The 127,095-nt window shown below is 47.1% G+C and overlaps 1 pseudogene; it reads right to left on the minus strand.

Moving 5' to 3' along the window:
• Positions 1-12,310: 12,310 nt before the first annotated feature.
• LOC116661444 lies at positions 12,311-121,594 on the minus strand (annotated as a pseudogene).
• Positions 121,595-127,095: the final 5,501 nt, after the last annotated feature.

Here is a 127,095-nt window from a genome sequence, read left to right on the forward strand (position 1 = left end):
GAGAGTCAACCCGTCACTTTCAGCTGCAGAGAGTTTTGCATCTTTATTCTGTCATCAAACAGATGCACCTTTCCTCTCAGTTTTAAGCCACCTGCAAATGCTGTCACATCTGCAGCCAAGTCTTTGATAACGACGTGGTTCCGGCAGGACCAAGGCCAGAGACAGCTGCTCCATCCTGGAGGCATCTCACTCGGTGTCACCCTCCTAACTGCCACTATGTCCTAGGGACAGGCCTTCAGCCAATTCCAGACTGTTCTTCCTCAACTGCTCACAAGGTCCTCGGGAGAAAACTGGCTGAGGGCTGCCCAACTCAGACAGTCTGTGAAGGAAGGCTTTTTGGGCCAAACTGGGTAGCCCCAAGGTCCACCACTTCTTTCTCGAAGCTCTCACCTGCCAACTCTTCTAGAATCTTGCTGAAGGCTGGTACATACTGACTGGTTTGTTGCTTGAGGAACCACCCTTATCTTCAGTGGAAATCTGTCTTACATTTGCCTCTCTTGACCTCACGGCATCATTCTCATTTGCCACGATTCCTCAGAGATCATCACCAAGAACTCAGTCAACAAACATTCACCACCCTGCCAGGAACAGACAGTATAAAGCTGAAAAATCCACGGTACCGGGCCTGGGGGCTACCAAGGTCCTGCGGTGTCCTAAGGGTCCAGATGACTGACCAGAAGCCTTGGGACCCTGGCCTCTGAGGATGTGCATGGCCCCTCCCTGGGGTGAGCTTTCTGTGGACATCTCATCCAACACCCCCTTTACTTGAGGTCTGTGGCCATGCCTGTCCTGATAGAAATATCTCTTCCAAGCAGGTCCTCACACTGAACAGCTAGAGATATCTCATGATTTGCATGCAAAAAAGCTCCCTGAGCAGTGCCAGGAACATAGTGTGGGTTTTCTTGGTGGGTTGTAGGATTGAGAGGCCAGGAGAGGAAAGGCCAGGTCTTGCTACCAGGACCTGGGATCTCGGAAGCTGGGAGGGGGCAGTAAAGTCCCTCTGCTACCCTCAGTGAGGCTGACCACTCACTGGCCCAGGATGGAATAAGAACAGAGCCAGGGAGGGTTGGGGGCAGTCCTCAGGCAGTTCCAGGCCCTGGGGAGTGGCATCGAAGGTGCTAGAGATATCCACTTGATGCAGGGGCTCAGACAGAACAGGCGTTGGGGCTAGAGAGGTCCCAGGACTGGCCTGGGGATAGGCACAGTACACTGTAGGAAGCACACATTTCTTTCCTTTCTTTCTTTCCAGTGTGCCTTTGAAGCTTGGTAAAAATAGCATAAATAATAGAGCCTTAGAAAGAGGAGTGTTCTCTCCGTGGGCAGCATCCTGCTCTAGCGGGTGGTTGGGGTGGCTTGTTGAGGGCTGGAGTGCGGGATACACAGGAGGAGCCAGCGCCCCGGGGGTCAGGCTGCACTCGACACCCTTATACTCCCTGAACTGGGAAGCTCTAAGGTGCAGCACTGTCTCCTTACACCTCACAACAGGCCGAGAAGACACAGGGAAAAGATGATTCCACTTTATAGGCAGGGATGCCTAGTGGCCTGGAGAGGCTGAAGCTGGGTTGACCCCACCTGCTAGGTGCTGGCAGAGCCACGTGGATGGGGGCGGCTGAAGCCAGTACGCCCGCCCACCCACTGACCAGGGCCTGCAACAGCCCCGGGCCTGACCCAGGACGCTGAAGAGCCAGTGGGGGAAATAAACACCCAGGAGGCAGAGTATCTTGCTCCTGGAGGATCTTAGTTGGAACAAAGAATGTCATAGTAACGGTGATGGTTAGTGACCCATGATTAGCAGATCTGAGTATTTACTCACTTGATTTTCACCGCAGTCCTGTGAGAGTGGCACTTAGAATCACCACTTTACAGATGAAGAAACTGAGGCACAGAGAGGCTTGGTAGCCTGCCTAAGGCTGCCCAGCCCTGAGCCGGCTGTGTCCCAACACCTCCCTGCCTCTAAGGGACTAGGGCCCCAGTGGGAGGAGGCTGAAGTGTCAGAATGGTAGGCAGCAGTGCACCGGAGGGGAGCTGAGCTGGCCGGCCAGGTGGGGCATCGTGCCAGCTGGGGCTGGAGGGTGGGGGGGTCCAGGCTGCTGGTGGACATGAGAGGCCCACGTAGGCAGGTCCCTCCCGATGCCACAGCCTCAGGCGAGAGGCCCGTGGGCTCCCTGATGGCAGATGATCTACAGCTGCTGGGTTAAAGGCCTGCTTTAATCGAACAATAATATTGGGGAGGGATGTACCACCATACATCAGCTCTTGCCAAATGAAAAATTCGAGAGGAGAATGTGGGAGGTGAGCGATGGACCAGAAGTGTGCATTTTACCCAAATCTATAGCGATTTACATGCTAGAGAGACAGCTGTTCCCACCGCCAAGCCACGGAGCTCCCAGCCACAGCTCAGCCCACTGGTTCCCTGCGGGCTACCCCCTTAAGCCCCCACCCTTAACCCAGCCTCTCGCAGGCTCAACCAAACTAAATCTCTTTTCTTCCTTTTGTAAAATTATTGTTTTAAGTTCCCCAATGGCAGGATTTGATTTGATTTTTAAAATTCAAAAATTGTGGTGAAACACATAAAATGTACCTCCTTAACCCATCTTAGCCCTCCCCTGAGGGAGGCCACCTCCTCTGGCCACCACGGGCTCCCTGCCCCCGGGTCTGAGTGCTGACCACGACAGGCTTGTGTGCAGAACTGGGGTCTCCCCCGTCTTGCCCTTGGGTATACACGGAGGGCTGGGCACTCACCCACCAGGGGCTCCCAAAGTCTTGGGGGAAATGTTCTGAATCAGTCCTAATAAAAAATCTCAGGAAAACCATCGTGTCAGTGCTTGCCTGATTTCCTCTCCTGCCTAGGGTAACCCCACATGTGATGGAGGCACAGAGTAGGGGAGTGTTATCCCTGCCTGGCGCTGACCTCGAACTTCACTCCTGCCTCTTTCTGGCCTCGTCCCAGTCTCTTTGAGTTGTGGCCCCTCCTCTGTGGAAAGGAGATGGAGTGAGCTGGTGGCCCAGGGCCAGCCCAGCAGGACGATGCTGTGTGCGTGAGTGTGACTGTGATGTGGCCAGTCCAGCCCTAGACATGTGTTTTCAGGTCGAGTTTGTGCATGGGGTGGCTGTCATTCATCCATTAGCTGCAGCTGGCCGGGGCGGGGGTGGGGGGACATGAGGGCCCGTGTGTGTGTGTGTGTGTGACCTCCAAAACCTCCTTGCTGCAGAGTATAAATATTTATACAGATACCTGCCATAAATCTGCCCACCTGGCAAACAAATGAATTGCAAATGTAACTTTGGGGGTTTTTATGAAAGTGCTTGGCGGTGATGGGGTGGAAGAAAGGAGGGAGCATTAAGGTGATGAAGCTGGGGGCCCCTGGGTGGGCAGCTGGGTCCGCTCAGTGAGGGATGGGGGACACACATTGTGGCGCACCTCCAGACTGGACTGTGGCACTGGCATGGGATGGACATACAATCATCCAGCCAGAACCAGCAGTCACTGACCACTGGCCCTGCACAAAGAGCTTCTGTAATCCTCCACATCCCTGGGAGGCAGAAGAAACTGAGGCACAGAGAGGGTGGTGGCTTCCCCAGAAGGTGGAGCCAGGATGCCAACCCGACTGTGTGAGGCTGGACCTGGCTGCTACCAGAACCTGCTACGGCCGGCCCCGGCCTGGCTGGAGCTGGAGGCCTGACAGGGCTACGCAGTGTCGGCGCCAGAGCCAAGCTCCCCTACTCTTTCACCCCCAAACATCTGCTTCCGATGACCCTCCTGGTCTCCCAGGTCGCCAGCCCCGCCCCCTCTCCAGCCCAGCCCCACGGGCTGGCGAAGGCCTCTTTAATTGGGTCCACGAGAACTTTATTACCTGGGAGCTAGTTCCTTTGCTTTTCCTATAACAAATTATCCTAACGATGTGACCCGGGACCAGATGTTAATTCCAATGGAAAGTAATCAATTTCCTTTACTGAGCCCAGACTCCGGGGCAGGTTAGTCAGGAGCAGAGACGGGGATCTTAATGAGGGGGGCACCTGACGCGTCCAGCGGGCTCTGCAGCGCACCCGTGGGTGCCTCACCTCCTCCTCTCCCCATCAGCCCTCACTCCTTCCCACAAGGGCAACCTCTCGTCCAGCCCTTTCCTGAACTGGCAGCCTCCCACTGCTCCAGACCACGTCCCTCTTGGGGGCCACCTACCTCTCAGGAGCTTCTCTGGCTCCCTGACCCTAATGGAATCAGCTCACCCCTCCTTCCTCTGTGATCTGCCCCAAGCCCCTTCCTGGCCTGGTTATCTTCCCAGCTGCGTCTTCCCTGCAGCCCAGCCTGGGTCCCTCTGCAAACGCTGTCTCCCTCCCTCCTTTTGTCGTCTCCTGCATCTCCATCCCTCCTTTTGCTCTCTCCTGCATCTCTGCCTTGTGTGGGTGTGTTCCTGCCTTCTCCCATCCCTCTGGCCAAAGCCCAGGCTTCCTCTGGCCATCAAGGCTTCCCAGGGTCCAGTACTGGGTGCTGGAGAATTCCAGGAAGGTCTCAGAAGACTTGGCTGCAACAGAGCCCCTCTCCACTTCTCTCCAGCCATGATGCACCGTCGCCGGGAACTTGGGGCTCTGGGCTGGAGAACAGGAGTCTTGGGGTCTGGCTTCGCCTTGGTTGAAAGTGGGCCAGGCCCCGGGAGCCCCTGCAAAGCGGCTGGCAGTGCTGACCTGGCTGACCTCCCGGGATGCAGGGAGAGGCAAGGCCTAGCCTTCCCTTGGCCTGGCGAGAGCTGGAGTTGTAACCTAGAGCTCAGTTCAGTGTGGTGGACGTTGGACATTTGAAAGCAGAGCAGACAGTCCCTCCCTAACTCTTGGGTGCCCCTGGGGTTTTATACTGGGCATTTTCTTTCAGCTGAGTGTGCAGCAGGGAGGGTCAGGGTTGCAGGGAGAATGGACAAGAGGCTTCCTGAGAGGCAGGAAGGCAGAGGGTTCTAGGTGGGAGAAGCTGATCAGGGAGGGCAAGGGTCTGGTGGCTCGGGTGGACATGGTAATGCTCCTCCAATGGTCCCTGGATGGACTGACTGAGGACAAGCTCCTGGCCACTCCAGGAGCCACCCACTCTGTGTAAGGCCCTGAGATCTACATAGCTTAAAGGACCACCTCCCTGGACTCCCACCCCGGCTGCACTGAGAACTACCTGAGGAACTTCAAGAAAACAAAAGGAAAAAAAAGAAAACAGAAAGACACCCATGCCAGATGAATTCAGCCAGAATCTGTCTGTGGGAGCCTGGCCTGGGGTGCTTTTCCAGCTCCCTGGGTCCCCTGTGCTGGTGTTGGATGCAGGATGGGGCGGGGTGGGTTCCGGCTGCAGGGTCACTTTTGATGGCCTTAGAAATGAGGAGGAGGCACCAAGAAAACAAAATGAAGGTACACAGCTGAGCTGATACCCCACATCGTGGGACTGGGCTGGCAGGAAAAGACAGATGTGCTTATGGGGAAATGGTTCAAGTTATTCAAGCCAAATGCTTCTGGGGTCTGTGTGAGAGGCAGAAGCCCCAATCTGAGAGGATGCTGGGTTTGTCTGGCTCTAGGGATGCCCCGCCAGCCAGGAGCACGGGGGTGGGGGATTTGGAAGGACAGAAGGGGAGAACAGGCAGTGTGCAGAGACAGAGAGGGAGGCACGCTCACCCGCCCCTTGCTTGGGTCACAGGACGTGGGTGTCACAGTGGCTCCTCACGGGTGGGGTGGCTGGACAGAAGCAGCAGGAGTCCAGGGAGGGAGGCCAGCCCTGGAGGGCCACGGGGGTGGCTGAGGGCACATTCCCCTGACATCACAATTTCCCCATGAGCCTCCAATTCTGTTAAATAGAATAATGGATTTTAAAATGCCCTGAAAAGCAGAAAGTGCTCTAAGATGGGACGGCATGATTGTTACTAACAATCACATCCTTCTTAGGACCTTGGAGGGGAATAAATCAGACAACGCTTGCGACAAGAAAGTCCCTTGGAAGCATTCACCGCCGTGAAATAAACACACATACATTATAAACCCCAAATTAAAGGGGAATTGCACGTGGGGGTAAGCCTTGCTTTTATTTTGTAGGGTCTTATGAAAACCCACAGACGCTGAGAAGGCAGATCTTCGAGGACACAGTGGGGGGGGGGCCCAGGGCTGATGGGAAAGGAGCAGCTGGTGGGTGCACGGCCCCCACATCAGCATGGAGGGCAACACAGGGGTTCAGGAAGCCCAGTCGTCTGGCCCCAGGCAGCCAGCACCTGAGCCCCCCAGTTCATGGCATAAATCCGTCCTTCGTGCTCTTCAAGGCTGATGCATCTCCTTCTCCAGAAAGTTCCCCCACTGTCCCTACCCTGACCAACCTCCCGCCCACTGCTGAGGGAGGGTGGCGGAAGTGGAGGTGCAGTGGCCATCCTGAAAGGGACTGCAGGTTATCTTTTCCTCTCTTACCTCATTAAGCTTTGCTTCCTATTACACCTTAATGGTGCTGTCCACCTTTGCCTTTCGTAGGCTGGAGTTTACTGCAGTGTCTTTAAATTTAATCACCTCCATAATGGCCAGCTCTGGCACCACAAATAAGAGGCTACAGGAAAAAACCCAAAAGTCCAGTCTTTTGCTCCTGCATAGGCCAGCAAGATTTGGGCCCCTGTTGAGGCCAGAAAAGTCCTCCAATGTCTCCTTGCCCCAGGCAAATTCTAGGAAATTCTGAGAACTATCTTCTAGGACCTCCCACTGACTCCCTTTAGTTCTTCATTGACAACTGCACCAAGAAGGATGGAGGTTAGACTCAGGGAAGGACTTTCTGTCTATGCTGGGATGTGAGCAGGGCTGAAAAGGCTTCTCCTGAGAGAGGGTTGGAGACCCCAAGGCCCCTGCTGGCCCTCTCCTTGCTCTCCCCATGTGGTCTGCATGGCACGTGGTGTTGGAGAGGCAGAGCTGGGTTCAATGTGAGGTTCTCAAGGAGCCTCAGTGAGGGAGGCTGAGCCTCCATTCTGCTCTGGGGCTTCTTCACCTGGACCCACCCTTTCCCACAGAGGGTTGATGAGTCCCTGGGGTCTGTCAGTTCAGGACCAGGCCTCGTGTCTGCATTTTCCACTGAGCCATAGCCAGAATCTGACGTTCCTTTCAGCCTGGGGCTATTGCCCCCACCCTCCTGCCCAGTCCTGTATTCAATTTGAACTCAGGGCTGAGTCACTGGTGACAAAGTCGACTCTCCCCAGACTGTCACGATTTTGGAGATGCAGAGAGAAACTCCCCTGACCTCACCTCCTTCTCAGACCAGCTGCCCTCCCTCCTACATCCTGTCAAACACCGCCACCCAGCCCCACTTTCTCTGCTGCTCTCCCTCTCAGGAAAATCCTGCTTTCCCAGTGCCTGTGTGGTGCTGAGGTCTCCTCTCCAGGGTTAAAGGTCTGTGTGCAGCCTCCCTCTCCCAACTCTTCCCACCAAATAGATCCCCACGGTGTCCTTGCCCGACCCACACCCATGTCCCCCTCTCTACCTTGCTACTCCTGACAGTCTTCTGCAAGTAATCTACCCATCATCCTTCCTTCTGCCACCCACCCACCCACCCATCCATCCATTCATTCACCCATCTATGCATCTATGCATCCACCATCCATCCAGCCATCTATCCATTCACTTCCATCTATCCACTTGGCTATCCATTCATTCATCCATCCAACCATCCCTCTGTCATCCATCCACCCACTCATCCATCCAACAGCAGTATGGAAGGCCTGCTTGGTGCTGGGCCCTGCACTGGTGCTGAGATAAGGTCCAGGAGGCCACACCGGAGCAAAGAATGTAGACAATCTACTAGGCAGTTATGTCACAAAATCAGGCTTTAAAAGACAGCTCACCCTTTGCCTGGGCTCATCGCAAGCCCCCGGGCTCCAGACTCTAATCTCTCGGAATGCTGAAGGCTGCCTCACACCATATGGGGACTCCAGAAGGCAGGTGGGGTCCCCTAGGCGGGAGCCTTGCAGGTGCCAGAGAGGAGACGTGGACCCCTCCATCACACAAGCCCTCCCTTAACAGGCGGTGGAGGAGAGCCATGCCTCTGCTATTTGAATAGGATTCAGATGTTGGAGGGTTTTTGTTTGTTTGTTTGTTTTTTGTTTTTTAACTGAGCTCAGAGGATGTCTTGTGGCTGATTTGCTGACCCCCAGCTGCCATCTGGATGAAGACTCAGATCCCTGTTGATCCCCAAGCCCTCCTTCCTACTTGACCCACTTCCTGCATCTACAAAGAATTCACAGCAAGATCCTGTCCTGTCCCATCTCAGCCTGAGCTCTCTGTCACTCAGCACTGATTGAATATTTATTGATGGGCCCAGTTGGGGCAGGGAGGGGGAGGGGAGAGGCAACCCAGGGGCTGCTAAAGGAGGCCCCACAGGGGCTCCGAGCCCTGGGAGCAGATGCTTCAGGCTTGGGAGATGGCTCAAAGGTAATAACTAGCACTGAAGGACCACCCTTCACATTAAATCTTGTCATCCTTAAAATGACCTGGTGAGGAAGTTCAAGCAAAAGTAAAAACAGAGAACAGCCTGATAATGAGGAGAGGAGGATTGTTACTAACCCATTTTATAGACGGGAAAGCCAAGACACAGAGCTGGTATCAGCAGTCAAGCCCATGCTCTCTGGCTCTTGAAGAATTAATCACTCTTCTGCACCGTCTCTCCTGGCAGAAGCGCTTGGAAGAGAATGGGAAATGCAGATCCAGGGAGGTTCAGGGTCTACCCACACCCCTGCCCCAACACACAGCTGATTCATTACTCAACCAGGCTCCATCTCCTGCCAGGGAACAGTAGACTGGGGCTTCTCCCTCCCTCCCTCTTGTATCCTGGGCTTGGGAGAGGGCCCCCTGCTCCCAGAGGTCCTGTTTATTCCTTCCAACTGGGCAAAGGCTAGTGAACACTCTCTCTCTCTCTCTCTCTCTCACACACCCCACCCCCACGTACACATCCATGCATGTGTAATGCCTTTTGCATCAGCAATGCATCTAGCAAGCAAGCTTTCTCATTCTTCAGAACACAGGAGAACCAGGAAGTAGGTCATAAAGGCCCCTAAGTTTTATTAATCCCTCCACTGATTCAACAAAAGTAAAATATTTATGGTCCATGTATTAAAACTCTTGTGCACTTTGCTCATGGAAAACCCACTCTAGGGCTATTAACTGCTAGTTTACAAACAGTGCTGATGAGCGGCTCCCAGCTCCCCTCCCCAGAAATGTGGGCTCCCTGATTCAGTCACTGCCATTTCCCATGCTGGGAACAGAGTCTGGCACACACGTACTCCTGGAGAACTGAGTGATGTTTAGTGATTCTGGTTTCTGCCCCCACAGCTGACAGGTCACTGATTTAATCAGAAGGGACACCACCCCTGGGAGAAACAAGAGCCTTCAGAACACAGCAGTGGGCAGAGAACCTCCCGCCCCCCTCTGGTACTGTTGAGAACAGCACCCTGCAGAAGACAAACTCGAGTCGAGAAGAAAATTTTAGGTGATTTTTTTTATTCTGAGTAAGAAAACAGGGTGCTGGAAAGTGCATTTTAGGAAGCTGTTCCCTCCAAATGGTTAAAATGCAAGTTTTGAAGTTTTGATGCTCGAAGGAGATGGTCGTTCGCCTGCTGAGAACTCTATTATACGGAATCCTTAATTTCCAGATGGCTCATGTATAATACACAAGTCTATAATATACAGCCCCAGGATTTCTTCCTCCCATGCCAAATGCCATGTGACATCTGTAAACCCCTCCTTTCTTTTCAAAGCACGTCCACATCCGTTATCTCCTTTGATTCCCCCAGATAGTCCTGTGATGCGTGCAGGGAGGCAGGTAGTAACCTATTATCTTACAGAAGAGGAAACAGAGGCCCAGGTCTTGTATGAGTGATGACCAAGACCCACACAGAGACAGGGCTACTGACTCGCACTCCAGTGCTAGTGCTGCCTCCTGGGCCCCTCTCCTTGCTAGTCAGGAAGGTGGGACCCTCAGGATCTCTGGAAAGAATGAATTCTCCCTCTGCCTCTCAGCCCATCACGCTTGACCTGTCTAGGGGTCCAGATGGTTCCCTTTTCTTCTGTAGACCTTCCAGATACCCTGCCACACTGACAGCTCCCCTGCGGCTCTGCACAGCCCTTCACCCCACAAGCTTCTTCTGCCTCCTTCTGCTAACTGTGAGACCAGGTGGAGATGCTCAATGCTGGGTGCAGGGTGGGAGAGATTCGACCCTAAGAGAGATCCATAGATAGGTAGGTAGATTGATGGGATGAAGTTGTACAGGTTGGGGGACGGGAAGGGGGCAAGCTTGGCTTCTCAAGTCTTGTTATCTCACTTATGGGGGAGGGGGAGGAGAGACTCTCTGTCCTTCCTGAGCTGCTAAATGCTGTCACAAAAACATTTATTAATATGCAAATTCTAAGTGGCAATCTGGACCCAGTCAGGTTGTGCTAATCTGCACATTAATATCTGTCCTCAGGCCAGCCTCAGCTCTGGAGAGGGAGCCGGTGGGGCCAGGAATGGGGACTGGGGAGGGAGGAAGCAAGCGGGGCAGGCTGGAGGGGGCCTGGAGGGGCCTTGTGGCCCAACTTGACAGAGGTGTGTCTATAGTGGAGGAACTGGACTGCACCTCGGTTCAGCAAATTCAGTCCATGATCAAGGCAGGACCTGGATGCTGGCCTTTTACCCCTTCTGGTGCCTGAAGTTCCCTGGGCCATGTTGGAAGACATGCATGGAAAGGGCTGCTGAAGAAGCCTTGGCCCAGAGAGGGAGCTGGTGCTGACAACAGCAGAGTGAGGGAGGTGGGAGAAGTAAGTGGACACCATCACCAGACACTGGCCAGACAGGGCTACTGTCATCCCCCTCACAGTGATGAGCATCTTTTGGGTGGAGGAATGGCAAAGGAGCCCCTCCTGGTTTACATGTTCCTTCCTGGACCGGGGCCCATCTTCCACACCCAGAGAGGTGGCCTCTTCTTTCTGCTTGTCCCAGAACCACTTGCCCTCTTCAGTGGACTTGTATCCCCCATTCTGTACTCATGAGTATGGAACCATTCATCTCAGATTTGCCAGGTCAACCTCGATCCCAAACCTTCCCTCCCTCTGTCCCTGTAGATACAGTTGTATTTGTGAGACTGTGTGTCGGACTTTTATGTTAAGAAAATAATCATCATTTACAATAGGTTCAGCAATGGGGGTAGTGATGTCAAGAGAAAAGTGGGAGCTGGGTGCAGGGGCCTCCCCTTACCTTAGCTGGTCCACACACTCAAGACAGTGGCCATCTGACCCCTGATGTGTCCCTTGCCTTCCAGCTCCCCAACCTGCGACCCCCCTCCTGCTATGTTCTGATTTGATTCCTTCTCCAAACAGCCTTGTGCAACAAACCTTCTTGACATTCTGTCCAGAGTGCTTTTCTGTCACCTGTTGCCACCAACCAATGTTTCTCTGATCGTTCCATGTGTGAAACTTGTTTCTCTAGTTATATGGGGAGCTCTCTCCTCCACGGTACATGGCAGGGATCAGGCACGTGGCCTGGGTTCAATGCACACGTATCAGTTTTCCGAAGCATTTACATCAGTTAACACCTTTCATCTTCACTCAAGCCAAGTGTAAATGGCCAGGCTTACTTCCAGACACTATACTTGTAGCACTCAAGTGTGGTAATTTATTGCTGCTTCACAGGTTTAGGTTTAGGGATTCACTTACTTAACCCAAATAAACTAAACTTGCAATTCTGAAGATGGCCACCAGGTGATATGTGCCTTGGTATATATCTTGGCTTTGTGCATATCTTCTGGAGACCATGAATTAGTGTAATTTGTCTTTCTTACCTTTCCACAAGTTTTTTTTTTTTTTAATAGTTTCTATTTTATTGCTTAAGTTCAGCTTTTTAAAAACCTAAGGGTAATGCAGGTATTTAAAATTGCAAAGGCCCATTACATTTCTACTAATGAAGACAAAATGAGTTTACTGAAAATAGACATTTTCCCTTTGCCCTCTGGTTTTACATTTTTAACATACAGAATAGACAGGTCAAATAACTAGACTGTAAAACACTGACTTTTTTAAAAAGAATGTTACAATTACATCTTTGATCCTGTGACAATTATAATTCAAAATAAATTTGGCCACTGGGTATTTTGAGTTAGTCTATGTGACCCTGTGTTCCTCTCTTCAGAAGTATCAGTAATGCATTTGGCCAATAGCTTGAAACATGAATTGTAAATTAACACAGTGCATAATCTTGGTAATATGAAGAGAGTCCCCAATATTTTTTTTTTTAATGTTAACATTAGAAGAAAAAAAAAAGCTACAATCATCATCAGCTCTATTTCCTGAAAATTCAGTTGAGGTAACCTCTGCAAGTCACAGCTCCCACATTTGCACACAGTTCTGACCCTCTTTTTGGCTGGGCTGTGGTCAATAGAATCTTTCATTTGATAATCAGAAGTGAGCTCTTCTCCAGCATATATGGTTCTCGTGGAAAATAATGCTATTCGGGGAAGACGGGTATCGAGGTTATCAATGAAAACATAATGGCAGGTTGCAAAGAACTGTGATTTTCTTTTAGAGTTACTGCTTTGCCTTTCTGTACCTGAGATAAATAATTAAGCTTGTCATTAGAGAATTGCTGAAGTAGTAATTGGCACTTGAGATTTTGAAAAGTTTCCCAAGTATCTGTAGAATCTGGCCATCCTTTCCATTTTACAAGATAATATTCTATATCCTTTACTACCTTGTAGTCACACGAGTATTCCACCTCATAATTGTTTAGATTCCTTTTGGTAATTCCAATCGATTTACATGTGAGCTTTTCTTTTCTACATAATTCCTGAAGAGTATCAATTGAAACTAGGCAAGGCACACACCAAGCTACAATAAGAAAATAGAATTCTTTACTAATGAAATACCTACTCAATTAAAACAAAACAAACACAAACAAAAAATTAACAAAAAAGAGGAAAAACTTAAGACTTCTATATCCCCATCCTTCAACTGGCAATTTTATAAGACTAAAAATTCACATGATAAGAAACCATTTACATGTCTTTAAGAAAAAGTTAACCATTAAAGAACTATTTTGGTGCATTGATCTTCTTGGATTTTCTCATGGGCCTCTACCCTACTATGTTTAACTGACGTCAGTTTTTACTAGGCTACCTGAACAAAACATATCCTGTCTGTAAGTTTTCATAAGATTACATATAAATGCAAAGGTCAAACTAGTATTTCTGACTTTTCCATTGTATTCTACATAGAATTGCTGTTTTAATAAAACACAGATCTTAAGGAAATATTCATTATTGTAAGAAATACATCTTATATATATTTTAAAATAATCTTGTGGTTTTGTTAAAAAGTAACTTTCCCCTTTGATCCTAATTGAACAGTAAGAACTGAAATCTAACTGAGATGTAACCCTCCAGTTACACACTCATATAGCATATGGCCTACTTGTCCCACTTCAGAAAGCTGCATGAGATTTTAACTTCAACTTTGCTCAAGCTGCAATGTATTATTATTAAGGTAATTAAACCCAAAAGTTATAATAAAATAGCCAGTACATTGATTTTTGTAATAGTCATTTCCTGTTTTGTTTTTAAAGCCAAGAATGGCAATATACAGAGTGTTCAATTTACATAATCCATAAACCATGCCGGAAGAAAATCAGACACACTCATCATCAACCTCACAACCTCAGTGACTGTGCTGTAAGATTTCATGCTCAAATACCTGTACACAGTGTGCCATTACTGCGTTTAAAATGTTAACACAAACTGATGTCTAGAAATCTGCAATAAATTTGGCTTTACGGCTAATGCTATGATAAGCACCAGAAAAGATCAAGGGTCCTCTGCCCCAGCCACCTAGCTACATGATTTCAGTGAGGTTTCCATCTTTCTGGGCTTCAGATTCACTGAAAAAAAGTGAGGGATGGAGTAAACTGGGAGTACCAAACAAAAATCTATCAGTAAATGCAAGCCTGACTTGGTAGTGGTGATAAACCTTTTGTTTTGGGGTAATTTCCAGTGAAGAGAGAACAAAGCCATTCTTACAATAGCCTTTCCTCACCCTCCCCAACTCACACCCGGACTTGATGTCAGACACCCTGCAGCACGATTTCCATCAATGCCCCTGCCTACAGAGGATGCATAATTCTAGATTAAGAAAGTGTAACGATATTTTCCAAAAAAAAATTGGGGGAGAGGTTGCTTGGAGTGGTGATTTAGGGGCAGGGGAGTGGTGAATCGAAAAGACCCTTTAAATCCCTTCCATTTAAAAAACATATATAAAATAGATAAACAAGTTTATACTGTATAGCACAGGGAAATACATTCAATAACTTGTGGTAGCTTACAGTGAAAAAAGAACACAAAAGGGAATATATGTATATTCATGTATGACTGAAGAACTGTGCTGTACACCAGAAATTAACACAACATTGTAAACTGACTACACCTCAATAAAAAAATTAAAAAAAAAGACTTCAGAATGTTTTGTGTAAAGTTAACCTCATTATGCTGACTACATTCAGAAGAGGTGCCTCTTGACTACCTACTGGGGGGGGATTTGTCCGCTGTTCCCACCCTTTTCACCTAGTCTAAGTACCATCGTGAGGATTCAAGACAACTCTAGACAGAAACGCTATCTTTTGAGAATAAGAAAAATTGGGAACTGCAAACCCCTGGTAACAATTCTGATTGTCACCAGGAACGTAGAAGAAGAATTCATTTGTAAGATTAAACATTTCACGACCACCACAAAACCTTTACACTAGCTCACCCTAAACGATAGTGGAAGAAAAGTTGGGGGGAAATGAATCCATCATCTATGCAGAGAGGCACAGTGCTGGAAAACACCTTTAAGTTCTAGAATACATTGAAAGTTCTAGTTTTTCAGGGCACTCACAAACACGTTCAGCACTGAGTTCTTTGGCGTCCACATAAAAGCCGCGCAAGTTCCTGGTGGGTATAAAAAGCCCCGTAAACCAGGGCTGCAGCCTCCAATACCCATTACTGGGGTTTCGTCAACAGGGAACTGAACCTCCTAGTGCATCCGAACTGGGGGGTATCCTCGCGTGTTTCCCTCCTCGGCGTTCACACCTCTGCCCTGATTTCTGTGCGGCCACGCTCACACCACCAGGCGCGTCCCGCTCCCCAGGGAAGAGGCGAGCCCGATTGCAGCCCGTCCCGCTCAAACCACCACAAAGGCATCCAGCCCCCCACATGCCCACTGACCTCGAGCCACGCAGGGATCCACCCGGGCCCCCCGAATACCTCCACACAGCAGCTGGGTGGGGAGGGGCCGCGGGCCCAACCGGCAGCCGGGGTCGGGCCACCGAGTCCACTGGACAGCAGCCTCCACAAGTTTAATTTACCTGCTCTTACACTCCTAGCATATCCATTCCTATCCCCGAAAGGGTGTCTGCTGTGGTAGGACTGACAAATAGACCAAGAGGATGACAGTATCATGGGATGTGTGTTGAAGTAAACCAAGTGTTCCCGGAAATGTAGAGAAAGAAATCAGTTCAAGGAAGGGGAAGCCTTCACAGAGGAGGTAACACCAACGTGAGGCAAGTAGGGAGAAAACAAGAGTTTGTCCCTGGGAAGGGAGGGGCCCTCTGCAGAATGAGAAGTCAGAATGCGCAAAGGGATAGAGGTGATGACAGGGGAGGGATGAGAAGTGATGTGGCTGGTGGGAGAGTTTCCCAGAAGAAGAGTAGGAGTCAATGGGCTGGACCACTACCTCCTGGGCTAGACCATCAGCCTTGAATACCTTCCCTTCACCTGCAGGCAGTGTGGAACATATCAAGAAAGTGGTGAGTGTTTTATGACTAGAGAAGCAGTTCTGGGGCAGAGTGGGTGAGAGCTGAGCGTGCCGGCCTCATTTGGGAGCTGAGCTGGAGCTGCAGGGTCCTAGGGAAAGATGGAGGAAGGCCAAGAAGAGATGCAGAGAGGTAAGCCTGGGGAGGAGAGGGAGGACCGGAAGGTCAAAAGAGGGATGGGTGAGGCAGAATCAGCATGGATAACTGAGCTGTCCTGATCTGGAGACAGTGCAGATCTGGAGACATTAACCAAGAAAGAACACATGCTTTCCCACTAATTATCCTTAGAAAAAGTCAAAATAGAACTTTTGATTGAATTAAATTAACTTGAACATGGCTCCATTAAACAGGAGATTGGAAAGTCTTACAAAACAAACCTATAAAGAAAAAACCACCTAGGTGCAATTCAGTCCCTTTCTCAAAAATCTTTAACTGTTATGGTCCTAAATAGTTTCTCTTTTCCTAAATCGTTTCCCCTCTAGGGTTTCAAAGAAGAAACCATTGACGGCATGCCCACTCCCCTTCACTCTGCTCTCACACTTCAGGGTGTGTACAGAGTTGGGTTCGGTGAATTCTCTTTGCGACAAAAATGTTTTATTGCCTCCGATAGACTAAGTCTGCACACTCTTGCAGTGACCTGAAGAAGAAACCACCAGGAGAAGAAAATGAAAAACGTGCCTCTCATCTGGTTCTGGGGCTTTCTCAGCTCTCAGTTTAAGTGGTGACATCAGAAAGACGGGGTGCCCAGGGCTCCCCCTGCTGCAGCTGGGGCTCTGCAACCCCTGGGCCCTCACGTGGGGATGTGTGGCTTTTGCTTTGAGATTCTAGCAGCTTAGGGACAGAGATGACCCCAAGTGTAACCAAGCAGGACCCTGTGGGGCATTCCAGGGACAGACCTCTCCCCCGTATCATCTGCTGTATATTCTCTCTGAAGTACATTTCCTGAATTGTTTTACAGATGCTAAAACGTGCTCGGCAAATGGAAGAAATTAACGACCAGGACCCCATAGCCCCTAGACCTGGAGTTGAAGGGTTGATATCATTAACCCTTGTGACACCACCTTGTTACCTCACCATCAACCAATCAGAGCACTGTGCACGAGATGACTACACACCCTGCGACTCCCTCCCTCACCTGGTCTTTAAAAATGCTTTGATGAAACCCATAGGGGAATTTGGGTATTTTGAACATGAGCTGTCCCAGACTCCCTGTTGCAATAATAAACGTGCACTTTCCTTCACCACAACCCAGTGTCAGTAGATCGGCTTTACTGTGCATGGGTGAGCAGACTCAAGTTTTGGATCAGTAACAGAAGTTCCTCTGGTCCCTTGTGCTGGGCGTTATTTGTGCCCAAGACCCTTCAGCAGAAAGCTGGGGGCCACTCCTCCTTTCTTGTCCTCCTACTAATCTCCACTTTGCCAGCAGCCAGGAGATCTGGGGCCAGCTGAGCCTCTCAGGGAAGCTGAACCCACACATCTGGACCAAGCCCTGCTCCGTCGGCCAGCGGTGGGTCAGGGGCCCTCAGAACCCGCCCCTGGGCACTGGCTGGCCTCTGCCTCTGTGGTCTGAGCCCTGGAAGCCCAGAACCACAGCCAGTCGACTGCTTCCTTAACCTCCAAGTCCCCCCTTGTCACCCAGAGGCTCATGCTCAATCCTGGATGCTCAGGATCCTATAGCCTCCTGAGTGCCGGACCTAAGTCTGAACCAGGTCCTAGCTGCATCTCCACCCCATGGGATGGATCCAGTTGCTCCTGTTAAATCTCTCTGGACAGACCAGAGACTCATTAGAAACTGGAGGACACTGGATTGGGCCTTTTCTGGCCTCCAGAGGCTGGTGGAATGGTCCAGGGCTGGCCACACCGCTGGGTTCTTCTTGTTCCTTGGCAGCTCCCTGTGGGCTGGATCTCATTTGTGCAGCAGATTATCAGCATGTTCTGCTTTCCATCCCAGCCCTGTGCTCCTTCCAGCTCTAATCCCAGTAGATCTGTGCCTGCCACCCCAAATCCCCTTGCAAGCCAAGGCCCAGGCAGGGAGCCCTGGGCAGGGAGGGGCACGGACTTCTACAGCCGAGCACAGCCCACTCCCCAGATCCTCCTCTTTCCCATCAGATGATGACATTCTCTATACCACTGCGCTTGTCCCTGCCTTAATGCAACAACCCCTGGGGGTTATGGGCAGTTAGATAAGTGCTTTCCTGGGGCAGATGTTTGGAGCAGGTGGAGGTGGGGGACCATCTGAGGTGGGAGAGGGGGCTTTAAGGGGAAAAGGAAGGTGGGGATGAGGGGTCCACTCCTTAGCACACATGTCAGGCTTGATCTTAATGGTGCCAGAAGCTGTGCACAGAGATGGGGGTGGGGAATACCGTCCCCCTCCCGGAACGGGCCACCTGCTGGCCTCTGACCCCTGTTCTGACTCTGGCAGCTCTGATTTTCCTTTCTCCTCCTTTCTCTCTGCTTCCTCCTCCCCCACCCTCCTCCCTGGGCTCCTCTCTTCCTGCCCTCCCTCCCCAAGTACCAGCAGTGCCCCCATGTGACCCTGCAGGTTTCCTCTCCAGCTGTCCTGTGGCCAGGCTCCTCTCCTCTGGCCACACACCCTTTCAAGCCTGTTGCCTGATGCTCCTGAGGCATCTTGGCAACTGGTTCTCCACCTGGGGCAGAGTCAGCCCCTCGTGACAAGGCCTGGGGTCCTGTGTGCATGCAACAGTGTGGAAGCTGACCTGCCAAGTTCCTGATGGCCAGTTTAAAGTGAGAAGAGATATGGAGGGAGAGAGGGGTCAGTCAACAAGGTTGAGAACTGGAGACACACCTGAAATGCAGGGATGGATCCAGGTGCTCAGACGTGACAGGGACAGAAGAGGGTGCATGTGGGAGGTGGGAGGCAGGCTTCAAACCTCTCTCAAGCTGCCCAGCCCCACTCCCTGATGGGAACCCCCACCCACAGGCGGCCAAACAGGCGAGCTGCCGAGCAGGGCAGGGCCACAGGAATGCAGGGCCCCTCAAATTAATGGCTCAACTTTATGACAATGGAAATATTTTTTTAATTGAGGTTTGCAGCACCATTACACTGCTAATTTAATTATTCCCTATATTTTATCCATCACCATCTGATCCTCAGGAAGCAAATAGCTTGTCTTCTTGACAAGAAAGCACCAAATTGATCAAAAGTGTGCGTGGGAGGGGGGCTGGGCTGTGATTTGCTCACTGTGGGCAGACCTCTGGGTACCCAGGGGAGGAGGAGGGCAGGAGGAAGTGGGGAGCAGATGACTTACTCCCCAATTCTGCTCAGTTTGGTCACCTCCCATGAACCCATCCCCCACAGCTGCACAGTCACATCCATACCCACGCATACACCGTCACACACAAACTCTCACCCGCACACACCTGCTCCGCCGTATTTACACACATAGCCTCAAGGGCACCAGCAAAGCACTTGGCCCCACCCACTGCCCAATCTGTCCCCCGGGCCAGGCGCAGGGAATCCACGCTGGTCCCAAACACACCCCACACTTGTCAGAGTCTCACGTGGCTGCCTTGCAGAGGACACTGTCCGGAAATGGTCTGGGTCTCTCATGCTCCCTCATGCTCCCTAGATCCTTCCGGGTGGGCCCATGGAGTGTTTGGGGGGTTGGTGCTCACTTTTGCACATGATGCAGGACTTCGAGCCTTCCCCATTCCCGGGAAGAGGAACCAGCACCTCTCCCCCAGCCAATGCCCCAGGGTACCCTCTGCCTGCCCCTCAGTGGATGCTGGGGGCACTGTGTCCGTGGGTGTGGCCTTTGGGAGCCCACAGTGCCATTTATGGAGGTGCCCAGAGATGAGTGGCAGTTTCTCCACTTGATTCTTTGTCTTCTTCACTCCATGACACCCTGCTGGTCCCTGGAGCCCGGAGGATGAGAAAGCTGGCCCTCCTCCCAGCCCTGTCACTCACACCATCTCTTGGCCATCCCAGACTTAGCTTGATTTTCTAACAGTTTGGTGCAGGCAGGTCTTCCAGCCCCACCTGGAGGACAACTCTTTCTGGAGGGGGACTTGCTGGGGTTTCTTCTCTCTTTTCATCTGCTGGGCGTCCAGGGCCTGGCTGAGTCAAGGCTGGTTGGCTGGGACAATCCCGCTGCTGGGTGAGTTGAGGGAATCTGTAGTGTGCCGGGGTCTGGCAAAGTTGCTGGGGAGCAAGGTTCAGCCAGGGGTGGGGGATGAGGCCAGAGTACAGAAGGAAGGAAGGAAGGAAAGAAGGAAAGAGTCAGAACAGATCCCCGTGTGGGAGGGAGCTGGACGCAGACTAATGGAGAGGAACGAGGTGGAAGTGAGGGCGGGTGGAGGGGGTAGGTGCCCGTGGCGGTACTGCCGTCAGTCATTGTGAAATTTCCAGGTGCCCGGTGCAGGCCCGGCAGACCCCTGACCCAGCCTGATCAATCCTAATGGAATGGAGCAGAGGGGCAGCCGCTGGAGGGAGTGGGCCACCGTCCTCCCTGTGGTCCCTGTCCTTGTAGCCTTGTCAGCTGTCACGGCAGCCTAGAATGCACTGGCGGCCTGCCTCAGTCATGTCTGGTCTCGTCTGGCTGGACGGGCTGCCACCAGACAGGGGATACCAGGAGGAGAGGGCAGGGAATGGATGACCTGGGGAGAGGGCCCCCAGTCATAGCCATCGGTGGCCAGAGACAAAAGCATAAGGAACAGGCAGAGAGAGAGGTTTCTGGGCAAAAGGCCCCTGTACTCGAATTCACACTACTTTCCCAAGAGGGCCGTAGGGTCAGGGACCCCGAGCTGTCCCTTAACCACCAGGACACATGAACACATTGGCAGGAAATTGTCCCTCTTTAAGGAGCAGCCGCCACACTTGTGCCTGCAGGAATTCACCCTGGAGTCCCTCTCTCTTCTCTGAAGCCCCGCAGCAGTGGCCGTCTGTTCTGTTTGCTCTGAACTGGGGTGGGGGCGGGTCCTGGGTCCAAGATGCACTTGACAAGGCCCCGTGCGCCAGCGTGGACTCTGTGTCCCAGTGGTCCTGTCTTTCAGTCTGGGTGGCCTGGAATGTTTCTGTCATGGCTGCGATCTGCTGGCCTGTCTGTCTCTCCCACCAGAACTCGGCTTCCCTTGGCTATTCCTCTCAAGGCCCTGATTCCCCACTTGGGGAGAAGAACCCAGCTGCAGCCCAATGGACACTGGCCCCAGGAGTGAGTTCTCCCCTCCTGAGCCCCCTCAGGCCCTGCACAGGGCCAGGCACACAGTCAGGGCTGGAGGAGAGCTGGTTTACTGAGTGTCCGATGAGGAGCAGAGGGAGGAGGGGACTCAGGTGGAGGCAGAGCTGAGCAGACGGGGTGTGGCTGGGGGAGTGGGGAGGCTTCTCAGCTGCACCATTCTCCCTGCTGAGCCCAGATCCAGGGCACAACTGGTCCCAGGGCGGCTTTTAGTGTGTGGAGCCAACAGCGGGAGGAGTGAGTGATGATGCCTGCATCTGGGTCACAGGAACCGAATTCGGGGGGCCCTGGGGGCTGGGGGCCTCTCTGCTCCCCTTCAACAAGGATTACTTCTGTGATAATGATCAGGCTGCACGTGCTCATCTCTGCTCATCACTGCGAAGGGGGAAGTAGAAGAGAAAAAGGTTTCCCTAAGAACATGCTGGGAGCTGAGTCCATGGGGGCTCCATCACCAGACAGGACGGAGACCCACATTGCCCGCCTGGCCACAGCTGGGACACAGAAGAAAGTGCTTAGAGCGCCTCCCTCCACCATCCTCATTTGAAGTCCTGGGTTTGCACTTGGCTTATGTTTTGCATACGGGGCGACCACTAGATGTGCTGCTGAAATTCTTCTGTTCACAGGCACAGCCTGTGAGAGACACAGTGGAGCTCGGTGCGCGTCCTGTTGAATCTGGCCCCTAAGAACCCAGCTGAGCTGAGCGGAAAAGAGGGGAGCCCACTGCAAGCTGGGGTCTGCCTTCCTTAAAACAGTAGGCTGTTTTCTGCATTTTGAAAATTCCTTTGTGCTCACAGGCAGATGGAATGTTGCCTGGCTGCTCTCCTGAGTGGGCCATTTCCCAGGAATTCCTGGTCCCCAATGCACCAGACCTGAATATGCAAAAACTCATCCTGCAATTCACAAGCTCAGACCCATCTTGTCTGTTACAGTGATGCATGTGTGTATACACAGACACGTACATAGACACACACACACACACAATGCATCTTCTACTCTTGGAGGGAGCCAGGGTCTCTGTTTTAGTACTTTCTGAAGAAGGTGATCCTTGAAGGAAAGAGTGGGTTCAAAGGGGTGAGGAAGAGGGAGGAGGCAGAAGACAAGCAGCCTGCTGTGCTGCTGAGCCTGTTTCAGGGGCTCTTCAGATCTCAGGCCAAAGTTGCCTCAGAGGGGATTCCCTGGCACTCCAGCTCGGACTGTCCCTTCCCTCTCTGCCCCATCACCTGCTTCATTCTTTGTAGTGATATTAAGAGGTGGGCTTTGGGGAGGTAATCAGGTTTCAATGTGGTCCTGATGGAGGGGCCATTGTGATGGGATCAGTGCCCTTATAACAAGAGACACCAGAGAGCTTGATTTTCTCTCTGCCATTTGAGTGCACAGTGAGAAGATGGACATCTGCAACCAGGAAAAGAGCCCTCACCAGGCAACCAACCCTGTCAGCATCTTGATCTTGGGTTCCTCAGCCTCTTGAACTGTGAACGATAACTTTCTGTTGTTACAGCCACCTGGTCTGTGGTATTTTGTTACGCCGCTCAAGCTAACTGATACTAGGCACTATGTGTTGAATGAACACCTGGATTGGGGGAACAGAACAGAGGCTTGGGGAAGAGCTCTGTTCCTCTCAGGAAGACCCTGGTGTCCTACTACCTCCTGGTCAAGGGGTGACCAACTTAGCCTGGCAGCTAGCAGGGAAAGCCCGCCCTAGGCCACAGACTTCTTGGTGGATGTGCCTGGGACTTGCTCAAAGCCACTCAGAATGGTGGAAATCTGAGAGGGTATAAATGTTACCATCTTTGCTTTCCAGGGATTATCAGGCTTGCCAAGAATTCACCAAAAATCCCTTTGGAGAATCAGCTCTCTCCTTGCTTTCATCAGAATCTGACAGTAAATTACCTTTGGGGGTCAAACTTTCACCATCAGGAGGGGCTGTTCAGCCAGACATGGACAGAGTGGCTGGGATCTGCAGGAACCAGCACTCTTGGCACCCAGGCCAGGACAGTGTGGGCAAGACTGGACTTGGGCTGCCAGGGGTACCAGGGGAACATGCTGCCCGTGGAGGGAGGGCTTTGCCAGCAGCCTGAGTTTCTACAGTCCCTGAGGCACTCATCTGGGGGACAAGTCCAGGAGAGGCATGTGGGGTTGGGGTGGGGAGGTAGAAGTTTTTCTGCCAGAGGCTGGTTTTTGCAGTTGAGCCTGGGGAGGGGGGTTGCAGATTCCTTCACCTCCTAACCAGCAACTTCCCACCCCAGCCTTGGCATCTTCTGAAGGTGGGTGGCACAATGGGGAGCGACACATGCTGAGCACAAGTAAAATTAGTAAGTGATATTCCTTTATGTGTTTTTTTTTCTTTTTTTTCCCCCAACAACACTAACATTTGTGACGGCAAAGGCCAAGGGAATAAAAAAGGCAAAAACACCCCACCTCCTCAGAGCGCAGCGCCAGCGGCCGCCTCTGGGATTTGCATGACAAAAGCACTCCACAAACAGCAACAAATTGCCAGCTTGTCGGAGGCCGCGGGGCGCTCGCGACAACTGGTGCGCTCTCCGGGCAACGATCGGCTCCCGGGCCCGCAGAAGGGGCCAGCGACAGATGCTCAGGACCGGGGGCCGGCCGGCCTCGATGCCAACCGAGCTGCGATCGCGGCCCCAGCGCGGTGCGCAACCACTGCCGCCTGCTCGGGCCCAGGTGCGAGCGGCGCGGCGGCGGAGGGCGCGGGAAGAGAGCTGCGGAGGGGGTTGGGGGGGCAGCGAGGAGGGGCGGAGAAGGATGGGCCGGGGTGGGGGTGCCGATCGGATTGGGCTGCCCTTCTCTGGTTCACAGGCCGTCGCCTGCCCCCTAGACCTGGCCTGCACCTTAGGGCATTTGCCCCTGGCAGGCTGTGGGAGGGGCTCCCAGACGACAGGCCGCCCTCGGTCCAGCGTCCTCGCTTTTGGGCAGCCCGGGTCCCCCTTCTGGCCAAGTGTCCAGCCCTAAGGCTGGGCTGGGAGGGGAGGATTGGCCCCTCCTTGTGGCGGCCTGGCTCCCCCCACGTGAGGCCCAGGCAGATGGCTAGCCAGAGCTAAATTGATTCTTCATGATTTGTGTCTCTCCCCTGCCCGGAATGGGTAACTTTTCATTAGGGACACAGATGTCTTAATACCGCTATGCCAGTGTCCTCCCAAAGCAGCTCCAGCATCCATGCCACTCCATGGCAGACAGAGGTGGGGATGCGCAGGGGTGACTGGATGGGAGGCCTGGAGAGCCCTCGGGAAGTGTGCTGGCCCAGCAAGGTTGCTACCTCCAGGCCACTAAATGTGTGTGGCCCACTCCCTCACAGTGGAGTCCTGCCTGACCCTGCTCCAGCCACTGGGGCCACTTCCTACCTCTGGGTCGTGTGTGTGCTCAACCTTACTGCCTCTTCTGCAGCCCCTCTGGTGGCCCCTCACTTCTTCCCAGCCTCCCTGCCATTCCCATGGCATGACCCTAAGTGAGCTTCACCCCACTTCCAGGCCCTTCACTCCTGCTCCCAGATAATCCCCAAACTCCAGACCCCCAGGTCCATCCAGATGAGTGTGCTTCTGTAATGGAAGGTGGCACTCCAGCCCCACGGCCACGGGGGTTACCACAGCTGCCTGGTCTCGCCCACTGTTTCCCTGTCTAAATAGACCCTCACCAGGTCACCTCCCCTATGAAATGTCCACTCACTTCCCAGCAGAGCTGAGCCACAGGGGGAGGACAGAGATCACTCTCGTGGTGGCTTCTCTGTATCCGCACCCCACACTTGGTGCATAGTAGGTGCTCCCTGGAGGTGTATAGACAGAATGAGTGGCAGCGTCTTGGTTTCCTCACTAGCTATTGATCATTTTGGGATTAGGAGCCCCTCTCTAAGCTTCCCTTATAAAAGCATCAAGCCCCCTGAGAGGTCGGTCAGGGAGGGGGGAACTCTAGGGTCCCCATCTCCAAGTGTGACTGTGTCACCTGGAGGTTTCCAGCCCGGGAGGAAGACTCCTTCAGCTGCCTGGGGTCCTGAAGGCCAGTCCAAGCCTTTCTTGGTTGGTGGGGACAAGCTCTGCCTGCGGGGCGTGAAGATACCAAGTAGCACACACCAGTATCAGACCCAGCTCTGATGCACCTGCCTGCGGTGGTGATGCTCCCACCGGAGGAGACAGGAGCGGGCATCTGGGCACTCTGCCTTCCATGCTCCCCACAGCCCCTGGTGCCAGCCTGGGAGCCAAGGCCCCCAGCCCCAACCCACATCCTGCTCTCCTGCTGCCCTGCCACCTCAGGGACACCTGCAACTGCCTCTCACTCTTCCCCGGCACCTTTGTCCATCACAATTCCACCTGCTACCTCTCCCAGCTCTCATCTGTTGTGGTAAACCCAACCCACAGTTCCAGGCCAGGTCATGGACCTGTCTTATCTGTGAAGGTGACTTCTTTCTCTCCATCCAGACCATGAGCACAAGACCTCTGGCTTCTTACATTTCCTCCAGGGTCCAGCAGAGGTACACTTGCGTACACTTGCGGGATGCCTCCTGTGAGGCTGGAAGCTCCTCTGCTCCCCTTCCCTCGCCCCCACCCCACACACCCTGACCCCTGGCCTTAGATTCCCTCGTGCAGCGCACCATGCAGCCCTCCAGCAGGTGCTGCCAGGCTCCAAGAATGTGTGGTTATAAGATGGGAACCCAGCTTCTTGTCCTAGCTGTGCCCTTTTCCCATCTGTAAATTTTGACTGCTGAGAACATGCCTCAAGATGGTAGGTGGGATTAGGCTCTGAAAAGGATTAGAAACAGACAAACATATACAAGGGTGAGTCATGTCTCAAGGGCGAGGGAATGAGCAGCTAGGAGGGCAAGGAGCTTGCAGGGCTCACTGCTATGGTCCCTGCATTGAGCTCAGCTTGGTAGGTGCTTAGCAAACCCTGATGGAGGGAATGCACTGGCCCTGTCCTGCATTGCCCTTGTGAGAGACGGCAGGGAGGAGGCTGGTGGCTGGAGAGAGCAAGTGTCACTTGGGGGCCATGGTTGGGGTCAGACTGGGCCAGGGGAATTGGGTTCTTTTCCCTGCTCCTTGTGGGTTGTGATCCTGTGACTTCAGTGTCACCGACAACATGGCCAAACCACCAAGTGTTTCTCGCAGACAGCCCTCCCGGAGGAAGCCAAGAACACATCATTTCCTCCTTCCTGGGCATCTCCCAGGCACACTCTCCCTGCTCATGTCTTTTGTTTTTCTTAATTAAAGTAGCAAGAGCCAGGATTCCATCCCAGAAGGCGTGGCCTCGGGTCTAGATGCCTTCATTTTGTCTGTGCCAATGTAGTGCCCACCTGCACTGGCAGCTGGATGCCAGGGCTCACGGGACCCAATGGGGACGTAAGCGTGGGAGCTGTGACCCACTGCGGCTCAGCCCACGTGCCTCCCCACTGCCCCCATCACTGTCACTCCTTGCTTCCCACAAACCCTCACCCCTCCCAAACCTTACTGGGCCTCCGATCTCCCCTCTGCGATGTGGAGCAACCGTTCAGTGCTGGACGCTCAGCTGTGGTCCTCAACTTTCCGAGCTCCCTTAGTGCCTGCGCACCCAGCCCCTCACCTCTCCATTCAAGGAGTCCGAGTTGCATTCATTCACAGGGAGTCTTGGTGGACCTTTCAGTCCTTCAGGGAGATTTGCAGGGTCCTATGATGTGCCTGGTGCTGGGCTGGACAAAGCATGGTCCCTGCCCTCCAGAGTTTCCAGTCTAAACTGGGCAGGGGCAGGAGCGATCGAGTAGCTCAGGGAGGGCCTCCTGCCTTCTTTAGGCAGATGGCAGGCTCTGCTGGGGTGGGGCTAAATTGGGACTGGAACCCAGGTCTGTCTCTGAGCCCCGTGCCTCCTAGGAATCCTGTGCCCTGACCCGGGGGTGAGGGGGGTGGGGGAACCTCGGTGTGTTTTGTTCTGACACAAGGTCGCTCTGGTCTTTCAAGCAGGGGCTTCTCCAGCCCTCTGTCCTGATTGATTATGGGCTGTGTCCTCCCTCCTGTCCCTCCCCGCCCAGGCCTGGGCTGGGCAGCAGGGCTGTAAAGGGGCCCTGGGCCCATCCAGAGTATGGCAGGTGCTTCAGGGAGGACGAGTGTGCCAGGTGAGGGATGGGAGTTGCCAGCCCCGGCTGCTGGGAGGCAGGGAGAGCTTTTATGGTCCATGAGGTCTGTCTCTCCTTCCCTTTTAATAATAGTCCAGCCAAATTACTTCCTCCTCTAAAGTTCTGGAGTCTGGAAGTCAGAAGGGAGAGGGGGCTGGGGAACATAAGCCAAAGCAGCCGGGATGACAGTGAAACTCCTGTCCTGGGTGGAAGGGCCGGTGCATCCTGAGATGTTCTATTCCTGGGGATGGTTTCCGCTGAGGAGGGATCCTCCGCGCACGGCCCCACGCACATCACTGCTTCCTGGCCTGACTCTGGACTGTGAGGGGCCGAGGAGAATGGACCTGCTTCCATCCTGAGGAAGCAGCTAGCCCATGATCCGTGGGAGGAGGCTTTCCACTGTGGTCCAGGAGTGGGGCAGCTGGTTCCCCAAGAGCTCTGGCAGCTCCCTCCCTCTACCCTCTTCCTAAGGATGGGTAGGCTGAGAGGGGCGGGAACAACACCACCAAAGACACTGCCTAGAGTCCCCGGCCTTTATCTCCAAGATGTGGGGACTCACGGAGAAGTGGGCTTGGTGGTCACCCAGCTGCCACCATGAGCCGGGCCACTTTGGGCAGGTCCCTTCTCCTGCCAAGCCACATGCCCTTCAAGTCTGCAACAGGGTGACCACCTCCCCCCAGGGGGCCAAGAGGTCTAACAGAGCCCCAGATGTGCACATGCCCTATAGACGGCCCTCCTGTTACACAGGTGTGCCTCGTCACGGTATGGCATCCCTCTGCAGTAGGCCTGCTCCTCCTCCCGCTCTAGGAGACCCTCTTTCTGGTCGGCATCTACGGGGCCTCCCTTCTATGCCAGGCACTGTGCCAGATGCCAAGACACCTGAGCTGATTCACAAACAGGAGAATAGATCACAGTCATTTCTCATTCAGAAGTCCATCTCCAGCATGATGCGGGCATGCTGAGGGCACTTTTTACTAACAGCTGGACCACCATTGGTCCAGAAACACAGGGCGCCCAAGACCCACCGGTCATTGTCTGCTGGCCCAGGGTTGGCATGTAACAGAGCTGTACATGGACCCCTCACTCTTCTCGTGCCTTCCTAGGTGCACGACCCTGTCCCAGACCAGGAGGTGGGGCGCACAAGTGCTTCATTCAGGTGACTGCTGAGAATACTGTGGTCCTGACTCCTGAACACACCTGCCCATCTAACTAACCACGTGACCTTGGACAAACCAGTTCAGAGCCCTTAGCTTCAATCTCCCCAGGCACATCCTCTCTGGGGTCTGCTCTGGCTCCAATATTCCCTGATATGCTGTTTCCCGCCCATGCAAGTGAGTCTCACAGGTTTAGGCTGGTGGAGGGCAGAGACACCAAGGGAAGAACAAACACCAGAAGCAGACCAGGAGAGGTAGTTCATTTCCTGGGTCAGCTTGGCTAGCTCTCACACCCAGTTAGCCAACCAAACCCTAAGCCAGGTGTTGTTGTGATGAGATTTTGAAGATGTGGGTAACATCTGCACGGATGGACTTTAAGTAAAGGACTTTCTCCAATATGTGGGTGGGCCTCATCCAAGAAGTTGAAGGGCCTTAAAAGCAAGCAGAGGTTTCCCAGAGGACAAAGAAATTCTGCCTCAAGACAGCAGTGGTAGCTGCCACCCGAGAGTTTCTGTCTGCTGGCCTGCCCTGTGGATTTCAAACTTACCAGTGCCCTTATGATCACGTGAGCCAATCCCTTGAAATAGATTTTTTATTATCCATCAATACATATTATGTATATGTCTGTCTGTATATACACCTTTAATCTATATTAAGGTAGATTGCCACATGTGTATGTGTGTGTATATCTCTTATTGGTTCTGTTTCTCTAGAGAACTCTGATCACCTGGGCTCAAGAACACTTCAGAGAAGTGTGTTTGTTACTTTCATGTTCTTTCTGCAAATACCGAGAAACCCATCAGGCAGCCGACTTCAGTCATGGAGACTCATTTGCCCTTGGGCACATCCATTGTCTTAAATACATTCTCTTCTTCACCGAGCCACCCAGGTCAGACTTGGAATTCTGGGTCCAACCTCTCCACCCAGATTCCTAGAGGCAACCTGGATTCCATGGTCCCAGACCCCGAGTGCATAAGGTTCACTGGGCTATATAAAAATATATTTTAAAGTTTGACTAATATCTATTTTACTGCTCTGAGCAGATGATGTTCTTTGTTTATGAGAGAAATTAGGCCAAATCCAACTTTTCCACAGATGGAGAAGCCTGAATTATTTATCAGAGGATCATGAATTTGGTTCTGGCGAATGGCAGGACCAAGGGCGGTGGATCTGTGTTTCATTGTTGGAACAGCTTGATCCCAGCAGGTCCTGGGCAGTCCTGATGCAGTGCTGGCTCCCGGCAGGGGCCGGTGTTGGGGACCCTTCCGCGGCTGTTTCTGCTGGACTCCATCCATGGTTCCCTGGAGGAGGCCCTGACAAGGGCTTTGACCAGCCACCGGGATGCTCGGGTTTCTGTGGGGCCCAGCAGGTGGGCCCAGGTGAGTCTTCTTCAATAAGAAGAGAAAGTGATGGAAATGGAGAAGATGGTCATTGCGACTTCCTTTCTTCCAACAGGCCATTCTTTCCTTTAAAACGGAACCCTTTGTGTGGGGACAAACCCGTGTCTGGCAGCTGAGCCAGCACGTACTGTGCAAAGACCTGGTCCCCGGCTCCTGTCGGGGGTCACAACTTCATGTGAAAGAGTGGGTTGTGTGTTGTTGGGGAAGGCTGCACCTTTCCTTGTGACCTGGGCCACCTTAGGAACTCACACTAACTCATGTTGACCGAGCGCTGGTCACGGGTCAAGTGCTGTCCAGACATTAATGTATTTAGTTCTCAGAACAGCCCTATGGGCCATTTGCATAGACAGTGTGGACAGGGAAGGTCAGTGAGCCACAGGGCCCCAGCTCCTGATCCCATCTGACATGGATCTGGGGGTTCCCTGGCACCAGCCACAAGCCAGAAAGTCCCCAGCCTTTAAGGTGCTTGTAGTGGAATGGAGAGATAGAAGAGGAACAAATCCAGCACCCTTCCTACCCGACCGCACTCACTCTGGGCTGACTCCCACCTCCCTGTGCTGCAGGCTTTTACCCAGCCCAGTAAAGAGACGAGAACCTTGTGATTCAAGCCCCGAGTTGCCTTGACCAGGGGCATGCGTTGATCTGTCAGGAGGTGGAGCCAGACCCCAGGTCTTCTTGCCTGTCTGGGAATGTCCCTCTCTGGCCCTGCCCTGGCCTTAAAACCTCGCTATGAGTATTCCATCAGTTTGCTGGTGACCTGGGACAAATCGCTGCACCTCTCTGGGCCTCAGGCTCCCCCATTCAGTCCCTGGGCATCTGGACTCTCTGTCTTTAGGCTTCCTTGCTTTTTCTTTTGCAGGGGCACCTGGAGGGGACCCTCCCCTTCTCACGATTCAGTGGGAATGAGCAAGGAGGCTGCCGAGTTGAGTCTTCTTTTTTAAAATTAACTTGTTTTAAAATTTTTAATTTAAATTTTGTTGTGGGGGAGGTCATTAAGTTTATTTATTTTATTTTATGTTTTTAAATGGAGGTAGTGGGGATTGAACCCAGGACCTAGTGCATGCTAAGCACATACTCTACCAACAAGCTGTACCCTCCCCACTCTGAGTCTTTAAGTGTTTGGTTGGAACCATTTTAATTGCATTCAAGTTTGATTACATTCTGTCTTTAAGGGTGAGCACGTGGGGAAGAGGCATTTGGGCCCCCCCCAGATGGATGCTCATTCCTGCTTCTAAATACTCCTTCCCCTGCTTGGGACGTATGCCTGACTCCCCACCTCAGGTGACCCACACACTTCAGGCCCCGTTGTGCTGCCCCTTCCCTGGCCCCTCCTGCCCCAAGGTGTCCCTGGATCCTTGTCTCCTTGTGGCCTAAGTGGGGACATGGGGAGACCCCTTCCCCATCCTTGTAGGTCAGAAATGGCAGATGGCATGGGGGTATGGGACAGGGTGAGGGCAGAAGCTCTTTGTCATTTTTCATTTTGGCAAAGAACTGGGGTCTGGGTGGGGAGGAAAGACAATAAATAAGTAAAAAGTACTAAATAAGTAAATCGAAGCTCAAGGCAAAGGGAAAACAAAGGGAACTTCTAAAATTCAGAATGGTCTTCCTTCCTCCCCCGTCATCCTCCATGCACCCTTCATTCTGCCCTGGGGACGGTGACACTGCTTCTTCTCCTCTGGGCAGCCTTGTGCCCTTCTACCACCTACCAAGTTCAAGGTCCCTTTCAGGCCTAGTTCAAGTGCCCCCTCCTCCACGAAGTCCTCCTGGGCTCCTGCCGCAATCCCAACCTTGTCCTGACCTTCCTGCCCTCCACACCCACGCAGGCTCCCACACCACTCCGGTCCTGTGGGATGGTGTCTTCCTCACTGGGCAGGCTTGCCAGCTCTGGGGAGGGGGGCAGGAGGGTACCCAGGAGGGGAAGGAGGAGGGTAGAGAAAGATGCTCTGAGACAGCCAGAGGGGCGAGACAGCCAGCAGCGCTTATTGGACTAAACACGGTCCCGGGACAGCAAGTAATTCAGGCCTGAGTCAGCAAGTTTCACCCATAATTTCTTAAGCATCTGTCAGGCCACTGCCTCCCCACCCCTCAAGCCTTGAGAGGAGCAGCAGCTTTTAAGGGAGCCAGAGAGAAAGCCGCACTTAGCAAATGCGGGGAAGGCTTAAAAATATCACAAGGAGTCACCCTCCAGAAGGCGAGGCCACCCCTTCTCCTGCTGCTCCGCACAGCCCTCCCCCAGCCCGGCAAGGCCCAGGAGAAGGGCTGGGCACACGTGGCTGGGATGGAGGGACGGGTAACAGTGTGTGCACGTGACACCGGGTGACACGGAGACGATGGGGGTGGTGTGCAGCTGGGATGGCCTGTATTCCTGTGCAGGTGAGTGACCATGCAGACGGGTGAGGCCTGGCCCTGCCTGTGCCTGACTGTGTGCGGCCCTGCAGATGTGGGGCTGAGGTGGGGCCTGTGACAGGGTGTGACAGCACAGGTGGAGGTGACTTCACAGGTAGAGGTGACAGATGCTATCCTGTGTGTTTCCACCTGGCAGAGGGGTGGCACCGGACAGATGCCTGAGTGACACACGTCAGCGTTTCCATAAGACAGATTCAAATGATGTGTGATGGCTTTTGTGTGAGACACACAGACAGACATCATGGCAGGGACAGGAGCACTTGGATGTTCTGGGTCTTGAGAAACAGGCCATCATCCCCTCCTCTGAGACGGTCTTGGCTACAGACGCACCCAGATTTGGCCCCAGTTCTCCTTCTTGTTCCCAGAGGCCACTACCCCACCGTGGCTCTTGGTGCCAGTGGCTGGCCCTGCTTGGCCTTCACCCTGCCGAGAGGCCGTCTGTCCAGGAGACGGCACCCTTAGCAGCCAGGTTGGTTCAGACCAGCATCTTCCCCCTGAGTGGGATCTTGGCCCTCGTCCACTCGTTCTTTATTCCTTCCCAGGGCCTGGCCAGGCCTCCACGAGCCTCCTCTCACCCCCAGTACAGTCCTGAGAGCAGGCATCATCAGCTGTTTTCACAGACAAGACAGTGACAACTCAACTCGGAGAGGCCAAGGCATGGGCCTGGGGCAGCCACGTGGACCCACTGTGCTGCTGCCCACCCTATGGCCAGTTCACTACCCACGGGGAAGCAGAGGGTCCCAGCCACGTGGTGGGAGACTCCTCTGCTCTCCAGACCTCACCCCACAGAGGAGGATGCCCCCTTTCCCCAGTGACTCACCCAGGGTTCCTTTGAACGGGGTGCCTCTCTGGAGTTAAGTTTTTATTTTCAGATTATTAACTTGCTGTCAAAGAGGTTGGATGCAGTCTGGGAGGGGAGACAGGGAAGGGAGCTTGGAAGGCAGGGGTCCAGGGGGAATGTGCACATCTGGGTGCCCACACCTGGGCCGCGGGCCCTCCCACACCTGGGTCGGGCTGGTGCCTGGACACCATCCAGCCCTCTCACCCCGCACACTCTGGCTCTTGGGGAGCTGGGCTCAGAGGACTTGGAGGTGCCCCGGGAAGGCCCAGAGAACTAGGATGGAGGGTGTGTACCTTGCAGCCAAGGCCAATGAGGAGACCTTAACGGTGTGATCAGAGGCACCTGGAAAGCCCCTGCCAGTCCAGTATCTTCCGGGTGTGTCTGCCTTGGTGATGGACGCAGCGCCATTAACACTGAATTTTGGGGTTAAGCATTGCCTGTCCCTTGCACCATGCTTTTTCTTGCTGCAGCATTTTATTCACTGTGCTCTAACCCTCTCTGCTATCTTTTCTATTTGTCCCACCAAACAAACCTTCCTTGTCCAGATCTCCAGCCCCTGCACCCAGCCCTTTGGCCCATGGGGATTGTTCGCCACTCCGGACTGGCTGGGCCAATAGCTGAAGGCAGGGCTCACACCTCCCCAGGATCCTTTTCCTTATATCCCTGGTTCCTCCAGCTGTCCCTCCTAGGACTTGCTTTCCAGACTTATTATCCAGATACTTCCTCCACCTCACCACCCGGTCATTTTCACTAACTGATTGTCTAGTTATTTTACTGTTGTCTGGAGGTCCCACAGGACTGGGCCTCCCAGTAACGGGGAGGCGGGAGTCTGTGGCCTGTTCCATGGAGATGATCCTCCCCACAACACCCCCTTCATGGGCTCAGATCTCTGCACACAGGCCTGCCCAGCCTCAGGACCAACCTTCCCCTTCTGCACAGGCCCCATCCTTTCCGTGTGGCAGGCAGATCACCCCCTGCCTCCACCCTGCCCAGGACGGGGGCTCTGTCCTGGGGTGAGCAGACCCAGAAGGCTCTGAGAATTAGGGTAGATGTGTCTCTCTTACCAGCAAGGCCAATGAGGCCCCGCTCTGTGTTCCAAAATGCAGAACGAGCTCTTTTCTTTAAAACCATTATTTATTTCATCTATGAAACCAGGTTGAGAGCATAACACTGGCTGGGCGGGTGGTCGGTGGGGGAGGGGTCCTAAGATTGCTTCTGGTTTTCAGAGCTGGTGCTGTGTCCTCCCCTCTGGAAAGAGGAACCTCTCTCTCTACCTGTTGAGGGTGGAGTACCTGTGTGAGGAGGCAGTGTAAGCCAAGCCCCGCCTTCCGGGACCCCCATCCATCCCTCTCCTTCCCTTCACAAATCATTTCCATCATTTTAGGCCAGGAGTGGGGTTGGAGTAGGGACTGGTCTGGCTCCCCTCCAGCCAGGAGTGGAAAAATTCCTTCACACACCTAACATATATTTTAAAATAACTTACACACAGAACACCCACATGCTCCCATTTCTTTGTCTCAGATCTGATTATCTGCAGCACGCTCTCTCTCTTTTTTAATAAAAAATTGCTATAAAACTTTTTGTCACAGGAGCTGTCAGAAGCAGGTTTGCTGGAGAAATTGCCTTGCTGAGTTGTTTTGTAGGTGGTTTGGTGCCCTGCTCTGTTTTGTTTTTCCCCAACTCCCCTACAGCTCAAGCTGAATTTCAAAGATGAGAGTAAAGGAGAGATGTCCCTGGCTGGCATTCAAGGAGGGAAGGAAGTTAGCAGGTCTGACAATGCCCTTCCCTCCTCTAACCCAGGAATCCCATGGAAGTTTCCACCACCCCCAGACTGGATTTGGTCAGTAGGACCAAGCCCATGTGACATAGCTCATTGAAAATACCCATTCCGCTTAGAAAAAATCCTTTGCCTCCCATACACATCCCTATCTTCCATCCTAGGCTGACCATCATGTGCTGTGGGCCTTTGGGAATGGGAGGGAGGGAGGGGGGTGGGATGCTGGACATCAGGGAGCAGGGAAAAGGCCTGTCTGGTCCATGGAGCCACCAAAGACCTGCATCACAAAGAATCCACAGCTTGGACAACTTGAAAGGTAGCTGTTTGCTGGGAAATTGTCCCAATACACCTGACCCATTTGTTACCCAGGCCACAAAACAGGTTAAAAGTAGAGATTGTTCCCTCAAATTCTCCACTGGGGGTCCGGGCTGAGAAAAAGGCAAACCCAGCTCTGCTGCCAGAGGAATATAGCCCTTTGAGTACAGGGCCCTCCAGGTCTTGTGTTCAGCAGGTGCTCAGCTGGCTGGAGAGGGGAGGTGTAAGATGTGTCTCTGGAAGAGAGGCCAGGAAAGGTGTGAAGCGGGGGGAGGAAGGGGCTGAACTGGGGAGGGATGGTGGACGTGTCTGGGGGGCTGTGAAAGAGACCAGTCTGAACAGAATGAACATCTGGAGAGCAGCTGCGGGTCCACTTAGTGGCTCATTCGTCCACACAGAGTGGATCCTCAGGCCTCGTATGGATACACCTCCGGGAGGGCATGTGGCTTAAGGAAAAGGACACAAAACTTAGGGTGGGATAGATCTGCCACTCACTGTTTTTTGGACCAGGCTGGTTTCCTTACATCTTTGTGCCTCAGTTTCCTCACTGGCACCATGGGGATGATGGTACTGTCTTCAGAGCTGCTATGAGGATTAGAGGCACCTGGGAAGCCACCCCAGGAACCCAAAGCTGGACACACAGGGACTCTCAGCAGTTGTCCCCACCACCACCACTCCAGGGAGGGCGCTGCAGGGCGTTTGCCCTAGGCCTCTCCAGACCCTCTTTACAGCAAGGCAGGTTTTGCCAGCACAGCCTAAGTGAGCAAGACCAAGCACTGCCCGGCCATCCCACGGCCTCCCTGTCTCACTGCCGGGGAAGACGTATTTCATTTGTATTTAATAAAGTCCAGCAGCGTGGCAGTGTATGAATCACAGTGCAGTGCACAGGAATGGATACCAGATAGATGTGTGTGTGTGTGTGCGCACGCACGCATGTGTCTATCTATATAGACACGCGTGCACATGTTTAGTGGGATTTTCAGGCCCACACCTGTTATCAATTTGATTCAAAGCCTGCAGCCCAGTTTCATATATTAAGTGAACAGAAAGTCTTTATCTGTCTTTGCTGCCTCCTGCTCCCCATCTTGCCTGGCGGAAAACTTCATCTCCAAAGGGAGCGAAAGCAAAGAGGAAAATTGGTGATTGGGACCAGAAGGAATCCTATTTGGAGCAGGAGAAGACAAGAACCCAGGAGACCGTGGTCCCAGTCTTGGAGGGAAGAAAGGCTGGGAACAGAGTGGGGCACGTCATCCATGCGCAAGCAGGACCCAGTGCAAAGGGGTCCGAGAGAGTGAGTCCCCCTCCCCCACAGACCTTAACAGACGATCCTGGTTATAAGGACGGAAGACTCTTCAGTGCCACTCTGCCTGTGCAGCCATGTGACCCAGGAAGGAAGGTGGAGTGGTGGAGCAGACTCATGAAGACACCAGAACAGCCACCCAAAAGAGGACAGCGGAGTGTATTAGTCAGGGTTCCCCAAGTAGGACAGACAGGTGTGCATGCAGACACACACGCGTACATACACATGTAATTCTTTCAGGGAATGGGTTCACGTGATTGTGGAGGCTTGGAAGTCTGAAATCCACAGGGCAAGCTGGCAGATTGGAAGTTCAGGAAAGAGTTGATTTTGCAGTCTTGAGTCCAAACTCGGCAGGGCAGCAGGTTGGAAACTCAGGCAGGGTTCCTATGTTGCAGTTTTGAGGAGAATTCCTTCTACTTTGGGAAACCTCAGTCTTTGCCCTTAGGGTCTTCAACTGACTAGTTGAGGCCCACACGCATTATGGAGGGGAGTCTGCTTTACTCAAAGTTGACTGATGTAAATATTACTCTCATCTAAAAGTACTTCTCCAGCAACATCAAGACTGGTGTTCAGCCCAACAGCTGGGCACCACAGCCTAGCCCCCGACACGAGAGCGGCCATCATGAGCAACATACAGCCAAGCACCAATCCAAGAACACCGCCAAACCACAGGGTGAATCCCAGGAAGACCACCATGGGAAATGGCTAAAGGGCCTCCTAGGTACCATGTGGGGACACTGAAAATTAGTGTAGTGGGCATCAACTATAGTGGGGTGCAGATCCTTTGTCTTCTCCAACCTGGAGGAGGTAAAGCTTAAGTGTATAAGAGAGAGCAGAGGCTGAAGATAGAAGAGACCCACGCACCTTGAAACCTACCAGCCTGGAGGCTTAGACTAGTTCCAGCTCGGGGTGCCGCGACTTCCTGGAGATGTGATGGGTGCACTCCTGCCAGGAATTCAGAGCGACCCCAGGGAGCCGGAGGGGATGAGGAGGATGTAGACTGGTATTCGGTTTTTCATTCAGGGAACATACTGAATATAAATTGCTGGGCAATTTATAAAAGGAATTACAACGCAAGATGCTCAGACTCTAACTTCATTCATTCCCTTCTGTTTCCTTCCTGGGAGCTCAGCACAGTCAGGGGGCAAGGGTGCAGTCAGAGCCCGAGTCCCCCCACGTCGGCTCCCGGAGCCCGTGTCATCTCCCCAACCCCCATCGTCCCTCAAAGCCCGCATAATCTCCCCAAAAAAGGCGCTATCTCCCAAGCCCACATTTCCCCAAGCCCACATCAAATCCCCAAGCCCGCATCATCTCCCGGAGCCCACATCTCCTGAAGCCCACATCATCTCGCCAAGCCCACATCATGTTTCAAAGGCCACATCTCCCCAAGCCCACATCTTCTCCCCAAGCCACATCTCCCCAAGCCCACATCCTCTCCCCAAGCCCACATCATGTCCCCAAGCCGGCACCATCTCCCAAGCCCATGTTATGTCCCCAAGCCCCTGTCATCCTCCCAAAGCCCACGTTGTCTCCCTGAGCCTACAGTGTGTCCATGAGACCGCTTCATCACCCCAAGCCCGAGTCACCTCCCACAGCCCGCATCATCTAGCCAAGCCCACATCTCCCGAAGCCCACATGATTTCCAGAAGCCCACATCATCTCCCCCAGCCCGCATCATCGCCCCAGCCACATCTCCCCAAGCCCACATCATCTCCCCAAGCCCACATCGTGTCTGAAGCCTGCATCATCTCCACAAGCCCACATCTCCCCAAGCCCACATCATGTCCCCAAGGTGACATCATGTCCTGGAGCACACATGATCTCCCCAGGCCGTCTCATCTCCCTGAGGCAGTGTCATGTCCCCGAGCCCGTGTCATCTCCGCGAGCCAGCATCATGTCTGTGATCCCAAATCATCTCCCTGAGCCCAGCTGGAAATAATGGCCCCAGGACATTGGTACAGCTTGTGCTCTCTCTTACTCCATAGCAGGGCTGGCCAACCATGGCCATGTTCTGAGTCCAGCCCCCTCAGCTATTTTTGTATGTTCTGGGAGCTAAGAATGGATTTTTTAAATAGTTGGGAAAAACAAAAAAAATTATATTTTCAACATGTGAAAAGTATATGAAATTCAAATTTTGGTGCCCATAAATAAAGTTTTGTTGGCACACAGCCATGCCCTTTGTTTCCACACTGTCTATGGCTGCTTTTGGGCCAGACAAGCAGAACTGAGGGGTTGTGATGGACTGTGTGTCCCTCAGAGCCCAAAATATTGACTATCGGGCCCTTTACAGATGAAGTGGGCTGGTCCTGTTCTCCAGCCTCTTGGTCAGTACTTATGGGACTCCTGTGTTAACAGTTACTGTCCTACCAGAGGACATTTGTGAAAACATGTCAGAACCTGGGAACCAAAAATCTAGAAGGTGTTTTTGAGATTGGCATAGCTTGAGGGAGGTGATGCTATGGGGGGTGGGGTGAGAAGTGGGGACAGAACAAGGGGCATGGTGGGACATTCTGGGATTTAGTCTTGCTTACCCTGGGCCTGGCTTTCAGTAGGACCTTTGCAAAGTCTCTTGTGACATCCTAATAGTGGCTCTAATAGTGAAAATGTGGATTTGACGATAAAAATCAGATAAATGCATAGAGGGCTGATCACCTGTCCCCACGGGAATTTGATAAATGCACTGTCGCTGTCCTGAAGTCTGTAGCAGTAGGCTGTGGGGCTGTGCCTTTGAGCCAGTCCTAGCTGACATTTACATCACATCTTTGCGTAAAGACACAGAGAGCATGGTTATCCAGTCCAAAGTGAAATAAGGCTGGGTGCATTAGCAGGTCAAGTCAGAAGACTGGGAGTTCCACGTCCACAAGGAGGAGATTAAAACCACGAGTGTGATATCAGGAAAGACTAAGAAGACAAGTGTTGCTCAGGCCAAGAGAAACCCCAGGAATTGCACTGCACTGGACCAATGTGTTGTGAGCATCGTGTCCCTGCCAAGCTCTGCACTGTAGGAGAGAATTTAGCAAATGAAATGACCAGAGAGAAGCTATGGAAGGGTGGCTGTAGGTCTGGGAACAACATCACATGAGGAATAGAAGGTGTGGCAGATATTTGGCTTGAGGAAGAGAACTTAAATAGAGCATCATCTTAGTTGGGTTCCCCGGGAACAGACAGTGAGACAAGGATCAGGTCCATGTGCTTTATTTGGGAAGTACAAAAACCTGGGAAGGGCAGTGGGGAAGGAAGACAGTGATGGGAAGGCAGCCAGTAGAGGGTGTTACCCAGCCATCTCCCCCTGTGGGTTCCCAGGGCTTACTGCTGCAGAGAAACTCTGGGAGATGGCACAGAGGACACAGCTCAGTGATGCCACCCAAGGGGTGAGGGCTCCGGGGGATCTGTCACTGACTGAGCGCTGCACCCAGGGCTTCAGAGAGAGCTCCTCACTGGGAAATGTGACACCAATAGTGGGAAGGCTCTACGGGCGTGGTACCAACACATGTGGGACAGGCCTCAGAACTGTCCTCCAATGTTTGAAGGGCTGGGATGCAGGTGAGAATGACGGGAAGCCCATCTGTGCCTTTCTAACAGGTGTAGCTCCATGAGTTGGTGACATCACAAGACAGCACAACCCCAGCAGCAAGACCCGAGGGGCCAGATCTGGGAAGTGCTGTGGAGGCGTGCTGGCTCTGAGTGGAGTGTGGAAAAGAATGGTGTGCTGTCCCCTTCCAGGTCCAAGACGCTCTAATCTTATGAATGAAATTCTAATGGCTTATGGACCACCAGGTGGTGGGTGAGGAGCCTGGCTGGCGGTGACGGAGAAGGGCTGGAGGTGTGTGACATCACCCTGTACACACTGTCTTCCATGCTCCCTGGGTGGGGCCATCCCTGGATAAGAGACAGGGGAACTACAAGCTGCTCCCAGGCTAGGGCTTTGATCCCTGATTGTTTCCCAGTATCAGCGCTGGTGAGTGAAATTGAAGCACAATTGAAGAGTTCAAAATCAGCCCCTCAGGCAAAAACAGTAATGCAGGAAGCAGCGGCGGGGGTGTGGGGGTGTGGGGCGTCCTGCATGCCCACCAGCCCAGTGGCCCCTCAGCTTTGTTTTGGAGGCCTCAGGGTCTCAGGGCTCCATTCCCCTCAAGCCTCCCCTCCCAGGCCCTCCAAGCTGGAGATGAGCTGCTCACAACAGAGGCAGCTCATTATTTTGCTGCAGTTGACTTGAAATCTGAAATCAGTCGGATATCAAATATGCAGGCCTCAGTTCGAGAGTGGTTTTCAAAGGTGCAGTAACATTCAGAAATGACACTGCATTCCCTAATTACGAAATTCTGTCATCGCCACTCAGACTAGGATGACTTGGCTTTAGAGTTTTCTCTTTCTCTCTTTCTTCCCTTTTTTTTTTTTTTTAGGGTTTCACACACACAATGATTATTTTAAAATTGCTTTGGAAGAATATATTTCATCAGTGAACTATAAGCGTGCTTATTACCGAAGTTTGGAGGCAATTGGAGAGGAAAGATAAATTAGGCAACTCTGGAGGCCTCAGAAAACACGCCCTCCCTGCTCCCCATGGTGGGCTTCTTACTGCAGCTAATAAAACCTTCCACTGTCAGCACCTCCGGACCTTCCCACCCACCTCACTTATGGGGTCAAGATCATGCCCTGTTTGGGGATTGGAAGGAGCCGCCGGGAAACCCCTGCTCCATCTCAGCCAGGGGCAAGGATGGAGAAGAGGCAGGAAGTTAAGGGCCCCCCAAAAACCAGGGCCCCTCAGACCCCCAGGAGCCAGAAGAACTGCTGCTGCCATCCCGGAGCTCCTGGGCAGCCCAGGCTTTGTTGGCTTGGGAACACGGATGCCTCTGTGGGCAGTGGGATGGTTGCCTGAGCTCCCAACATTTAGAAAGTGGTCCAGAGTGGATCACTGACACGCTGTGGCACAGTGAATCTGCGCAACGTCGTGGTGAATGAGAAGCCAAACAAAGGACACAGGCGACATGATTCCACTGACATCATTGCTCTAGAACAGGTAAAATGCATCCCCAGGCATAGAAATCACAGCAGGGATGCCTCTGGAGAGGAGGAGATTGACGGAAAAATGGCATGAGGGGACCGTCTGGGCTAATGGAACCTTCTCCATCCTAACTGGGGCATTGTTATATGAATGTATAGATTTGCCCCAATTCACTGAACTGTATGCTTAAAAAGAGTATCTTGCGGTGACTTAATACTATTTGGACAATGTAGATAGAGGCTTACAGGCAGTTGTAACCCAGATGCCTGCTGGATATGCCACTCTCTTAGGAGGGCGTGGCTTCATGGGTTTACACTCTCTGTTAAGAAACAGAGTCACAGAGTCGATCCATTCCTGCTCAGGGGTTGTTCAAGGCACGAGCCAAATATCCAAATACTGCCCCGCTCTCGGGAGAAGCAGCCTTGCTTTCTGAGTAATATATTCATCCTGCAGCCCACACCATGCCTGTCTCGGCAAGGAAGTGGCTGGCAGGACTAGCACAAGGTCAGATGCTAGAGGACAGACGCTGATAACACGCGGGAGCCCCGGGGAGTTGGGGTGAAGGGGTCACCTCCTTCGTATGAGATGATACTTCCCAAGGAACTTTTTCTTTCCTTTTCTTTTCTCTTTTTTTCTTCTCTTTTCTTTCTTTCTTTCTTTTTTTTTTTTTTTTTGTAACAAAGACCTCCTCACACTGGCGAATTATGAATATGCAGAAAGGATGGTATGAGACTAGTCCGTGTCCCTGAACTGAGGCCAGTTTAATTCCTAGGGCTCTAGTCACTGGTACTTTTCCTGCATTTTCAGCAGCACCTGAAATAGATTTCACTTCATATGAAATGCAAAACACTGCAGTGTAGAAAGCTCACCCTGGTCTGTGATCCAGGCGAGTGTTCTCAAGCCTGGTGTTCATTTTTTTTTCTCCCTTTCCTTCAAAATACTGCCTTGCTAAGCCCACAGATGGGGATCATAGGATAAGTAGATGCATAATATATTACTCCAAATAGTCCATCAGGCATCTTCTCTTACAGGTCAGGAGGACTTGCAAATGGAGTCTCTAGGTCACCGCATTTCCATCCGAGAGAAATTCTCTCTCATAATTAAGATTATGTCAGCATTTCCATTACAGAACGGGGTGGTAAAATCCACTCTGAAGTGGAGCTTGGTTTTTAAAGCTCTTGGTCTCAGAGAAAACTCCCTCTCTCTGACAGTGGTCAGATAGCACTTTTCCCCTTAGAAACTGGAGAAAGAAAAATGCACAGTAAGTCAGGAACAGTGGGGCTGACTGGCTGTTGGTCAAGGGGTTGGGTGAAGGAGGTCCCCCTAGGAGCGATGGTCATTGGGATGGTGCGATGTGCAGTGGGAGGAGTCTGAGTCCAAGCAAGTGCTCCCCAGAGCACTTGCAGCAGCGCCCTCTGCTGTCCCCCTCTAGCAAAGTCACCAGGGCAGCACCAGGTCTAAGTAAGTGCAGATCCTTGCCCTCCTATGACAGCCAACCTGCCCCACCCAGTCAGAATCTCCAGGATGGGGCCTGGGAATCTGAGGAATCTGGCTCTTGTACCTAGGTATCCAGATGATTCCTTTTCCAGGAAAGCTGACACCTCCTAATCTAGGTTTTGCTATTTTGTTGCTGGTGACCTTGACAAAATAGCTTCACCTCATGGTGCCTTGTGTCCTCATTTGTAAATAACGGTTAATAATTACCAAGGATTTAATACGTGGCAAGTGTTTTAAGAGCCCCATGACTGAGCTCCTCTAATTTTTACAGCAGCCCTACAAGGTTGGCACTATAACTAGTTCCATCTGACCACACAGGTGTGGGACATCGGCCCTGCCACACTGCAGGGCACCCACTCGGGGACCTTTTACTATGGCGGCAATACCCAGGAAACTTGGAATCCAAGATGTGGGTTGGAGTCGTGGCTCTGCCATTTGCTGGGTGGCATTGGGAAGTGACTCCACCTGTGAGCTTCATGTGTGTCATTTATCAAATGGAGGTGATTCCACTTACTGTAGAAACTTGTAAGGAAGAATTAGGGTAGCATCTGTGGGCCCTAGGGTTCCCTGGAAGTGGCAGGACCACTGCGGGAGAAAGAAGGGAGGGGCATCTGCAGGGCATTCTTTCGCCCTGCCCCTGTGGGGCACCTCTGCTGTTTCCTGAAGGAGGACAGAAATGCCTCAGGGGCTGGGGTGGGGGTGGGAGCCACATGCTGGAGACAGCAGCTGGAGATTGAAGCCCAGTGCCAGCACTTGCTGGCTGTCAGACTTTGTGCAATTAACTCAACCTCTCTCAGTCCCAGTCTCTGCATCTGTGACTCTTGGTGTACCCCACAGGTTGCTACACAGGTTTAAGAAAGAAGGGAGGCCGAATGGTGAATAAAAAGGCCCAGGCCATATAGTTTTTAAAAAATCAGGTTGCTGATTTATCATGAAAAGAAATTTTTTTTTGTCTGATTTGTGAATTTATGGATGTGAAAAGTCTTACAAAGGGACAGAGTCAAACTGTATTTTGGTATAATTTTATGAATAATCTTTGTTTCAAAAACTCACCGTGATTTGGAATTCTGCAAAAAAAAAAACCAAAAAAAACCAAACAAACAAAAAAAAAAACCCTAAGCTGTTTGATCACTGTTAATAAGGACTCCTCTTCATTCTTTTTTCCTAATGTCAGTTGCAAGAGGACATTGGTAGAGATCATGAAAAAAGCAGCCAGGAAAAACAGAACCGTCTCTGTCCCTTAGAACTATTTTGAACACGTCAACAGAAAATATTTTTACCTGTTGACGCATTCCCCAACAAGGACACTCTTCCTCCCATGAAAACCTTCCCCCCCCCCATTTTCAGTATTAATTCTCTCCATGATGCCCTTTTGTAGAAACCAAAGTGAGGATTTGCTTGATTATAAATAATGACACAGTACATGGTCCTGGACTAACACAGGGCACCAATTCAGGCCTGATGTTTCCCTATTATTTATTGTGCTATCAGTGCAGCTTCTCCATTGGATCCTGGTCTTAAATCAAAGATCCCATCACAGAACCTAATGTGAGAGAAAACCAGATGCACCAGGAGCCTCCTTTATTTATCCTCCCTGGCTTGTCAAGCAGGCAGAAAATGGAGACTCGGCATTAAAAGGTGTGTGCTGAACAACTCTGTCTGGCTGCTAATGAAACTGTGATGTGGTGAAACACCAGCCTTTGTGATGCCACCCCGAGCAGATCTGTATTCTAGAGGAGTCAGGCCCAAACTCCTTTGTCTAATAAGACATTTAGCATTTAGAACATACAGCCAGAGCATTCTCAAGGCATTTGAAATTTCATTTCAGTCTTATGGGAAATGCCAAAGGGTCAAGGAATTTAGAGAGTTGTTTGAGCTTGGAGGTTGACTCAGTGGGTTCAAATCCAGGCTGGGTGCTGCTTGGAATACCTGGGTTTGGTACAGGACAGTCTCCTGATGAGCTGCAGCTGGCTCAGGTGGGTGTTATTCAACACACATATCTACTGAGTGCGCTGGGCTGCATTCTAGAGACGGATCCGGAGGCCAAAAACCCTTGGTTCCTGCCCTAAATGACCTATAATCTCAAGAGAGATGGGCAAAAAAAAAAAAAAAAAAAAAAAAAAATGATGGCCGTATCTAGGTGAGGCTTCTGCAAGGTTCCCTGTGAGGGTGACTGGAAGGCTGGTTGGACTTTGGCTTTGGGGCGCCACCTGTGGAGGAGGGTTTCTGAACTTTCCCCTCTGACCTCTGCCTCCCAGAAAGCAGTGGTCACCCCAAGTTTTCAGAAGGGTGATTTTCACAGGTCCTCTTCGTTTATCTCCTCAGGGTATTTAACTAAAGGGCAAGGAAAGGCATTTCAGTGAAAGAAAAGTGGTATCAGGTGAGATCTCGAGTGAAGTCTTATAATATGAAGATGGATATGTTCCTTTGACCCTCCTGCTCCCCACCCCCAGGCAGGCAGCCTGGTCCAGGGGAGAACTCTGTACTCTGTCCTGGCAGCCACTTGCCAGGCCTGGAACCAGTGAGATGCTGGTAAACTGGCTCTCTAACTGGCTTGAAAAAATGTTTGAAAATTTCATAGGCTCTGGTGAGCCACAGGGACTGGCTTCAGTACGCTGCTGCACGAAACTCTGTTTAGTCTTCATTTCCCCAGAGGTGACACTTTCTGCCCTGGTATCTCTAGGGCTGTGGTGAATACAGGCATGAGGTGGTCCATGCCATGGAATATTGTGGCGCCTTGCTCACAGGAAAAATCCACCAGAGCTTTGTATTTTTGTTACATACTGTTTTTTTCTTTGATAATTGATGTGATTATGAGGAAAAAAAAGTCCTATTTTTATACTCCCCCCCAAAAAAAAAATAAACTTTGGTTCCCTTTACTCCTCTTTTGTCTGCCTTGAGAATAGCAAAGTGAGACGTGCATTGTCACTCACTCATTCATTTATTCAGCATTTGTTGAGCAGCTACTATGTGTTGGCTCCCTCTGTTTAAAATAAGACAAGAGCCTTGACTGAGTGCATCCTCCAGACCAGGCAGGAGACAGAGTCATCGGTCAGAGTCACGGTCGGGAGTTGGGAGATGAGTGCTGTGAACCAGCTGTGTAGAGGTCGGAAGGGGAGCAAAGAGGGGGCCAAAGAGGAATGGGGGATGGGGAGGGTTTCTCTAAGGAGAGGATGTTTATTGTGTTCAGAAGCATGCGGCAGATGAGGAAGGGAGAAAGTCACTCCAAGCCAGTGAAGACAAGTGGCTTTTTTTTTTTTATTATTATTGCTCCTCTAGGGAGCCTTTTCAGACATGTTTATCCTGTTCATTCTGACATTCCTTCATGAAATTTAAAAACAGGCTGCATATCTGTTTATGAATATTTGAGCTTCATACATAAAAAGAGTAAGTTTTTTTTCTGCTCCCCAGAACCAAAGGGGCAATGTTGCCCCTTGTTGAGACTCTTCTTGCTAACCATTGAGCATAATAAACTGTTAATCATTATTTTCAAAATGAACAAATACATAGATATCACCACTAGTAGAAAGAACTACTGCAAGAAGTGGGGCAGAAAAACAGAATAGCGTAGGTGAACGAGGCAGTGGGGGGCTTTGTTCCCACTTACGAGTAAGGACGCTGAGGCTCAGAGGAGTCAGAGATGGGGCTGGAGGGCAGGAAATTGGGTCCAGCTGTTAGGTCCTCAAACGCCAGCCTGAGATGTCCAATTCTAGGTGACCCACAAGTTTCTGAACTCCTCAGCCCACAGGAGGGGAGGTTACCTGTGGCTCTCAGGACTCCTCATTGCTGCCCCTTAGCACTGAGCCCAGAGGGGGTCTGTGGGTGCCAAGGCGGAGATGCGCGGCCACTGGCTGACTTACTGCGCTCCAGAGTTTCACTGAAAGAGCTGCGATTACCAGGCTCCCTGCTTTTGGCGCTTGAGAATCCACCTCAATTTCCCCTTTCTTTCCGAAGTGACAGTGATTAAGGATTCATTCTGCACATAAGACAAGTGATCAATGGCTCCTGGCAGTTGCCATTGTCTGTCCCCCTTCCCCCCCAGGCCCCCCCATCAGTAGACAATGTATCTTGGGGAGCTGCCGGGGCCTGAGAAAAATGAGTTTGCCAGACACAGTGCTATTTTGATTTAGATCACAAACAGCTCAGCTCTGTTTTTACATTGATAACAAGGAGATGGGCTCCGTTTCCTGAGTTCTGCAGTCTGAGAGCAAGTCCATCTCTGTTGAGAGAGAAAGGGAGGGTGATCTTTTTGTGTTAGTTGTTACAGGCTGTACCCAGATTTTTGTGGTCAAACAGATATGTGAGGGACTCAATCTGACTGACCTGGGCCCTTTGCTGGAAGCTGAGGGATTGGTGGGGTTACCAAGCCTGCAGCCCTGGTTCTTCTAGGCCCCCCAAACCAGTCCTGACTGGGGGTCATTTGTGGGTGTCTGTCTTAGAGAGATAGTGAAGGCAAGGGGGAGGCCAGGCTGGGAGGAGGGACTGTCAGCCATAGACAGCGATGCCCAGGTGAGGTGTGGCGGGGGCAGGAAATCCAGGAAGAGCTAGAGGGTGGACAGGGAGGCCTTTGGCTAAGGCTGTCCTCATGTGTGCCCTCAGGGACGTCCGCCAGGAGGAAGGAAGGACTCTTGAGGAGAAGAGGTTCAGCCTCCACACTCTACACCCTCCCTCAAATGCTCTGCTTGCCTCCAACCCCTTGCTCCTCAAGGGCAATAAATACTGAATTTGCACCCGAGGAGCCGAGTTTAGGAGCAGAAGCCAGTCATAGGAACAAAGAGTGATGGGTGAGGAAGTGTCAACAGAAGCAAATGCCGAGGGCTCTGGGGAAGCATCATCGAGGAGACATCTGGGCAGACAATGAGGGGAGAAGTCGGCGGTTTCTAGCCAGGCGGTGGGGGAAGGGCATCCAGTCAGAGGACACGGTCTGGCTGAGGACACCGTCCTTGGGAGACCGCCAGCAGCGGGTGTGAGGGGAGGAGAGGCGGAGGTGGGGACAAAGGGTGGACCGCGTGTCTAGGGACTGTAGCACCAGGGGTTTTTCTGAGACAAAAAGTGAATTCAGATAAAGTAGTGTTCACATGTAATTTCTACCCTAAAAATAATGCTGAAAATAAATTTGGGAGGGAAAAATCAAAATGTTAGCACCGCTTAACTTTGGTGGTCATGAGTGACTTCTTTGTCCATTGTGAAGTTTTTGTATATTCCAGCTGTCCGCACGTGCTGCTTGGCTTTTTTACTTTTTGGCCTATTTACTTTTAAATAGCTTTGTGAGACATAACTCACATGCCATATAAGTAGCCCATTTAAAAGGTACAAATCAGTGTTTTTTTGGTATATTCAGAGTTGGGCAGTCACCACCACAATCAGTTTTAGAACATTTGCCCCAGAAAGAGTCCCTGTACCTATTAGCAGTCATTCCCCATTTCCTCCATCCACCCCCACTCCTACTTTGTATCTCTAAATTTGTCTGTTCTGGACATTTCATGAAAATGGAGTCATGTGATATGTGTTCTTTTGCAACTGGCCTTTCTTGGAATTGTGTTTTCGAGGCTCATCACGTAGCATGTATTCATACATTATTCCTTTTTTGTGGCTGACTAATACTCCATTGGATGGTTATACCATATTTTGTCTGTCTTTCATTAGTTGATAGACGTTTGGTTGTTTCCTCATTCTGGCTGTTATGAGCAATGCTTCTACGAACACCATGCACGTTTTTGTATGAACGTGTCAGCTGTCTTGTATGTACACCTACAAGTGGAACTGCTGGTGTGTCATGTAACTCTGTGTTTAACTTTTTGAGAACCTACCAGGCTGTTTCCCACAGCAGCTCTACCACTTTACATTCCCATGAGCAGTGTGAGGGTTCTGGTTTTCCCATCTTCTTTAACACTTGTCACTATGTATCTGTTTTTCATGCTAGCCATCCTAGTGGGTATGAAGAGGTGTCTCATTGTGGTTTCAATTTGCATTTCCCTAATGACTAATAGTATTGAGTACCTTTTCACATGTTTATTGGCCATTTGTATACCTTCTTTGGAAAAATGTCTATTCAGATTCTTTGCCTATTTTTAAATTGGGTTATTTTTCTTTCTAATATTGTATTTTAAGATTTCTTTATGTATTCTGGAGACTTCACCGTATCAGGTGGATGATTTGTAAATATTTTCTCACATTCTGTTGGTTGTTTTTTAACTTTCTTGACAGCGTCCATTGAAGTACAGAAGTTTTTGATTTTTACCAAAAGTCCAATTTATTTGTGTTTTTTGTTGGTTGCTTGTTCTTTAGGTACTAAGATACCTTGGCCTAATCCAGGGTCACAGATTTACCCTTATGTTTTCTTCTGAGAGTTTTATAGTTTCAACTCTTACATTTAGATCTTTGATTTGTTTTGAGTCAGTTTTTTATATGGTGGAAGGTAAGGTTCCAACTTCATCCTTTTGCATGTTGGCCCATCACCATTTGTTGAAAAGTCTGTTCTTTTTCCCACTGAGTTATCTTGATGCCCTTGTCAAAAACTAGTTGCCCTTAAAAGTATGGATTTATTTCTGGATTCCTAATTCTGTTTCATTGATCTATGTGTCTGGCCTGAGGCCAGCACTTCATGCCACATGGTTTAGATTACTGTAGCTTTCTAGTAAGTTTTGAAGTTGTGAAATGTCAGTCCTCCAGACTTTATTCTTTTTAAGAATTACTCTGGCTCTTCTGGGTCCCTTGAATTATTATATGAATTTTAGGATCAACTTGTCAATTTCACCAAACAGGTTTACTGGGATTTGATCAGGATTGTGTTGAATTTGTAGATCAGTTTCGGGGCTTTACTTTTAAAGATGAAAGTGATCTGAAAGTGAGGCCACATGGTGTAGAAGAAAGAATGGACGGGGGCTTCAGAGTCAGGTGGACATCCCTTCCTCACCCACTAGCACTGATTTAGTCTGTGATCTTGGGCAATTAAGCATTCTTTGAGCCTCAGATTCCTCATTTGTAAAACATGCCTAAGGGAAACTTTGAAGGTGTTTTAACGATTAAACAAGGACAGAGCCTGGCACATAACTGCAGTGTCCCATCGATTTCCTGGGCTGTTGGAACTCACCCAACTAACAGGAGGGTAAGCATCAGATTATAAAAAAAAATAAAGACTGGAAAGGACTTCAGTGATTAATTTTATGCATATTGAAATATCATTGACTGTGACCTTAATCTTTCCTTTGCCCCTAGAATACTTTTCCCCCTATACCTTTGATGAAATTCTGGTCCACCCTGATGGCCTAGTTGGAAGTAATCTTCTCTTCTGAATGCACCCAGCACTTTCTCTTCTCTGACAGTATCTAATTCTGTTTGCCTATTTTCTACAGACTTGGGTATGAGACTTGACTCCACTTTTAAATTGTAAGCCTTTAAAGGCAGGATTTGGCTGTACCTTCTTTAACATAACAGTGTGACAGGGCTGGATAAAGTATGGCCCCAATCACATTCAGTGGATTCAGACAGTGGATCTATATGTGTGTGTGTGTGTGGTCATTTCCCTGCACTGCTCTCTCTGCCCTCCCCAGGGGCACACGTATCCCACATTGTGCTCAGCAAGGCTCTGCTAACAGTGAAATGTTTAAGGATACAGGGGAGTTGACTCTCGAAGACCATTGAAGGGCCACCCAGGTTTCTTCTTCCCTGAGGGTTGGGTGCTCCCTCCATCACACACACCTAGCACAGCCAGAAGACACCAGCATCTTCTCCAGCAGGAAGGAATTTTATCATTGCTTTTAATTTTGCCAATTTGATAGATGAAAAATAGTATCACGTCTTAATTTGTATTTCTTTCATTACCACTAAGGTTGAAGGTTTTTTTTGTTTATTAGACATTCATTTTTCTTTTTTGATTACCTTTTCCACCTGAAGTTTTTTACCATTCAGATTTGGACTGGTAAGGAATAGACTGGTGATCAGCAGGAGATGCAGTTCAACAACTTGTTAGAGGCCAATCAGTCAAAAGTTTGGAGCTGGCTCATTGTGGGGTGTGTGCGGAGTTGTGTGTGAGGTGTGGGGGTTTTGTGTTTGCAGATGGGGACACGGCCTGAGAGAGCTGGAGACTCTGCTGATGTCATTCTGTGGCACTGTAAATCATGATAGCATGTTTCTGCGATGTGGTCCCTATTCAGTGCAGATTTTAGCATCATAGCCATCTGTGTAGAGCTCCAGCTGAGATCTGTTTCTCTTAATTCTTTTATTTAAGCCTCCTTGCTGACTTCAGATGTTGGTGACTCTGTCAAAAGTCTCTTATGTGTGTACAGGCTTCTGATTACTTCCCTTAGAAAAACAGAATTAAACATGACATGCCCCTGTTGGGATGAGAAATTGCTTTTTTGTATCTGTTGCCAGTTGCTGGTTAATTCCCTGTTTGATGAAGGGTACAAGTGGGGTGGGCTGGAGACAGAATAGGAGAGGGGAACCCATGTGCTCACTCACCACATGGAGAGTTCCTGATGCCCGCTGTGGGCTGTTGGGCCAGGATGGTCAGAAGAAAGTCCATCTAGGCCGTGCTGTTGAGTCCAGAGTCCCAGGGGATCTGAGGACAGAGATGTCAACATCCTGTCCTTGCTCAGAAAGGCTTTGTGGATGGCGTCACAGAGTAGGGGGTCTTGGGACTGAAAGTTGGTGGACAAGGGATGATGGAGCTCTGGGTGGAGGGGACAGCAGGGCAAAGGCCTGGAGCCACAAAAGCCTGACATGTGGGAAGTGGCGGGTAATGGAGACGACTGGGGCTCCAGGACTCAGGGTGTCGATGCTGGAGGGAATGATGAGGATGAAAAAGTGGGCCCTGGGCACCTGGTGGAGGTTTGAGGCTCTCTTCTGTAGGCTGTGGGAAGGTAAGGTGGGATGGCCTCAGGGCTCTCAGGACAGAGAATCTGTTGCCGCATCCACTGATGGGCTGTAAGGTTAAGTGATGGGGCTGTATAAGGCGGCTCTGGCTTCTGGTTTGGGAAGCTGGGTGGATGGTGTTGCCAGGAACTGAGGCAAGGGATGGAAGTAATGAGTTTAGAATTGAACATTTTGAAATGTTGAAATTGAAGAGTCTGTGTCTAAGAAGGTGGGAGTTTGGGGAACGCCAGTGTTCATGGGCAGAACAAGGAGCACCTGTGAGAAAGATGGAGGTGAGAGGAAACTCTCCAGGTCAGTTTCCTAGAAGCCCATGAAGGAGGAGGCACTCCTTAGGAGGAAGGCACTGGCAATCGTGTCACATGCCACAGAGGGGTCCAGCAGGATCAATGCAAAGATGGATTGGGCTCTGAATCATTGGGCTGAGGGCATGGGCTTTGGATTGAGATGAACCTGGGTTCAAATTCTGGTTCTAGCACCTAGTATCTCTAGGGTCACTTAATCTGAACCTCACCTTCTGCATCTATAAAATGGGAAGCTGATAATAGTACCCATTTTATAGGGTTGTAGCAAGGATTAGGTAGATTATTGTAGGTGAGGTACTAGGCATGGAACATTGTGAGCAGACAGTGGATATTCCTATTATAGTTACGATAGATAAAAATGGTAACAGTATCTACTTACAAAACTGTGGTAAGAACTACATGAGAGCAAGCTTGAAAGTCATGTCTCTTGTCCAGTCCCAGATAGGTGGGTGTGATATTGTGATTTATAATAAGAAATATGTATTTCAGCTTTGTTGACTTTCCTGGCACAGATCTCCTCAAAGTCTTGGAATTTCCTGTGATGAGACCCACAAAGGTGTCTTTTGTTATGTTAATGAGGTCACTTGGAAAGCACCTAAGGATGGGAGATGGTTGCCAGGGGAACCAACCTTGTGATGAGAGGGCTGGAACTTTCAGTCCCACCTCCCCAACCTCAGGGGAGGGAAGAGGGGCTGGAGATGGAGTTCAGTTGCCAAGGCCAGGGATTTAATCAATCATGCCTATGTTATGAAGCCTCCATAAAAACCCAAAACAGTGGTGCACCTGGAGAGGGCACGGAAGCTCTCTGACCCTTCCCGAAACCCTGCTCTAGACATCTCTTCCATGTAGTTGTTCCTGAGTTGTTTCCTTTTATAATAAATTGGTAATCTAGAAGGTAAAATATTTCTGTGTTCTGTGAGCTGCACTGATAAATTAATCAAATCTAAGGAGGGGGTCATTAGAACCGTTGACTAATCTGTCAGAAAGTTGCCCAGAGGCACAGGTGAGAACCTGGACTTGAGACTGGCATCTGAATTGGGAGCAGGAGCATTCTGGTGGGACTGAGCCCTTAACCTGTGAGATTTGATTGCATCTCCAGGAAGACAGTGTCAGAACTGAGTTGGATTGTGGGGCACCCAGGTGGTGTGGAGCATTGTTCAGATATGTAGGAACTCCCCCTCCACACACACACACATACACTGAAATTGGGAGCAAGAACCCTTAGTAGGGGTGAGAGCTGCCAGGGAGAAGGTGTCTGCTGGGACCAGGCCAGGAGGAGTGTCGTGTGGGCTGGAGAGAGGCCTGGGGTCTGAACCAAGTCTGGGAGTACTAGATTCAAGTTCAGTACTCTTGGGAGTACTAGATTCAAGTTCAGTACTCTTGAGGTCTGATCTGAGAGGTCTGAGAAATGATAATATTAGGTGGGAGTCTGGGTTTTTTCAGCGAGAGTCTGACAAAATCCAGACAAGGCTGGTTTTGAGAGGGTGAGGAGAGTGAGCCTTCTAGGCAGATGTGGGCAGTGTGGGCTCAAATGGTGGGTGCTTGCTTTGTGAGTGCAGCTTAGCTCCCTTGTGAGGTCTCAGGGGCTGGCCCCATGCTGAGATGCACAGGCAGGAGAGCTAGAGTCTGAGTGTCTGGCTCCCACTGGCCCAGGACCGAGGCCTGGAAAGCTGAGCCTGCAGGTGACAGGGTGCATTCTGAGCATCTGGAGATCATTGTTCATGGACTCACTGATGATGTGAGGATGTCTAGACTGGAAATGTAAGTCAAGATGGTGTTGGGAGTTCATACTTTAAAGTTCCTTGATTTCAAATACATTGCAATGCTAGATTAACTATTTCAAAAGAACTTAAACACAGCTACATTCAGCCAGATGAACACCTCTGTGTGCCAGAAACAATACAGGAAATTTGTTGGGCTCTTGGGTTTGGGAATAGGCAGACAGGGCTTGAAATATGGCTGTCATGAGATGACAGGCACCAGGAGTTTTGGCCTCATGACTGGACCCTGAATGGCTTACTGCCAGCTCTTCAAAAGGACTAGAAGAAACTTTAATCACTGCTTGGAGATGCAGCATGTTGTAGAGCTGAATGCCTGGGTGGAGAGAAGGAGCAGAGGAAGCCATGCCACCAGGACCTCAAGGGGCCACTGCTGCCTCAGTGACTTGATCTGTGACACCACCAAGATCACTTTGGAATAGGAATCCTGAGTCACCATGACCAGAGCTGATTCTGGGCTGGGAGCCCTAAGGGAGGGAAATGATCAACTCCCAGACAGGGAGGCATGAGAGGTGAGAGTGGGGCGGTGAGAGGGAAATACTCCAAATGAACTTGCCAACAAAAGTTCCAAAGCACATGAAGAAAACGAATACCAAGAAAGACAGCCAACAGGCTCAAAAATGAGTAGAATTCACTCCTATTGAAAGGGAATAATAGGGCAATCTGAAAATTACTTTAAAATGAGTACATTTGAGATTCTTAAAGATATAAAGGAAGGAATAACACCTAAACAGAGCACAAAATCATGAAACAAAAACAGGCAGGTAGAAATCAAGAACAGGTGTATATGAAACTAATTGGACACTGGAAATGAAAAATCAAGTAATTGGAATAAAAATATGTTTAGCAGACAAGGTCGACTTTGGACTGGATATGCTAAAGAGTTCATCAGTGATTTGAGAGATAGCAGCGGGGAGGTCACCAGAACACTGCCCAGAGAGAAAAGATGGAAATAGGAAAGAGAAGTTGAGAGACAAAGAGGACAGACTGAGAGTCTCCAACAGATGGGCTCCCCAAATAGGGAACTGAAGGAATTGGAGAAAAGCAGTTTTCAGGAAGATAACAGCTGAGAAGGTTCTGAAATGGAAAACAGACACGGGTCCTCAGATGAGAAGCACGCATTAAATGCTGAATAAGTAAGCATCCACCTAGCACAGGGCCTGGCAGACAAATCGTAGCTGTGCAGCAGATAGCAGTTTCTTTTCCTTCCCTCCTTCCTTCCTCCTTCTTTCTAGAAACAATTACTGGACGTCTGCTATGAGCTTGACACTGCGCTGGGTGGTGACGAAGATAACTGATACCTTCCCCCTGACAGGAGCGGAGCGTTTGGTAGGAAACACAGACAGGGAAATAAGTCTATGCAGTAGAGCTACCTGGCCTGTGACAGATGTCGCCATAGAATCTGGAAAGTACGGAAAGGAAGGAAAGACGAGTGTGTGTGAGAGGCTCGATAAACTAGGTGGTGCTTCCATAGTGTCATGAACGGGGACAAGCAAAGGAGAGGGAACAGCATGGACAGGCACTGAGGCCCATGCTTTTTCACTTGGGGAAACGGCAGGCAGCTTCCTGAGGCTGGAGTGTAGGGCTTGAGGGGCACGTGTATTCCTTCTCTTTATTTACTCCATGTGTTATGAATGCCCCAAAGCAGGTTCTGTGGGGCCAGTGCTATCCCAGAGCATACCCAGCAAGGTCCGTAGACAGCTGGCCTTTAAAAAGAGTCTTGCTGATTCACCTGCAGAGATGCAGAGCTATCTTGGTGGATGTATTTTATTGACTGTTTTCTGGAGAAGAATGGTTCGATGCCTTCCACAGATGCTCTGTGTAGCTCACACTCAGGCACTCCTAAAGCCTGAATCCCTTAGAGCAAGTGCTCGTGGAGGTGTTGATACCTTGCAGGGAGGCTGACCTGCCCCTGCGGATCCCTGGCTGATTCACTGGGGGAGAGCTTCCTGGCTTCTCTGTTCTTCCATCTGGCACTGAGGAATGACAGTGCCCGCCACTCCCATGTTTCACAGACATGTTGTTATCAGGAACATTGGCGACACTCTTTGATATATGGAGATGAAAGATACTGAATTAATTCAAAGCTTTATTTGTTGTTTTTCACTATTATTACTAGTTAAATTGCTGAGCACACTTTTGACAATCCTGTCAGAAGCTCTCCCATATGTCCTCTCCCTGGAAGAGTAAATGTTGCCTTCAGGGGCATGACTACTATTTTTTTTTTTCTTTCTTGGCAGTGAAAAATGACTTCAAATCCCAGTATTTAGGATGATGAAATTTTTGATGTACTCTGTCCTCTTTTCAAGCTCAAACTGTACTCCCCATCCTGTCTGAAAATGGAAAATTAAAGGAAAACTCAGAATTCAGCCTTGCCTTGGCCTCCAGAACCCCCAGGGGTCAGTGTGAGGAGACCATCATCTGCTGGACAATAGGGAGGGATGGTCACTCGGAAACGGAGACTTCGTGGTTGTTTAGTTTCCTGGTGTGCGTGAGAAGGGCTGTGTGTGGTTCTGGGCTAAAAGGCTGGCTGTTCCTGTCTCCTAAGACACCCCTGAATACAGATCTACCTTCTTTCCTAGACTACAGGCTCCTTAAGAGTCTTGATTTTGTGCAACCATCTCTGTGTTCTGGGTAGAAAAGAATTCTTTGAAGCTAACAGTGTAAGCTTTTAAGGTCCTTCATCTTAGATCTCATCCAAGGCCCTAGGAGAAACCCCAGCAACAGGTTCACCTGTTTTTGTAAAACTGGCAAAAGTAAGATATTTTAACAACAATCAGTTAAAAGCAGAGTCTCTTCCTGTCCAGCTTCTCCTCCATCACACTTTCCATTTGTGTCCAGGTAGCACAGGGTGACCATGAACACTTTGGGGATTGTGCTAAAGGAAAGTTGTTTGTAAATCTGCCAGTTTGACTGCAGTTTGCAAAGATCATTTAGAACATATCAGTAGAACAAATAAGAATTTACAGATTCTTGGTTTGGACCGGTTAGATGAGTACCTTCTTTGGTTGTCTACATTTAGTAAAGAACTATGAGAAAATTCAGATGAAGACTAATAGACTGTGAAATGAAAGCAATAAGATACATGATTAAATCAATAAAATTCTTCACTTCCTGATGTGAGAAGTTTCAACAAAAAATTCAGATTCTACTAAAAGGAGGATGTCTATAAGAAAAAGAGAAAAAGAGATTTTTTAATTGAATGACACTTAAGGCCAGACAGTTCTTACCTGTACTATCCTGGATGCTGTAGAATGTTTAGTGGCATCCTTGGCTTCTGCTCACTAGATATCAGAGTTACCGCCCTAGTTGTGATAACTGAAAATGTCTGCAGAGATTGCCACATGGTCCCTGGGGGAAAAATAGCTCCTTCTGAGAACCACTAACATAAATGCACTTAAAGCAGAGGGTGGATAGAAAAGAAAGGAGCTAAAGGAGCTGACTTAAGTGTTTTTGGAAATCTGTGTTTTGACTTGACACCATAAAACCAAAGACAGGAAGTACTGCACATATGCTTTTCCTATGGGGATAAGGGTTAGCAGTCCTGAAACTGCTTTCTGTGTGTGTAGCCTAGGGTTGAACACAGAAATAAATGTATTGTAGATAGTGAGAGCCAGCTTTCTCACTGTAAGAGGAAGAAGTTACAAGTAAGGAAAGAGGGAAGTGTAGAATGAAAATTGTGTTGCTGGATTGGACTCAGAAAATTAGTAGGAACTCTCAGCATATATATAATACACATGTACACATGTAAATATGTGAACACAGTAGATACAGAAATAAATATAGGGGTGCATGCATACAGGTGTTAATTCACATGCTCATACTTTACTCCTCTGTCCACTGAATGGGCCCAGAGGCAGTGACATTCCAGGAGCAGTGAGCAAACCTGGTGTGCACATCTTGGTTTCTAAATACTCTCCACAAAAGGGAACCAGAGTTCCTTGCGTAAGTGGCTGACTCCAGGGTAGGGATGGAGAAAAGACAAGATGAGACTGGAGCAAAAATACAGTCTTAAAACCAAAACCAAAACCAAAAAGGACCCCCTAAAGTGAGAGCATGTTGAAGGGTGCAGGAATCAATCTGAAAGAACTTCCAATGGTCTGAACTAGAAGAATTTTAGCAAAAAGTAAGTAAGAGTATTGGATTATAACCCAGAGAATAAAATAGGCATGAGTCCATACTCATATGAAAAGTAATTGATAAATAAATAAATGTGGGAGAAGGGATAATTCTTCCATAGTTGTAAATAAATAAAGATGGAATGAGAGAAATAGAAATCCACCATTAAAACTACAGTACTACAACAGTAATGATAGCTATGAGCAAGTTTCACCAAGGATAATAAAAATAGAAAATGGAAGTTTAAAGAGAATCAAGACTTTTGCATAGTCTCAAAGTATCTTCTGCCAAATATTTATTAAATACAAATGGAAAGATAGTGACTTCCCAGTGGAGAAATCTGGCACGTGGCACCATAACCAAGGATCAAGATTAACACCACCTTGATAAGGCAAAGCAACATTGTGTCCCCCTGACGATGCACTCGGGACTGTCACCTCTGTGGAATTCTTTCCAGTAATTATATGCTTAATTTAATCATGAGAAAACCCCAGGAAATTCAAACTGAGGGAGCTTCTGCAAGGTGTCTGACCAGTACCCTTCACAAAGGTCAAGATCATGAAAGACAAAGAAAGGCTGAGGAACTGCCACCGATGGGAGGAGACCAGAGGAACAGCAACTATGTGCAGTGTGGGTGGAAAACCTGGGATAGAGAAAGGAGGGAAGTGGAAAAACCAGTGAAATCCAAATAAAGCTCAGAGCTTTATTCATAGTGTACCAGTGTTAATTTTTAAAGTTTGATGATTGTCCTAGAGGTGCATAAAATGTTTACATGAGGGGAATCTGGGTGAACTCTCTGTGCTATTGTTGCCACTCTTCTATAACTCTAAAATTATCTCAGAATAAAAATTTTTAAAAATTTCAGTTAACCACACCAGAGGAAAGATCAAATTACCTTTATAACTTTTAGTTGGGAAATATTAAAAAATAATTATCACATAAAGTGGGAATGTCAAAGTGTGCAGCCAAAACTGTAGGAAAGTCGATGTTACAAAGACGGGTGGAACAGTCAAGTAAGAAAAACATTTGTTATTTTTATGGATTTTGTGGTGCTTTGTATTTATCAGCTTCTTGTAATTTGTGGTGATTTCTCTTATCTTAAATAATACTCATTTTTGTACTTAAGTTTGTATTCTTGTAATCAGAGTAAGGCTCAGAAAACATGTCTGTTACCCATGTTGGTTTCTTGTCCTGTTGTTTCTATCGTCCTGGACCTGTTGGCTGTGAAAGGGACTGTCTTCTCCATAGCTTCACCCCCATTCTCTCTACATAATGGTGAGGTCAGCAGCCTCCCAGCTCCCTCAATGACAGCTTTAACACAGTCATGGAGTGTCTGCAAAAGAGACAGACCCAGTGGATAAATAAAGTTCTTGGAATCCTCCTAACTAGAATGCTTCGCTCCTAAATTTCCTGGATATCTCTCCAGTCATCCAAATTTACTCCTCTTTCTGTATTTTATCCTCTCCATCAGTTGAGCTTAATTATTGGGGATCTCCAGTGATGAGAAGAAAGATTTGCTTATTCTTTTATTTTTTAGATTATTATATTCTGTCCTAGAAAAATATTCTCTTTTTGAAATGGAAGAAAAAGAAAGAATTCTTTCCAAGACATTCTCAATCCTAACCTAACCATTGTAAATATTTTGGTACATCTCCTTCTTGTCTTTTTCTTATGCATGAGCAAGTAAATATGTATGTATATTTTGAAACATAATGGTGATAATGCTGTATGTACCATTTTGTTTCCTGCTAACAGCACACCGTGAGTATTTTCCCACAGTACTTTATGTAATCTTTATATACATCATATTAGTAACTTTGCACTCTTCCGTTGAATGAGTATCATAGTTTGCTTAACCATTTCTGGATCACTGGATGCAGCAATGGACTTTATTCATGGAGTTTGTGTGTGTGCCTGTGTGCTTGTGTATGTCTGTGTGACTTTTATGAGATGCACTAAGGAAGGACAACCAGAAACCGTCAGACAGGGGTAAACACTTTAAGCAAGGACAGAGTCTCTGCCAGGTCCCTGGAATCATCCCTTGGAGGCTGTTAGAGGTTGGGGACACACCAATAGAGAGACAAGTTTTGGCTCTAGGAAGGAAGCTTCCTGGTTGAAGTAGATGGTTTTCTACCTCCCCGATGAGTGCCTAAGAGAATGTTGATTAAGCACCAGGTGAAATGAAAATTAATGCAAATGTCTGTTAGCCACTAAAGCCCCAGGAAGGATGGAATGAGAGGAAATGCAGTCCATAATAATGGAGCAAACGCATGTGTGGGGACTTCCAACGAAGACAGAGACTAGCAGCGTAATTAAATCAAGTCCTCAGACAGCGGAGAAACAGGGCTGCTGATGTGCTGAAGCCCACTTTGCAGCAGAGGAGGCACATCTTGACACATTAGACATTACAGCCTTGGCTTCTTGTGTCTGCAGTTGCCACACAGATCCTGTGGTCCAGTATCTCAAAGTGAATGATTGTGCTAATTAGTAATGTGAATGATACAGAGGGCCCTGAGTCTGCAGACTTATCTAAGGTAATGGAATGCAGATGGTCATCTATGTATTTGGAAAAATAAACACTATTTTACCAAGAGAGGGGACTGTTCAGTTAAGAGGCTTTTGTGGATCATTTGCCTCCTACACAGTCCACATACTTTGAAGAATACTGGTGACATTCAAAAGTCCAGCAATGCTTGGCATGGAAAGAAGAATGGGAACTTAAGACACATCAGCCCAGGAACTCTGTAAAAGCCAGCTCAGTGCTCTGAAGCAAGCTGGTGTTGGAGATAGTCACCAATGTACCAGGGAAGTCCCGAGGATTATGGGGGCTGCCAATCAGCCCAGAGAAAGGGCTTTGTATCAGAAGCCCCAGCTCCTGCCATATATGCCACATTGATGCCCCTGACTTCCCACAGATGCTTCTAAACAAAGCAAGTGAGCTATTCTACACACATCCACAGACCCTGCCAAGTCAAAAGACTCAAGATTCTCTCAGGGGCCTGTTCAGCTGTTCAATGGAGAGGGAAGATGAAAGAAGGGAAATTGTTCTTTTGGTGCAGAATGGAGCAGGCTGCAGTGAGTCCCCCTGTACTAGGCTGGCATTTGACAGCAAAAGAGTTCTTCCTGAGCCAAATATACAGGGGATGTCATTGCCCTTTTTAAAGTGACTATTTTTTTCTACCCAGTGGAGGCAAAATCATTATGTGGATTTATTTCCAATAAGGCAATGGTTTTCAGAAGGGAAAGGTAATCAATTCTAGTGACAGAAATAAGTAAATAATTTTTGCATTCTGTTTCCTGCCCCTCCTAGGATGGTATCCCACACTTCAGCACTGATGCTCTTTGTGATCTGTGCATTTTCCAGCTTTATCCTAGATCACAGTTCTACCAAGATCATGCCCCAGCTAACCTTGTGGATTCTAGAACATATTTGGCTTTCTGTTAGTCCTGTAGGTCCTGAGATGTTGACAAAATAGATGATTTTCTCTGTCATATGTGCATTCTCTGGTGATCTCTTATGTGTCCTGAAAGATCCAACTTGACATTCACCTCCCCAGGGAATCTGTATATCAGACAAGACTCCAAAAGGAAACAGAGGATATACTCATGTTAGGGTAATTCCATGGACGTTTAATAACAATACCAGTAGAAAAAATAGAGGTGCTAGTCAAAGAAGAATGGACAGTGTGTGGACCCATTGGCATCCGTAAGTCCAAAAGGATGAGAAAAAGGAGAAGTTACCAGAATTCAAACTCAGAGGCTTAAAGTTATGCATCAAAAGCCATCTGGAGAGAAGTCAGGCCTAGTTAATCAGACACATACTTTGTATATATATTTTTTTTATTGAAATATAGTCAGTTTACAATGTTGTGTCAATTTCTGGTGCACAGCATAATGCTTCAGTCATACATGAAAATGCATGTATTCATTTTCATATTCTTTTTCACCATAAATTACTATAAGCTATTGAATAGTTCCCTGTGCTATACAGTATAAACTTCTTATTTATCTATTTTATATATATATATTACTTAGTATCTGCAAATCTTGAGCTCCCAATTTATCCCTTCCCACCCTGTTCCCCACCTGGTAACCATAAGTTTGTTTTCTATGTCTGTGAGTCCGTTTCTGTTTTATAAATAAATTCATTTGTTTTTTTTTTTTTTTAGATTCCACATATAAGTGATACATGATATTTTTCTTTCTCTTTCTGGCTTACTTCACTTAGAATGACATTCTCCAGGTCCATCCATGTTGGATGGGGCATTATTTTATTATTTTTATGGCTAAGTAATATTCCATTGTATAAATATACCACAGCTTCTTTATCTAGTCATCTGTTGATGGACATTTGGGGTGTTTCCATGTCTTGGCTATTGTAAATAGTGCAGCTGTGAACACTGGGGTGCAGGTGTATTTTTGAATTAAGTTTCCCTCTGGATATATGCCCGGGAGCGGGATTCCTGGATCATACGGTAAGTCTATTTTTAGTCTTTTGCAGAATCTCCATACTGTTTTCCACAGTGGCTGCACCAAACTGCATTCCCACCAATAGTGTAGGAGGGTTCCCTTTTCTCTACAGCCTCTCCAGCATCTGTCATTTGTGGACTTTTGAATGACAGCCATTCTGGCTGGTGTGAGGTGACACCTCACTGTAGTTTTGGTTTGCATTTCTCTGATAATTAGTGATACTGTACATTTTTTCATGTGCCTATTGGCCATTCACGTGTCTTCACTGGAACATTGCTTGTCTAGGTCTTCTGCCTCTGGGTGCCCTCTCCTCCCTTCCTTTGACCTCCTGCTAGAGCTCCCCATTAGCCACCTCCAACCAGATGACAGAGGCCTTGTTGTTGAGATCCACGTGGATCAGCCTGGGGACAGATAGTAAGGCAGGTAGAGGAGGAAGGAGAGTGGGTCTGGAGGAGAATTGGGAACAATCCAGCACAGGCCACCCCTTTTGTCCTGCAGAATCCATTCTTGTTCTTTGTGTGTAAAGTTCATATTCTCTGAGCAGCAAATGCAAAAATTCCATCAATTCAGTTTTACTCATATGAGAGTCCTAACCCACTAACCACCACTGATATTCTTTGTATAAGGTAGTTGCGGGTGGGTTAGAAACTAAATTTAAATAACCTAAAATGCAAATGTTCCAGTCCTTACTTCTGAGCTAGACTTTAGACCCACACTGATAATCACAGCTATTTTCTCACCACAGTTCCATGTTCCCTTGACCCTTTTCCAGACCCATAGATTGGATGAGATTCTTTAACTTACTTTATTGCTAAGCATACTGAAACCTTTATTCCTGTAAGATCAGAGGCCTTGGCAGTCTTGATTTTGTTGTGTTCCCTTGATCAAGGCCACTGGGCAAGGGAGTAGTAGAAGGCACTCCAGTGAGGCTTCTGGATTTCTGGCCTAATCCGTTTGTCTTTACTGTGTATCACCAGTGCAGTTTCCACCAGCAAGTGGGATCATGTGTGTGCATACCAGCCCTTCCTTTCTGTTCAATGGCATGAGAAGCCCAGAGTGGTCAGGGAAGTCTCAGCATCCAGTTCATTGGAATCATGACTTCCAGATCCACTGAGCCCAAAACTATGGGAATGGGAAGCAAAAATTCTTCAAGTGAGTTGTTAGATGCAATTGTCAGGAGAACCTCTCCCAACTCTGCTACTAGTTTCTTGAACCCAAATGTCCTGATTATAGGAAAGGTGAACACATACAGAGGCTGCTGGTTCAAGGTATGCTTTGCATTCTGCAAGACAGTAGCCTAACCTCACAGGGTGTTTCTCCAGCTGGCACTTAACTAAACCATTAGGAAGCTATTTGGCTTCTATTGAACTAGCTGCATCTGACTATAAGCCCAATTAATTCCTCAATGAGAGAACATGTCTGACCCTCTTTTGTTATATAATGTATCTAGTTGAAGGTAACATTGTATGGGCTACCACAGTCTTGGAAAAGATATTCTGTAAGTCCATCAATAGTGGCCTTAACAGAAGCAGTTTCGGTCAGAATGACAAATATATACCTAAAATGTGTGTCTAATCCTGTGGTTATGAATCATTGGTCACTCCACGGTCAGAAGGATCTGATGTAAAAAGCTTGCCACCTGGTAGCTGGTGAGTCCCCCAGAGATGGATGCCACACAGCATTGGTCTCTGGTGATGGCATGTTGGACACTCAGTATTGGAACGAGATCAGCCTTGATGAGGGTAAGACAATGATATTCAAAATATGCAGTTTTCATCCTGCACATAAAGTCACTTTGTACATGAGCAGGTCTGTTGGGCAGGTTTCAGATGACTGGGGAAGAGGACTGCCTGACATCCACAGGACTGGTCATCTTGTCTACTTTATTATTCCAAGCTGCCTTCACTGTGGATGCCTCTGGTGGGCATTTAAATGGACACATATCTTTCTATTATTTACCCATTCTGAGAGGTTTGTCCCCGTACTTCTCTTTCAAGCTCCTGTTCTCACTTTCCTAACTCGATTCTGACCAGCTGCCCTACCTACTTCCCCTGAGACAGAGGAAAACCTCTGTCATTTCTCCTTCTACAGGTTGTGTAATCTTGGCAGGTGGATATATTTCAGGGAGTTCATGAGCTTGGTTGGGAAAAAAATAAATCTCCATTTTCGCTAACATCTAAGTGAAATTTGGAATTTCTTTCAATTATGAATGTAGTTAAAAACCCATGTTCATGTTAGTAGTACCTGTGATTTTGTAATGAATGAAAATCACACAGTACAGTTTGTGGAGCTTTTAAAATATCATCTGTGCATCACTGCTTTGAAAATATAGCAGTTCTTAGACTTGTTGCTAGAAGAAACATAATCTTAATCCTCCCATATACATATGATCATGCGATGGTGCCGCTCAAGGTAGACTTGTTCTCATTTTGGTAATCCAGACACCTATGATGCTTTTCAGGATTTCCTGCCTACAAGTGTTGGTTGATAAGTTTGTGAAAATAGTTCAGTAGTTTTGGGAGTTGCTAAGAGCTTGAAAAACTGGATGGTTCGAATGAGAATTCTTGATTCTATATAGGCTATTTCCAAATTTGGATTTGCTAAATAAAGGAGCCCCATGCTGTTGGAGAGATGGTAGTAAAGCCATATAACACTAGGCAAAGATGGACTGGTTTGTGGACTGGCGCAGAAGAAAGAAGCTGATAGCAACACCCTTGTTTAATGGTGAGATGTGGTCTGGAAGAGCTGACTTTAAGATGACATTCTGAAGCCTGTCACTAAGAATTAGCAGCTTTGCCATTTGCCCTCAGTATTTGGCCGGATGCAAACAGACGTGACGCACAGTAGCCAGCTCCTTGCATTTGCTCCTGTGTACATGCTGCTGCATTGTAAGACTTCTTATTTTGTGAGTCCTTTTTGTAAACTACAGAGACCTTTAGTAATCTGGGAATGGTAAAAAGCCCCCCACCCCTAAAACAGAAATTTGCCTGGAAAGAAAAGCTTCAGACACCGCACAGATGTTGCTTCTGTAACACCTGATGATGCACCTGCTTTTGGTCTGCAGTGAAACCGGAAGCTTCTTACAGTTGTGTCCTTAACTCCTTTTCACACCGATGTGTTCACATCATGTCTAGATTCTTCCAGCAATCCTGAAAGAAGTTTGATAGATAACCATAAAGTTATCAAGTTTATCTGGAGCAGGTTTCAGAATGATGGATTTTTTTTTTTACATCTTCCAATAACCAGAGCTCTTTAAAATTTTTTAAATAATATTTTATTTACTTTTATTTTACAGCTGATTTACCATGTTGTGTTAGTTTCAGGTGTACAGCAAAGTGATTCAGATATATATGTGTATATATATATATAGTCCATTATAGGTTATTACTATGATCCCTCAGCCTGTGAAATGAGTCCATAAGTGCAGGTGAGACTCTACCCTGAGACCAGTAGGCTCCTGGCCTGTGGGTGACCAGAGGGGACAGCCTTGCTGGGACACATAGGACATCTCCTCCTACAGTGAATCATAGTACTTAAAAAAGATTTTGTCAAGAAATAGGAGCAGAATATGAGGAACTTTTCTCCTATACAGGGGTCCTCTGGCAAGAGAGCCTGCTAGCTACTGCTAGCAAACTAAGGACAGAATTTTACCTTTTCTCAGAGAAAAAAAAACATTCTTGAAACTTTCTGAAAGAATTTTATCCATGGGTTGGCTTACCTTGCAAATGTTTTAACCACATAAATAAGATAACTCTTTGAATTCAGGGTCTTGAAGTTATCATTGTGGATGCTACTGAAAAATTTGAAAAAACTTTCCTTGCCTTAGCGACTGATAGAGAAGAAAAAAGTGAAGGCCACTGTCCTTACAAACTTTCAACTGCTGGAGGGGTTGCTTTTCCAAGGTGGAGCTGAGATACAAAATTCTCTGTCAATTTCTTTGAAAAGATAAATCTGAAAACACCTGGAAACTCTTCAGAAGTTTTTCAAAATATATCTCTATCTTACGGCACTAAAGTTGAGTTACAGATTTACAGTCCTTCTTTTTCTGATATAAACTATATTGAAGATGTGGACTGAACCAAAGAGGAACATGTTGATCGTAGGACCGAAGATTCACTACAATGGAAATTTAAAATGGCCTTGACAAGTATTGGTGTTCCTTGGGAGAAGCTTGTCTTGGTCTTGTGAAGCGAGCTATGGAAATTTTAATTCTACCTGTAATATTGTATCTTTGTGAATAAGAATTTTTAACATTTGTAATCATTAAAACAAAAGTCAAAAGTAATTGCACGTCCAAATTTACGTGCGTGTTGCCAGCCAGTGATCACCCCAGAGCTGAGTGTTATTTTTCACTCTCCACAACAGGAGACTTTGCACTGCCGTGCCTCTTAAAAAATAAGTACATCCTCAACTTGCCTATAGTATAGTGTCTTGGTGTTTAATATACTAGTAAGTAAGTATGTGTGTTGTATGTTACAAATACATGACTATATACATGTGTCTATATACGTTAAGTTCACACTACATATAACTAAATATATGTATGTAAACTATATTCCAGTATGACTGGCTTCCTGTGCAGTCTGTGTTTTATTTTATGCATTTGAAATTATTAATCAGGAAAAGTGTCCATATACTTCACCAGATTGCCAAAGAGGACTAAGGAACGTAAAAATGTTCGGAAGCCCTGTTCTAAATGCAACACCAACCAAAGTTGCTCCCACTGGAAGGGAGCCAGTCAGGGAACAAATAACGACTGAACTCTTTCTCCCTTGATCCTTTGCTCAAGTTCTTATTCTCTGAACCCTCCAGAAGCTGGAAGCAAGGGAGACTTCTGGTACATTCACAGAGGTCACCCGGCAAGGACAGGCAGCTGGGTGGGGGAGACTAAAACATGAATTTGGAACGGGCGATGGAAGATGCCTGGAGGCTTTCTCTTCTCTTCCTCCCTGAGCTGTGTTAGGCCACCACACCCTTTATGCCCCTGTCACAGTAACAGTGCATTATTTCAGTTCTGCTCAGCAGACATTTCTGAGCACTTAATAGAACTCTGGCTTCTTCATATGTTATCTTAACACTTGAAAAGTGGACATGAGCATCTCCGCTTTACAGAGGGAGCAAGCTTGGTCACACAGTTAGCAAATGATAGAGCTGACTGAATGCAGGACCTTCCAGCACTTTTTGCCTACACTTTTGCTCTTTGAAAGCATCATTAGAAATAGAAAGAAATATAAAAAAGACAAGCCACAGAATGGGAGAAAATAGTTGCAAATAACATATGTGGTAGAGGACTTGTATTCAGAATATAAACAGTTTTTACAACTCATTACTAAAACAAACAGCCCAATAAAAAGTGAGCCAATAATTTGAACAGACCTTTACTGGAGATACGATATTGTAAGCACATGAAAAGGTGTTTAACACCATTATTCATTAGAGAAATGCAAATTAAAGCCACAGTGAGTTAAGATAGGCTCAAGGATGTATTGTACAACATGAGGAATATAGCCAATAATTTTGTAATAACTGTAAATGGAAAATAACCTGTAAATATTGTATAAAAATAAAAAAAACCCTATAATGATACATCACTATGCACTTGTTAGAATGGCTAACATGAAAAAAATTGACAATACCAAGTGCTGGTAAAGATGTAGTGCAACCAAAAACCTTAGTCATTGTTGGTGAGAATGCAGTGTCATAGTCACCATGGAAAAGTTTGTCAACGTCCTACAGTGTTAAGTACTTCCCATACAACCACGAAATCCCACTCCTAGGTCTTTACTCATGAGAAATGAAAACAAATGTTCATACAAACTTGCACCCAAGTGTTCATAGCAAATTTATTTATAATAGCCCCGAACTGGAAACAACCAAAATGTCCATCAACTTGTGAACAGATAGATGGATAAACAACTTATGTTCAGTGGCATTGCTACCCAGCAAAATAAAGGGCCAAACTACTGGCACAAACAACAACGTGGACGAACCTCAAAAGCTTTATGTTAAGGGCAAAGTCGCACAAAAGACTGCGTAGTTTATGATCCCACCTGTGTGAAATTCTGGAAGGGCAACTAAGTGTAAGGGTATAAATCACATCAATGGTTGCCAGGTCAGGGGTGTGGGAAAGACCGACTTCAAACAAAGGTGAGGGAGCTGTGCAGGGTAATGGGAATATTCTGTATCCTGACAGTGGAGGAAGTTACATGATGATAAATGTCTGTCAAACCTCAGAACTGAACACCTAAAATGGATGGGTTTACTTCATGTAAATTATACCTCAATAAATCTCACATTAAAATTTTTTAAAAAATTGAGTAAGTCTCTTCTCCTTTCCAAGTGGCTTCTCCTCCAGCATTCTCTGCCTCAGGAACTGGCTCCACCTCCCATCCAGGTCCCCAGCTCTGATATCTGTGTCGTAACCGATTCCTTCCTTTCTGACAACACCAATAACAAGCAGTTGTAAAATCAAGCAAATGGTTCCTCCTTTAAAACTTCTGAATCTCTCTTTACCTCTGCATCCCCACTGTTTGCTTTCTGTCCTCACCAGTATCACACCTTACCTGGAATTATTGTGGAAAAAGTGAGCAAAGGCCCGATTGTGCAGAGAGGGTGGTGTTAATCCTACAGGCAATGGGTGGGGAATACTGAGCAGTTCTGAGCAGGAGAATGCCCCAAGGACGTGTGTGTTTCTGATGGATCCACTCAGCAGCAGTGGAAGAGGCAGTGCCTGCATCAGAGCTGCTTACTTTTTTATCATCATTTACTGTCACCCTCCAATAAACAACCTGTGCACTGTAACCTCACAGTACTCCTTAAGTTTGCATGAAGCACGTGGGGTTCGCAGCATGCATTATGCAAAAAAATTATTCTCTGTATCAGATGTTCTTTTGCTCCACCCTTCACTTGGCCAGCACGGTCACCCTGCAGACAATTTATGCAAGCATACCATCACTCTGGAAAGGCTTTCCTGAGATCTCTGTTTGGGCAGCACTCCCTTCTAAATGTCCTCATGGCACCCCATGCATGTCTTGAACACAGAAGTTGCTGAATTTTATATTGGAAGACTTAAGCTTTTGAATGTAGGTCCTTTGTCTTTTTTGACCACTTATACCAAGAACTCAGCATAATTCCTGTTTCACAGTTGAACCAAATTTTTGTTGGGCAAGTGTTCAATAGAAATGTCCACTGGACAGAATTCCTGGACACATAGCATGAAGGAACTCTCCTGAAATGGGGTTTTAGGATGATGAAGCTGGAATACTTGAAGTTGCGGATTTCCTGGCATTGGTCCTCTTCAAAACCACAGCCTCCCAGGGCCTCGCTCCCTCCCTGTGTCTGCCACCTCTTGGTGCTGTTCTACCAAGCAGCTCCCAAGCCATTTCCCAAATCCAGGCCGACATGGACTTTTCTCTGACCCAGGCTATTTCATGGCCAGTGGTCCATAAATCATGGAGTGAAACTTGCATTTGTACAGGATCCTTGAAGAGGATTATTAGAGAAATAACCCAATAAAAAGGATGTATTAATAGGGAAGGGTAGGAAGATGGTGAACAGTTTGATTCTACTCCGAATATAGAGCTTTTATTATCTGCCAGCTTGACCACCACCAAATTTTCACTGGAAGGATAGCATATAATGGGGTCTACTTTTAAGCACTTTTTGCCTGTGGGCAACTTCCATTAATGCTGTTAGGGGTTGTGTGCCCTCCTGAAGGAGAGAAGTGAAGCCAGACTGTGTGTGGCTATGGCTTCAGGAGATGCTATTAGAGTCCCCTGCAAGTTAGCTTCCTGGTTTTTTCTTCCAGAGCCAACTCACTTCTCCCCTATTAAGCAAAAGGCTCTGCCTCCCTAGGAAATGTGTATGTAAGTAGGTGACTTTGAAGCAAGGCAAGAACAGGGCTTTGTCCTGGAGAAAGGTTGATTGGGAAGATAAATGCTCCCTCTGTGTCCATGCGTCACACCAGTGAATAGAGTGATAGTCAACCTGTTTATTTTCCAGCAAAGGGCATGTGGCCATGTGACATGTGAAGAAAGAGCCTGCGTTTACTTCCCAGGTAAGAAGGACCCTGTCCTTCTGAGAGCTACTGGGCATATTTCAGGTCTAAATCCACAGGAGAGCACTTCCAGAGCACACGGCCCCAGCATTTAGATAGAGATGAGGAAACAACCTGAACCGAGATGCATTAAGGAAATCCAATTCCATGACCTTCGTGTGTGTCAAGTACAACGCTCGCACCTCATGTCGTGTTTTGGTAATGTGACTTGACTGTCATTTTTCTTCCCACCATACTGCCTGGTGATTTCTATCAAGTTCCTACCTCAGGAGTTCCTGTAGAGAGCACATGATTAATCTTTTATAGACCTGTTCACCTGGATTTCAAGGTAGTTTGTATACAACATTGTCATTTGTGTGAACTCTGAGTCCCCCCCAGAGAGCGTGTTTGTTGAGCCAAGGTCCTGGCTGAAAGGAATGATGGGTTCGGTTCAGCTTGAGGAAACACTTAGAGCTTTCTGGTTTCAACTCAGAGGGGGTGATTTTTAGAGATAGAGTTAGTGACTGATAAACGTGTATTTTGTTTATAGGAATCACGAACCTCTGTGTGTCTGTCTGCATTTGTGTGAGGGACCATGGGGTCATGGGCATGCTCAGCCTGAACAAAACTGTGTCCCATTCCAGGGTCATGGCTTTCCAAACTATTTTTTTTAAGTAGCAGAAATCTATCCTCAAAATTTCATAAGAAATTGGCATATTTAACAGAAAAATTGGGAGATACTTTAGTAGCAAAATGTATTTTATAAGGTTAATACTTGATACACAGTTAATCAATGAAAGCAGGGAAGTGTCTGAGGAACACAATTAGAACTTCTAGTGATTGATGACAATTGCAATCTTTTATCATTTTCAGCATCTGCTTTATTTATGTTTTTTCATATTTAGGTTGTACTGTATCAAGAAAAGCCATATTTACATAAGTCAGTAATTGCAAGTTGTACATTTTCTATCAGCTTTCCTTACAATTTCAGAATACTCTTGAACTAAAAGAAAAGGCCAGAGAAGCTTTTATTCTGAGGTTTCAATAAAAATGAAGTTATCTAAAAGCTCCAATGAACATGTTGGTGGTTTCCTTTATGTTAACATTTGGGGATGTAACATATTTGCATGTCAATGTACTTTACAATAGTTTGATAAATAAAAACATTTAAAAAATGAGATTTGAGAGTTGTGGTGCTGTAGCGTGTGGAGTAAACACACTCTACCCTGTCTCTGCCTCTAAAAGCAAAGAGCAGCTATTTGAAGACTCAGAAAAGTAAATGGTAGCAGGCAGATTGTGGAAGGAGCCCAGAATTTGAGGTTCTACCAAACCAATGGTGAGGGAGTTTCTGTTTTTCTTTTCCTCTGATACCACCTGGTTTGGACTCAAAGCCAGCCCTGAACCTGAAGATGCCTACTGGGCGTGGAAACAAAAACTGAAGAGAACTCCTCTCGACTGGTCTGAGGAGCAGGAATAAGGTGCCTTCAGGTTAGAGAAAGTGGGAGAAGTCTTTTGTACGTCCCCTCTTCTTCCACGCCCTGTCTCTAGGCAGCACAGTGAGAACAGAGGCATCAGACAGGTGCCTAAAATGCTAAGGGCAGGGATCCTTTCTGACCAGAATACCTGTAGCTCTGAGTGTGGAACGACCCTCTGCTGGTTTTTTTATTTTCCCCTCTCTGTGTGCTCCCACTGCTTGGCCCTCATGTAGTCACAACACACAATTGTGGGAAGTTCATGGCAGAGCGGTGGAAGTGGAGTCCCAGCCTTCTGGCTGGAGGACTGGGAAGAGGAGCCCTGAGAGCCTGGAAGTGTTGGGGAGATCGTGCAGAGAAGAGAAGTCATGTGAATAATCTCATAAAATTGTATATGAATTTCTATGTTCTCTTCTGAAGCTACACATGAGTGAATTGGACCCTAAGCAGGATACCACAGGCTTTGAGAACTGAGCCACAGGGTAGATCATCACCGAGCTTCCAGACTGGCCACTCTGGCCCAGATGTAGGGCATATCTAAATAGCACAACAAACATGTTGAAACCTGAATGATATCATAACCATAGCCCACAGAAAGCAGGTTAGAACTTGCAGCCTGGTCTTCTAATATAGGGGATTACTTACTAAAACAAACAAAAATCAACATTCTTCTTAGGGTCCGTATAAGACTGAGTCTCATAATTTTAAAATGTCCAAGATACAACTCAAACTTAGTATTTGAAGAAGCAGGAAAAATTCAACACTGAAGAGAAAAGATAAACAGACTCCAACCTTAGAATGCAGAGATATTGGAATTATCAGGGATATTATAGCAGATAATATAAACATGCTTTGAGAAATAAGGCAAAACTTTCTTGAAATTAATAGAAAGTCTCAGCAAAGAGATAAAAGATGTAAAGAAGAATCAAAAGGGAATTAAGAACTTAAAAATACAATATCCAAAATACAAGAATTTCACTAGATGAGCTCAATAGCAGGGAAAAAATCCAGTGAACTGGATGATAGATCAATAGAAATACCCAGTTTGAACAATGGAGAGAAAAAAGATTAAAAAATAAATAAACAGAGTCTCAGGAGCCTATAGGACAATATGAAAAAATGAGATTTGGATAACATATTTGTGGATCAAAGATATTTATAAACATTAAGTCAAGCCACTAGTTATATGCAGGCAAAACGTTTTCCTTTCCTTGAGGAATTGATATGATATTGCTTAAAGACAGTGAGAGAAATGTAACATATCACTGCTTATTTCCCCTGTCATTTTGGTTGCCAGAGAACTGTGAGTTAAGTTTCAAGTCCATCTATAATTGTAAGTTTGGAACCTTCCAGACAGCTTTTTCATTATTTATTTCCAGTGCAAAAGGCAAGAAAAAAAAAAGTGGTGAAATTGGAAAAGAAAAAGCAAAACTGTTGCTATTAGCAGATAACACGAGACTGTCTTCATAGAAAACTTAAGGAATTAAAGAAAAATGCTAGAACTGATAAGTGAATTTAGCAAGACTGGTGGCTACAAAATCAATATACAAAAATCAATTGTATTTCTAAATATTGTCATGACCAGTTAGAGAATGAAAATTTAAAAGAACCATTGTAATTTATAAGACCATCAAAACAACAGATACCTAGGAATACCTTAAGGAAAGATGTGAAGGGTCTGCACAGTAAACACTACAAAATATTGCTGAGAATGATTCAAGCAAATTGAAAAATCTTTATACTGTGTTCACTTTGATTTTGAAATGTTGAACCAACCTTGCATTTCTCATATAAAACCCTCATAGTCATGAAATATTAACCTTTTATGTATTTCTGGATTAGGTTTCTTAAAACTTTGCTAAAGATTTTTATTTTTGTGCTCATGAGGGTATTGTTTTGTGCTTTTCTTATAAAACTCTTTTTTTGATATCAGGGTTATGCTAATTTCATAAAATGGTTTGGGAAAATTTTAATCCTCTCTTTGCCAAGAGAAGTGTGTATAATTGATGCTATTTAATTTATTCTTTAAATATTTGATCAAATTAATCTGAGAAGCTGTCTGGGACTGGATTTTTTATTGTGGGAAGATCTCTAATTATTAATTTAATTTATTAAATCAAAGACTACTAGATTATCTATATCTTGTGTCAGTTATGCTAATTTATATATTTCAAGGAATTTGTCTATTTCATCTGATTTGGCAACTTTATCGGTATGAGATTTTTCATAATATTCTTTATGATTTTGTTTTATGATCATTGCTAGTGATGTCATCTCTTTCATTCTAGACATTAGTCACTTACGCTTTGAAAAAGTTTTTGATCAATCTAAAGGGGTTATAATAATGTTAATATTATCAAAGAACTAATATTTTTACATTTATTTATTATAGTGTTTGTCTATGTGCTATTTCATTGACTTTACTCCTTTTTCATCATTTTACTTATGTTGTTTTAAAATTGTTCATATTTGCTTAAAGAAGAGGAAGTTCAGATATGTGATTTTATACTTTCCCACCTTCCTAATAGAAGCATTTAGAGCAATAAATTTACCTCTGAGTACTTTTTTATTTATGTCCCACAAATTTTCAAGTGATACATTTTCATTATCATTCAGTTTTAAATTATTTTAAAATTTCCTTCATGATTTCTTCTTTGACTCAGGAGTCATTTAGGGGTGTTTGGCTTAATTTCCAAATATTTGAGGATTTTCTATATATCTTATTACTATTTTCTAGTTTAAGTCCATTGTGGTCACAGGCCGTACTCTGTATGATTTCACTCTTCTAAATTCATTAAGCCATGTTTTATGACTCAATGTTTGGTTTACTTGAGTGAATTTTTTTACACACTGACTTGTAAAGCATTTGTAGTCTTCTGTTGTGTGGGTACCATGTTCTATAAATATCAGTTAGGTTATGTTGCTTGACAATGTGGCTCAAATTTCTTACTTATTTTTATTTATTTCTTTTGATTACTGAGGGAGATGTGTTAAACCTGTTAATATGAATTTGAATTGGTATATTCACTTCTGTCAGTTTTGCTTCATATACTTTGAAACTCTGGTATTGCATACATACATATTTAGGACTATTATGTCCTCTCCCTGAATTGATCCCTTTATTATTATAAAATGTCCCTTTTTATCTCTGGTTCTTGTTCTGAGGACTACTTTGTTGCCTACAAAGCCATAAAATTAGTTTTTGCTTGCATAATATTTTTCATTTTTACTTTGAACTATTATGTATCTTTGTATTTAAAGATATAAGCAACATATTGTTTGATCTTCATTTTTTAAATCTAGTTTGATATTCTCTAACTTTGAATGAGAGTCTTAACCTACTTTCAGTTAATGAGTTATTGACATGATTGACTTTGTATCTACCTCTTTGCTATTTGTTTTTATTACTGACTACATTTCAGTATTGCATTTTACTTCCTCAGTTAGCTTTTTATTTATACCACTTTGTTTTACCTTTTTTCATGGTTGCTCAAAGGATTACAATATATATCCTTAATAAATTACAATGTACCATGAATTACTATTACACCACTTCACCTATAATGTAATGGATTCATAATAGTTTGCTCCCAGTTTTTCCTCTTCCATTCTTTGTGCTATTATTGTCACATTTTACTTATATATTATAAGCCCATAATACAATTTTGTTATTTTGTCAAAAGTCAATTATATTTTAAGTAAATTAAATTAAAAATCTTATATATTTTATCCACATATTTACATTTCTGTTGCTTTTCATGTCTTTACATAGATCCATGTTTCCACCTGGTATGGTTTTCTATTCACCTAAAGGACTCCCTTTAACACGTATTACAGTATAGTTCTCCTTGTGATAAATTCTCTCACTTTTTTTGGTTTTATTTTGGAAGGTTACTTTTTCTGGATCTAATGTTCTAGCGTGGTAGTTTGGTTTATTTTAGGATTTGAAATACATCATTTCAGTGTCTCCTGGTTTGCACCATTTCTGTTGGGAAGTCAGCAGTTATTTATTTATTTATTTTTAAATCATTCCTCCTTGTAGACAATGTGTGCTTTTCTTTGGCTGCTTTTAGGGTTGTCTATTCATCTCCGGTTTTTACCTATTGCACTCTGATGTACATAGGTGTGGTTATCATTGTCTCTTCCCTGCTTGCGTTTGTTGAACTTCTTGAATAGGTTGGTTGATATTTTTCATCAAATTTAGGTAAATTTAACCCATTATTTCTCCAAATACTTTTTTTGCCCTAATTTATTTTTCTCTTCTTTACTTTTGGGACTCAAATTATGTGTATATTGGCTTGATGTTTTCACACATGTCACTGAAAGCCTGTTCATTTTTTTTCACCCTCATTTTCTTTTTTTCAATTATGATTTCTGTCACCTGTCTTTAAGTTCATTTTCTTCTGCAGTGGCAAATTTATTTGTAAGATCATTCAGTGGATTTTTTTCTTTCAGTTATTAGATTTTTCAACTCTAGAATTTCCAGTTTAAAAAAAAATAGTTTCCCTTTATTTACTGAGATATATTTGCTCATTTTGTCCATCTTCTAAAAAAAGTCATTAAACATAATAGCTATTTTGAATTGTCTGCTAACTTTAACACCTTTGTCATCTCTGGGTCTGTTTCTGTTGATTCCCCCCCCCCCCCACTGCCCCTTATTATTGGTTAAATTTTCCTTCTTTATGCAACTAGTGTTTTTAGATTATGTGCTAATATTGTGGAAAGATTGAATTTGTCTTTCTTTACTTTTCTTTTTATAGGCAGTGAATTTATGTTCAGATTCATTTGATACCTTTGAGTTTTATTAAGAAGATTTGTTAGAGTAAGTCTAGATGAGATCATACTACAGTTGGCTAGAGTCCCAATTGAATGACTGGGAGTATTTATTCAGCAAGATCTCTAAACTCTGGCTGTTCAAAATTCCTGTTTTGCAGCACTATGCAACTTCTGGAATCTCCATTTAGCTCATCTTGCCTGAGCATGTACATCTTAGTGCATGTTCTGAGTATATACAGCTTACTAGTTTGCCAGAGGCTTAGAGGATCCCTACATGGATTTCTGGAACACCTTCTCTTAGCAGCTTCCTCTTCCACTCTACCACATCATACAAACCAACCTACTTCATCAGCCCTGAATTCCGATCTACACTTCTTTAGCTCATCAAGACCTCAGAGTTCTGCTTGGGAACCACGTCCCTACTTTCTTGTCCAGAAACTAGCTTTGAGCAGAAACGTGAGGTGGTGGTGGCTATCATCACATATATTTTTCTTCTCTCAGGGGATGACAGTTGTGTGCTGTTTTCCAAAGACTGAAAACAACTCATTCATGTATTTTGTCTAGTTTGCAAGTTGCTTACAACAGCAGGGCTAGTCCGGTACCAAGTATTCCCTCATGATTACAAATAGAAGTCTGGTTTATGTGCTCTTGATTAAGTTCAACCTATTTAAAATAGCTAGCGGTTAAGTAAATCCAACTGCTGTTTCTTCTCACCCTCCTTAAAACAAGTCAGAAGCATATGTGAGCAACTGAAACTTCAAAGGCTAATAAGATCATGAAATACATGTAATTAATGATACTTCACTAATAAATTCTGCTAAGAAAGCATATACTGGCATTTAAGTTCAAATTTTGAGTTTGGCATAATAATTTTCATAGCTCTTTCAAGGAAGAATTTTAAAAAGGCAAGCCAGCAGCTTTCTATAGATTGGATATTGGAAGTTGTGTGTTTTTTGTTTGTTTGTTTGCTTTTTCCATTTGGAAGCATTGATTTCTCCCCTGCGTGGGTTTTTATGTGATGCAGTGATTGACGTGGCTGCCTTAGGATGGCAAGTCCATTGCATTTCATTTTCTTTTTTTATCATTTCCAAACATCTCGATTCAGGCCTTAGAGTCATTGATTGATTACACTGTTGTCCTGGACATTGCAATGGGGTGTTTTGTTTTAAAATTTAACCTCTGGGGGTAAAGTGAAGGAGAGGGGTCTATTACTTTTTAGACGTGCTTCAAGTGGTTACTTTATGACAGTTAAGGTTCCTGTAACTTGTGATTTCTGCCAGCAGAAGTTAATCTTTCTTAGCTATCTCTTTCTTCTTAGTGGGAGCAAAAAAATTCTTTCAGGAAGCAGAGAATACCCTCATTTTCTCCGGGTCACGTTGACATGCAGAGGCATTCAGGGTTCAGTATGTCAAGAATATGGCTCTGAAGAGTTAACCACATTGTTTGGCTTCCCAGTAGTATACGGACCAAGTGGAGCAAGAGCTGAGCTGAAAGTTGCCTGAGCTCAGAGATTATAGAAACAGAAAACGTGTAGGTATCTCCACTCATCCTCTCTAGTTCTGCTTTGTCTCTGCCAAAGGCTGGTTCCTATTGTCCAGAGGTGAGGACTACTTCCTCAGCCTCCTACTAGCCACTCATCTAAGACTGGGTACTTCTTAGGCCTAATATACAAAGTGTCTCATGGAATCTCAGCTTTTTATTCTCTTGTAGAAGAAACTAAGGAGAAACGCAAAACTATACTGAATTATAATTATAGTATTTGTTATACTTTTAAAATAGTTCCTAAAATCATTGACTTGCCAATTGACTTGCCGTCAGATTTGCTGTTTTTTTCTATACCCCTTGAGAATACTAGAGCTACATTTCTTTAAAGAGTAGTTCCCATCTCAGACTTTCTCCCGAGTTAATCTGATCAAATTAATGACATTTTGGTGTATTTTAATATTGGGACTCAAAATGAGCATTTTTTTCCTTTTCCGTTTCCAGTGTAATTTAGACTTGTTAAATAGTTGTGCAAAGAAATTGTATTATTCATTTACTGTTAGAAATATTCTTAGATAATGTTCAGAATATATTGATGTAATATGTTTATTTTATTTGCTTTTAGAACTCAGTGTTTTCCAGACCCATGTATGATTAATCCACAAAAAGAGAAGCTCAGGCCTCCATCTATTTTGTGGTGCCCTTAACTCACTGTCCTGGGATTACACTCTTGGGAACAGCTTTGTATGGAAAACAGTAGAGTGAGTGGACCAAATAATTCCTCTAATTTTCCACACTTAGGGATGTATGGTCTGTCAGGCCCGCTTGCCCTTTGGAGGTCTCATAATGACATGGCATCAGGGGAGTTCACATTTCCCTGAATCCTCCAGAATTCCTATATTTTCCTGCCCTTTCTACCGTGAAGGTTTGTTAGGACTCTTGCTTTAGGTTATCTAGTCTTTTTTTTTTTTTTTTAATTCCAACCTGGATTTGGTAGCAATGTTTATCTTCTCACCTGCAAAGAAAGCAAGGAGACACTTTAAGAACAAAATAATAATAATAACAACTAAATTTAGTACAGGTCAGAATTTACAAAGGACTTTCTAGAAGAATCCTCACAGCAGCCCTGGGAGGCAGGCAACATTTTTATCATCACCATTGTACAGAGGAAAAGTGGGAGGTTTGTAACCATATTATGCAAGGATGTTACAGAATGTGAAAATGAGAATAACTAGATCAATGAGAGTTTTGAAATTTTGAACATGAAGTATAGTTTCTGATTGAACTAAGGGACTGGGAGATATCTATGAAGTCCAGCTCCATAGTCTTATTTTTCATATGCAGAGACTTAGACCCAGAGAGCTAGGGACTTGCGAACGGTCGTAGTTCTCCCTAATCTCTGAGCTGGAGTAGGGCGCCCTGGCTAGAAGAGCAGCCTTCAGGGCAGAGCTTAATATCCACATCACCAACAACTTGCTTCCTCTTAATCATTTCTCAGCACTTCTGTCCAGGCTGAACATAGGAAGAAGGCTTAGCTTGTCAAACGCACAGGAAGGGCAAGTATATCCTGCCCTGAAGTCACCTTTTCTCTAAGGCATAGGGTCTCTCAAGACCCTCGTTAAAATGCAACTCTGTGGGATGGGAGGGGAAAGACATCTAGGCAGTAGGCTCCATGATTCCACTAGCATGAATTTGTTAGTCTAATTGGCTTGCTGTCATCTTGCAGTCTGACCTCCAAGGAGACAGCTGGCTGTGTTAGCATGTTTTTATTGGGCAAGAAAAGAAATCAAAGGCTATAGTGCACAGAATTGGAGAAGGTGAACCTAAGTGGAGCACCATGATGGATAGTCCTAGAGAGTTCATGGGCACTAGGCAACTGGGTTCAGCAGGTTGGGAGGACACCAGGCTTCACTCAGTTGTGCACAGGGCCAGTTCTACCTGGATCTTTCAGTGTGACTCCAGGGATTGGTTGATCATTTATTCATTTATCAAACATTCTGGATTTACTTTGTTACCCCAAGGAACTTTATGGAGCTTATTATGGTTAGAGGAGGTTAATTAATTAATTAAGCCAATGTCACATTATCGTGTTCCAAATACAGAAAGGCATAGTGCTAGACACTGAGAGAGCACAAAGATGAAACTGCCATAATTCTTGTCTTCAGAGAGTCTGCAGTCTAGTACTTGGATACTTACAATGGAGTGAAAGGGAGGCAGAGGTAGGAACTCAAGTAAATGTACAGAAAGCATTATAAAATCCAGGGATGGAGAACATTTGTGCAGCTGAGGTGGATTAGAGAAGGGTCCATAGAGGAGGTGGCATTTGATCTGGCCCTTGAAGGCTGAGAAGAATGTCACTCCCAAATTCATATCTTCACACCACAAGTCTTCCCTGAGCCCAGACTCATACATACGAGTGTCCTGTCCACATCCTTGTGCGGGCATCTCATACCTGACATGTCTACAATTAGACTTTTGATTTTACCACTCCAGACTGGCTTGTCCCCCTGATTTACTCATCTACTTTCTTCCAATTGGTCGGGGCTTTTCTCTTCTCCTAAATCTACCCTTTCATTTTTTGCCAAAGCCACACTTTATGCATTTAGTAGATGATTAGTGTGTGAGACTTAGATTTTTGACATGCAAATCAGACTTATAAATAGCTAAGAAAGACTCAATAGCATTTAAATTAAAGATCTGATGGGAGATGATGTTTTATATTTGTAACAGAACCCACCCACAGTCTCTCTTATCTATGACTTTGAACATACCTGTATTTTATAAGGATTATTATATTCATAAGGTTAGTGTCACACTTCACCATTACCAAGTATGGTCTCCTGGTGTACTTTTGTTTGATTTCACAGCAAAAATATTGACACAGATGTCTTTATTTCTCTTATTCTTCAGATGAGGAAACTGAAGGAGAATGAATGACTTGTGATCTAGCTGCTAGTTCATGGAAGAGCCTGGATTTTCACCATGGGTCCAAAGCCTACGGTGGGGCTTGGAGCCTCCAGGTGATCAGTGGTTCAGTGTGAGTGAAGGGACAATAGATACTCTGAACAGGAGTTTGGGACTCATTTGTAGAGAGCCTTGAATGCCACTCAACAGTTAGGACTCTTCTGAAACTGGGACTTCTAGGATAGGACCAGCTCCTTCCAGGAGTATCTGAAGCAACATATTCAGGCACAGCAAAATATTAAAACCTGTATTCAGGTTTGTAAACCTCCTTTTTCTAATTAATATTTTTGTTAATGTTTTGTAATATGGTAGTGTATTTTCAAAGTAAGACACAAATACACAGAAACACATATCTATATCTCAACATTATTTTTATAGGTAAGAGTAAAATGACTTTAGGTAAGAGTAAAGTGACCTTTTTTTTCACAATTCAGCTTTATTTTTATTAATAATTCCAACATATGTTTTGAACACTTAGTAATTTAGGAAGTACCTTCAAATACATTATCGCACAGTAAACTTCACTTACGAGAAAGACCTTAAGGTAATTTGCCCCAGGGTTATAAAATAACCCTTTACATTAGTAGATAGCAATTCAAATATTAATCGAATCATGAAAAGGAAAGTCTAACCAGCATTTAACTATTTCCCATCAGTATTACTTTGTTTTCTCACCGCTAGCTCCTTGTCCAACTCATTTTCTTCACATATGTTTGCTTCTTTTGCCCTGTTTTTGTTTCATTCTAATAGTTGTTCCATATACACCTGCCTTAATAGCCTTCTATTCTGAATTTTTTAAGGGTAAAGGTAACTAAGCTAAAAACAATTCAACAAGAAACACTTCCTCCTAAAAGAGGGTAGCATTTTAGTTAAAAAACAAATCCTCCTCATGCTGCTTCAAGAAAAATACCTAAACTTTCACCCAAAGGGCACTCTCACAGGACAACTCCTTGAAATTCTCTGTTGTATGATGTCGTTATGATGTAAAATGACATTTTTTGAGCAAGGCAGTATCATGGTGACAGCAGTTGCTTGGGAAAATTAATTGCGGGGACCATAGCTGGGGACACGAAGAGAGCCCTGTCCGCAAGTGCTCTTGAGCATCCCAGCCAGTCTGGTTTGTATGGGAAGCCAAAGTGAGATGATAGAAGTGGAAGTACCCTAAAGATATAGGATAAATCAGAAGTGCGCCAAAAAGTTGCAAACAAAATTTGTCTTTGAAACTGCCCAACAGCTGATGTTAGGTCCTTGGAATTCAGGGACGGAGTTAAAGGCTCAGCAGAGAAGCTTAAAAAAGTAAGATGAGGAGCTTGGCAATGATGCTGTGGAAAGTCTTTTCAGATCTGACTGAGCGGCTTTTGATTTGTTTATTTACTTGGCGTTCCTGCTCTCTGTTCTGGAATCCTTAGAGCCTTATCTGTGAGAAAATAAAAACACTTAAGAAAGTGGAGCTGTGTTTTGAAACATGTGAATGAGTTTTTAAGGCGTCTTTACCCTTTTATACAGGATAGCATTTATCATTCTGTGGTCCAGAGCTGATAAAACATGAGCAGAAAGGCACGTGGTGAAGGAAATACTGGGTGAAGAAACTGACTACCCAAGCATTAATAAGTAAGGAGGTTCTATTTGCTCTAAACCCCCTCCAGCTTCAGCATTTTTTTATGCCCAGACGTGAAGGCAACATTTTCCTGTTTCTCAGAACCAAGCTGAACCTGCATTTCGGGAGCTCTGGCTTGAAAAGCTTTCATTCTACAAAGAACAAAGTGGCAAAGTTTCTAATTTAGCTAAGATTCCTGTAACTTAAGAACCAGCTAAAAAGGATCTTGGTGCAGAACAGTCTGTTTGCCAGAGTAAGGACTCCACTGGCGTGACAACTACTTTTAGGGAGAAGGCTGTCAGGCAGCGTTCTAATGAAAAGCACAACAGAAGTAGCCTAAATGCCTTCCCTCTCTGTCCAACTTCAACTAGAGAGAAGGCTGCTTTTACAGTCACATTTTCCTTAGTTCAAAGATTTCATGTGTCAGTGCATATTGCATGGGGTTCAGCCACTGCTAAGTTCCACGGAGGGAAAAAAAAGATGCCGTTTGCAAATTCATGGCTTAATGGTGGTTGTTGGTTGGTCAGGAATGATCAGTTCTTGGCTCAAGGAAAGTTGTATTGAGAGACATCAAATCTTAAGTGAAGTGTAACGGAAGAAAATACTGAGTAAACCTGAATCCCTGGAAATAAGGGAAATTTGCATTTTCTTGGAGGAAGTAATGCATTTATTGTTATGAATGCCTTTGTCGAAGGCATGAGATTTTTTGTTGTTGTTAGAACAAAGGAGTCTACTTAAACCACAGAAAGACAAACAGGACATTCTTTGCTGGCTGCTGTTGGGTTTGGGTTTCTTGTGATTTGGTTTCTTGTAGGAGAATTTGGGCTGGAAGAGCAGAGGGTGGCAGGAGCCCTGAGCTGGGTGGAGGTCAGGAGACCTGGTCTGGTTTGTCTCTGTCAAGAACTGACTCTTGAATTTGGTCTTGAGCCAAAGTTTCTTCTCTCAAGCCTCAGTTTCTACTCCTATAAATAGTGCTTCTCCCCTAAGTGGTTCTTCCTGAGGCCCCCTCTAGCTCTAAGAGTGTGACTCTGTACCTGTTGTTTTCCATGCTTCTCCTTTTTTCAGGAGACAAGAGAGTAAATTCTTTGCTCCAACAACTGAGCCCCACTCTGGTCCAGCCCTGTGTTCTCCCAGTAGGATAAGCAGATCAGCAGCAAGTACCATCTTCCACTGAGTCTAACTCATCTTCAGTTGTCCACTGCACCATTGTGTTACCTACCACTTAGAAAAAACCACCTGACAACTCTGCCTGTTAAACTTTGGCTGTCTATTGTGGGTTGCATCCTGATTTCAGAAATGTTAAGAATGAAAGAGAGAGAAAGAGAATAATGTGCACCTGAGGATGGTGCAGTGTAGCCCTTAAATGTCGTGCAGTGATTAGCAGAACAGGTGTGGAGGGAAGCATCAGAGAGAAGGCCCTGGGAAGGGTGTGGTTGAAAGTCTTTCAAAAGACTTCTGGGTCAGTTGAGGGGCATTGTGGCATTAGAACCCAGACTGCCTTCTGGAGTTTCATTCCCAGCTCTGCCACTTACAGGCTGCATGACCTAAGGCAAGTTTTTTCATCTCTTTAACTCAGTTTGCTCATCTGTAAAATGGGAGATAAGGATAGTCATTGCTTCGTCAGATTTTTTGGGTGGGGTGGGGGAGGTAATTAGGAAATGAAGTTTAAATCATGGTAGATTATTTTAGGGATTTGTTTATTTATTTATTTATGGATTGTTGTAAGGATTGTGTTAATGAATAGATGTAAAGTATGTGGAACAGAGCCAGGCACTTAGTAAGTACTCCTTGAATATTCTGATTGATGTGACTCTGTGGTTAATGCCTAGCCCCCTGTCCAGGGTGTGAGCTCTGGGAACAGGCTTGTTTGCCCCCTCATTGAGGTTCCTATGGCCTGCCAGTGCCTGTCATATAGTAAATGCTCAATAAATATTTGTTAGTCAGTATTGCTCTCTGTCCATGACAGGACACCCCATTCACTGACTTCACAAAGCTCTTCCATGAAATGAGCATGGTGAAAACCCATTGAAATTGGTTTTGGTACAGTTAGCAAAGGTCTCAGAGAATGATACTCTAAGGGCTTGGCAAATGATGGGTGTCCTTGTCTTACCAGCCTGTAGACTCTGGCCTACTGATAAGGACAAAAGTAGATGCTGGAAATAAATCAGCAAGAAGACCCGCTGTTCCCACAGCTCAGCTTTCTCAAGGCTCCACTGATCGAAAGGCAGATGATGTCCTTGAGCGACTCCGCAACCCAGATAAGGCTGTCTGAGACAAAGGGACTGTCCCTGCTTTGACAAATGGGACTGACCTTCCAGCCCTGGTAAAACATTCTGGTTTCAACAGTCTGTATCAGGTGGGAGATGACATGTAGCTGGAAGTATGTAAATCCACAGGCAGGTGCTAACTGGCTGCCTTGTTATGCAATTAATCCACAATTCACAAGTATGGACAAGAAAGTATGGAAGGTGTGTTTGTCATCTCTTCTGGGTTCTTAGTTAAGTGTCTGTACAAAGAAACACTTCTGGAAAAGGAGGATTCGTTAGTCACAGATTCTAAGAGTCTCTATCTGAATGAAGACTTGTAATTTAGCTTCAGATAATACTTGTCTAAACACAAGATGAGTCAATTAGTAGACTTGGAGGGATATCAAGTTTTTTGGGTGTTTTCATTGGTACTACATCCCCCCCACCCCCCAGCAGTCAAGGAAGGTAACTGCGAAAATATTTTTATTCTTTCAGGACAGAAGTGAAGTGGCAGCTGAGGAATGAGAGTTTCACAGTGAATTTGAGTCAAAGGAAGAAAAGACATTATTTGGTTCTCCATCCGCAGTTTCAGATAGGAACTTGCTTTCCTGTCTATTATCTTTTTGTCTCATCCAGCACGTCAGCTTGGTTCTCTTTCTCTGAAGTTAATCCAAATTCCTGTAGATAACTCTCCAACCTTGCAATTCAATGTCACTATATTTTCAGATACTTGAACTTTTGAATTACTAACTGAAACTTTGATTCAATTTGTAAAAATGAGGACCTGGGAGGGCATGATAATTATCTTCAAATAGCTGAAGGTCTGTCATGGGAAAGATGAAAAACATTGTTCTCTAGGTGTGTAGAATAAGGGACAGATGCTGTAGAGGGAGTTTTTAATTCATTATAAAGATGAATTGTTTGTCAGTCAAGGATGAGCAAAAATGAAACAGGTGATCCCGGGAGATAGTAGGTTTCCCACACCAGGATATTCCCTGGATTTGTCAGGGATTGCAGATTTGGTGGACACGAATGCTGCTCTTCAATATCCGATTCTCCTCTCATTCCAGTCACATAGAAGAGTGAAATTCCTGGCCCACTTGTGGTCAAGTGCAGCTGTTAGGTCCAGCCCATCATATTTAATTGCCAGTATGAGACTTCAAGGGTTCTCCACCCCTGCCAGTGTAATCTAGGAATCACAGGCCTAGATGGAGCGTCCATCAACCTGACTCCCAGCAGGGTACCATGAGCCGAGACCCCTTGTCCTCCTGCACTGGATGTCTAGAAAGAAGAAGAAATAAACATTGTGGTCTGAAGCCACCATGGCATAACTTAGCTCATTCTGAACATGGATTTTTTTTTTTTCAGTTAGCCCTGGGCAGCAGTCAGCTCAGGAAGGTAGATTCGTCCCCTAGCCTCAGGGTTGGATTATGATTGGTCACAGCCAATCATGGCCATTTCATTATTCTTTTTTTCAGCAAAAAAATCACCCATGGCTGGCCACATGACCAGGTGCTGGCTGATGAGACTTAAGGTCAATCTTGGGTGGGAATGCCTTCATTAAAGATTTTTTTCTTTACAAAAAAGAGGGGAAAGAACAAAAGAATTGTTTTCTTCCTGCTTTTGATTGCCTTATGTGAGATTGTGATGCTTGAAGGGGAAAGCAAGAGAGTCTATTTCAGACAGAGAAAGGTAATTTACATGTCTTACAGGCTTCTCAAACTCAGATTTTGAACCTGAGTTTGAACCTGAGGGTCCCTGCCCCAGCTAAAAGAACCATGGTCCTCCCTGTTGCCCAAATCAGAAACCTGGGAATGACTCTCACTTCTGCCTCTCCCTCATCAAGTCCTTAGTATTTCCCAAACCCATCCATTCCTCTCCATCTACATTGCTTCTGCACCAGCTCAGGCCCTCAGCACTTCTGGCAATAGCTATTTACCTAACTCGCTTGCTTTAAACACATCTTCCCTCCAGCTTAGGTCCATATTGCAATCAGAGGGACCCTTCTAAAACAAATTAATCACATAGGTTTAAAACAACGTAAGTGACTTCCTAATCTCCCCTGGTGAAAGTCTCAAATCCTTGGCCAAGTTTACAAGACTTTTCTTGGTCTAGCTCTGACTGTATCTATAGTCTCAATTTAGACCATTTGCATTTGTCATTTTGTTCCATTTTTTACTGCATTCCCCACAGGTCACAGAATGCTGCTTACTTTCTGCCTTCCCTGCCCCTTATACTTGCTAACCCTTTTCTTAGAGCAATCCCTTTCTCTTTTCTCCCCCTCCCTTGCCCAGCTAACTGCCTGCCCTCCTTACAGTCTGCCTTCCTTCCTCCCTTCTCATGGAAGCCTTCCTCACTTCCTCAGTGCTGGCTTAGCTCCACTTCTCTGTGCAAACATCACACTCTATTTCTACCTCCATCTTAGCATCTTTCACCACTGAATTATAATTTTCTATCAGTACTCTATTTCCCCCACTGGACTGTAGCCCCTGCATCATGGTGATTGCCCTTTCCATCTTTGGAAGGCTGCCTGACATGTGTTAGGTTCTCCATGAAAGATTGTGTGTGCCACCATCATCTGCCTCTTTGTCAGACAGAAGAAGTAGTCCATGTACGTGGGTTTTGAGAATACTGTTGTGGTGATGAGCTAGGGATTGGTGGCAGGAGATAGGGATGATAGCGCAAGAGACAGCCTGGGTTAGACGAGGCTCTGGGCCTGGAATTGCAAACCAGGCAAACCGCAGGTACACGATGAAGCCAGAAGTCAGAACACGAGCAGGGATAGAAGCTCAAAAGGCATGTTCTGAGCCTAGGAAGCCATCCAGCTGGACAGACTCTGGGCAAAAGCCCTGGGAGGAGAAAACACCCGGCTTGGGGTAGCAAAGGCCTAAAACAGGGACTCCCCTTGAGCACAGAGCCAGGGGGAGGTTTGCTTTCCTTGGTACAGAGAGAACTTAGCTGACCTGAGGGAGATGCAAGGTGGAGCAAAAGAAAAGAAAAGCGACCTGTGTTAAATTGGAGAAAGCTGGCTCTGTAACCACACATGCAGCTGTGAATACCCTGCTTGTACAGAATATGTTCCCTAAGACCCTTAATGTTGTGGGAGTTGAGGCCTTGGGTTCCAGGCCAAGAGAATGGGAGGCGGAGCCCGGCTCAGGATGAAGGAGGAGCAGAGCTGTGGTCCTGGGCACAGCTGCCCTCTGGGAGGGGTGGCAATAAGAATCATCGGCACACTCAGTGTCCTTTGTTGTGAGAGTGTTCCTGGTTTCCACCACAGATTAACAGAAATGGTTCAATTTGGTGGCATAACGATAAAGAACCACAGATCTGAGAGAAGAGTTGATAAAGAAGACATATAGATGGCCAATAGGCACATGAAAAGATGCTCAACATTGCTAATTACTAGAGAAATGCAAATCAATACTGCAGTGAGAAATCATCTCACACTAGTCAGAATGGCCACCATGAAAAATTTTACAAATAATAAATGCATGGGAGGGTGTGGAAAAAGGGAACACTCCTACACAGTCGGTAGGAATGTAAATTGGTGAAGCCACTATGGAAAACAGTATGGAAGTTCCTTAAAACCTAAAAATAGAGTTGCCATATGACCCAGCAGTCCCACTCCTGGGCATATATCCAGAGGAAACTAATTCAAAAAGTTACATGCACCCCAATGTTCATAGCAGCACAATAATGTTCACTGATTGATGACTGGATAAAGTTGTGGTACATATATACAATGGAATACTACTCAGCCATAAAAAAGAATGAAATAATGCCATTTGCAGCAACATGGATGGACCTAGAGGTCATCATACTAAGTGAAGTAGGTCAGACAGGGAAAAACAAGTATCAGATGCTGCTTCTTATATGTGGAATCTAAAATATGATACAAATGGACTTACTTACATAACAGAAACAGACTCACAGACAGAAAACAAATTTATGGTTACCAAAGGGGAAAGGTGGGGGAGGGATAAATCAGGAGTTTGGGATTAGCAGATACAAACCACCATATATAACATATATAAACAACAGGGTCTTATTGGATAGCACAGAGAACTATATTTAATATTTTATAATAAAGCATAATGGAAAAGAATATGAAAAAGAATACATATAAGTGAATCACTTTGCTGTGCACCAGAAATTAACATGACATTGTAAATCAACTATATACTTCAATGAAAAAGAAAACTGGTTTTCTTGTAGGGAGAATTTATCGAGTAGTAAGTGTGGAGCAGAAAACCAGAAAGGACACCTTACCCAAGTCAGAGTTTTCTAAAATCTCACTTGGAACTTCATGTGAACATCTAGCTGTCACCAGAACTTACTCAGAATTCCCATAAGAGAGCAGGCATATTTACTGGTCTTTCCTAAGGGTTAAGGTGGCCCAAGAGGTAAGAATCCATGTCTTTGGCCTCCTTTGGGTGACTGCCATCCCGCTCCTCAGTCCCTTGTTGGTGCTCCATGGGCATTTGCACTTAGCCCCGTTATTTCTTTTCAGTAACAATGAGCCCTTTCACAGGGGCATGAAGATTAAGCAAAGCACCGTGGTGGGTGTGCACAGACAGGGTATATGCTCCACAAATGCTCTTTCCGTGAACACTTGAGCAAGGCAGGCTTTCCAGTACCACTGCATTTAGAATTAAACCTTATATTCTTGGAGTCTTGCTGTCCCCAGGAGAATTTCTTTGCAAATATTACCTAATACTTGTTTTCCCTTGTTTTTGATTTTTTAAAAAGACCTAATGTTTTGTTTCTCATATAACACTTGTAGCTCGTAGTATTTTCGACTGCACTTCAGAATAGCATGAAATCTGTCATGCTCCATGCAGACTTTGTAACAAGTGAGGGAATGTTTACTGATCTATCATTAACAGCCACATGATGTAGGCTGAGAGGAGCCTGCTAGTGAAAACAGGATGGCCAGCCTCAATTCAGCAGGCCCTCACAGTGTGCCTCCTGGGCCTAGAGCTCCATTTGTAGAAAAGGTGATATTTTCTGGAGAAATGAGCAATATTCAAAAGACAGTAAGGGAGACTAAATCTGCAAAACAGACGTTGTCAGATTGAAGGAGATCCAAGCGGGAATATCGGGGTGAAGGCCAGGGAACACCGTCAGGGTGGGTAGAAGGGATAGCTGAGCGAGGCCAGTCTGGGGCCGGCTGCCCGGACTCCAGGACCCTGTAATACCAGCACTGAGGACGGGACACGGCCCCGACAGTAACAACAGGTGTAGCATAACCCATGAGCTTTGTGCTGTTCTAGGAACATTACATGTTTCGTCTCCTGTGGTCCCTACAGTAACCCAGTGAGGTAAGTACTGTGATCATATCCACTCTAGAGATGAAGGGAGCTGAGGCACAGGGAAGTCCGAAGTGTCTGAAAGCTGAGCTGGGGCGCGCACCGGGGCAGTCTGGCTGCAAAGCCTGCTGTGCACTCCCGCACTCCACACAGTGGCTGGGGCTGAAGCATCAAATATTTGGGTAGTTAATTTGCTGTCAAGTCAGCTCTTTATTCCCCCTTATACATAGTGACACTAGTGTTGTTTGAGCGCTCACTGGTCTGGTGTTTGTGGGGAAATCCCTGGAGGGTGTGTGGTAGACATGGCGAGTTGGGTCTTGAATGAGCCAAGCATAATGGAATGAATTTTCTCAAGTCAGTGAAGCCCATGGGCCAAAACAAAGATTGGGATCCAGTGAGTCTCTGGCACTTAGGCGCTCCACCTCAGGAGTTTCTTTCCCATCTAGGCCTGTCCAGCTGGTGGCTTTTGGGGCTGTGTGCTTGGTAAAGCATATATGTGAAAAGACCAGTGTGTCCTTACATTTTATTCAGAGGGAAGTGGAAGGAGGAGATTGGAGGTTGACAAGAGCGTGGTCCTCTTGCAGGGGCAGACCAGCCAGAAGCGGGGCCAGAGTCCCCTCTGCTCACATCCCTCCCACAGTCTTCGCAGCCCCCTCTGAGCCTTGGCATTTTGGGGCGTACCTCTCCGTGCATTTCAGCCTACCCAAATCCTGCATTTTCCAAGGCCCAGCTCCAGGCTGTGCTCCCCTATGATGCCCTGCTGGCCCCCCAGCCCTTCCTACCTCACCCTTCCCGGAGCCCCTTAGCATATGGTCTCAAACAAAGAGCTCCCAGGAATAGTTTTACTCACTGTTGTGGCACAAGTCTGCTCTGTACCAGTATGGAAAGTACTAGAAGATGGAGACTATCCTGATTTTAACATGCTCCTTCAGACCCCCAACATACGGCCCACTATCTACTTGTGCATGTTTCACTGTAACCCACACATTTCTGCACAGGGTTTGTAATCTCTGGATTTGGGGGGAAGAAACAAAAGGGAAGCTTGAGACAAAAAAAGGTAGTTTGCTTGGGGAGAAGAGAGATGGTGCCCTAATAAAAGATAAAATGGCCAAGTAGGGGTAGGCTTGTGCCCCTGAGATAAGAGGAAAGATCATTTATTTGAACAGTAAATGGCTCTAAGTGCAGATCAGATTTATAGGGTGCCTACAAATCCATAAAATAGCTTGCACACAGATGCATGCATATTAATCCCAAATTGGCTATGAAATTTATCTTCATGAGTAAAGAGAAGAGGGATTGTTGATCCTGTTATGATTTTTACCCCATCTTTCCAAAGAAGACAGGATTAATACCAGGAGAGATAAATCATGATGTGATTTTTGTATATATGCACAAAGCAAACACAATGTATATTTGATTTTCTCCAACTTCTGCAGGGCTAAATCAATTTGAAGAGATAATGGTAGAGGATTAAGTTATTGGAACGTGTGTAACTATAAAGTTTTGAATACAGTTAATTCACAAGTTATTACTATTTCGGTATAACATCTGTTATCGTTGAAGTAACAGATGTGTTGTATATTGTGAAACTAAAGGAAAATTGGATATGCACATGTGTTTCAAGGGAAACCAGGCTCCTATTAAATTGTTTGTGAAATGCAGCGCTGTAAAAGTTATTGCAAAGGGTAGAAGGGGCTTGCTCAGAAGGAGTCTCTATCACAAGCAATGCTATTAATAGAATGTCATCTTAAAATACAGGCATGTGAAATGTAACATGCACTCCTGCATTTTGCCCAGTTAGAAAGAAGGGAAGTTATCAGACTTAAGAATTTAAAAAAAAACATGTAAAGCTACAAAACAGAAAGTAGCAGTCTGTAAAAGTGGGCTTGGTGTGATGAATGATGATTTTCTGACTCGGCCGTCTGCGCTCAGTGCCCTTGATTTTACTCCTTTGCTGCAGTAACTGTACTACAGACTCCTCATGCGTAGTGAGTTACACCTGCCATCCTTTCAGCAGTGGTCTTTTCTGAACCCAGAGTTGGGACATGTGCCTTAATGGGATCATGAGGATGTGCAGGATATTTGACACTGAGGTTTCCTTATAAAATCCAGAATGTACGGCCACTTTTCCTGGGTTGCCCAGCAAGTGCTGGCCTTAAAGCAGAGACTCAGAAACCATTTACTCCTGGATCTGAATTGCACCTTGCTCCTTGCCCACTGCCACCCTTGGGTGCCACCCCTGCGAGTTTTCTGACATCATTGTGATTGCATTATTAGTAGTATTCGGCTAATATTTTGTCCAGTGTCTTGAAATCTGTTGCTACATTTTTAATTTTCTTTCTCCACCTATCCACGATTGTGCTTTTCTTTTTCAAAAGGTTTGGGGAAATAAATCCCAGTGTATTATTATTTATCAAGTTTCATCGTCAGGAAAGAATATGCCAGAAATGTGAGAATGGAGGTGGGGGGGATCTAATTAAGCTTGACTTTGGTTTTCAATTCTACTGCCGTTGACAGCTCATTCCTAGGAGAAAGATATCCCAGTTGGCCTCCACCACAAAAAGGTTTCTAATAAAATATTCAGGATAGCTGAGGACCTTTAGAATGGGTAATTTTATTCAACATACACTATGATCTTCCCGCTGGTTGTGGGCTCTGGACCAATACCCAGGAGTTTCTCTTGGAGTGCCCGACTATTATGCATCATGTTAGAGTATTCTGTGAAAACTCAGTTTACTCGGAGTCAGATACACCGTATTTTAACTTTGAGACTAAAGTCATCCCTAGGATTTAGTTTGCCGCCATGATTAACTTCTTACTGTTCTGCAAATCCTAAATTTATTTTTAACTGCTTCAGTGCTGTGTTTTTTAAAGACTAACAAATGGTTAAAAAAGAAAGAGAAAGAAAAAAAACATGCAAAAAAATCTAGGACTCCAGAAGAATGCTCTGATGAAGTGCAGACTTTCATTAAATAATGCCTGTAGTGAGTTTACCTGCCGTTGGCTGTGCCTCTGGTTTCGAGAGCCTGCCTAACCAGGCCTAGGACTTAATGAGGTGGCTCCCTTCAGCGTCTTCGACACTTAGCTCTCAAAAGTCTCTATCTACAAACCAAATTTTCCCATCCAGTACAAAACGAGCAGGAAAAATTGAATGCACGGGTTGAAATCCCTGTTAATCAATTGGGCTATTCCCCTCGGATTGCGGTTGAAGAGCAAGTTTTCATTATCTCTAATAATTAGCATCATCTTTTTGGAAATTAGCTGAATGGACTGACACAGTAATCTGTGGTGGCTATGTCATGTGTCCTTCCATTACTAACTTTTTTGGTGGGGGGAGAGAAGGGTGGGTAGGGAAAGAAATGGACTATGGGAATTTTTTTCTTAGCTTGTTGGCATTTAACATGAGCATGTGGCGGAGCGGTGGGGTCTCTCTTGGATGATATATAATGAGCAAGATCTTTGGAGATATAATCAACAACTTGAATCCTGTTCCTCCAGTTTAAACTGGGCAAGTTGCTTACTTCTCTAAGTCTGCAATTCTGCCTCCATAAAATGGAGCTAATAATAATGCCGTCCTTATAAGGTTACTGTGAAGATTACATGAGAGACTCCACATAGAGCACTTGAGAAGTTACTGGCACTTAGTAAATACCCAAAACATTGCTGCTACAGTTACTGCAGCTTTATGACTTTAGACAGCTGTCATAGTAAATGGAAATTCTTTTTTTGTTCATCAGATATTGATGAATTCACTTAACCACTATGCTGGGGACTCCTGATGGAGCCGTGAGAGGCATAGAGAGACGAATGTACTGTTCTTGTGGGAGAATCAGATGTGGTCAGAAATGATCATGGCAGAAGGTGGGAGGTGACAGGGGTCACAGAGGATGAACAGAGCAGTGTCTGTTGCACTGGTGCTAATGGGACAAGTCCCTTCATCGAGTGGGTGATGGCAGAGGATTATGAACAGACCTATAGTGATTTTGGCTGTGGTTCCTGGCAGCAGAACCCCAAGCCTAGCTCTCTTTTAGAGGCTGTTAATGAACTGAATGTTTGTGTTCTGACCCTCAGACTCGTGTGTTGAAGCCGTAACCCAGCAGTGTGACAGTATTTGGAGGTGGGCCCTTTGGGAGGTGATTAGGCTTAGATGAGGTCCGGAGAGTGAGGCCCCTCTGGTGGCATTAGTGCCCATAAGAAGAGGAAGAACAAGAAAGCCGCCCTCCCGCCCTTCCATGTAAGGACACAGCAAGAAGGTGGCCATCTGCAAGCCGTGAGTAGTCCTTCACCAGGTACCAAATCTGCTGGCACCTCAATCTTGGACTTTCCACTCTCTGAAACCATGAGAAATGAATGCCTCTTGTTTCAGCCACCCAGTTAATGGAATTTTGTAACAGCAGCCCAGGCTTACTAAGACAGAGGGCTTCTGGGAGCTTCCTGTTATCCTTGTAACAAATCCCTTTTCTGTTTTAATCAGCCAGAGTCCATCTGCTGCCTGCTGCTGACCAGCATGCTCCTTAGTGGCAGGACCTGCATTCTGAGTCTGTGGTGAAGCCCTTGTCTCCAGTCCTCTCTGCCTGCCCTCTTCTTTTTCATCCTGCTCCAACAGGCTAATTCCTTCAGGGTTCCCTCACTCGTCCTCCAGAGGGGGAGACTCTGAATGGTGTAGTTAATTACCACTGGGCACAGTGTGACATCAGGCCACCCCAGTGGACTGTAGTCAACCTGGAGATTGGGCCACCTTGGGTCTCATTAGGGGCACAGACGTGCTCAGGGCAGAGCTTGGGGGCACCTTCCTTTAGTGTGGGGCACAAAATGGGTGTGTCCCTTGAGCAGAGCTAGCGAGTGTGGTGGCAAGATGATTGACTTTTCTATGACAGTTTTCACCATATGATGTAAAGCAAGGCACGGTATCCTTACTGGGGTGGAATAACTGGGAGGGGTTTATCAGAGACAGATGCCAACTCCATCTCTTCATCGTCTGTCATTCTGTTTCTAATGGCTTTTCCTGACTTCAGGCTTTCAGCAGTGTTCCCATAAAATATTAGACATTCCTTTATTGTAAAATTTTTATATTCTACTTACATTATTTTATGTCTCATTCTCTTTTCTCTCCTTTCTATGAATTCTTTAAGGCCAGGAACCAGCTTATAAACATAAAACCTAGTGTGGAAGTGGATCTGTCAAAGTCCATATTAGAGAGGGTGTTGGTGACTATTGTAGTGAGCAAACACCCAGCTACAATGACTCCAATACGATGTTGGAAGTCTGTTTCCCTCTTCCATAAGGACCCACATGGGAGTTCCTGATTAATGAGTGGCCCCCCTCTAAGCAGGGATCAAGGGTCAGGACCCATCTAGCCAATGGCTTCACTGCATTCAACATGTGGCTTCCCCGGTCTCCGTGCTTGCCTGCCTCAAACTAGAAGGAGGATCCCATGTGCAGAGCTTCATAAACTAGGCTTGGAAGTGGCACATATCATTCCTCTTATTCACATTCTATGGTTTACAGTGAGCCTACGACAACCTTTAAATGCAAGAGGTTGGGAAACGCAGTCTGTCTGTGGGCTGAGGAAGAAGAGGAAGTGGTCTGGCACGGAGCTGGTGAACCTGTTGAGTCGAGCTGGGGCATGAAGGAAAAGAGGGATCTGAATGGACAGAGATGAGGGGACAGCATCTCAGATGGCAGTAGGCTCGAGGACTGGCGAATGGGGACGCCTGGTGTAAGGAGCTCGGAACGGAAAATTAACCACTTATCACCAAAGTCCCTGGTCTGATGTTTTGCGGACTCAAATGAAAAAAAAAAAAAAAAAAGAGTCCTGTAGTTGGAGATGCTGGCTCAGGACCCAGAATGCCTGGTTCGGATCTCAGCTCAGATACTTGTCAGTTGTGTTATCTGGCATAAGCTCTCTGTGCTCCATTTTCCTCATCTGTGAAATGGGCAAAGAAATAGCTTATACCTCATAGGCATGTGGTGAAGGTAAAATGAGTTAATACCTATAGAGAAGAGTGTTTGTCATATAAGAATTCAAGAACGGAACTACATTCACTCTTCCCTTGTGTAAGGATATGTATGATGTGTGTGTGTGTGAATTGTAACATCGTGAGGGTGTAGATACAGAAATACGGGGTAAGGGAGAGAAGAGGGAAGGTGGTCAAGGGATTTGACTCAGCTTTGTGTCTTAGCCACCAGCTAGTAATGCCACAACCCTCTTACTCTAATTAATCTTATTAATCTTAGTCCTTTAGACAGTCACCGCCTTCTTCTGATTACCTCTATTCTCCCACCAATTATTAGTTGGTTCTTTAGTGGCATTTGGTCACACATTTTGTGTTTTGTGTTATGACAAAACTCTTTTCTCTCTCTCCCACCTTTTGTCTGAAATTTGGTTCGTTTGCACAAGGGATATAATGATGCTCATTAGTATTGGTAGGACCCGGCTGCTGCCGACTCGTTAGAGCAAAGCCCCACTCACTCGGGCCTTTATTTCGGGACGGTGTCATTGCCAGTTCCTGCTCTCGGTTCCCCCTTAGTTTCTGTGCTCCTTTTGGCTTACCCACCCTATTGCCAAGTGGGCTGCCTTCCAGGGTCAAAGGCCACCTCCCACCCACTTTCCTCACTTGGGCTGAGAGTTCCTGGGGTCCTATGGCAATATCCCCAGGCCAGCCAGCTTCCCCAAGTGCACGTCTGACGGCTCCCCCACCCGCTGCCAGGAGGGGCGGAGCCGCAGCCTCCGGCTAAGTTGATGGGTAAGGGGTGCTGACGTTTGAAGAACTACCTCTCTGTGTTCTTGCTCTACAGAGAGGCCCTGTGGAGTGGGTCTGCCAAGGTCTCAAGTAAGAAAAGACTGTGTTTCCACTTGGCTTCACATTCAGAAGTAAGCTCGCCGGGCAACTTCTTACATGAGGCTCATGTAACTTTAATGCCTTGTCCTGGCATTGTTTCCTGGCCTGGCTGGTCCTGCCCCTCTGCGTGGCCTCCTGGAGAATGGGATTTGTTCTGTGCTTGAGGGCATGCTGTCCCAGGTCAGCAGATGACTTTCTGATGACTGTTTCCAGCCCGACTTACCTGACCATTGCCTCACTGTATGAACAGCTGTTTCCTTCACTTCAGAGCTGCCCAACCAGATTAGTGATTTTTCCTCTGGCCTTTTGTTTGCACAGAACATAAATCTTTCTCTTTTTCTGACCTGGCCTTCAGCTCCATCCACCTGTGCCCACCTTGAGCAATATATAACTCTTGCCAGGTTCTGTTTCCTTTGCTTATGTCAGCCTATAAACCAAACTTTCTTCTTCCTTCCACCCCCCCCCCTTTTCTGGGCTGATTTGGCACTCTCCTAGCACCTGGCTGCCCCGTTACCACTTAACCACAAAAAAGACATTATTTTATGGGTCTGACCTGAACTGGAAACTTCCAACAAGATGGGATACGCAATAGAAATCTCATTCCCATTGGCCTCCTTTCTCTCTTTTTCTAGAGTCTAAGGAAACTTAATTTACACCAGGTTAGCAGCAACTGTGTTAATTGAAAATGAGTTAATTAAATAACTTGGTACTTGGAGCTGTCAAAATATAGCCAGTCAATTGAATCAGTCAGTTAAGTGTTTAACAATGATCACAAAAATTGGATATGAATGTGAAAAGAAAGGAAAGGAACCTGTATTCCTAAGAGGGGCCTCTGGTTGGAGTCTAGATTATTACCAGGCAAATGCTATTGACTTTTTCATTGCTGCCAACTGTTTCAGTGGTGTTTGGTCTGAGAATTTATTTAGGTTTCCGGGACTAGAGAAGAACTCCCAGCACATTTTCTTGTTGCCCTCTTTTTATTGAAGGTGTAAAATGCCTTCTCAAAACATTGTTTCTCACCTTCAGTGGAAAACCAAAGAAGTGAAGTATTTCTGCAATGAGGTGGTAGCAACAGGCTAGTTAGACAGAGGGGATTCAGCTGTGGTTACAGGAAGCTTTGCAGAAAATGAATGAGTTCCTCTGCTGCATTATGATCTAGAATGTGCCAGACACCTACTCATTCACATAACTGTTCATGGGTGGTCACTGGTTGGGAATGCTTAGCTGCTTGACCGTCTCCTTAGGATAATTAAGCTTGTGGGTTTTAAAGATGGCTCTCTCTCTCTCTTCCTAGTTTTTACTTTGCAGCAGGCCAAGATTCAGTGTGTAATTAAAACCTGATTACCTAAATGAGAGCTTAATTGATAAGGAGTGTATGTAGCGTGAAGGATGCCTTCAGGTTGACTTAGGCTCCACTGACAGAGCAGCAAGCATCTGGAGGGAAAATTCTGACAATCCACCCATTTGGCAGATCTCCTTCCCCTCAAAGAGCTGGTGTGTTGGAGGCATCCCACCTGAATTAACTGATTATCCCATTTCTTTGACAGAGTAGAGTCACAGCCTGTGGCATTTGGTGGTTTTTATTTTCCAATGTGTTTTCACATCTATTATCTCTTTGATCCTCACATCAACCCTGTGAGATAGGTAGGTCAGATGTAACTCCTACTTTATATGTAGAAAAAGGAGATTCAGAGTGGTTTACCTGGCTTGGCGACGGTTCTGGAACTCATGAGTATCAGAATCAGAATTATGTGCTGAATGTTGTGACTCCTATAAAAGTGAAGCATTTTCATTTCACGTATACCTTAAAAGGTATACTTTGAAGTTTAAAAAAAAAAAAAACACTTAAGGGTGATACACTTAAGCTTAGGTAGAACTCCTGATCCCCAATAGCAAAGCTCACATAATCAGGTACACTTTGTGGTACAGTTTTATGGTTTCGTCTCTAATGACAAACCTCTGGCACTACCAGGCCCTTGAGTGCCTTCTGGGTCATTGAATCAAGAATTCAGTTTGCATACAATAGGGGTTTTGATTCTAAGACCATACCACTATTTCTTCTTCTTCTTCTTCTTCTTCTTTTAATGCAGGTACAGGGGATTGAACCCAGGACCTCGTGCATGCTAAGCATACGCTCTACCACTGAGCTACACCCTCCCCTCTAAGACCAAGCCACTATTGATGACCAACATCTCTTGAACATTTATCATTCCTGTATGGACTTATTTGTCATGTACATAGAACATTCAGTTGTTCAGAACAGCAAGTATTTGGTTGCGGGTAGGAGTGTAAAACCTGAGAGATGACAGGGACAGTAGGGCCCTCTAGTTACATCTTTTCATTTAAGGATGAGGAAATCAAGGTCCAGGAAACTGAAGTGACTTGATCCAGGCTTGTGCTATTAACAGCGGACTCAGGCCTCCTGCCTTTCAGCCTGGTGCCTGTTCCCCATGGCGTCATGCCAGTGATGCGAACCTGACCACCCAGCTTCATGGAGGGCAATAGCTTTCCCAGGGAGACCTCGGTCCCTCTCACAGTGGTCGCTTGTACAAATAAAACCACTATGTAATTATAGTTTGCTTTAAAGCATGGGACTTAGAGAAACAATTTATATCAAAATATTTGAATTAGTTATAGATGCATCATAGTCTTTTTGTCCACTCCTCTACATTGAGGCATGTTTAATAATTTGTAAACTCATTGGAAGATCACAAACTATATTACTATACAGGAATCATGCCACAATAAAGGTGTTTAAAATTTTTAAAAAGATCACAAACTATTTGCTTCATTGGTTAGGCTCCTGGAGCCACAAATATCACATATTTAAAATAATAATAGCAAATATGTAACAAGAGCTTACCATATACAAGCATTTTGATTACATCCTCCCATTTAATTCTGTCAAGTATCCTATGAAGCTAATATTCTTATGATGTCATTTTATAGCCAAGGATGCTGAGGCTACACCCTCTCTAAATGATGGAGTTTTAAATCAACATGGTCTGCCTCTCAAAACTGCATTTTCAAAATTGCTATTCAGCCAACTGAGTCATATTTCAAAAAGAATTTCATGAACCTCTCATGCTGTTTGCTTTCTCTGATAACTATAAAATGAACTGCAAGTTAAAAAATAGTAAGTTGCTCAACATTTTCTGCTAAGGACTTCAGGATTTGGTAACCAGGTGACACTTGGACAAATGCCCTCCTGAGTTAGTTCAAGAGGGCTCTCCAAGGGTGCTGACCTCCCCGCATACAGCTCTTAGAAGGACTCCTGGGTGTGAAACTTCTCCAGCAAGTTCTGCACTGCTAAAGAAATATCTCAGTACACAGAAGGAGCAGTCTGTGTAGGAACCTCTTTTATAATCTTGACACTTTTGTTTTACAAGATAATAAAGACATATACTTAAAAAGATAAGCGGTGTGGAAATAATTATTGAACTAGGTCTTAAAGCCTAATTAATGTTTTCATCCTTCTGTTTCTAAGTTAGGGATAGGGCAGTAAAGTTATACAGATTTTTTTCCTGCTTTAGTCATTCTCTGGGTGTCATCACCCAAATTTTACCTGCACATTGCTGAGGATTCAGCGTGAACCTTCACAGCATAAGCAGGCTGCTCATCTCAGGTGAGAATACTTGAAATAATTAGCTTTTGATTTTGAAACCACACCAATTTAATAAGGAAGAACTCACAGAGAGCACAAGCGGCCTCACTGTGTCTGTTTCACAGCTCCATTTTCTCTGAACTTACCACCAGCCCTTTCAATAAACATGAGCTTGTGAAAGAAAAAGTGACATAAAATTTTATACTTCTCAAATTCTGTTTTTCTTTTCAAGTTGCAAACTCAAGCCTGATTGTACTGCACGCCAACCAAAAGACCCCCTCAGGCAAGAAATACATTATGGGAAGCTATTTGTAAGGTTTAAATTATCCATATTAACATACTTAAGATTCACCAGTGCAGTTTCTAGATGCCAATCCAGTCCACACTGATGCTTCAGCATTCGGTTATATAGTTGACTGCATAGACTTTCTTGGGAGAAAAATGCAGAGGGAAACTGCAGGGCTGGAAGACCCCTGGAGGACCTAACTAATCTATCCCCCTGCCTCCGGCAGGACCAAAAGCAAAACCCATTTAGGTGTCAGCACAGGACTATATGCCTGTTTTGTTTGCAAAATCTGATTGGTTCCAGCTTTTTCCATTTTTTAAGTGAAGGCTATAGGCAAAATATAACAGAAAAAAATTACTAAGTATATAGAGACACATTTGTATGCAGCCAGTCCTTGATCATTAAGTATTTATTGGAATTCTATATTAAAAGGACAGCAGTAGGCCCAGAGAGTTAATCCAGTGTAGATAAAAAAAAAAATGCAGTATATGCTCACGAGGAGCTTACAATTGGGTTAGGAAGACTTGACACACATCAGGACAGCACTAGATGGTGTTGACATTGGTATCAGAGACCTAATGGATACCCGCACAGACAATTCTAACCACATTTACTTGGACTTGTAGTTCTTTTATACTTTCGTGTCCTGGGAATTCATTCACAGCATTTCGAAATGACAAAAACTTGATTTTAGGGAGATTGCAGATGTCCAATTTTTCTATCTTGAATTCTTGCCCAGAAATGTATCTGTTCCCTCTCTCCTCATTCCAATGCTGGAATTGAGTAGTGTCACCAGTTAGACTGATGTAAGAGAGCCAGGCAAGGAGGGCCAAGGTCCTCCACGTGAGGTTTGGGTTCCTGGCACTCCCCTGGGCTAAGGGGAGGATTTTCAACTCGGGGGATATGGTTAATGGTCCCTTACTCCTGTCTCTCCTCAAGTGGGGTTGACAGGCTCCCTCTTGGGTCAGCAAGCATAGTGTTAAACAGAAAGCTGAGTAGAAAAGCAGCCCTTCTTTAATTCATGCACTCATTCACTGGGCTGTTCCGGGCTAGACTCTGGGGCTGCGAAGATACTTGGCTCTTCTTTGTGAAGAGCTCACAACTGACATATGACCATGATGCGGTGGCAAAGGGCAATAATAGACGCAGGTACGTGGTATACGGAGGGAGCCAGGAGGGAGAAGGCTTCTGTCAGCGTGCGGTCTGCAGAATGTTTCATAAATTATGTATCATTTAAGCTGGGCTTTGGAGGATAGGGGATTTCATCAGATGGAGAAGGTGCAAGCATCACCCTAGGCAGAGGGAACACTGTGTGCAGAGTAGTGGCCCTGGAACACAGTGTGTTCAGAGGGTGACAAGGAGAAGAGGCCCTGTGGAGCCAGGCAGAGGGGCTGAGGCTGGGATGCAGTTTGGTGACCACATTATAAAGGGCCTTCTGAAAGCTTGGCTTGGGAGTTTGGATGTGATTCAGAAGAAGAATGGGGACAAGGAATCAGTTAAAGCTCTTAAACAGGAAAGGACAGGTCTGGGTGCTTGCTCCAGGAAGATCATTCCAGCAGCCAGTGTGTGGAGGGAATATTGAGGTGAGAACAGCCCAGAACAGTGAGACTGGCTTGGAGGTCATGACACTAGTGTGGGTAAGAGAAGATGAGGGCTGAGCCAAGGTGGGGAGGGAATGGCCTCAGGAGATGGGGGGCATCGTCAGAGAGGACACAATTTGGAGACTGGACCTTGTGGGCAAAGGAGGGAAAAAGCTGGAGAAGTGCTCAGCTTCTGTCTAGGTAGATGGAGAGAATGTAAGGTGAGAAGAGGGCCAAGCAGTTCAGTTGTGGACATGTGGCTGTCTTTGCGGGACAAGTCGTTGGTGATGTTTTGTTCAGAAAATATAAGATTGTAGGGCTGAGGGGTGACACCTAGGTGGGCTATGATGATTAAGCCCTCCATGGATGACTGAATGGGGGTTGTAGTTTTGGGAAATGATGCTGTCACTGGGGGAGTCTCTCTGTCTGCATCCCCAGAGATGATTTTGAGATCATCAGTCCAAGACCCACTGTGGTTCATGTGGGTCATCAGGATCTAGTTTTGTTTTTTTTTTTTAAACCAAGTTGCTCCTATATCACAGGGGAGACAGGGGTCTTGGGGGGTGAGGAGAAATTTTCTTTCAAGTGTCTATTTTATCCTGAAAAATGTATTTAATGTCTGAATTCTGCCACATAAAATATCCATGTTTGTTTGATATAAATTTTGTTTTACATTATTTAGTAGCTAAATTATGCACGTTAACTGTCCACCCCTCTCCCTCCCCAAATCTGTGTGTGCCCAGGGAGATGCACATGGTAACCCTGTGGCCTTGGGCTGCCTTGGCATGTGACCACCCATGTTCTTGGTTTTTGTGAAGCACAGATCTAATCGAGATCTGAACATTACTGTGGTCAGCGCTCCCATTCAGAGCCTCCTGGTTCCCACATGCTAGAGTGTCAGGTTGTGATATTCTGGAATTCCAGAGCCACACCCTCAGGCAGGGTGTGGACAAGTACCGACCTCATAACAAGAAAAAACCTCAGAGCTGGTCCTTTTTTTTCCCCCCTTTTCTTCTAAAAAAGCAGATTATGTACTTGACCTTTTAAAAAATTACCAAGATAGAACACAAAGGGAAAAAACTGAATAATACATGAATGTATCAAATATCAAATATATGTTTCTACTTTCCTCCTAGTACCCTACCCTCCCGCAACCCCCACTCCTCGGGGGTGACCTATCTGAATAGTTGGGTTGTTATATTGATTGCCTTGCTACTCAGAGTAAGGTCAGGTGACCAGCAGCATCAGCCTCACCTGGGAGCTTGTTAGAAAGGTAGCGTTCAGCCCCTCCATGGCCTCCTGAATCAGAGTCTGCATTTTAAGATCCCCAGGTGACTCCTATGCACATTTAAGTGTAAGGCACCAGCTCTTCAAGGAATGAGGAGAAGGGGAAGTTTATTTCCTCTCTTTTCATCCAGGAAAGTCTAGATTTTGAATCCCCAAACATAGGAGGAGGCCAACCTGCAGCATCTTCTCTGCTCTACAAGGAATCAGTCCCCTCCTGGCCAAGGGGTCACCACCCAACCTGACTGTTGACAGACCCCGTCCACTCTTTCACTGCTAGGATTATGATACATTCCTTAGCCCCTCCCCTTCCCCTCCATCATCTGCATCAAAATTCAATGTCTTCTCTGTGTCCTCACTAAGTAAGATGATAATTTTTTACTTTAGTTTCTGTGCTATGAAAATAACGGTTGTGTTTTCCTTTTTTCAACTATAAAAACGTAATATTGAATACATTTTCTCAAACTACATATAGGCTCGTGTCCCACCCTGGGGAATTGATCTACCTCTTTTAGGGATTCTCTTTCCTCCGAAAGAATCACTATGCTAGGAATTTAGTGCAGGCCAAATTTTGAAAATAATTATCTTGTTAAGATCATGCCAGAGATCTCAGAAAAAACAAGACGGCAGCTTCTTCCAATAGAGAAGACAAACAAGAGGGCAGGCAGTACAATTTGGGGCTATAATTGGTTTTTCTCAAATATGGTCTCTTCAGATATGATTCTGGGAAGGCATTGTGGCTGTTTTAAGTTACAATTTCAGCCATGCTTGCCAACATCTGGAATTTTAAAAATAAGGAAACAACTTATTTTTTTCCTTTGGAAGTTACAAATTTTAAAAGCCTTGAGAGAATGCCCTCTCAGATGATGAAATTCCTACTGAAGTGTGAATAATTGATCAAAGTTTTTCCTTGAAGTAAATTTTGATGTGGAAGTAGGGAAAGAGTGTGAGAGCTTTGTGTATCTAAAAAAAGAAAATGGACAAGGCACAGAAGGGGAGACACAGGGTGTGGGAGATAGATGTGGCTGGTGCAACAGTCATCTGTAGGAGTTTCCTCTGAGATCACCTTTTTATGCATAGGTAGTCAAGGGCCAACGTGATGTTTCTGCTCAGGATCCCAATATAGCACCTGACATATAGTAGATGTTCAATAAATGGTGAATGAATAAATGAATTCTTAAACATATTACCTGCTGACTCCTCTAACTCTTGTTACCTGTCACAAGGGAAATAATACTCAGTGGGCAGATGACTTGTAAGATCCTGGGAGCTTAATCTGATGTACAAAGTTCCTCTAGGCATCTTAAGAGAACTTTACAGAAAAAGATTATTTTCACAAAATACCTGTAAGATACAGAACAGATGTCAGAAACCCAATCTTAGCATTGCTACTACTATCCTGAGAGTCTCCATGTCTCAGTTTGTCAGCTTTGAAAAAGTAGTTATGAGTATTTCACAGAGTTGTCATGAAGACTGAGATGTGTAGGGTATGAGGCACGGGGACTGCCACTGTGTAGATGTTAAAAAAATGTGCAGTTATCCCAAAGTTATTCATGATAGTGGTAAAATCAAGTGGGGACCTGAGTTCCCTGCCAGTTTAAATTCCTTTGGTGTAATGATTTTTAGGCCTGCGGGTTCTTGGACAAGTGGTCTCTCTCAGAAGCATGGAGGGTCCTTTATGGATTGCTCGCATGGTTCTCAGGCAGGGTGTGAGAATGTTGGGTTTTGACCAGCCTGCTTACAAATGTGACTCAAACCAGAGGTGTGACTCAGAGGCACTAGACCCTCTTCAGGGAAGACCCTTGGATTTAAGGCAGATGTTATAACAATGTTTCCAGGAGCCATGGGCTCTTTTAGGGATTGGCCTGGTGGTCTTAAAGCTAGATATTCAAATGTCTATTTGGACCGTGGGCTTATTGGAGGCAAGGGAATGTGACTTTTTCTTGGCAGCCGCACAGCTTCTAGCCAGGGCCTTCTGTTAACTGGTAGATATTTGCTGAGTGAATGAATGAATGCCCAAATGAAGGCTAACCGCAGAAATCAGCTAGAAAGGTTAAGATTGCAGATAGGGACTCAATGCAGAGAGAGAGGGGCTGGTGATAGATGGGAGACAAAGTTGGCAGGTCAAATACAAGAGACAGTGCAAAATGTAGGCTAGAGCAAAGGTCACACCCAGGCCATTTCCCATAGAGGTGTCCCCAGACTCCACATTCTATGGGTCAACTGTAGGTTTTCTTGGGGGGCCTCCCTACAGGCAGGTTGGTCCTGGCCTTAGGGCATCGTGGGTCACTATGGGGAGTTGACTTGAGTCACCTTTGGTGCCAAGGTTTCTTACTCTGACTTAAATGACTACCTGCTTCCCCTTAGAATGGGGGCAGGAAGCCTTGGATGGCTGGGGCCACATGTGTGAGTCCTCTTTGGGCTGCAGTTGGTTGTTTTTTTTGTTTGTTTGTTTGTTTGTTTGCTGTAATAGGTTGGAACGATTGCAGAATGCTTTTGATCATGTCCTTAGTAGTGGTTCTTTTTAAAATCTTTCTGCCCTTAAGATCCATCTCAAAACAAACACTCGTGACCTGTCCTCACAGGCACAAGAGAGAGATATGATGAGAAAAACAACTTTGGTTTTTCTGAAAGACACAGCCTTGTTTTTCAGAGCTGCTGTGTGGGCATTTTACAGTCTGATAGCTCTCCACACACCCCGAGTCTGGACACTTAGATAAGGACTTGAGTTTAGGATGTCCGCTGTAAGTTCTCACTTGGCTTTTCCTCGGCACCTTTAAAAATAAATAACCACTTAGAGTTAAGCCCACAAAAGTTAGTGACCTCCACCCCAATGACCTTGTAAGTAACAGGTGCTTGCGACCCTGCTCTCTGTCCCCTGCTCCTGCAGGACCTGGGGCAGAGGACTGCCCTTCCCCCTGTTCATGGTGTCTCCTCACTTCTGGGATCCAAAATAATCAATCTTGTGGCTCTACTTCCTTTGTGTGGATGTATTGACACTGTGCCTTCATTCAAAATGACCTCAGTGGGTTTCACTTCCCTAAAGTGACACTAGATGCTAAAAGAGCTGCCTGTCATCCCTCTGTGGCTGACTTGTGACCCTCGCTCAGCAGGTCACAATCTGCATATTCTGTGTTTGAGAGAATATTTACAGTTTCCAGAGGGAAAGGCCTCTTCCAGCTCTCGCATTCCATGCCTCTTGTCCTCCTTGGAGAATGAAGGCAGGAGCTCTCCAAGTTCTCAGTGAGAGTGAAGTGATGGCTATGGTGAAATGTTTAGGGTCCAATTTTACCTGACTCTGTTTTAAAAGGCCAGAGATACTTGGGACCCTATTTACCGATCCCTTCAATGTGAGGAATGCAGGCTTTGGTTGCTCAGGAGATTCAAGTGAGGGATTTAGAGTCTTGGATCCTTGGTCAAAAGACCTGTGTGTCTTCCCACAAGAGATTCAGTCCCTGGGATTCTGTAGCCATTTGTGTTCCCTGGTTTCCTCCAGATTCCTGTGTTACCTTCTAAGAAGCAGGGACTCCTCCCTGCTCATTCTGGGGCTGACACGGCCTGCATTCCCAGAGTGGTTCTACCTTCAAGGGCCCTGAATCACCACCCAGGCTCTTGAGGGCTCCGGTGAGTGATGGGCTCAGGGCAAGGGCAAGACTGAATCATACAGCCCCTGCTTTCACCCCCGGCTTCAACAGTAGAAGATCCAATGTGTAGTGCATCCAATCCATTAGGCATTTCATGCATTCATGTATTTTCCAATTCATTCCTCAAGCAGTATTTGTTGAGTGCTTCCCATGTGCCAGACCCAGTGCTAATGCCTAGAATAGAGTGGTAAACCCAATGGTCTTTATGAACTAGTGGGGTTTGGAATGTACTACCAGACAGGGTCTTTTTTTTTTTTTTTTTTATCTTGGAACCTCATGTCTTCAAATGTAGGCTGATCTTCAAGGGAGTTGAGTTCCTAGGCACAGGAAGGATGATGGTTGGGTGACGGGGATGATTGGGATGAGGGGTGGTGGCTCAGAGGCAAGATGGATGGCAGGAGGAATCTTTGGTCATGACTGATAGCACTTCAATTTGGGGAGTAAGGTGTAGCTCAGTGGTGGAGCACATGCCCAGCATGCATGAGGCCCAGGGTTCAATCCCCAGTACCTCCATTAAAAAAAATAAGTAAGTCTAATTACTACCCTCCCAAAAAAAACAAACCAAAAAAGTCAATTTAGGGGCAGCCATGGGGAAGAAGGAGGAAAGAAACTTCTGCTCAAGAAAGAGAGGGGGGAAGGTAGAGCTCAGTGGGAGAGTGCCTGCTTGGCATGCACAAGGTCTCTGGGTCCAATCCCAGTACCTCCATTAGAAAATAAAATATATAAATAAACCTAATTACCTCGTCCCTCAAAGGTAAAATAATAATAAAATTTAAAATTAAAAGAAAAAGAGGCCACTGAGAGTTCTGCGCCAGAGGTCAGCCCCCACCCCAAGCTGAGACTTGGAATTGCTGGCTTGGATGGCCGAGCCAAGAAGTGCAAACACAATGGACTGGGGCTGCCATCAGTGAGGAAGCATCATGCAATGCCAGCGCTTGATTTGGAAAGTATTCATGAGGCTTTCTTGGCTAGGATATTTAAGACAAAAATCGAAATAGTCTCATCAATGGTTTATAAGATTGCTTTAGAGAGATGGGGCAGAACCCAGTATAACAAAAAGCAGAAAAGCAGCCTCCTGAATTGTCACTGGGCTAGAGAACGTGAGCCAGGGGAGAGACAGGCATGAGCGGGTACTTCTCACTCCTATCATAGAACTTAGAGCCAGGAAAAGCTACCAATTTAGCCAGTCTGAACCTCAGAACTCAGCCACTTTTCAGACTCTTCCAACTGCAATTTTATTCTTCTCTGGGATAGAAGCCTCCAGATGTGATATCTCAAAGATGCATATTGTATTGTAGACACTAACAACAATATAAACAAATTAACAGCGGATCAGAGAGGAACATTGTTCCAAACAGAGAGCATCTCTTCTGGATTCCACCCTTGGAAGAGGAGGAGATGGAGACCAAGGAATGAAACAAGAACAGATTTAGAAAGAGCCAAAAAGGAGAGAAAGCTTTCCCACAATAAGGTGAGGTCACTTCACAGTTACGTGCTAAGCTTATTAATCAGCCCAGTTCTGGATTCTGTTCATCTTCAATTAGGCATGAATTGATTCCATCTCCTGGAATCTCCATTGGAAGCATATGGGATGGGAGAGAAAAATTCACTCATTTCAGACCAGCACTTCACGCCCATACTGTTGCCAGTCCCCAGTCCCTGATAACGCCTGCCTCCACCCCATCCTGCCTGAAGCTCCCCAGCCAATCCTCCTGAAACTCAAAATCTCATCTAGTCACCGTTGCAGTCAGGACAACCTTCTGCACCCTGTGGCTCACTTACAGGATTAAGATCTTACTTAGACTCACATATTTGATGCTCTCCAGTCACCCAGTCAGGGTGGCAGCTCTGGGCTAGAGAACTGAACAAGAAAGCCACAGTCATGCCTTTAAGGAGATTGCAGTCTATGGGCCTGGGGGGTGGGGGTTGGGAAGAACCATCTAGTAATTAATTAAATGATGTCAATCATTCAGCTGGTTATAAAATGGAAAGTGAAGATAAGAATGGTACCAGCTGGAACTGAGGGACCCAGCACAGGGGAGAAGGGGGAGGTGGCAGAAGACAGACCTAGAAGGGGACGGAGAGGGGACATGGTGAGTTATGAGGATCCTGGAATACCAAGCCAAGGAGATTGGGCTCTGTCCTGGAAGCAACGGGGAGCCATCGAAGGCTTTTGAGGAGGAAGTTGGCATGACCAGATCAAGGATTTAGAAAGCCCATTCTGTGTGCAGAATAAAGGGCATGTGGGCCAGAGAAGGCAAAGCCAATGGCAAAGAGACCAGTTGGGAGAATACAGCAAGAGGCAGAAAGGCAGAAAGGATGAAGGGCTGGCAGTGAGGAGGCAAAGATGTGGTAGAGCCAATAGGACCTGGTGGCCAAGGGCATCTGCAGGATCAGGGAGAGGATGCAGTCAGAGATGACTCACGTTCTGGCTGAGATGACTGGGTAGATGATGGAGCCACTAACCAAAACATGGCTTCAAGTAGGGGAGATCTTTTTTCTCATGGGAAGAAAGAACCCCTGAGTCTGAGGGTCTTTTGATGGAAACAGCTAAAAGTTGTAAGAGGCTGAATATATTCAGTTGAGACCTCCAGCCTATGACAGAAAATGACCATCCTGTGCCAGAATGGGGCACCCTAGGAGACCATGAAGCCTAAAAACAAGAAGAAAATTCAAGGATGGGACCAGGGTGACCCAGCACTTAAAGACAAGACAGAGAGAGGACCCAGTCAAGGGGACTAATGGGAAGGAGTAGGTGAACAAAGAGAGAACAATGTATTTCTTAAGCAAGGAAGACGGTTCAAAGAAGTGATCGGCAGCATTAACACAAAGACTGAAAAAGTAGCCACTGGATTTGGCCACTGATAACTGCAGTGAGAATACTTTTGATAAAGTGGGAGAGACAAAAGCCAGTCTAAGCATATTACAGAACAAATGGGAAACAAAGAAGTAGAGAAAGCAAGGGTAGTCTCCTATTCCAAGACCTTTGGCACAGGGGAGGAAAGAGATGGGGACATGTTGAAAGAAATGAGTCATGGAAGGACTTTTGAAAGAAACTGGTCCATTGCTGGGGGTGGTTAGGCTGACTCGGGAGACTTCCGGGATGCTAGAGGATGGATTCCTCCAATGGATGTGGCAGTGAAAAGAATCACCTCTAAGCTCTGTTCCTAATCTGAGAGTCCAAGCCTCTCTGGAAGATGAGCCACATCAAAGCAGTCACTTCCACAGAGTCTGTTGAGGACAGGGAGCCACACTTCAGCAACAGGATATCAAGGTTAGAAGGGAGCTCTCTCCTCTGCATCCCAGATATGAGGCAAGGAGCATATGCATCCTCCCTGAAAAGGTATGTGAACTGGAGGCCATTGGCTCAGGCTACAGAAAGGGACATGCAAACGGCCAATAGGCACATGAAAAAATGCTCAGTATTGCTAACTATCAAAGAAATGTGAACCAAAACTACAATGAGATATCACTTCACACCAGTCAGAATAGCCATCATTCAAAAGTCCACAAACTATAAATGCTAGAGAGGGTGTGGAGAAAAGGGAACCCTCCTATACTGCTGGTGGGAATGTAGTTTGGTGCAGTCACTGTAGAAAACAGTATGGAGATTCCTCAAAAGACTAGGAATAGACTTACCATATAACCCAGCAATCCCACTCCTGGGCATATATCCAGAAGAAACCCTACTTCAAAAAGACACCTGCACCCCAATGTTCATAGCAGCACTATTTACAATAGCCAAGACATGGAAACGGCCTAAATGTCCATCGACAGATGACTGGTAAAGAGATGCAGTATGTTTATACAATGGAATACTATTCAGCCATAAAAATGACGACATAACGCCATTTGCAGCAACATGGATGTTCCTGGAGAATGTCATTCTAAGTGAAGTAAGCCAGAAAGAAATAAAAATACCATATGAGATCGCTCATATGTGGAATTTAAAAAAAAAAAAGAACATAAATACAAAACAGAAACAGACTCATAGACATAGAATACAAAATTGTGGTTGCCAAGGGTGAGGGGGGTGGGAATGGATACAGTGGGATATCAGAATTTGTAGATACTGACAGGCATATGTAGAATAGATAAACAAGATTATACTGTATAGCACAGGGAAATATATACAAGATCTTGTGGTAGCTCACAGCGAAAAAAAATGTGACAATGAATATATGTATGTTCATGTATAACTGAAAAATTGTGCTCTACTCTGGAATTTGACACAACATTGTAAAATGACTATAACTCAATAAAAAAGTGTTAAAAAAAAAAAAGAAGTTGTGGTGTATTTATGCAATGGAATACTACTCAGTCATAAAAATAACAATAATGCCATTTTCAGCAATAGGAGTAGAACTAGAGATTGTCATTCTAAGTGAAGTAAGCCAGAAAGAGAAAGAAAAATACCACATGACATCACTCATATGTGGAATCTAAAAAAAAGAAAAATGAGGACACTAATGAACTCATGTACAAAACAGAAGCAGACTCACAGACATAGTAAACAACCTTATGGTTGCCGGGGGAAAGGAGGTGGGAAGGGATAAATCTGTGAGCTTGAGATTTGCAAATGTTAGCCACTGTATATAAAAATAGACTTAAAAAACAAATTTATTCTGTATAGCACAGGGAACTATATTCAATATCCTGTAATAGCTTTTAATGAAAATGAACATATACATGTATATGCATGACTGGGACATTGTGCTGGACACCAGAAATTGACACATTGTAACTGACTGTACTTCAACTAAAAAAAGAAAGAAAAGAAAGAAAGGGAATCAGGAGGGAACTCATTCCTTCCCCCTAAGAGAGCATCAGCGGCCGCACCTCCCAGCTCTGTGCCTCTCCCTGCTTCCACCTCCTGGGGAAAAGGCACCCCTCTCCCAGGCACCCTGCAAACAGGGGAGCAGAGAGCACACTGTGCCTCCACCTCCCCCAGCACCCGCGGGCTCTGGGCTGAGCCTTCCAGGGAGACACGGGCCTCCCTCTCTGCTGCCAAGGCGACCTCAGCTCCAGGCCCAGGGACACAGAACAGGGAGGGAGGAGGAAAGGCAGACAGACAGACATGGTGAAAAGGAAGCATAAAGGAGGGAGAAAAAGAAACAAAGACACGCTAAACAACGAGGAAATAGCCATTTCCGCCTGTAAAATAAGTGTGTGTGCAGTAGAGAGAGAGAGAATGAGAGAGAGCCCTGGGTTGTCTATCTGACCCTTGGGCAAGTCGCTGTCCCTCTTTGGGTGTTAATTGCCAGATGTGCAGAATGAGAAAAGTGAATTAGAAGATGCCTAAGGTTTCCTTTCAGGTGGAAAATCCTGTGTTTCTCAAATTCTTTATCTGTATATATATAGCACCCCCAGAGGCCAAAAGCATTAGCAGCACAAAGAAAATCTAATAAACCCCAAGAAAGACGAGGCGCTCACACACGTGTGTGCCTGACAAACACGTGAACACAGGCACACGTGCACACACACGCTCACACACACACACAGGAGGGCGGGCGCTGTTCCAGGGGTTGCTTCTCAGTGAAGGACGCGTGGCTAGAACACAGGAGGCTTCCACGTCAAACTTGTCCAGTCAGTTTACAGTCACACCTCTTCCACGTGTTAGGAAATGCTAAATCTCAACTAACCTAAATATTTGACAAATGAATCAAGCTTTCTAAGTAGCTAAGGATTTACTCTTCAGATGCTCAAAACTAGTTTTAAAAGCCACCCCAGATGGACATATTTGGTTTTTTTTGGAGGGGGGATTCTGTATGATAAGTGTTTTAAGCACACTCAGCTGAACTGAGCTTTACTGCAGGTTCCTGATGGCAGTGGTTGTCCCACTGCCTTGAGGTGTGTGGGGCCGGGCTGCTGCCTCGGCTGCAGGAACATCTCCCAGGGTCCCCGGGCTTGGGGACAGGAGGGAACAGACCACAGAAGCCTTCCTGATTTGGGGAGAAGAGCCGGGAGTGGAGACAAAAAAGGCAGGCGTTGTTGCTCACAGCACATCCCTCCCACCCCAGAGCTGGACCTTCAGCAGGGAAAGGGAATGGGGTGGAAAGCACATTTTCAAAGGCAGCTGAAAACTGGACACTGGGCACCACCTCCTGTTTGGGCGGCTCTGGGCAACCTGGAGCCACCACCCAGAATGGGTAAAAGGAAAGCGGGTTTAGGCAGAAAGACTTCGTTAAACAGATTTCATCACTTCTTTCTGCCTGTGCATCCTACCTGCCTGAGGTGTGGGAGAATTCCAGGAGCTATTTGCTGTCTGGGGCGGGAAAGGCAGGAAGAGAACTAGAAGCCAGGGTCTGCCCCCTGCACCCCCGGTGAGGGTGAGAGGCTGTAGATGGGTATCAGAGGTGCAGGGACTCTGAGGCTGCCTGTGGCTATGATGTCCAGCTGGGGCCACATGGGCAGGGGAACTTAGCTCCCACTTCTAGGGTCCCCAGGATGGAGATGCCCCAGGAGCCCAACGAGGCCCCAGACGACAGCTCAAGGACAACCTGAGGCCCCTTCCCACCCAAGGGTGTGTCAGCCTCCCCTACCTCAGATGCCGGCTTGGCTAGAGGGGAGGGAGGGAAAAACCTCCAAAGACAGAGGATTCACCCACACAAGACTGATTACCCTGACAGAGGGTGAGTGAGCGCTAACTAACACGTTTGAAGTCGCCCTTTGCCCCCTGGCGTGGAGAGGTCGGGTCCTAGGCCAGGAGAATAAAATGCAGTTAAAGAAAATAGAGGTCACTGAGTGTTGGCCCCTCTGGTCCCTAAATGCGGGTGCAGTGGGTAGCTGGCCTGGCTGGCTCCAGGCCTGTCCTCACCTGTGTTGCCCCTGCCCTAAGGATCTTCCCAGCCCTTCCCAAGAAGTCTCACCCCAGGACTCCTGGCCAGGGACCCAAGGACAGGGGCACTTCAAGCCTGAGAGGCAGGGTAGCGCTGGGAGAGACCAGAGAGAGATGCACTGCCCGCTGCGGAGGTGGGGAGGGCGTTGGTGTCGCGGGGCACTGGCTGGAGGCCTCTGCCCATCTTCGGAATCTATGAGTTAGGATGGCACCGAGGAGGGGAGGATGGCTCCCTCCTGAGGCCCCAGACAACTTCAGGCCCACCTCAGACTTAGCTTGTAAGATCTGATGAGCCAGGGGAGGCTTCAGGCTACCCCCAAACTGTTTCCCAACAAAGTCCTCTTGCTGAGAATCTAGTTCCAAGGCAAAGGACTGAAGAATACAGGCACCTGTGAGAACAGTACAGGCAAAGGGTGAGCCTGGGAGGGGGAAGGGAGTATACCCTGGGCAGAGCTGGGGCCTGGACAGGTGGGTGGACCCAACAAAGACTGGGCCTTAGGACCCCCAACCCCACCTCCTCCGCAGACAGCCCAGAGCACAGTGCGACTGCAGCCAGGGAACCAGTGGTCTTCAGACCTGGCCTCAGAGCCCAGGAGACCTCTGACTCTGCTCATCACAGGTCCTGACAGGCCTCTCAGCCCACTGTCAACATCGAGTTCTAGACCATGAGAACACAGACACGAACATGCTCATGGACGGATACTCAGACATCTGCCAAGACGACCAGCTCTCAGGATAAAGGTCCTCACTCAGAGCTGGGACTCCCTCTTGTGCCCCCGGGTCATTTCATGATTAGACTCTGTGTGGGGTGAAAATCCCAACACCTGCAGGCTCTGCCGTCTCCCAGCGGTGGCACAGGACCTGCCTGCTGTTCCGCAGCCTAGAAATTGACTTTGTCATCACCATCACCACCATCAGAGCCAAGTGGGGTCAGAGAGATAGGTGGGCGAGGGCCCTCGTCAGGAGCTGCAAGGATCAGGCTCTAGGAGAGCTGCTCAGGAGAATACAAGTCAGAGTTGGGAAGGGGAGATGTGACCAAGGACAAAAGCTCAGTATCCAGCCTGCACACAGAGCTGCTTTGTGAATCAAAATGGTAGAGGACGGGTAAACTATGCCCACGTAAGACCAAGGGTACCTGGTTTCAGCTCAAAGGCTATAAGTTCCAAGCAGCAGAGACCAGTGCTACTGCAGTGGTGGGGATGGCTTTCCAAAGGAGGTGGCATTAAGCAGAGCCACCAAGACAGGGTAGGACGGGTTATGATGAGAGCTGACAGTACAGTATAAGTTAAAGAAGGGAGCCATGGAATCAGTCAACCCGATTTTGAATGTTCACTCTGTCAATTCTTGGCTGTGTGACCCTAGGAAAGATGCCTAACCTCTCTGATCTTTAGAAGCCTGTTACATAAATTGCCAATGCCTCCCTTACAAGGAGGCAGAGAGGAGGAACTAAATCTGCAGTGAGCAGTAGTGAGCAGCTGGTAGAATCAGGTAAGGCTAAACAAAGAAACAGAGGCTTAAATAAATGTGGGGCCCAGAGGACAAGGATGGCTGGGGATAGCCCAGAGGGTCAGGCCCCAGAAATGTGGAGTACCCAGGCAGGACGAGGGTGTGGCTGGAGCAGATACCTCTGAGGCCCCATCTCCAAAGAAGCGGCAGCCTCAGAGTTTGGCAGCCCTGCCAATCAAGCTGTCAGCCCAGCCCTTCAGGGTTTCCTTCCCATTGATCCTGACTGATGGAAATCAGTGGTACGGGCTGGGCAGCGCAACAGACAAGGCCCTGGGGACAGCTTAAGTGGACAATAATTGCAGGTTGTTATATACCAGGCTGCAGCCAAAAGCCAGGCAGCTATTAAGTGTGATTGGGAGAAATAATCAGGAGAAGTAAGATGGGTGTGAGAACCGAGCTGCTCTTTCTGTTCTCAGGGCTGCTCTGGGGCCAGGGCCGCGCAGAGGCAGGGACCGGGTGGGTGGAGACAAGAGCTGACTATTAGTACAAGCACCCTATACTCGGGAAGCAATTCCGTCATTCCCTGCCTCTGATCCTCTCTGCTCCCCACGACATATACAGAGCAAGGATTACTGTCCTCATCCCATAATTCAGAGAGCAAGGTCCAGAGAGGGGAAGCCAGTGACCCAGTCACACAGCAAGTCTTTCCTGAGAGTCCCATCAGAGCCTAGATGGAGCCTCTCTGTTACTTGATGGCCACAGAAGTGACTTCTGGCATGAGGTCCCATCAAGCCCCAGCTCTGTCCCCAGTCGGGTGGTCGTGAGGCTGAGTAGGGACCATCTGAGAACTGGGACTGGGCACAGTTGTTAGGACCCAGTGGGGCACACTGCACCCAGTGTGGATCTCAGTCAGGGCAAGAGCACGGAGCTGGGAAGAGCAGGAGGGGGCAGGTTTGTAACAGTACAATTGGTTATTTCAATATAGAGCTTTATTAATTCATTAGTTACTTCTCTGGGATTGAAGGAGAACTTACGCCCATTTTATAGATGAACATGTAGAAACCGAAAGCATTTACGTAACTTGTCCCAGGTGGGGAAGTGATGCTGTCAATAGCAGGGCCAGTGTGACGAGTGCTGGTCTGGGGGCTTGTACACCACACTCCAGAGCTGTCTACTGGGGAAGACGTTGGCAGAGGTGACCTTTCTCTGCCCTCTGCCACCAGACCAGGAGGACTTGGGATTTTAGCCCTGCTAGCCAGGGTTTCCCATTTCATCAGTCCGAGAGGTGGTTCTTTCTTTCTGGGCCAAGGATGACATGAGGTCGCTCTTGTATGAGGTGTGAATCACACAGTCCCAACATCTCACCTCCCACGTCTCAGCTCCTCGAAGTCCATACTTTTGGATACAAGAATGAGACACCCTCATCCCTGAAGCACAAACACTGTGAGCATCTGCAAGGAGATTCCACAGACCAAACACTGCCTTTATTATTTCCTGGGGCAACTTTGACAGAGACAGCCCTATCCTGATGGAAACACTGAAGTGCGGTGGTGGGTGGGGACCAACCCCCTGAGTCCTCCAAACACAGCATCTCAGCAGACATCCAGGAAAGCCTGCACAAGGCTCAGGACCATCCTCAGGTTCTGACAACCCACCCCCTCTCTCCGGGGATCGCCTCTCCCCTGCCAGGCCTTCCCTGCCCAGGTCTGGAACTGACCCTCCTTTGGGTCACATGAGAGCAGGAACCTGGCGCAGGGAGGAATCAATTACATTGTGACTCAGCGAGAGGACACAGAGCCAGGGAGTGAGTCACAGAGCTTGCCCACCCTCTCCATGCCGGGAGGGGAGTTGGTCACGCAGGCCTGGGTGGGAGCCTCCCGTGGGTCTGGACATGCAGGTGTGCGGATGCAGGCTCCCAGGCAGTGGGGGGTGCTAGGCGTGTGCTAGAGTGTGGGCCCTTCCGAAGACTGAATGAGATGGGCATCCCTGAGCCTCTGTGTCAGGGGAAACTCACGGGGCCCCTCCCTGATGTGGGCTCTGCTCCCGACAACCTGTCACAACAACCCTGCTCCCACCACCAGAGACTCAGACCACTCTCATCTCCCCAGCACGCTGGGAGGACCACTGAGGAGAAACCCCAACTGTCCTCTTCCTTAGAAACTCTCCATGTCCTGTTACACAAAGTCTAAATGCTATTTTCTGCTACAGCTTATGCTGATCCCTGGAAAGGAGAGATTTAGTTTCCTTTTTAATGAATACACTCATAATAATCACAGCTGGCATGCCCTGGGCACCTCCTAGGTGGCAGACACTAAATATTTATTACTTCTTTTAGTGATTTATTACCTCTTTATGACAATCATATGCAGTGTTCTTATGCCCATGTTTCAGGTGAGAAAACTGAGGCTGAGAATGTGACTTATATGGCTGATAAGCTAAAGATCTGTTTGTTTCCAAAGTTCAGACTCTTTCTATACTCAGTGCATGTACCTGTGCATGGATGTATCTATAGTAACTGAAATCTAAACTAAAATACATATCTTACAGCAATAAATACCCAGTTGTATGTGCAGACTGAATTTCTTTAAGTTTCACTCTGTGCAAAATTTATTTAATGGGTCTGTTTAGTAAGGGACCAGAATGTATATATACAACTTTGCTTATACACTTTGGAAGACTTTAAACTTGTTCAAACAAGGTTGCCATCTGGAAATTATTTGGTGGGAGGAGAATGGTTCTTGAAAACCGATGGCATCTTTAAATAGTTCTAGTGGCAGCAAAACTTCACCCTTTCAATGTAGAAATGACCTGTGGAAATTGGGCCCTCAAAGTGCCCCTTCCCCTCAGCATGTGTGCGGGGCTGGGGAGGGGTGGTCCCTTCCGTCTCACCCACCCCTCATAAATACCAAGGAGCCTTCTTTGTCCCAGTCTTGTGCCAGGGATCAACTTTTTCCTCCGTGTTAACAGGAGCAGCGGGTTAGCAGATGGTCAGTGAGTTCCTACCCTGAGTCTTTCCTATGGGCCCACCCTGCTGCAAATCCCCATCCTGTGGCCACCTGCCATCCCGGAACACAAGCCTACATCCTGCCACGGTCTTCACCAGTCCGACGTGACTGCCCACGTGACCTCTCCATCCTCATCACCCACCCCTCCTTCTCCCTCCCCAGGCTGTGCTGCCTCAGCCTACTTGCGGAGCGCCTGTCAGCACCCAGCTGCTGGGTGAGGGGGCAGGAGGGGTCCACCCCGGAGGGTGAGTCTGAGGCCCGCAGATAACAACCCTTTGAAGATCCAGCCTGGTGTAAATGTCCTGCCGTCTCACTTTCCTGAGCCCCTGTCCAGTTGGGGTCTCTCTGTCCCCTCCCAGCCACCTCACTCCATGTCACCAACACAGCCACTGGACATTGAGTCTCTTAACCCCAGCACTATTTGAAGGATGATCTACCAGACTGGGAGCCTGATGGCAGTGTGTGGAGAACGGAGATTAGAGAGCCCGGATAGAAGCTGTCCATCCAGCAACATTATCAGAGGAATCGTGTGGCCACAAGAAAGTGCCATTTACCCACAGCGTTGCGGGTGTAATAAATACAACTTACTGTTCCAGTTTCGAAAGGGAGCCCAGTGTCTGAAAACCTCAGGGCTCAAGTACAATAAATTAACATAATTAAAACCTAATTAGTAAAACATCACAATTAAAAGGACTTGATGCAGCAACACCTCTCAGGTAAGAAGGGGCCGCGGCGCGCCGGCGGTTGGCACCCAGGCCGGGCCCCGGGAAGAGGCGGCGACGAGGCCTTGCTCTCCCGGAAGGCTGCCCGCTCCCAGAAGCACCTTGAGAAGCACTCGTGCAGCAGGTGAGGGCGCCCACTGCGGGTCCAACTCAGACCCCAGCTGGAGGGGGCCTCACCGTCCTCCTGTGTAGGAAGTGGGAGGGGCCTGGGCCAGCCCCTCAGCCCCCCAGGGCCCATCAGTGGAGCTCTGACAACGCTGGCTGGCCAGACACTGGTCTACACACTTCGCCCGCGTCTACCCATTTAATCCTCACAACGACTCTGCAAGGTAGCCCTTCCTCTTCCTAGTCTACAAACGAGGACCTGAGCCACAGAGAGATTAAAGAACCTGTCCAAGGTCACAGAGTTAGTAAGTGGGAGAGGCCAGCCGTGAAGCCAGCTTTGCCTAAATGCAGCGGCAGGCACCTGCTTCTGTTGGACTGAGCGCTGTCTGGCCCGGGCTGGCTCCTTTTTAAAAAATGTAAATTCTCTGTGAAAAATAAGCAGTAAATTCCTAACCTTTCAGTTCAAATAAGTTAACTTTATTTACACCCTTTTGTAGCCCATTTTGACCCTCAGTCCCTACTCTCACCTTAGTAATTTTTACATGAGAACCGTGAGTCAGCTTCTCAGCTACAGCACTGTCTCACCTTCTTGGATGTGATGTGAGGAAGGAAAGGAGGGGCAAAAAAGGACCAGTCTCCATTTTACAGAGGAGAAAGCTGAGACCCAGGAAAGCCATGACTCAGGTGCCTCCCCATGAGTTCAAACTCACCGAGCCCCACACGCAGGATGCAGGATGCAGGATGCAGGACGCAGGATGCTTGGGCTGCCACTCCAGATCCCTTTATCCTGCCTTTCCATTTCCTGCCCACCTTCAGCAAAAGTGAGGCAAAGCCCAGGGTGGCATGACAGCCTGGAACAGGAGTCTAGAGGGCACACCCATGCTGACCCAAAGGCCCAGATGCTCCCCAGAGCGGTTCCCACTGCTGCCCAGGGCCCAGGAGCTCCCTCCACAAGACCAAGGCCATGTGTCTCTCAGGCCCAGCCAGCCAAGAAACAGGCCCGGGGGCCCCTCCCTCACCAGCCCTAGCATTTGTCTGAGCCCCAGGAGGCAGCCCAGTCCCTTCTGAGGGCCCCTGGGTTTCTCAAAACACACAGCATCCTGCCCCTAAGGGCCTGCTCCCCCAGCCAGGCCTCCTGTGGGCTCTGGACAGCACAGGGGAGCCCTTGCACCGTGTGCTCTGGGTGGCAGGAGGCTGCTAATTAACTGAAAGAAGGCAAGCACTGTTTTTCTTTTCTTTCCCACCTCAATTATTTTTCCTTATATCACTAAACCTTTCCAAATTATTCAAGGACAGAGAAGCCCTGGGATTGTGGAGAAGAGGAGAAAAGACTTCCAAGGCTGCCTTCAAAGCCTCCTCTTGCCCACCCTACCCACCTCCACCCAGGAGCCTCCTCCTCTTCACCATCACTGGAGAGCCCACTGCCTCCACCTCTCTCCTCTCTTCCCACGCTGCCCCACCCCTTCCTGCAGGGTCAGAGCAGAGCTCTCTCCACCAGATAGCCTCCCCTGGGTGCCGCTGCCCACACGAGCCACTTCTCTGGGGTCCCATGGCACAAATCTCCAGCAGCTTTCACTCTGCCCCTTGGTTGGTCCGTGCCCTTGTGTGGTCACTCAGATCTCTGAGTCGCTCTCTGCCCAAACAACACATGAGCTCTCTACAGCAAGCGAGTCTCTCTCCCTCTCTCTCTCCCCCTCCCCTCCTCCAGCCTCCCCTCACTGCCCTCTGCAGGGCTGGGCAGAGCAGTCACTCCAGAAAGACTTTAATTGGAAGTCTGGTCTCTTTTAGGGGAGCCCCGCGCAGATCACAGCTATGTTTTCCAGCTTGTTCTCAACAAAACCTTAGAGAACCAGATGCTTCTTGCCTTCCTGGCCCTGAGGCCCAGCCATCACCCAGGTCTCTGGCCACCTACCCACTTCTGCATCCTGCCTTCAGCAGGGCTCCTGTCTCCTCAGAGCTGCTACCCCCATCACAGATCATCACACGTTGTCTGCTTTCTCGCAGGCGGATGTGGAACTCCTCAGCCCTGGAGGACATTTAACCGTCTGCTGCTGTTTGCTGCTCCCTTTTCACTTGTGTGACCTTGGTCTCTCCAATGAGACAGCCGGGTTGTTCCCAGGCCTGTCCTTTCTCTGCTGCTTCCAGTGGGAGACTGGAAGGGCTGGATCAATGCAAGAATGAGTGAGTGGCGGTACCTCTAAGCCAAGCTGCTGTGTGGGTTCTAAACTGCTTGTTCTCATCCTGGACTCTGAACTCCTTCTGGAGAGTCTGCCTGGGACCCTGCAACTCTCCATCCTTAGAGTCCATTTGAATGAATACAGCATGGACCCTCAAAGTCAGATTAGAAATTGGTGTCTAGAAACTCCATCCTGAGCATCTATTGTATGCCCACACCTGTCAAGGGTGGCTGCAGAGAAGAGGGGCCAGGTTACTTAGCCCCTGCCCTCCACCAGTTCACAGTCTAGACAGAGAGATTCACAGGCAGGAGAGGTCTGAGAGGATGGGGCCATGGCCAGGGCTGCGGGATGTGGTTCACTGGGTACCAGAGGGAAGGGAGTGATGGTGGCTCAGCCGGAGGGAAATGGAGCACAAAGAGGGCCTCCTCCCTCCTTGAAGAAGAGAGGAAAAGGGAAGGGAAGGGCAGGTAGCAACGGAGAGGCTCGCACAACTACACCACCTGAGCCGAGATCCCACCGCATGGGGCTCCTTACACCCTTAAAGGTGAATCAGCAACAAATTGCAAACCCCAGATGCAGAGAGCAAATGAGAAGCCATTGTTCCCAGCCCCGAAGGCCACTGGCCAGCCTTCTCCCTCTCGGTGGATGGAACCATTGTGGCCATGAAGTGGCACTTTAGGAAAAAGTTTTAAATCTGTTTAAATGTCACAGTGAGTAATACTTTGCTCCCATCTTCCCCTAATTACATTTCTCTTTGATGATCTAAGGTTAAAAAATATTTAACTCGAGTCTTTCTGGACTATGAAGGGCAAAGAGACCGAAGTGCCAACCTAACCATGCTCCTCACTATCTTCTCAGGGGTCCAGCGCCTCTTTGGCATTATGTTGAGACGCCTGTCCATGTTATTCTATTCCTAACACTCAACTGTGGCAGCGACGGGAGCCTCCGCGAGCCCGCACTGCGCCTTTAAGAGTGCATGCCTGGGCAACAGCCGTTTCTGCCCGCAAGCTGGGAGGAGGCGGGGTATTTCACCACACACCGACCGAGGTAAGAAAAGCGTTACTCCCGAAGGAGAGACAGCCCAGATCCAAAATAAGTCATCCTCAAGTCGGAGAGAGGGGACAGTGAGGAATCTCCCCAAAGGAAGTAGAACCTTGCCATAGCTGTAGGTCTATTCGTGGTGAGACACAGGGAGGGGACCCTGGTGCAGGGGGCCAAGGCACTGCCCTGGAGACAGTTAGACCCATATCCTATGAAGGAGGTTTTGCAGGCATCGGAATTAACCAGATGCCTCCTTTCACTAACAACTCCACTCTCCCACTCACTCCTGCCCAGGACTGCCTTTATGTATGTACTGGCTTTTATTATTAATAATAATATGAATACAGAAACACCTGTGAATAATCTACTTGGACCTTGTGGGGAGGGTCTGGGGTGGTGTCTGAAAGCAGTGGCTGGGGAACCTCAGCCCCTTCCCCTGTGCAGGTCCCTCCTTCGTCAGCACCACCCCTCAGCTCACTTTCTTCATTTCCTCTTGTTCTCACATGGCTTTGGGGGATAGGAGGCAGGGAGAAAAAGAGCCCTCAAGGAGGAATTACTCTCCTAAACTTCCCTGTTATGGCAGAAACTATATTCCTCTCCACTGTGAGATCCTGGGAGGTAAGTGTCAGTGCCCCAAGATGATGTTCGAGATGTTTCGAACAAAGTTATTGGCCTCTGCTGACAAGTCCTGAGGGAAAGGGGAGGGGGAGGGTTCAGCCTGGTGGGTGTGAACACACACACACACACACACACACACTGGCAGAGTGTAGATACAAATGGGGTCTATGTACACATCCACACTGCATCCACATAAGCCCCCACCATCCTGACAAGACATTTGCACACACCTCAAAGCCATCAGCTCAAACCATCCATGTGCCTGCCTTCCAGGGACATGCCGCCTGATCACAGGTCTTCCCAGGCACACCAAGACCACAGCCACATGGCAGAGAGGCTCTCTCTGTGTGTGCATTTCTGTTCAATTCCCTAAACTTGGGTGTTTCTTACACCATCATATAACACTGGATAATGTAAGCCCTGGACCGAGTTATGAATCAACTATACTTATATACGATTCCATCAAAGGCAGGAGTGTCTTAAAATGAAAGGACGAAGTTCCACGGTTCTCAGAATTGTACTTGCTGTTTGGTTTGGGCCCCGGATCCTCAGGAAGAGGTGTCCCGGGTGGGCTCAGGGCTGAAACTCAGGGCCTCTTCTGGCCTCCTCCTGGCGCTGGAGAGCTAGGCGTTGTGGTGGTAACAAACGGGCTTAGTCTCTGTTTTCAGGCAGCTGGGGTCTCATTTCTTTAAATAAAATTTTAAACATATCGTCTAGTAACTTCACGCAATCCCAGGGCAAGAAGAGAGAAACCCAGAACACCCAACAGGGGCCAGTAGTCACCCGGCCAGGGTCAGGCCAGCAGCTTTGCCCCGCATCATGCAAGGGAGCTGGAGCCTTATTTTAATTTGCCTGGCTTCTGAAGACGAGAAGAGGCTGCCCTGGAAAAGTAAACGTGGGAAAGGATGGAGTGCGGGTAAATATCACTAAAAGGAAAATTAGCTCTCCCAAGCCAAGTTCACTACAGCATTCGCCCCCAGGGGCGGGGCTGCTTGAACCCGGCTCCCGCGCCAGCCACTCCCTCTCCCGCGCAGCAGACCTTTTGGCTCCCGGCGGGCCTGCCGGGGAATCTGGCGGAGTGCGGGACCGGGCGGGGGGACTCGGCTCTCGCCTGCAGACTCGACTCCTAGCCTCGCACTTTGGAGCGGGAGGTGCTGCAAACGAAGCCCGAGGGGACAGCGCACACAGCTGGAGTCTGGAGCCTGCGTCCGGCCAGAGCCCGGAGAGCAATTCGGAGGCTTTATTTCTTTGATGGTGGATTTAGAAAAAAAAAATTTTTTTTTGTTTTTTTCAGTTTGAACCAGTAAAGCAGACAAGGGCAAAATCAAGCCAGTCCTTTGCACTTAGCTCACCAGCCACCGCGCCCAGAACCTATCTCCGTCGCTGCAGGGCGAGCGGGCCGAGGAGCCCGGCTCCTACCTTCCTCCCGCCAGCCGCCTGCGGTTCCAGCCACCGCGCTTCGGGGCTGGGAGGCCGTCCGGGACGGAAACACCCACCTCTAGCCTTCGGAGACGGGCTGGGACGAGGGTCAGGCCTCGAATCTCTATGCTCGTCCCCTCAAAGCTGCCCAACTGCTCCGCAGACCCGTCCTCCCAGGTGGCTCGGGTGGCGGTAGATGCCGTGAGGGAGGCGAAGATTTGGGGCTGCTCGGGCAGGTTGGGGATGCGAGGAGGGAAAAAGCAGAGAGAGACGGAGAGAGCGCGCAAGAGAGAGCTCTTGTCTATAGATTTATCCACACAATATGTATTTATGCAGCTTTTTTTCTCTCGACGCTGATCAATGCGCACTCGGATCGCTGGGCGGACTTCCTCCAAGCCGGCTCGCTTTTTCTAGTCTAAATAAATAAATAAAGGGAACCAGATGGGAGAAAAAAGCGCCCATTCCACCTTCGCCGCCGCCCCGCCCGCCATCCCTGCCTTTGCTTCGCCCGCCTGGCGCCCTAATAGAGCGCGTATCGGTGGATAACGTCCCCCTACATACCCACACGAAAATTAAAATCAATGTTTTTAAAATACAAAAAGTTGCACCTGCTACTAATACAAAAAGAACCCCCAAAAGGCAAAGAGGAGGCCAGCAGCCTGGTTCCTAACAGGCACCCGCTCCCTGCGGCTGCCGGGCCCGGAATCTCAGCGCCTTGCCAAGAGCCATAAGCCTGGCGCTATTTATAGCCGGGGGCTGTCACTGACTGTACCACCGCCACTCGCCGCCCGCCGCGCGGAGCACCCCCTTTCGAATCTCACCCTCTCCCAGCCCCGTGCCCCACTCCTCCGCGAGCGCACACTCGCCGCCCCCACCCCTAGTCTGACTGGAAACTTGAGCCGGTCCAGCCTGTTTAAACGGAAAGGACAGGGATCCTGCCTGCTCAATGTAAAAAAGAGAGGAGGGGGGGAGGAGGAGGAGGAGGGGGAAGAAGAAGAAAAGAAAAAAGAAAAAAAAAAAAAGAAAAAAATATCAGATCAGACCGAAAGGGGGGGGGGGTGGAGGAGAGAGAGCGCGAGGAGAGCGAAGTGTAGAGAAACCGAGGGGGAGAGAACCCGAGTGTGTGTATGCGTGTGCGTGTGTGAGCGCGAGCGAGCTTGTGAGGGAGAGGAGCGAGAGTGCGATTGAGAAAGAATAAAAGGAAAGAAGATTTTCTCTGTGTATATAAAGATGACCACGTTAGCAAACGGACAGGCTAACAAAGCGAGCCTCGGTACCAACGGGCTCAGCAGCAGCCCGGGCAGCGCCGGGCACATGAACGGATTAAGCCACAGCCCGGGGAACCCGTCGACCATTCCCATGAAGGACCATGATGCCATCAAGCTGTTCATTGGGCAGATCCCCCGCAACCTGGATGAGAAGGACCTCAAACCTCTCTTCCAGGAGTTCGGCACGATCTACGAGCTTACGGTTCTGAAGGACAGGTTCACAGGCATGCACAACTTTGCCGGGGAGAAGGAGCGGGCGACGAGTGAACGAGCGGGAGACGGCGCGACAGGGAGCCTCAGGCGGACGCCGAGGAGACAGGCGCTCGGGCAGCGGAGACCAGGACTGGGGTGCGTGGGGAGCTGCTCGCTGGGGCAAGGCTGGGTTTTGGGCAAGGAGCTAATAGACACGGTGCCGTGGGGAGAGCAGCGGGAGCAGAAGAAGAGAAAGACAGGATCGAGGGAAAACGGGGCTTGGATTTTTTGGTACAGCGACTAAGAGATTGGGATAGGGACGGCTGCACCCGCCGAGCCTGGGACGCCCAGCTGACTGGCGGGCTCTCCGCCGGCCGGGGACCTAGGGTGCTGTCCATCGCCGTGGTGCTGAAAATACTAAGCGGAGACGGTCTTCTCCTCCGCTCCGGGACAGAGTAGCAGGAGCGCAGCCGTCTGAAAAGAAGGGAGGTGACAAATTCAAAGAGGTGTTTTTATTTCGCTATTAATTTAGCAGTAAACTCTCCCTGCCGAGCTGTGTGCCTCAGTAATCCGGTTGTGGTGTGTGTGCGGGGGGGGGGGGGGAGGGGGTCTGATATTTGAAGGAAGGAGGGACAAAACCTAAGGCAAGAATTAACAAGGAATCAGCCATCCCCTGGGTGGAGTGGGGGGGGGGGGTCAGGGAAGCTTCAGTAATCCCCCTCTCAGGAAAGCAGGGCTTTGGGAAAAATCTGTGTATGAAAGGTATGCATTTTGAAGGGTGTATCTTAAATCACCCCAAACTCACCATGCAGAGAGGTTTATA

Source organism: Camelus ferus, chromosome 35 (genome assembly GCF_009834535.1).
Source record: "Camelus ferus isolate YT-003-E chromosome 35, BCGSAC_Cfer_1.0, whole genome shotgun sequence".
Lineage (NCBI taxonomy): Eukaryota > Metazoa > Chordata > Mammalia > Artiodactyla > Camelidae > Camelus > Camelus ferus.